Source organism: Dermacentor albipictus, chromosome 2, assembly GCF_038994185.2.
Source record: "Dermacentor albipictus isolate Rhodes 1998 colony chromosome 2, USDA_Dalb.pri_finalv2, whole genome shotgun sequence".
Lineage (NCBI taxonomy): Eukaryota > Metazoa > Arthropoda > Arachnida > Ixodida > Ixodidae > Dermacentor > Dermacentor albipictus.
The window spans coordinates 76,393,424-76,529,278 of NC_091822.1; the positions used below are offsets into that span (position 1 = coordinate 76,393,424).

Here is a 135,855-nt window from a genome sequence, read left to right on the forward strand (position 1 = left end):
TGAAATGTGGTTGCCTGGCTGGGACGAGCCGACTGGGTCGCTGAAATGGTTGGCATTCATCCAAGGCCGCAGAGCGAAGCTAGTTCGAGGGAGCACAGTGTTTGTGAGTGCTGATAACCGTCAGTGGCGAAATTTATATGCTAATGAGCGAAGCGAAGGTGGCTAATTTCGTGTCACAACGATACCCTAGTTGCGACTGGCGCAGATTATTACTTTCAGAATATCTTAGTGTATCTTGAAACCACCTAGCCGCGTGCGCTATATTCAAGATTGAGGCAATAATGCCAGCTCAGTTATATTCTTGAGGCTACGCGCTGATCTGACATCCCTTTATCATTCATGCATTTCATCATAATGTTTGTCAACTTGCCTATATTCCTGGATCTATAGATGACTGTTACTTCCAAATGTTATGTAATGTGCTGTTTATAATACAATATATCGAAAATATATCGGCACTGACTTGCTGAAATGTAATATAGTTAATTTTTGCTAAATTGAGACTGTTAAGCAAGTATATGTTTATTATTTAGGTATTTATCCAGAGTATCTTTACGCCCTCAGTTGAAGGTATCACATAGCTGGGGAGAGCAGTATAATCATGGAAGTGATTACAAAGAAGTAGTAGTAGTAGTAAAAGAAACAATAGCATGAATTACAGAAAAAAGATATGCTAAGATAGTTTAGCTAGTAAGCAAAAAGTGTAGCAAGTATAGCAAAATGTAGCAATGCATAGAGCTGAATCATATGGTGAAAAGATGAACACTCACATAGACTACGGCAATTGCACATATATTTAATTGTAACGCAGAAGAAACAAAATACGAGTAAAGTGGCAACAATTAAACAGTGCGTGGCATGCCGTGAAACGTTACAGGTTCAGTTTCAATGGCAAATTCAGAGGGCAAGCTGTTCTATACAACGATGGTGAGGGATATCAAAGAGCATGCATGATGTAACGTCTGATACAGAACGCCCTTGATCTTCTATTGGTTATGCCGGCGTGGACAGCTAGACGATGGGAGGCGACTGAAGGAAATTGTACTGACAAGAAGGATGGCGGCAAAGTTTGTGAAGCAGGCCAAAATGCATTGATTTGGGATAAAGAGATAGCGCTCGCAAATTGACACGTGCTTTTAATAATGAAACGCTATTTTAAATTCAATAGTCACCAAAGCTAAAGTGAGCAGCCCCGTTTTGAACAGATTAAATGCCGTTGCCTATGAAGGCCTGAACAGGATGGGATCCCACACTTCCGGTGCATGTTGCGGTAAAAGGCGGATGAGTAGAGCGTAAACAACTTTACGTAAGTTAACTGGACTGAGCTTTACGTTGCTTTTAATGATTCCAAGAGAGCAAGTAGCAGCTGCAAGGGCGAAGTAAATATCATGCTTCCATGTTACATCGCAATGTAAATGTACGCCTCGATACTTATTACTTGTCAAGTGTTCAACGAAAACTGGCGCTCGTCTGAGGAGGAAACCTATTGGTGTGTAAGAAACGTATGCTCGCCAACAATAAACGAAAAACAAAGGACAGAAGTTTCAGGCCCCGTAGGGGTGCCTTGATCACAATGAAGATGTAAGAATGGGCGCGCGGCTATTTATGGGTGAGGTGGCGCAGCGTGCGGGTGTATATCTCGGGAAGATTGCCCCGCGTCAAGTTTATCGTGTGTCTACTTGACTGTATATGAAATGATTCTAAAAGTAAATGGGAAGATAAGTGTTTCTCTTTTGCGATGATGGCTGCCGAGTCCCAGTCAATGATGCGCCCGGTTAGTTCGTGATTTTCCGCCAGGGCATTCGCGGCTGTTTTGGTTCTTGTTGACGAACGTCTGTTCTTTGTTTTCTCTTATTCTTGGCGAGTGCATGTTCTTTAGGCACCAATACTCATAAGTTGAGACAAGTCCCACACTAATGCTCTCTAAATGACAGAAAGTGGAGACTCGGCGGCACGGTTGCTAAAAGGCAATGTTAAAGTTTTAGTAAGATTTCGGGGCAATAACCATGACATACACCTTGTGTTAATTGCGTCTAAATCATTTTGGTGAGTTACATGATCGTTACCCCAAGATGTGTGGCGATAAATACACAATCACTGACAAAAACTGTAATGCAGCACGACACAATGAGGTAAGTCATCAATATAAACAATTGATGAACAGTAATGGCCCAAGCACACTCCACGGAGCCCATATGCAGTCGACGAAGGTTTGGCTTGTCATTCCAAAACATGCCATGACATAGGCACTGGAAAATTTACTTCCAAGTCCTAATATATGTGACACCATTGAGGAAGAACTTGGTAAAAACTAAGTGAACAGGTTACCATCTCTTTCTACAATTCTTTATGAAAACTGCCATAGTTTTCCTCCTTTATCCCCTGCTGCTCCTAGTAATCACACGACAAAGCAAAATTTGTGATTTTCAGCTTATACCCCAGGTCCACCACAAACTGTTTCTTTCTCATTGTAGAATTTAGCTATTATTGGCCTCAATTTACCCGTTGTGAAGTGGGCCCACCAATTTTCCCTGAAAACACAGGAAACTGATACTTCCATGTGGTTAGTACAAAAGTCGTGTGCAAGTCGTTCCGAACCTTCCCAAGGTATATTTTGTTTTGTGTCCGGTATACTGTAAATTATTACATTGGCTCGTCGAGAACGCTTTTAAAGATTGTCAATTTTTTCCGACATTTTTGAAATGTTTACATTGCTTTGTGCTGTCTGTGTAGCACAGGAAACGTCAACCTTGGATTACAGTGCATCTAGCCTGCTCAAAATGTTACTAATGTTCTTGTCGATGTTCGTGGGAAACTTTCGAGAAACCAGTTATTCCACTTTCGATTTAAATTGCAGGACTCGCTCAGTGAGGGATTCTACGTCACTATGTTAGGTTATAGGCATGAGGAAAGCTTTGCTCACTGATTCTGAGAGTTTAGTATTATTGCTTACCAACCGTTGAATTGCGGCATAGACAAAATCTAGTTTTTTGTCCTGTGGCTTAGTCATAGGCCCAGGATTTGATTCAATATTCCCAAGGAGCAACAATAAATGCCAGAAATACACGGCTGCCGTACGAGTGCACCTAGGGAAATCGGGAGGCTGCCACACAATTAACGACAACAGTTCGTTTTATAATAAGCGACCTGGAATAACATACCCCATGATAACTGCGAGATAAATGCAGTGGCCTGGCAAGATGCACCGAAGAAATACGCGCTCTCTTTTTGGGGTGGTCCAGGGCGCTATTCTCGACACGCATGGCGGCTGCACGGCTGCCATTATCCGCCATATTGACTCTCTGATTGGCTGTGGAGAGCTTCGTCAATATGAGTTTCGTCAATATGTTTACCGTAAAGCAGTTCGTAGGATCCTATTAGAATGTAGCAAGTGTCCATTGCAGCCACTTTGCAATTACCTAAACAACCTTCCTGATATGGTGAAAACAAGCTTTTAAACTGCAGCCGTCAATGTGACGATGAAGGGATGTTTCGTTTACCTAGTGAATGCGCAGGCTGCCTCGCAAACATGTAGTTAAATTATGGGGTTTTACGTGCCAGAACCACTTTCTGATTATGGGGCATGCCGTAGTGGAGGACTCCGGAAATTTCGACCACCTGGGGTCTTTAACGTGTACCTAAATATAAGTACACGGGTGTTTTCGCATTTCGCCAACATCGAAATGCGGCCGCCGTGCCGGAATTCGATCCCGCGACCTCGTGCTCAGCCACCCAACACCATAGCCACTGGGCAACCACGGCGGGGACATAGTTAAATAATGCTGCTGAAAATATTACTAAGTGCATAGAAGTTTAGGTAGCGTCAGCTCTGTTTCTTCGGCGGAATATTATTTCATGACGCACTGAACTACAGGCAACGCAGACTAACACATCTGTTAATCGTCAAAAAAAAAAAACAGCACTCTAAACAAAAAGTCAACCCTATTTCGTACAGCACTCTACTGTAACAAAGTCCTCTTTGAAACAACGTAGTCGCCTCTTGCTGCAGCGGCCAGCGGCCACAAAAAAGGAAAATAACACTCTGAAAGGCGTCATGTAGTAAGCACGGCTTTTGTTCTTCTAGCTGATCGTACCGGGCTTTCCTTTCCAGGTGCAATGACTCCGTCAAGACTGCGTCAACTTGTAGACCTGTTGGAAGATAACAGATGCTCCTCGCGGATGCAGTACGCGTGCTCGTTGAGAGTATACTCCGAATGCTTGCACAAAACACGGGGCTATGTGAAATGACCTGATAGCAGCGAGATGTGGAATGTAACGTAACTTGCGATTGCAGAGCCATCAACTGTAATTCTACTTTTGCACCCTGCAGACCTTGCTGCCCAATATGGCTTGACATTTTGGAGACAACAGCCTTACAGAGTGCTGAACTGGTCTCACTAATGCGAGCATTATGCCATTTATGGCTTTTCTGATTTGATGCGCGTGTGCCATCCTTATGAAAAAGTGTTTTATGTGATATAGTTTCTAGATGAGGGTAGTCCTAAAACATTATGATCTTCCTTATGCTTGCAGGTTGCAAAAGTTTGTGCGCCGATAAATGTAAAGGGGTAGTTCTGCCCAGGTTTCATTTGATGTTTTTCCAAATTACATAAAAAATGCATTCCCTGGTGGAACTCGAACAAACAGACCCCATCAAAAGACCTGGAGGCGTTACCAATTATTCGTGGACTGCAGTCATGGTACAATAGAGTGTCCACCGTACCATCCTATTTTTCATGGCACATATGTAGAGCGCTTCGGATGGGCTAACAAGTCCGTAAGGGTGAAGTGAACCTTTAAATTCTTCGTCGCACTCTGGGATTACCAGTTTTCTGTGTTGAATGATCCCGCTACGGAAAGAGTTAAAGTCTACGAATACCTGCATTGTAAAAGCTGCGAACAGCGGGTTGTTAATGGCGCCTCTATGCAGAAGAAGCCACGCTTTTCTTCCTAAATGCTGCTTCATTGAATTCTGCAGCTCTAGGTAGAGCTCTTTTGAAGAGGTTCCCGCTAAAAAGCAATAACTTATTCTTTAGCTGCGCGTTGCCTACTAGTTGTAGTGCACTCGTGCACTGAGCCGCGTGCTTCGTGCAATGCTAGACTGCGCGTTTCTACACCGCGAGCACTCCTGCTAGGAGGACAATGAAAAAAGTAACCACCCCTAATGCAACCATAGGAACGTTTCTTGTTTGTCGGGTAGCGCTATAGCCAACAAACAACGAAAGGAAGACGCAGAACTGCTGAACAGGTGCCAATAAAGATATGTCTTTCTCTCGCTCCGAATTAGCCCGAATGATCCAAACGGGAATCGGTAGCAATTTAGCCAGTTTACTATTCTCATTAACGTATTTCATAAATGAGGACGATGCAGGGTGCATATACGCATCGAAGCCGACAAATACGGACGCATGATAGGGTGATATTGCTTTTTGTGCTTGGTGAGTCGTTCGAACAGCGCTCAGTTGACAGTAGATGATAAGATGCGAATAGAATCTAGCGACACAAATCCATTCGTTACCTGCCCATCTTTTGCTACCGTATGGGTGCACGGGCTTCACATGGTGAAGCATCAACGTTAAGAAGCGAATGATTGATCCCATAACGAGGGCTGTGCTCTACGAAGAAAGTGATGCAGAAGTACTGACAAATGTAAAGTTTAGAAAACGCTGAAACATCTGCTGGAATCAATACGCGCGGCTGTTTGTGATCTAAAATCTCCGCTTTCTTGAAACGCCATGAAGGTTGATTCTTCTTGACGCATTTTGTTGTATTTTACTTCAGCCTGCCACTTAAGAAAAAATATGGAACCCTGTGAACTCCTCGCTGAAATTTCTAAATTGCAATTTTTTAACTTTTTTTCGTAATTAACACAATATTCATTCGGTCTTTACCGTTGTGCATTCGTCTGCAGTGTTTTCCCCACTGATTATTCCACATTTGCGTCCTCATTCCTCATCAACCCCGGTGCAGTAGTCTGCAGAGCACTATAGCTCAGGCAGACTTCGCCACCTTAGTTTAAATCGGCTGCTGCTGCTTGTAGTGAGAGAAATAACACGTATTCAGGCAAGTTCGCGAACATGGAATCGTCAAATAGGGCATCCCTTTTGAAGGCAAACCTTCTCCTTAAAATTGAAACCGGCTTCTACAAGGCGTTCTGCAAACTTTTACAGGCGTCACATGATAGTTATGATAGGCATGTGTATAACTGAGAAAGCGCAAAGCCTAATCGAGAGATCTAGATATGAATACATCGTAATCTAGCTGAATAAAAAAGCTATGCAAGTAAACAACAAGAAAAAAGAAACGCATTTTGTTCCATGCGAAAATCGTATCAAAGGTTTCAGTTAAAAGTCTCGCGTGTGGCATCATTTAGGGTTAAGACAAAAGAAGTCCGCAATGACACATTGCCGTGAACGTTGGTTACGATGCTCGGCTGCTTGGCGTAAATTATAAGGAGAAGCAATGAGGATTTCAGTAAGGGGAGTATAGCGCAGAATGCCATTTTCGCCGGATGCATGGTGCGTTCTCATAATCACAACAGACAACACATTTAGCGGGCTCTTCAGTGAGCCGACCCCTGAGGAGGTGCTTACGTGCTAGACTGATTTGAATATTCGTCTGAGCTGGCGCAGTAAATATTCTCTGTTATCTTGTAAACCCGGGTGTCACATAAGGAACTCGTCAGGTTTGTCCCTGTATGGCGATAATAGTGGTGTTGCTGGTGTTGGAGTCGCAAGTTTAGTTAGTCGGGTAATGGGTGTCTAGCGCATCATATCACAGGTAGAATGAGTAGGTCGTTGATTTACCAACCGCTATTTTCAAACTGTGTGTAACATTAGACGCGCCAGAAATATTTAAAACATGTGAAATACCGTTCATGGCAGCATTCCGATGAACTGCGTTGTGTTCTTCTATTTAACACCTGTTAGTCCATTATAATTTACCTACGCCCTGGGCGGAAACGAAAATCTGCCTCTCACAGGGCGGACCAATCTTTAAAGTACACATGCTCTATGCGTACTGCAGCCGGGTTTTATCAACAAGCTACACCGTGAAGGTCCACTTGGACTTGAATAATAAGTGTGAAATAATTGCCATGAAGGATATGCCGTGAGTCTTCTAAAATAAACCAAGAAAATTGATGCGTCGATTCAGTACCACCACTTAATTTTTATAGCGAATATGGCCATTATTCACCAATATTTTTTTTTTACTTGAGTGGCTTTGATATCTGTTACTAAATCCCATTCCTGCACCGATTGCAAATATTACTGAAACCGCTGTTCTAAAGCATTTCCGGATAACACTTACACAAGGCCAGGAGTTACTGCTTATCATCAGTAAAACTGTACCCATTGGACGATGTAAGTAACCGTTACACAGTCCTGTTTATACACTTAGGAATAGAAAAACCTAATCGATTTAATAAATGTGAGTTCCTTTCAATGGTACCTTTCCTATATTTACAAAATCGTGATGCTCAAGATCACTATTCAAATGATAATCAATACCTCGTCTCGTTTTTAGGAAGACTGGAGTGTACTGCACATATTTGATTATTTAACAGCAACGCCTGAAACAGGCAAAGATATGATTGAATATCTGCTAGAACATCAGGATAGTGTGATAAAGTGCACCACCTTCTAGCGCAATCAATTTGAGAGGTAATGAAGTTCATTCTGCGCAAGAGGCGGGGAAGGAAGCGAGGTGAAGACACCGCGCGTCAACACGACTTAGCACGGGCTAGGGCAAGATGACGAGTGCGTGTCTGTTCATTCTCTGCTGTGACAGTGCAAGGCTCGGCTAACTACTATTTGATATTGCCGTCGAGAGCGGATGTTGGACGACGCAGAGGTGGACTATGAGACCGCAATGTTAGTTTAGAACATGTACAGGAGTAGAAACCGGAAAAATAACCGTAAGAAGTTATCGAGGGCTCGCAGCAAATGGCAAGCTCTGGCCCGCGGCAAGACCCCTCTCTTCTGGAAGCTTCTCTGATTTATAACTCTTTCAGTCTGTCGGAGCCACATTGTCAGGAGTGACAATGGTAAACGAAGAAAGAGGACGAGGAAGAAGGAGTGGAGCGGGCGCGTGGAGCCGCCATCTTGGAGAAGGGGCACGCGCAGAGAAGGACGTGGTGACCGGGCGCAGCGTTCCAAGAGCAGACGGCCGGAGATCGCCTGTCTGGGTCCTGCCCCAGATCTTAGGCGACACATCGACGTCCCGCCCGAGTACCAGGCTCGGCGAGCAGATGTCCGACGTCCCTGGAACCACCGCTGGCCCGGACCTACCTGCTAGGACACGTCAGCGTTGCTGCCGCTGAACGTAGACGCGCGGAGGCTGGCTACAGCCAGTCACCATCCCGTCCGGAGAACCAAGCTGGGCCGGCGCGCACCGGGAGCGCCAGCCGGCACGAGTCCCGCTCTGCCGGAGCGCGACAGCCCCTCAGAGACCGTGCCGTCGTCATGGCGGCTGGGGCATCGGTGACGTCGGACACTAACAACGACTGACGAAGACCAGATCGCATCCACAGACCACAGACCGGGGGGACGCCGATACTCGCGTCGAACAGTACCGGTACTGTAAGCGCTCCTACTACAGCGAATAGACAATCGCCGCACAGACGTTTGTAAACGCGGTAGTGTGAGCGGAAAGCTTAGTAAGGGACGACGCATGCCGTGTGCAATGTGTTGAATCTTACCGTGTGTTCCTGTTGCTAAAATAGCCTATTGAATGAATGTTACGTGTGTGCTGCATCTTGCGTTCATGTGTTCCTTCCGCTCACTCAAGCAAGCGTACCAGGCGTTAACCTACTCGTGACAACATTGGCGAGCCTGCCAGGATGCCTTTAACTTCGTCACGTGCCTCGGGGTGTATTGAGCAGCGGAATGGACCTTGAACGTTTGATGGCGGCTGGGAGTGCCGCGGGCCTGTCGGCTGAGGCCATAATAGCACTATATCACGAGGAACAGAAGCGATTAAGAGAAGAACGCGCAGAGGCGCGAGAGGCTGCGAAGGAAGCTGAGAAGAGAGCGAAGGCAGCTGAGGAGAGAGCCAAGGCAGCTGAGGAGAGAGCCAAGGCCGCTGAGGAGAGAGCGAAGGATGCTGACGAGCGTGCGTATAGGAATTTGATTTTGGAAAAAGAGCTTATAGAAAAGAAATTGCAGCTGCGCATGAATAACAGTGGAGAAGAGGCAGGAAATAGGAGCTCTGACGCGGTACCTCAGAGAATAGCGACAGTGTGTCCCCAAAAGCTAATCGCCCCCTTTGACGAAAGGCGAGATGACCTAGATGCCTATATACAGCGTTTTGAGCGAATAGCAACTGGACAAGGCTGGCCGAAGAGTGACTGGGCGACGGGATTGAGTATGTGTCTCGTGGGGGAAGCATTGGCCGTGTACAGCCGGATGTCAGCGACTGACGCACTAGATTATGACAAGGTAAAGAAGGCTCTCCTAGAACGCTTCAGACTAACTGCCGAAGGTTTTCGGGATAAATCCCGAAGCTCCAAGCCACACGATAACGAGACAGGCCAGCAATTCGCCGCTCGAATCTCCAACTACTTTGATCGTTGGTTGGAGATGGCTAACATAGAGAAGACATTTGAAGACTTGAGGGACAACATGATTGCAGAACAGTTCCTAGCAGCATGTCATCAGGGCGTGGCAATATTCCTGAAAGAGCGCAACTTGAGGACGGTGGCTGAACTATCTGAACACGCCGACCGCTATTTAGAAGCCCAAGGCCAAAAGAATTTGGGAAAGGGGAAGGAAGATAAAAAGACGCCAGATGAGAGAGAACAGACTCGAAGTACAATCAAATGTTTTATGTGTGACATGATAGGGCATCGGGCTGTGAATTGTCCTTTGGGTCGTACTCGCAGTTCGACGTTGAAGTGCGATGGGTGCGGACGGCATGGACATACAATACAAACCTGCCGAGGTAATTCAGAAAATAAGACTGCCTGTGTTGTTGCGAGCAAAAGTCACATCGAAGGTGAGAGGACACAAATGGAGCCGGAGTACAGCGACAAGGCAGGCGCTGTCATGACAGTTCCGTCGTCGGAAGACCCGGAGACCTCGATGCCAGTAGTAGAGGGAATGCTGCAGGGACGAAAAGTGTCTCTACTCAGACACTGGGTCCAACATTGTTCTGGTAAGACAGTCCATGGGCCAGAAAGAGATATCACCGGGACAGAAACGCCAGTTCGATTGCCGGATGGTACAGTATGGCGAATGCCTATGGCTCGTGTGTTGCTTTTGACGCCTTATTATTGCGGTTGGATTGAAGCCCGGTGCGTCAAAGAACCGCTTTACGACGTCATTCTTGGGAATGTGCCAGGAGTCAGAAGAGTGCACGATCCGGATCCCCTCTGGAGCTTTCCCAATATCCAGATTACAAGTAGGACGGAGCATGAATCCACCAAAGCCGGGGGCAGAGATAACGAAAGAAGCTCGGATCCATATACCAGAGAAGCTAGCATTTTGTCAGTAGAGAAAAAGCACAAGGAACCAGGATAGGAAAGATGTCGGTATAAAGAAGACTTCAGGCACCGGCATCGACATAACCGCGACAGAAATGAAGAAAAGGCATGAAGCGGATAGTTCGTTGCGACATTATTTTGAAATGTTAGGGAAATGGATTCAGAATAAGAAGAGCCGGGTCGTACATAAGTTTGAGAAGGTTGGAGAATTACTGTACCGAATAGCCAGAACCCACGATGGAAGAGAAACACGACAGCTAGTAGTGCCAGCGAGTTTACGAAGAGCAGTCCTCGAGTTGGCGCACGACACTATAATGGCTCACCATCAAGGAGTAAGGAAGACGACCAGCCGAGTATCAGAACAATTCTTTTGACCGTGCATGCAAAGTGACACTAAACGGTTTGTGAGTTCTTGCGAAGTATGTCAGAGAACCGCACCAAAAATGATGATATCAAAGGTACCTCTAGGGACTACGCCTATTGAGCAACCATTTCAAAAGGACACAGGAATGGTCATCACAGGGTTGGTTGGTGGAAGCCCATACCAAGCGGACATCCCAGCAACAGAAATTACCCCTCAGAAGGCGAAGATAACAAGCACGATGTCTAAGCCGAGCGTATGTGAGAAAAGAGGGGCTCAAGAATTGAAGAACAATTAACGCATCATCGCTGTGTCCGACAACTTTGACAAGCCCAGGGCATGCATGTCTGGGTCCCGCGCCAATCCCTGCTGTCATCCAAATCATTCTGCTCGAGGCAATGCCGCGGTGAGGCGCTGGCATCGAGAGTCAGGACTAGTGCACAGCTTCCTGTCTGGCTGTATCGATGTCACACAACAACCGGTAGGCAGGAGTACGCGGATTAAGTGAGTGGACGTTACACGAAGGACACCACTGACTTTGCGGAATATGTTCGTTTACGTGTTTACTGTGTGAATATGTTCGTATACTGGGGAACAGCTTGCGGCGGATGCATATAGTGTTTAGAGCTTCTGAGGAGTCTTCCTCAAATACTCGCGGAATACAATCCCTGGTGAATGGTGCTGTCGTTGACATTGATGTATTGTTAAGACTCGGCAGAAACTTACGTGCTTACGTGATGTGCGCGTGGGTGCAGTGAAGTGCGGTGAAGTGTAGTGATGTGTGAATGAAGAAATGACGAAGTGAAGTTACATGTGGTCTAGTGCAGTGAAGTGCGGTGAAATGCAGTGATGGGTGAACGAAACGGCGAAGTGAAGTTATATGTGGTGTAGGGAAGTGAAGTGCAGTGTCCGTGTAAACCCAAGAGGTGACGAGCAGTGAGGGAAGTTTTCGCGGAGTGAAAACTCGGAAAACAAGGGGGCCATTGTCAGGAGTGACAAGCGTAAACGTAGAAAGAGGACGAGGAAGAAGGAGTGGAGCGGGCGCGTGGAGCCGCCATCTTGGAGAAGGGGCACGCGCAGAGAAGGACGTGGTGACCGGGCGCAGCGTTCCAAGAGCAGACGGCCGGAGATCGCCTGTCTGGGTCCTGCCCCAGATCTTAGGCGACACATCGACGTTCCGCCCGAGTACCAGGCTCGGCGAGCAGATGTCCGACGTCCCTGGAACCACCGCTGGCCCGGACCTACCTGCTAGGACACGTCAGCGTTGCTGCCGCTGAACGTAGACGCGCGGAGGCTGGCTACAGCCAGTCACCATCCCGTCCGGAGAACCAAGCTGGGCCGGCGCGCACCGGGAGCGCCAGCCGGCACGAGCCCCGCTCTGCCGGAGCGCGACAGCCCCTCAGCGACCGTGCCGTCGTCATGGCGGCTGGGGTATCGGTGACGCCGGACACTAACAACGACTGACGACGACCAGATCGCATCGACAGACCACAGACCGGGGGACGCCGATACTCGCGTCGAACAGTACCGGTACTGTAAGCGCTCCTACTACAGCGAATAGACAATCGCCGCACAGACGTTTGTAAACGCGGTAGTGTGAGCGGAAAGCTTAGTAAGGGAGGACGCATGCCGTGTGCAATGTGTTGAATCTTACCATGTGTTCCTGTTGCTAAAATAGCCTATTGAATGAATGTTACATGTGTGCTGCATCTTGCGTTCGTGTGTTCCTTCCGCTCGCTCAAGCAAGCGTACCAGACGTTAACCTACTCGTGACACACGTCATCTTCAGCCAGTCGTCGAGCCCGTGCAGGTGTGGTCATTTTTGTCCACTTGTAGGGCGCATGCAAGTGGCGGAAGGTTCGGCGAATGGGGGCACTCCATGGACCCTTGTCTCCGATGGCGGCCTCCATCCGGCGTTGCCTCCTCCCCTAGCAGGCGCTCAGCTGCAGGAGACGGGTCGCCTTAAACGACATTCCAGTGCGGCAAGCAGTATTTCCCGGGACTAGAGTCAACTACCTCGAACTGTAGCAGCTTCCACTAGAACTTTCGGGAAGCGTCACGCAGGGGGCGGGGGAAAGACAAAAGCGCCACGCGCGGAACACAAGGGCGGGACAGCCAACCTGTCTGACGGATCCGATAACATGGTCGACGCGCACTTTCGTACCATAATTGGAGTGTGGCAGCGAGTTCAGGAAACTTGAACGATGTTATTTAATGGTGCGTGTCTAACGCCACATACCCTGACTGTGAGCCCCATCCTAGGGGATGTGGCGCACATCGCCTTTTCGCCTGTTCATATCTGAACAGGCGAACAGTATTGTGATTAAAATTGGAGGACGCTTAAGCTTCGCCTTCAAGAGTGGGACGCGACAGCGTTCCCGTCGACCCGCCAAGGGGTATAAGACAATGCGCTACGGCACAGCAATCACTTACGATGCGCCCCGCATCGGACTTAGCGCCCACCTATCACGCGGTGAACGTCGAGCAACGCAGCGTTCGGCGCGACAACGAAACGTGCGCCTGAGCGAACGAAACGAACCAAAGAACTCGGTGTCTCGGAGGGGAAACGATCTTTGCCAGCGAAACGTCGTGATCGGCACGGGCAGAGAGATAGATAGTAATCTAAACCGGGAGCCCGGCGAAGCGTCGTCAGGGGAGAGGGAGTCCCGCGACGCGCCTGGCAGCGGTCCCAATGCGCGCGCGGCGCGCCTCCTGTCGGGGCAGCGCCGTACATTGAGAGGAGGGGGTCTTCTGTGTTTGCCGCAAGATGGCTCTGCGTGTGCGGAAAGCGCAAAAGAAATGCAGCGGAAACGCACTTCGCAACTCGTGTAATTGTGACTTCTGTACGTTACATGTTCATAATTACCGATATACACCGCAGTATAACTTTCCACGGCTGGTTTCGAAGGCAACACCGCATTCACTAGAGGCGCGTTTGCACCGCTTGGAAGCATCGAACTCGTGGCTGAGTGGTAGCGTCTCCGTCTCACACTCCGGAGACCTGGGTTCGATTCCCGCCGGGCCAATCTTGGAAGTTGCTTTTTATTTATGAAGCGCCTGCCGTGATTTATCGCTCACGGTCAACGCCGCCGACGCCGACACCCGACGCCGACGACACCGGCTTTTCTGCGACACGAGCTCCTTAACGCTATCGCGTTAAAACCCTTCAAAGGACTAGGGAGAGCAGCCAAGGACGATACCAAATCTCGTGGTCCCCATCCCATCTAGATGGCTAAGTTAACCCGTTCGGATGTAATCCTAACGAGCAGGCCCACCTGAGAGCTAGCGATTTCACGCATCACGCTCTTTTGGGTAGCCAGGCCTGGAACGAGGTGAACATCCACAAAGATCCATTATGTACTTTCCACGAAATTGTTTCCCATTATCGAGTAGGCAAGAGGACATTTCCACCTCCTCACCCCACATTGAAGAAACCTCAGGCTACCACACTCAGACTCCTGCAAACCCGTTCGTATCCCACTCCTCAATCAGTTAACAAGATAGATCCTCAACACTCAGTCATGCCCCAAATGTGGTCATGGCTCATGCTCTTTTGACCACATTCTCTAGCTGTACCCAGCCCTTAACGCCTCTCCACCCATCACGCAAGAACAATGACAGGAATCTCTGAAGAGCAGCAATCTCGACATTCAACTCCAGGCTGTCCAGAGGGCCCACGACATTGCGGCGGGACTTGATCTGCCTGTCCCATCGTGGGCGCTGCCACCGACTTGATCTTCGGGAGCCTTCAGTTTTGGCTCCGCAAGATCTCAGTCCCTCAGGACTCAAATAAAGTTCTTGTCATGTCATATCATGTGTGACGCGAGCAGGAGGTTACGGACGGAGACAAACATGGCAGCTGGAATATTTCCTTTACTTTATTCCTTAACGTCCGTCTTCAGCTCTATTGCACCACACCATACCACCGTGGTGCGATTCGTCACACACACACACACACACCTATATATATATATATATATATATATATATATATATATATATATATATATAGGATAATGGTGAGTTCACTGCCACAAGTTTTCTTCCTAAAATGCAGTCAAAAGTAGAAATTGGCTACTTGCATCTTTTGTGCTGACGCTGGTCTTATAATTTCACTGAAGCCATTCATCATTAACGCGTGCGCAGAGCGACGTGTAATTTATTTCCTTCTTTTTATTTCGATGCAACCGGCTCATTTTTTATACACAATATACAATTATCAACGTTACAAACAATAGCGCCCAAGTACAAACAAACCGATTGATGTGGTACTTACCTTGCTGATTATACCTGTAACATGTCAGGAACTAAATGGTTAATAATTCCTGGAAAATTCGCTAATATACGTAAAGCTGGAAATAACTTTCAGGCCTTGATAAAAAAACATCCTCGATTAATTAAATGAAACACTTGCGTGCATCAACACGCCGGTTTCAGCGCCGTCGAGCAAGCCATACACGCGCACCTTTTATCTACTTTTTCTGCCTTCAAGGACGAATGCTGTTCATAACGCCATTCGCGCCATTATTTCGTTTAGTGTCCTTGTATACTGCCTTTCTTATCTCTATAAGCGCAGCTTTGCACCGAAAATGAAACTTTTTGTCGGCAGAGGTGTACGTCATGTTTGTACCCTGCCGCAGTATAGCCATTCGTTGCAGCTCGGGCTTGTGCAGTGATAATTGTCGGATGATTAAAAGCCCGTCGGTATTTCTTGCGCGTCTCCTCCACCCACCCACACACACACACACACACACACACACACACACACACACAACTCAGAGGCGCTTGCGCATGGATATGCAAAGATGTACGACATACACGGTCGCACACATGCATGCATATATACATGCTCATGCACGCACAAATGTTCGGATTTCGCGTGTTCACTTGACGCACATAGCACGTCACACATAAAGGAATGCGTGGGCGTAGTCACTCCATCTGCAAACGAGCAATAATTCCCGCATTGCATTTATTTATTTATTCAGTTTACCCTACAGACTCGGAGGAGCATTGGGTAGAGTAGTAACAGAAAAATGACAAATATGTAAGGCAATAAAGGGAACTACATACTAGGGGAAACAAATAGGTTTGTACATTGGAGAATACCGCATAGAGACTGACGAAGTGATTGAAAATATACCAGAAGAACCTGACTTCGTCTATAAAATGTAATTCAGCACGTAGCCATGGCAAAATATGGGGTAAAATTTTATATCCATAGCCATAAGTGTTCTGCAAAATATAGTCTACCAGTGCTTATATTGTGGCAGTTAATGCGAGTCATAATTAAGCGATGAAATTCACTCCACAATTTAGGACGGACAATTCATCTAACTCGACACAATCGATGGAATAACAAAAAACAGTTTTATGAGCTGAATATCTAACGCTAACTATGCACGATGTGGCTCCGAAAATTCAAGAGGGAGGTCTTTATCATCGAAGCTAAGCGCGGCATCTGCAAAGCTTCATGCAACGTTCAGATAAACGTACTCTACCCCTCTTTTTGCAAAAATAATTACGTCTTATTGATATGCGGATGGCTCTTTCACTCACCCATCAGAATCGCACATTTTAGTAGTAAGAGTTTCGTAGGCCAGATTGCAACAGGTGACGTCCAGGACATGGTGGCCATGACGTGTTTGTGTTACTCAGACGGAGTCGTCACTGATGCGTCGGTCAACACCTATTGTATGCGAATCATATAAATGCCCGCATAACAAAAGACGATAAACTATGACCGTTTAGGAGCTTTGAGTTGGGTCGCAGACTGAGTCCGCGACCGAGCCTAATCTTGCTCACTGCCGCTGAATCACGCCCCATAAAAAGACAACGTGGACGAGCTGTTAGCGATGCAATTCGTTGTAGATCTGCTAGGGGACTGTTGCACAACATATAGCGCTTGATCAAGCTGTGCCATTATGCTGATAACGTTTATTAAATGGAAATGTCCATAGGCTGAGTGCACGGCTGCCAAAGGTGGTGGCATGGGGGAGGGAAGAAGAGAGACATGCTCTCTTTTAGGCGTGTTCCCATCCATGGACTTGTCCAAGGTCAAATGTATGCCGTCTGCTCCCACTTGAGTAATTAGTCACTTTTCAACAGAGCTCAAGCGTACTCAACAGGCTATTTATAGGAGAACAACTCGACTAGCTATGTATCAATATTAACGAGGGAGTGGCCTGGCTCAACAGTGAAACAATACATCGGCCTTGCACGAACACTGGTCCAACAGAAATACGCCTTGAACCCGATCTTCGAAATTTGGCCAGCTAGTGTAAGAGCAGACACCACTGCAGGCACCGCTCGCCTAAAGACACGGCACAATCGTTCGTCAAGCGCAAACACGCATGCCAATTGAGTAACACTAAATCTACCTGCGCTGTACCATATCCCCAAGTAAATGCGTCGTCTGTGGTGGGTCCTTTCATATGCCTATTATTCTCCTGCACTGTGGACGACCCTTTCCCAGAACCTTCCCACACGAAACCGCAGTACCCTTCCCACTTTACGCGGAGTCTTTCACTAAGGCCTAAACTCTCGCAGACCAAGTGTACCTGCCTCATCACCTCGACCAAGCGATGGTCCTGGGTATAGGGTGCCCAAGGCTATTTTGTCTTCCTGCTCCCAGAGAAACCGACGACTGCAGGGCCGTCAGACAGAAAGGACTGGAAACACAATACCGCCATGTATATGCACCTTGTGGATATATTTCGTATAGAGGTAAGCCCTCTATAGCGCGCCCGTTTGCGCTAGCGCATGCACCAAGTATAAGCAACTTGTCATCGTTTAGGACATTTAAACTGCCGCTTCAACACAGTAAAAGAGCAATGGTGACACAGAAGTTGGAACTTGAACTGGTCCATGTGTAGGGGGCTTGCGGAACGCCTCCGTGTGCTTGAAGGGCTTAAGATAGGCGGACAGCAACAGCTCACAGCTCCCTTTCCTTTGTGTCAACGCACCTCCCAGTATCGGCTTCTGCCTCGGTGGCGTTTAAACCAAAGTCCTCCGTGGTTCCAGCTATGATCCACGCAGCCCTTTCAGTGCCCTGCAGATCCTTCAGCGCCGGCCTTTATTATAATCTCAGGCGCTCTCCTGCCACCTCCGGTTGCTAGTAAACAGATTTTTCCGGTTACGCACTTCCCAGCGAAGCCTAAAATGAGTGCCTGTACACGAAGCTTTATCTCCAAACACAACACGGCGGCATTGGGCATCGCATCCCTCCCGTGTGGCCGCGTTGCATTCGCTAAGTCTACTGCTAGCTCACTGGCATATCCGCGTCCCCAGCACCGGTTTCGATGTCTATTTTTTACGTCAAATGTAGTGTTGGACTGATATTACGATCTTTTTGGCTAGAATGGCGGCTTGCCGATGGCGTTCTCAAGGTAGTCAAATGCTGAAATGTTCCCGTACGTAGTTTAGGTAGAGGCGAAGGAGCGCCGGATGGTGAAACGTACATTTCCTCGTATACCTCATACCATACAGCTTTAGTATATAGCCCATAGGGCATTCAGCTAATTTGGGAGAATAAACACAATATTTTAGTATGTTATTTTGGATACGCTATATTAGATTCGATCAACAAGGCTGATAGAGACATGACATTTATAACTTTGGATAATAGAAACATTATGGTGAGTGGTCTGTAAATGAGGACGTCAAGACAGCAAATATAGAAGACAATACAAGTACCTATTTCTGTCGGCCTAACCAGTCCTTGCGGGGGCTTTTTAGACCATGCATCCGCCTACCTTGTCCTTCATGTGCTGCATCAAATAAGTCAGGTTCCTACTATTACGTTTACCTTTGTAATACTCCAACATTTACAGGCATTTGGTTTAGAGAAATAAATGCTGCGTATTTGCGAGATGTCGCAATAATCACTAAAGTCAAGTCCTTATTTCTGTGTATGTGATATATGCTTATAGCGAAAGACCCCTCGTACTCACGGGAGATGAATTTTTATATATACTTTTTTAATCTTAAGTACGTGTTACCCTCGAAGCGACATATTTAGATGGCTACTATGCAAAGTGTCACTTGATGCCTTATTGTATATATTCGTGTTAATAAGCTAATAATGTGAAGGAGAAGAGAGGTGGATGAGTTTGTATGATACATACTGTCTAGCTGTAAGAAAAATGCTAAGCAGTAAGACAATTAATAAACGTAACCGCACAATTTGAACTGCAGGGTTTACTCAGAAGAGATAGCAGATGTTGATTTCTGCACGAAAATGAAAAAAAAATGGTGCAATAATTCATGGGTCGCGTGTTACATCGAATCTTGTACTGGGGCTTGTTTTACGACAAAGTATTGCATGTCCATCGCTTCAAATAATCATTCATGGTCAGAATCAGAGTGATTATTCAAGTTTAGGTCTTCTCTGCTTTACAAAGAGAATATGAGTATGAAAAGATACACTGTGAACACGGCTCTGTGTATGGTGTCTGTCAGCGAGTACTTTCGCTTAAGTGTCACCCTCCGATGTTCATGTCACATAACATATAGCGCGCATTGTTAAGCATTTCAAACATTTGCTTTGTTTATGATCGGCTACGTAAATCTATCCTGAACCTCCTTTTTTCATGCTGTGGCTTTCAAGTTGTCTCGACATTGAATTACAACCTTCTTGCATGCCAGATATTCAAGCCGGATGCACATAAAACAGCCTTAAGATAGAAGGAGAGATGATTAGGGGTCTTGGTGATGGTATAGTGACGTCGACACGCCCCCCTATACTGCCAAGCGCTAGACACGCTCGTCATCTTGCAGACGCTGCTCGCTTGCTCGTAGCTTGCGATATACGTAGAACCCTGGGCGCGCAATGGCAGCAGATAACGGTCGCTGTCGCAGAGACGAACGGTGCTAGCGTCGATAAGGATTGCCTTCCACGACGTCACAGCTATTGCTGTGGACTGCGTGGGACGCTAACGACTTCTTCCGGCACGTATAAAGCGTCGCTTTGCGGTGTGACAGAATTTGTCGAGGCAGCTTGAAGGATAACAGCAAGGTGCTACAACGCACCGCCGACTCGACCTTAAGAATGGGAGCAACCAGCGCCGCCGCATGCGCGGTGATGCTCGCAATCTGCCTGCCAGCCGTATGTCAAGGTGCGTGAGTTTGCCGTAAACGACTGTTGAGGTTCCGAGATTCGTAGCGCGAACACGGGCTATGTTCTTAATGCGTAGGGGAGGGCAAACGGGCTTCTTTTGGTTGTGTATTGTTCCTTAGCAGTAGCTCCATAGCCACATAGCAATTCACTAAAATTCAACCCTACCTCCTTGTAAGCTTACAGAGAAAGCCGATTTGAGGCCTTGTGTTCAGGCTAAATGTGAGCCTCCTTCGCCTCTAGGAATGCTAAACAGCCGCTGTTGAAATGCTGTCAGATCGGTAACTTACCGTCTTCGTGGCGATGTGTATGAATTTGTTATGCCCTATCCATATTTGCTATGAAGGCTAGAAGACGCGTAAAGTGTGTTACTGAAGCTCGTTGATTTTGCTCTATTTCACTATTCACTTGTTATTGTTTTTTTAAATGCCATCCATAGTGCATAACACTAAACTGTGCGGAGTTTCAATTATGTTATATGCACTTCGGCGGTGGTTTATTCCCATAAATGACGACGTATCTTCTAAAATACTCCTTTTGTTTAAAAGCATAAACTTCATCGTGACACATTCATGTGAAAGGATAATATTGAGTACAACATAATTTCATTTGGTGAAACAGTAAAACTATACAGCTCTGGCGCTGATAAGTTTGTACAGCTCTTTGATAAAGTTGGTATCCTCCTCCGAATGGCAGTGAAACTGGGCGCATGGTAAATAGCTCGAGCAAATACAATAAATTGGCGTTTTTAGACATTCTATACATTTTGACTGCGTGTTAATGAACTAGAGTGTCATGTTAGCTTTACCTGACTACCTGATTCAGGAGTACATGGTTTCAGTAGACTTATTCTTTCTTGTACATAGGTCGGAAAACGTTACCGTATTGTTCGTTCTTGCGAAAATGCCACTGCCAAGCCGAAAAAGTATTTCATTGCAAGAACGAGGTGGTAACATTTTAATTGGGCATATGTAGTCGCAAAATGAATTTTCGAGATCAATACATAAATAAAAGGTAGTTGGGAATGGTGTGAGTGATTCAGAAAACTTGAGTGACTTTTTCGTGAGCTAGGCCAAGTGACGCAAAATTTTTTTCTGAAGGTGATTGTATTTGCTATGAGGCAAACTGGTATTCTATTTTTCTTCATCTTAGGCCAGCAGTACTGGGGTGGCTATGGTTGGAGACCAGTGTGGCAGCCTTCTGTCAGTGCAGTATGTGACCGCGCCTACCCTGTGAATGAGGTAAGTGCGTATTTCCTTCACCAGCAGGTGTGATTCTCGGTCAAATTGCCTGCACAGCTAATAAGTAGGAAGCCCCTCCTTTAGCCTTCTACGAAGTCAGTTTTAGATTAAACTATGGTTAAGGTTTTGCTAAAGAAGTCTGAGTATGTAGTTTATATAGTTTATATAGACAGCCAGTTTTGAGCTGATATCGGTCAATAAACTTTACGCTTTCAACGCCGGTATCGTGCAAGGATATATTTCGCTCAATTTTATTAGCTTCATAGCATCCATCATTCAGAACCGAGCGACCCCAGTGACTGCAAATATGAAGTGCCGATCGTCGCGCTATTTCGTCTACGTGGGAGGTGGGAGGAAACGCACCAGTGGAACAGCACTTGTACTTAACCGGCCTTCTTATGAGTGGTTGTTACTGCAGTTAGGTGTCTTCCCATTGTCAAATGTACAAACAGCGCTAGTATTTATCATAAAAGTGTTGCTCTAGATGAAGTTGCTCTGATAATATGAAATCATTTCTATTTCAAATTTTTCAAGTTAGAAGTACCAAGTGACCCTTCGACGGCGTTAATGTAACATCCTTGTCCCGCTGATAGAACCTTCTTATTGTGACGCTTGATTCCGTTTCAATATAAACACGCCAAGCACCATCCAATGCAGGGTACCAAACTGTATATTTTCATTCCGGTTAACTTCCCCGCCTTTCGCCTCTCATTTATCGCCCTATCCCTGTCTCGATTCCACCTGAAAAATGAAAAAAAAATCGCTTCACGTCTATCTCAATGGTCGCCGGCAACACCGGCTAACACTCCCAGGCTAACCTCGTATACGCCTTCACACCTATCCGTGAGACTATGCTGTATCATGATTGCGCGGTAGCTAGACACTTGAAGCGCAGCTCGCATTATGCGGAAGATGCAAGTTTCACTATGACGTGTGGAAAGCAATAGTGTCGTTCACTTTCAGTTTTCTTCGTTTTATTATATTTATATATAAAGAAACATAACACTTAAATTTCCCTGTTTCCTTGTTATTCAATTGTCGGCAACCTTGTGTGGTTTTTACCGACTAGTTTTACTGCTGTCCCTAAATGACTGCATTACCGGCAATAGTTATAGTACATATGCAATCTTCAAAATTTCCCACCTTTCCTGTCGTATAACTATTTGTCCTGTCGCACACATACTTGTTTTCCATAGTCCTGAGACATTTTCCGAAAATAAGCCACCAATTGCGTGGCACGCTTATTTCGCCAGGCCAGCGCCGTAAGGACAAGCTGCCGGTACCCCTGCCAAGGCTGGCCTGTCCGGTACGGAAACGAGGAAGACGGCACACCATGCCAACTGGTGAGATACGTTTCTTATGCTCCTACAACTCCGGGAAACACACGTCAAACGATGCTGAAAGTATCACAAGTGGCTGCCTCAAAGACCGATGTACGGGTCATCAGCTATCGTCTTTTAGGCGTGAAATGAATGCCGGTTGCTTTACTACCAATTGGAGCTAGTTTGCCAAAGTAAATGGTTAAGTGAAATGAAAGAAAAACTACACTTGTCGGTATTTTCCAAATGCTTGATATGGTCCCCATCTGTTTGCTGGGATAAAAGCGTTATATTCCTAAATCAGATGGCGTTAGAAAATCTTTGTTTCACAAATTACTACACTGCGTTTCCCCGCTCGATGTCGTGATGTTGCATTCATTCACGGCTTTTTTTGTGTTTTAAGTGTACCCATCATCGCATAGTTCTGCAAGAGTGCGACGTTCTAGTTTTTGTTGGCAGCAGTACTCAGGGACACGTTATAGTCTATTTGTTCTTGGCGGCACAGTTCGAAAATATCATTCTGATATGTTATAGCACGTAATATTTTGTTTTCTCATCAATACAGTCCGGGTGGCGACAAGGCTTCTGCTTCAGAGGCCGCTGCCAACGGCAGTACCTGGCGCCAACAGTGCAAAGAGACGAAGACAACAACGTAGAAGGTAATTATTAGATCAGCTTAGAAACTCACCCTAGCATGCTCTAAAAAAAAGACATTTTTGAGGCTAACATGTTTTGCAACGTCCGATCAAGATGGCACGACCACAGCTATAAGGTCGAATTTTTTTTTTGTGGTCCTCATTAAAGAGTAAACTTCGCATGATGGTTAAGGTTGTCAGGCTTTCTTTCCCTAAAAACTACTGTGCACAACACATGAGGAACTTGTGACTTCAAAGAAAAAAGACTGACGTATATAGATAGTGGAAATTACTTCACCAGCGACATACCGTGCAATGAAAGCTTACTTATGAAATTTAAAGCAACGAAATCGTAAAAGATACATTGTGTCACGAATCTACGTCGATTAAGTTATATTGGAAATCGAGTGCGAAAGTTTGCAGAGTCATCAGCAGTGGCCGTAACAAATCAAATAATTTTTTTTGTTAATGCGGCCGAAACAAATTATTTGTGTTCATGACACCTCAGTGTTATGTGTTCTTATGAAGCAGGCAAGCTGCATTTCCGGTCTTTACATGGAGGAACATCTCAATATCGCATTTTGCCAAAGCATACTTGAACGACATGCAACAAGCAGCCCCTATTCAGGTGTTATGATCGTGAAGATAGAGACGCCTATTTGATTGTATTACGAAATAAGTACGGGTTTCACGCAAACGTTTCTTCCTGGTGGTATTGAAGAGGATTGCGCTGCATTGTCAATTTTAAACACAGTGAAGCTCAAGATATTTGGTCCTGAAAATTAAAGTGACAAGGTCATGTCAAGCATAATGCGTTTGCATTGTACAGCTTGCGCTGCATCACTTGCTGTTCTCAGATTTACACACATGTTAGTTTTGGTAGATACGAGGAACGCGAAACAGATTAACTGCATGAAAATTATTTAGCACAGAAGATAGGATGATACGAGGCTTGCTTATAGAAGTAGCTCACATTGCTAAAATTTTTTCCTCATCAACGCAGCCAAAACTACCAGTTATCATTAGTAAACCCGCCGTGGTTGCTCAGTGGCTATGGTGTTGGGCTGCTGAGCACGAGGTCGCGGGATCGAATCCCGGCCACGGCGGCCGCATTTCGATGGGGGCGAAATGCGAAAACACCCGTGTGCTTAGATTTAGGTGCACGTTAAAGAACCCCAGGTGGTGAAAATTTCCGGAGACCTCCACTACGGCGTGCCTCATAATCAGAAAGTGGTTTTGGCACGTAAAACCCCAAATATTATTATTATTATTATCATTAGTAAAGCACACTTTGGTACAGGTATAGGAAAGATGTGTTCTGTCGCATTGCCTAAGATATAAGATAAGCATCCACGGGGTTATAAAAATGACTGTACAAAAAAACTACCTCTTTTCAAGATGAATGCGCGTGCCATTTTTTTCACTTGAACTTAATGAAGGTCGCGATTTTTGCACTGTGATATTAATAAAGGGGTCACCGCACATAGCTCGCTACCGGCAACGCTTGGGTGCTGTTAGGTGACGATGTTGCCGGATGCGTTCAAATTCATTCTAAGCGTCTTCTTGGCGCTTATGGCCCTGTGACGACTTATCCATTGAAAGTTAGGCAAAATAGCATTGACCTTGGGCTCTCTGCAACTCCTCCGTTCAAACTATTTAGGCAGTAGCGGCTAGCGTGGTTGGAGCTGCCGGTACTTGTAAACATCTTACATGCGCTCATTTAGTTTTCGTTCACTTCCTACAAATAGCTTCGCAGCAGTTTCATCCTGTAAACTATGTCTGTCATTTTTTGGGTCATTTCCTTTTTTTTTATACTCAATAAATGACATATAAACCATCAGTTTACTAGAAAACGGTATTACAAATCTGTCGACAGCATGTACGTTTAATTTTTGTACATTATACAGGTCACCTAATCTAAACGTCATTCTCTTCAGCTGTCCTTAATAGTGCCGTATAGATATACTCGAAGTCAAGCCAGCTCGATTATAGGGAAATTTGGCTGCGTAATGAAACATTGTCTCCACTGACTACTTATACTCAGTATTAAACAGCTAGAACTACCTTCTCAGAAAGCAAATGTTTCCTGATGAAAGATTCTGACTTTGTCGGTCGACCGCCTCCCTCAGAATCGACTGTCACAATGTAGGACTTCCACATTGGTTAGCTTTATAAAGACAGCTTTGGCACCTTACTTGCAGTAATGATTTACTTTTACCCACAAACGGTACCCAGCCGGTATTTACACTGGCTAACCTCCCTGTTTTTCCTTTCCCTGTTGTCGCTCTCTCTATTTTTACCCAATACTCTCGAACCTTCCTTCACTCAGCAACCAAGCTCGAAAAAAAATAAATAAAGGTGAATGGCAGCGCCACCCATTAGCCAAACTGATAACTTCGCTTCGATGAGACACCAGCGAAATTTTAGAGAAGCGTAGCGTATTTTTCTGTTCAGGGGCGGTGCAGTGCTCAGCTCAGTAGAGTGAAGGAACAAAAAAGAATCACGAATTGTTTTAGAATACAGGGCGTAAGACATTAAGCTTAGCAGCCTGAATGAAAATGTGGCTTGTCATCATAGCCGTACATTTTTGTATCTCAATTTCTTGTCAGCATCAGCGATTTTTGCGTCAGCGATCAGCGTCAGCGGTCTTCTTGTATTCTTAATTCCGGCAGCGAAAATATAGACTCGAAAGATGAGGTACTCAAAATATTGCGCTTACGTCCCCTGAATTGCGCCCGTGTGCGCAATTCACTGATGCGCTTGTTCTGATTCGTTTGCTCTTACAGGACGCCAAGACCCCGTGCGTTTTCTGATGTGTAGAAACTGGCGGGAAAGAGTAAAGGTGAGTACAGTGCAATGCCACATATATATCTAAATCTGAACGCCTATATAAGCACTTCACAGCAGTGTACTCTTCCAGCAAGCTATTAAGATCGCACCACGTTGATAATCGTATTGACACGCGCACACTGTTTATCATATTTCCTGTAACGGCTCTTTCACCTGCTATCAGCTAATAAGGTTATCGCTTGGTACAAGGCGCGCCCCTGTGTATAGGAACATCTCGATGGTTTCCGCCAATTCCATTTCGCCAAAGCTTGTAATTAAGCTGCATGCTCCACGTGAGTTGTGTTGCACATTTTTGAAGGCATGCGAGTGAGGAACAGCGATTGTGGCACACTCTACTCAGAGTCCTGTGGAAAGAGTCGACGCCACTGACCCCGTAGATATGATTTCGCCAATCGACTCCCGCGGTCGCCTCTGCCATTCTGCTTGCGTCTTTCTATTCTGGGCATAACTTCGCGCAATAACTAAGAAGTTAGTTTTCATGACTCAGAGTGGTACTACTGTCTGGTTTTCTGCCTTGACTACAATGTGACAATATTGCTCATGATAGCTGTTAAGCGAGACTATACTCCACCTCTTTGCGCGAAGCCTCTTTAACAAAAGAGAAAGAAGCATAAAAAAGTAGGTGGGCCTTCACAGGGTGCACCTAGTTCAGTACCTTACAATAGGAGTAGAGGGGAATAATGTCATAGAATGTCATCTGCGGGCTCTAAGCCTATTTAAGGGCTGTAGTGCAGTAAATTGGTCTTTATAAAGTACTGTAGTGCTCTGCTGGTTTCCTCTTTGACGTTAGAATCTACACTCCATACATATCCAGTTCTCCGACTCGTGTAGCGTGCAAAAAGCCTCACAAGAACGCTTCGTACAGACTTTCCGGCATGTTCCATGTGATTGCAACCTACAGAATATTGCAAACAACAGGAGCTTGCACTTCCCATTCACCTCAAGGATTTCAACTAACGTCACAAAATCGAACTAGCGCTACGTGCATGTTGTCATTGCCGTTCTTTTTTAAAGCAAATCATGTGAAAAGAACGTTACTTGCTTCATCATTAACATCAGTGTTTAAACAAGCTTTACGTTCAATTATTGCTGTGAAAGTTGCATTTTAATTTTGATTTGTGCAGATTGGCGGTGTTGTTCGGTCCTGCCAGTTCGTGTGCAAGCAAAGGAGGAACTCTTTCTTGGCAAATGAAGATAACGGAACACCATGCTTGGTAAAAGAAATCATTTTTATCGTCCTTGCGTAAACCTGTCAACACATCCCACATTACCTGGCTTTCTTTTAAATTTGCTAGTAATTAAATAATTTTTAGACATAAGAGTCTGATCTAGTGCATGATGTGGACATCCACCTCTACTAAGACACGCGTGCTCTTAATCCAGGTTTGACTGCAGAAGCGTACGCATTGTGGCTATATGGTTGATTAGTTGAGCCGAAACAGCGCAACATAAGTCGCGGGAAAGGGACCAGCAACCGCGTCGATTCACAACCAAATATTTATTTTTCACGCAGCAAAAACATAGGTACCACACTGCGAGAAAAGCCAGAAAACACATGAATGGAACATTCGTGGAAGAAAAAAGCAGGTAATCGCTCTGATGTAAATGAGTTACCCATTGGAAGGAGTAGCATTGTAGGAAAACGTACACAAGCATCACCACTCTTCTGGATGTGGAAGGCTTCGGATATTAGTCGTTCGCACTCATCATGATAATTTGGCATTATGGCCTAATCTATAAAAAGGGACTCCCAGCCACATTCAGAACAAGGCAATAATAGGTGCCTATTTCTTTCTTGCTTACTGACCCTGTCTGAGTGTTCGTTCATGAGGTCATTCATGCATTCAGCGCCCCACTTGTTTGACATAAAAACGCCCGCAAGAAAGAGGAATTCGGTTAACAGCTTAATAACAGCACTTAATAAAGTGTCTACGATTTCTTTTCGGCAACTTATTTCATCGCCGGTCTCGCTAATAATCTTTTGACACAGACTACGAATGGTATTTAGGGGAGTGAATGACAACCTAACGCCTCTCCTGTTAAGAACCTTCTTCAGATTGTGGGATATATTGTGCGTATACGGAATTACGGCAAACTTTTTCAACCAGGGACTATCAGGTTGGGCGGCTCCCAGATTCTTGATCTTGACATCAACCAGTAGACAATCAGCGTCGTTCGTCGAAAGCTTTAAGGGGCACCCTAACTGATTTAGCCTTTCTACTTGGGATGTGACGCTTGTTGCCACTTGGTGACCACAATACCTGCTAAGGGCTTCTTCGATCCACGCTTTTACAATGTTCCGCTTCAGACGCTGCGAAGACTTCTAGATCCAGAAGCGTGGCAATGCTTTTGTGTTTCTTCAATTTCACTTCTTCAGAAGGGATTGTCATTCTTATCGTAGGGGGTCACATCTTCACTTACATACATGCTCCTTTCACGTATTTTCTGGTTCTCGTTTCAACGTAGTGCTTACCTAAGCTTCATGAAAGAATACATATTTGGTTGTTAGTTGTTAGTTTGGGCGGTTTTGAAACTACCCAAGCTTGTATAGATTGAGCACGATATCTAGTAACCCGCCTGCCATTCCAGCAGCTCAGGTAAACCGCGGTGCTCTTAATAAGCGCTGACCTTAATGGAAGGGAGGCTGGCACACCACAAACGCTCATTTACAACTATAGTTTATTCTCAACAGAGAACATATTACTACAAATTAACGGTACCGGCTTGTCTTCACGATTCCTCCAACTGGTTCACAAACCGCTATACGATTTTATTTCCCCGAAGCGCAACACCAATAGAAGATATGAAAATCAGCTTGAACGGGAGCTCAAACCTACTCGTAATTTTTTGGTATCGACGGACCGCCAGCCGCAAAAATATGGCTGCTTTAGGGGCGTATTTGCTCTTTCTTAGCATATATTCACTTATGTGCACGCGAAGCGGCACTAGACGAACAAGTACCTGCAACTCAGCAGCGCCAGATACCAGAGTGTTGAAATTGCTACTGCAAGTCATTGCTTTCACACTGTGTTTTCCCTGCCAATAGTTCATTTATATATTTCTCCTTACCATCCTTTGCGGCAACACGCAGGCATGGGGAGGAAGTGTTGGCTATTGCGACCAAGGCATGTGCAAGGCCGCTGAACCTACCGCGGCACCGACGGCAGCACAAACACCGTCTACAGAGCAATCGACAACACCACAGCTTCCAGTCGCTTCTTCCGCAGCTCCCGCGGTACCGGCGGTTACGGCACAAGCAACCGAAGATGATGCTGCTCTAGTGCAAACCAGCGAACCCACAGCAGCAGTGACTGCAGCTTCTACACAAGCACCGGCGACGGCTGCTCCCGCGGCCAGGCCACCTTGGCGACCAGGTGTGTCTTCTCTGCGATGTGTTAACGCGCGCCTGCACAATAAAATTAGGGGTAACTTTAAATGTCATAATTCCCGAGGCTTGTTTTTCAATGAAGTTAGTTCGAAGCAGCCGAATAAACATCGGCAAACGTGACGTCTGCAAAAGCTCTAGCTATATTTACTTCCTCGAGAGCATTCAGTTCATCAGTGCATTCTGGCCTCAGATACGTACCTGAACCTTGCAGCAGTCATTGTCCAGAAATGCAAAGTTATAATTAAATGGTATTACCGTAACCTACCATAGCTTTTGTCACCTAGTTACAGTAAACATAAGTTTCTGGCCCATTAAGGGCAAGGTTGAACATACGGTCAAAATACGGTTTAGGAACGTCTTGGTGATTCGTTTCTGTCAATTTGGCACTACAAGAAACCCGCGCTGCTGGTCATTTCTCTGCTGTCGCAAATGTCAGGTATTTGGTATTTCAAAACAAAAACAGCCTTGGAGAGATGGTATGAAGGAAGATGCGGAGGAATATATGTACTGACGGCAAGGTGCTTTGAGACTCGGACAGCCGCTAACGTAACGAACACATAGGATGACACTGGTAAACTCTTGCCTCTGCACTCGTATTTCTGGTGCTAAAGGTGCTAATGATAACTTTAGGGCACATCTTGTAAGTTCCGAATTTTCGGTAACATTTAGGAATTTGGGCATCTTCTGCGATATTACTAATGTTATGTCACGTTTTACGAAGGATAAATTCATGTCATGAAAAATGTTTTAAAGCTCTAAAAAGGTACGTTGGTGCGAGTTTCCAAAACGTTAGCGTAAAAAGAAATTGTGATGGTTCTTGCACCGCCTCCTGTGGCCGCGAAATATGCAACATACAATATAGCTACTTAATTCGTTCGTACAAGGTTACTGAGAAAATTTTCTTAAATAGGCAAATTCAGTGTCAGGAAAGTCACTTAAAAATCACTGTGACCAAAAAACAATGTTTCTCTTGTCAGTCTCTGCTGCCACAAATTTGCTACGATGAATCTGCAAAGAGGTGCGTATGTATGTCACATAAGGTGTACGCCCAGCGCAAAGTCTATCAAAAGGCGCGCAACTGCCCCCACGCCTTCGACATGTCTACGAATATTCAAATTTACAAGTTGGTAGGTATGTGCACGCCACAGAAAGTACGTGCTCAGATTAAAGTTCTTTAAGATGTGTGCTAGCCCTTTACTTTGGTTTGCGGGATTTTTAGGAATCTTTAAGTTTAAGAGATGGCATGAAGGAAGATGCGGAGGAATATGTGTACTGACGGCAGGGTGCTTTGAGACTCGGACAGCCGCTAACGTAACGAACACATAGGATGACACTGGTAAACTCTTGCCTCTGCACTCGTATTTCTGGTGCTAAAGGTGCTCGTTAGTATAGTTAAGGAGTTCTTAAAATTCTTCGGGTCATCATCAGCGGCGTGTCGAATGCAACTATTCCAACACCCTGCCACTTGACAGTGCCGCTTAGGAAATAACCATAGTAGTTACATATTCCTGAGCGACTTTGTGGCCTCTTGTATAACAATGTCCTTTCCTCTGCAGGTTTCGTCGGTGTGAAGTGTGACAGGGCTTACCCGGCTAGAGTGGTAAGTGGGATTGATACTCAAAAATTACCAATGTTTCCAAGTTTTAAAATTGTAACGAATGGTAAATGCTTGGTATGGATGGAACATTCCCCTCTGGCGACTGTAAACATTTGCAGCGATAGAAAATTGGAACTGTTCCAGGGCCGAAGAGGAATCACTTGTGGCATTCTATTTATGGTCAGTGATGCAGCGCGATTCATTGACCTAGAAAGTGCACAATGCAACATTAAGCGCTTTTCGGGTAATGCTCCTGGCGCATGGCCATCAATTCCGTGGACTCTGCCATTTCAGATGCATGCCTGTAAACATGGAACGGGTACATTCGCGAACAAAGTTTTTGTTACTTTTTCAATGACATTAAAGAAAGCAGAGGTTTGGTTCCTTACATGTTTTAATGACCAAAAGTGTACTGAAGGAAAGATCAGCAATTTTGTACATCATAATAAAATTATCAGTACAAATTTAAGGAATCTATAGGAAATGCTAATTTTTGTCCAATAAAGTATGTTAATGTACGTGTCGTAAACGCGAAATTATCCTTAAAAACAAATACAATGTTTTTTTTCTCTTATTTACTAGAGCAATGGACATGTGGCTAAGTGCCGCTTTCTCTGTCGAGGCTACCCTTCCTTCGGCATTGGCTTTGAAGAGGATGGAACACCATGCTGGGTAAGGCAAGCTTCATTTTTTTAGATGCGCCATGAGACAAGGCGACTACAAATGAAGTTAGCAATCTCATCGGCAAATTTTGACGCCAAAATGCCCATTCAGTATTCGAATGCCAGTCAATGCTTCAGGTGACTTTCCCAAACACCAGTGCGAAATCAAATTCTTCCTTTATCAATAATGTGTTCTAGGTATTCCAGATCTTATTTGTTAGACAAATTGGTTCGGCTGCTTTCGAGAGTTATCTTTTGATTGTTTAGCGACAATCTTTATCTCACTGTACTGCTAGCCCTCGAGATATATTCTGGGGAAATAAAATGCCTCTAGTTGCTTTCGCAGTGCTACTATGCAAAAGGCATCAACTGTCACTAGTGACAAAATAACGTCACTCATAAAAAAAAACTGAATTGACTTCCCAGAGGATTTTGACAAGGTTAGATTGTTTTGCGGCTCATACAGCGTACCTTCGTTGACTGGAGCACACTTGATCGTTTAGCGTTTACCCGCGGAAGCGTAATTAAGACGCACGTACTAGTAAGTAACTGACATATTACAACCAGTTGGTTTTTGTTAATCTGTGCCTAGCGCGAAGTACGCAAGCTCTTTTAAACACAGCCGCTGTCGGAATGCGGACCTTGAGCAGATCGCCTTCCCGAAAACAAAGCCTTGTCCTTGTGCACAGTACTATAACTAGCAGCAACAAATAGAAGCACAAAAATATTCGCATACAGCCACTACAGGCTGAGGAATTTGTTTAAATGTAGCACAAGCGACACACCGCAAGGCATGAGGGCACCCTAGTAGAACGCCGCGTGCCGCGGAGATATGCGGCAGTACAAGCAAGTGAGCAAAGGATACTCCAGCTCGAGTATTCACTGCTACATGCCGTTTATTTCAGCAGATCATGCCATGCCAGAGGTATGTGGTCATTTTACAAAAAAGAAACGAAACCATTACCGTGCTACGCAGAATATGTGCAGGTCTGAAATGTGTAAACTGCGACGAAGTTTTTATTAGTTTTTTTGTTTTATCGTGGTTGTGCATGGGCGACAGATTTCAGCTGTAAAGGACAAATGACAATGAATAAGCACATGCGAGGTGCCATCAGCAATTCGTCTCAACAATGAGACTTCGCAGAAAACAAATGAAAGAGAGTGTGCACTTGTGAAGGCAAGGGTACAGGAGAGAGCGCCCGCAATTGAGTGCTTCCACTCTTGCGTCTGGTACGGCAAATCATGACGATTTTCGCATTTATATGGCGCTGATATCCTGTGTGGTGTAAAGGCCACCGATATTCTAAACAGTAGGGACAACTGGTGGCAGAATCTCGTGGTTTGTTGCAAGAGAAAAAAATATATGTTCTCGACCCGATCCAGGAGTTTGGTGACCTAAAGCCGTTCCCCCCTTTCCATTTCCTTTCGCACAAACAAATTTAGAAGAACACGGCAACTGCGATATTTGTTATTGTTATACAAAGCCGTAACATTCGAAAGGGCACGCGCTGGTGCAAAGACGAGCCGCGGTTGAGAACCAAAAACTGCGCGGGAGGCATGTGTCTTCTACCAGGTGATGGTGACCGAAACCAGGGTGTGCGTTGAAGTGGCCTTCCAATCACGTTCCTCGGTGGCGAGATCAAAGCCTGTCGGTACACTTAGAAGATCCAGGGCTTTCATTGTCATACACGCTCTCGAAATATTTGTTATCAGGAATGCTGTACGTTGAAAATAAAAAAAAATGAAACAAGAATATTGAAATGCAGGGTAACGTTATATGCGCTCGCACTCGATTTTAGGAAATCCTACGCAATAAAATTGAGCGACTTGCGCAATTTTCTGCTCTGCCGCCATTTCAGCCGACATACTTACTTATGAATCGTTAGGCGATATCTCACTACGTATGCACTTCTCGAAAATTTCCAGTAGCCCGTTTCTCAAAGTTTGGGCATGTGTACACTTTTTTTTGATACACTTGCCTATTTCAAAAGTTATATTCCGGCCTAGATATAGTGCGGAACGTAATAAATAAGAAATCCTTCGCAATATCGAAAAATGAAAATGATAACTTTGGGGCACATCTTGTAAGTTCCGAATTTTCGGTAACATTTAGGAATTTGGGCATCTTCTGCGATATTACTAATGTTATGTCACGTTTTACGAAGGATAAATTCATTTCGTGAAAAATGTTTTAAAGCTCTAAAAAGGTACGTTGGTGCGAGTTTCCAAAAAGTTAGCGTAAAAAGAAATTGTGATGGTACTTGCACCGCCTCCTGTGGCCGCGAAATATGCAACATACAATATAGCTACTTAATTCATTCGTACAAGTTTACTGAGAAAATTTTCTTAAATAGGCAAATTCAGTGTCAGGAAAGTCACTTAAAAATCACTGTGACCAAAAAACAATGTTTCTCTTGTCAGTCTCTGCTGCCACAAATTTGCTACGATGAATCTGCAAAGAGGTGCGTATGTATGTCACATAAGGTGTACGCCCAGCGCAAAGTCTATCAAAAGGCGCGCAACTGCCCCCACGCCTTCGACATGTCTACGAATATTCAAATTTACAAGTTGGTAGGTATGTGCACGCCACAGAAATTACGTGCTCAGATTAAAGTTCTTTAAGATGTGTGCTAGCCCTTTACTCTGGTTTGCGGGATTTTTAGGAATCTTTAAGTTCGCAGGATGGCAGGTTTGCTTTCAGGTGTGCGAATATGCATTTTCTTAATTCCAGCACGTTCATATTGTTTACCAATAACGAATAATTGGGCTTCATTTATTCATCATATATTTTGCCTTCCGCATTTGTGTCGTTCTAGGAGGGCTTCTCATGTGCGATATTAAAAAGTTGTCACCCGTACCACTACATTTACTAGTACATGCATCAATCCCAAGCAGAACTTAGAATGGTATCACATTGTAATGACGATGAAGAAGACAGTCACAAAACTGTGAAGGACGAAACTAACTTTTATTGGGCGAACCTGTGACCTCAAAAGCAAGCTACACTCAAAGCACAATGAGAATGGTGAACGGAGTCAGTGATTCTTGAAATATGATCGGTGGGTCTGCGGGACAAGTGCGCTGGCTCTTATACATGATATATATTTTTGCGAGGAAGTAACAAAGATTCAGTTAGCACTGCATCAACTCTCTAAAATATTTGGCTTGATATTAACCATCATTTTAGGTGGAACATTCCACGTTCACGACATATTGAGATGAGCTAAAGTTTTACTGGTTATTTATTTCGTCATAGTGGCTAATAAAGTAAACGTCAATTTTTTGACATTTGCAGAGAAAGAAGACTCTAGAAGGCGTGTGCTTTGACGGCAAGTGCAAGCCCGTTATTCTTACCACAGCAGCAACAACACTACAGCAAGATAGTACTACTACCGTCCCTACAACCACAAATGGAGACGCCGTTACTGCCCCTGAAGCAGGGGAACAACCTACAACTCAGCAGGCAGCAGACACGGAAGGTGTAGAAACCCTATCACCATCCACAACCAGTGCAGTTCAAGAAGGTGGTTACACGAACGCTGACCAGGGCACCTCAGTGAGTGCAACTGAAAGCACTACTGTGAATTCAGAGTTTGTGACAACCGAACAGCAGGCAAGCTCCTCTGATGAGGAGGCCACAACAGCGAACTCAGCACTAGGAGCAGATGATGAAGCCCGCACCGAAAATAACGTGAGCGAACCAGCATCAACTGCGGAGACAGCAGTATATGGAACCACTGAGAACAACAGAGGTCACTCGGTAGAGGAAGTGACGATTACTCAGGACCAGACAACCACTGATTCGTTGCCTAAAGGCACGGCTGCACCAGAAGATGCAACATATTTTGCAGGAACTGAGCATGCTGGAACACCGCCAGGCGCTGAAGTGACAACGCAAAGTGAAATAGAAGGTGAAGGAGAGCAACAGACCACTGCAGCTGGACAAATTACCGGTGAGGACGAGGAAGGGTCTGGTAACATCGAAGAACTGTCTACATCCAAAATCGCCGGTGACGAAGCGACAATTACACCGAGCAGTAGTACTGAGGAAACTGTAACTGTAGCTTCAGCAACTGATGCCGTCACTGTACACCTGTCTACTCAGTCAGCATCAGAAGGTAGCGCTGACGACGACGTTAAATCGGAAACAGAAGACCCACAGACAAGTCAGCCGTCCATCACGACCACAGGTTTGCAAGCTGCTTCAGAAGGAGGCGTTGATGCTGACGATGCAAGTTCACCCACCGAGACGGAGCTTAAGACAGAAAGCTCGACGTCAGCCGTAACTGAAGGTGTTTTAGAAGAAGTTACTAAGACACACCATCCTGAGAAAGAAGTCACAGTTGACGTAACGGAAGCCACTAAGGAAAGTCCTAGTACTACTCCAACTAACGAAGATGAAGATGGAGATCGCGCAGTGACAGAAGTTGTGTCTAGCCAACCAGCTGACGTAGAACATGCAACAGTGACTTCGCATGCCGTAATTTCTGGTATTCAACAGGAAGTGGCTGAAGGCGTGACTTTGGCAACCACAAGCGGGGCCACGGAAGCAACTACAGTTGTGGAGGAAACAGCGACTGCGAAAATTGTGACAGCTGTCACTCGCGAAGAAATCGTCCGTCCCGTAGGGCCAGATGCTGACCAGTCAGACGATACTGTGGTTGACTCGACTCATAGTACCTACGTGGAAACACTGCCCGTATCACAACTCAACGAAACGGTTGCATCTACCACAGCAGAATCCGTGGTTTCAGTGTCCAGCGATAATCCTGGCGTAGCTCCAGACGAAACGAATACAGGAGTCGCAGCTAGCTCTACAGATAGTGTCCTTGTCAGTGAACCTGAAGTTGTGGCCACAACGGCTTTAGGCGTTGAAGCAGCCCAACCAGAAGAGATTGTGACTGAATCACCCGAAACTAAAGCAGCTCCAGTTAGTGATGATACCACTGAAGGAACGACGGTCGAGGACGAATCAGCAACTGTCAAAATTATCACAACTATTACTCAAAAGGAGATCACTCGGCCGATAGACGGAGACGCTAGCCAACCTGAAGGAACTTCAGTCGAGACGAAGCGAACCACATCCGTGGAGACATTGCCTCTTTCAGAGGTTGACAAAACAAGTGCATCTGATCCCAGAGGTTCTGTCGTGACTGAATCCAGCGAAAGCGTAAGTGGTAACCCGGACCACGCGGGCGCAGCTGTCCCGATATCGGATGACCCTACAGCTAGTGCGACAAGTTCCGCCGAAGAAGCGTCTCAGGCTCTGCAGGATGCCACTGAAGTAAGCTCTGTTGCCGTTGCAAATGAAGCCTATGAGGCCACGACTGCTGCTGCTGAGTCAGCCACTGTAAAGGTTATAACTACTATTACTCACAAGGAAATTGTTCGTCCAATTGGGTCGAACGACTCTCAGTCTGACGCCAATGTGGTTGACTACTCGAAAACCTCATCTGTGGAGACATTGCCCGCATCGCAATTCGAGGGAGCTAACAAGTCTAGCCAGGCGCAATCAGAAGTTCCCTCTCCCAGTGAGACCAGCGTTCAATCCAACGAAGACGCGGCAGCCAGTGACTCCGTAAGCAGCCGACCATCGATAGTCATTACTGATTTCGTACAAAAAACAGCGTCTTCTTCAAAGGACTCCGTTACGGCACCTAGCACAGAGGAGCAGGCTACCACCTTGCTCTAAATTACCAGTACACTGAGCTATGAGTCTGAAAATCTCACGTAAGGGCCATTTGGAATCGGTGCTACATTGGAGGTACACCAAGACTAAAACCATTCCCTACGCACCCATCGGGAACTTGCAGCAAAATCAATTGCGTTTAGTGTCGTTGTTTGTGTACACTGAATAAAAGCTCAAGCCTATTTGTTTCGTAAAAATGCGTGACTGGAATAAAGGTCTGAATGGTAATAATTCCATGTGCCTCACTTGTTGAATAATGAACAACGAATCCAAGAGGTAGGTCAGACATGGTTTCCAACGTCATATTCAAAGTACGCGCATGGTCTGCTCATTCATAGCACGGTCTGCTCGTGTTTGACGAAGAAATTTCACACTCAAGCAGGCTTCTGCAAAACAAGCCTACCTATGCATTATGTTGGTCAGTTTCTCGGCATCGACAAAGGCTTCCTCACTCCAGCGTGTTGAGAGCCAGTTTATGCGGTAATCGCGCCAGAGGTGTTCATGTTTGGTTGTCTGCGCTTGACGCCGTGCTTGGTAATTCAGTTAGCATACCAACCTTTACAAGTTTATACGGGAGTTAAACCTGATATTCCTATTTCCTCCAGCTGACCAGCAATGCGCTATCGCAATCGATGCTTCGCCTTTCGGGCAAAACTGTGACCTATTTGGTTTTACACTGTAACCTGGTTCGTTGTATCTTTTGACGGAACAACTTCTTCTAAAGCAGTCAACGGGGCTCGTTCGTAGATGTTCATAATTGTATTGCGCTTAGTTTTAAATTGCCGGAAGAACTAAAGAATGAACATTTAAGAACAAGAAGTTTCTGCCACGTACGTCCACTTTCTCTTCCTGCATGCTCCCTCTTTAGTATTTCCGCCAGTGTAACACTAAGCCCGATACAATCAGGTACAATTTTACTTCAGTAAAAGGGCGTTTTGAATACGGGGATGTCTGTGGGGAGTTGAAATATTTACTTCGTTATATCCGTCGTTTATTTATAACCCACCTTATCAGAACGATGTTGAAGTGTACATTGAACAGAGACCTGCATGACATTTCTCATGTGAGCCGGTGGGCACCCACACAGGCGTAGACATAGCGTCCGCAGTCAGCCGACTCTTTGTCTGCGCCTTGCCCACAGCTAGAGCCAGCCGCTTAGTTCACACCACTTGAAGTATGGCAAATTCTTCATTTGCGTTCTGAGTGCTTCGTAGAAACTCACTGCCACTGCGCCATTTGGATAAGCCGCGTGTGCTTTTTAGTGTTAGAAACGTCTTGTGACGCGTTCAATATATTCCTGACCTAACTTTCTCTGCCACCTTAGGCTTTCAGCCATTCAGCATATCAGTCGTACGTTTCTTCAAAGCGCCGACAACGCAGATAGATGTTTCTCTGTACACACCAACAGTTTTCAAAGTATCATATGATAGAATGACTGAGGGAAAAGCCGCTTTTATATTATCGATCGGTAGCATAATAGAAAGTTGGCATTACAGAAGCATTTGACAATGTTCACATTGTGGGCTGCTTAAGGTTGCATGTTAGGGATTTCGTGAAATATACGCTTCCTCTAGGCTAAGATCATCATTGTCACCGCTATGTCTGGCCAGTATTTCCAAGATAGGAAAGGTGGAAGCCTTGTTCCGCAAACCTTTATGACAAAGAAATAACCAACACATTTGGTGGCTAATAGATCGCTACAATATATGTGGCATTAGCGAATCGACAAAGGCGAAAGAAAAATATTCGTGAAAATATGTGTGTCAAAAAAACTTCGATAGCTTATACAAACTTTCGTCCGTTTGCTGCGGAAGTTTTCGTGGGATGGAAACCGCCAAATAGCATTTGTTCAATATAATAACATTGTAATATGGCTTACTTACGTGACAGCAGTTGCGCTAGTGTAATTCGATGTAAAGTCAGTGCCAGCCTTCAGGAGCACAATAATTTGCACATGCAGGCGGGACTCTAACTACACATCGCTGAAGAATAAAACAGCTTGCATAACTTTCAGAAGCAATATGTTTGACAGAGGAAATCGTTCCAGTATAATAAGAAGGTACGCCGATGATAGGAGGAGCAAAGGTTTTGCAAGCACATGGTCAATAGGTCCCCATGCGACAAGTTGTATATCTTACAGGTGCACGCAGTTGTGGCGAGTGAAACGGTCTCTAAAAGCACAGCAGAATCGATGTAGATAATTATTTGTTCGCGTGTGTGCTTCTGGATTATTGGCATTCGTATTCCTTCACTTCTCTTGAGGATATTGCTTGCACCATTTACGCTGCTGTGCCGTATAAGAACACGTTTTTGGGCATAAAAGGTTGCCCACTGACAAAAAAGCAGCACAAAGATCCCATTAATTGTGCTGATCGGGCCACGGGCTCTCTAGGTTGGTCTGCTTGGGCGCAATAGGGCCGAGTACACTTGCAAGCTTGCACATTGGCTTTTCAAGAGCAGCGCACTGCTATTCGTCACTAGTAGCATCACTAGCGTCTTGGCTGATCTCAAGGGCAGTGCACTGCTGTTGAGATCAGTGCACCCGACAAAAGGCATGAGATTGAAACTTAACACATAAGGCGTTACATTAAAGAATGCTCTCACTTCCTTAATTCAATTCACTAAATATTTCGAAGTGTGTGAGAACACGCACTCGAAGAATTTGATCGGTTACATAAAGTTTATTTACAAAATTCTTTATGTAGGAGTTGCCCATTGGATCCATTATGGAAGAAGTGTCGCCGAATCACTGAGTTAGGCACATGGTAAACATTTTGTTTACGAGCTCATTAATGCTCTTGATGAATAGAATGGTACGCTGAGCTATTCACAATGCATGTTGGATAATGTATGCACTGCTGAATAACTAGATCACATTTTCTCATCACACACACACACGAACATAGAATATACACACGAAAATAGATCACACACGAAAATACAATACAAGTGCAGACGTGAATATTATATTGACTAACCATGTCCGCTTTTTCCCGCCTAATCTCAGATGGTCGGCTCAGTGCTTTTTATTATTTACCAATAAAAACATCGTTTTCCATCAATATAAGCAGGTATACATCATGACGAACATCTTCCAATTGATAGGAAATTTGCGGCGTGAATGCGACGCAAAATATTGCGTCGCCAGAGCCGCAATGTGGGCGTGGAAAAAGAAAGCGACATTGTCGATTTACTTTCTGTTATAACCGTAAACGTGATTTAGAGAATTAATTGAAATAGAATTTGCAAATGCATTTGACAGTTCTGTACTAGCGTTTGAAATAGTTATACCTTCCCTATTTAGTTTTCTATAGCGGGTTTCATTTACCGATATAGCTTACTGGATAATCGCATACAGGTAGTCACCTTTACCGACGCTGTGCTGATTACACTGCGCGCAATATGTGCATTCTCAGATCGGAGTGACCAATGCGGATGTGCTACAAGTATTCAAGAGTGCCATGCGTTAAGTTGTACCATCCGTCTCAGGAATCTGACACGAAGGCAGACTCACACGTATTGCTTGCAGTAATTTATAACCGTCACGTTAAATATGATTTTTTTTTACATCGAAGCTATTTAGGGCTAGTTCCCCCAGGATGTTGTCCGTGTGAAAACACAATATCCCGAAAATAGTTCAATTCCGGGCTGACCCGCAGATGAGGTGAAGCAGGGATTAAGCACTCCCCACACGTGCGGCGATACCGAAGATAGTGCAATGCTGGGCCGACCGGCAGTGGAGGTGCAGTTCACCGTTAAGTTCGCCGCGATACACTAATTCGATTCTCTAGTGTAGGTACCTAGGGAAGACGATGCTACTAAAGGATAAACCCCATGAGCGCGATTTTGTGCGCAACAGCGACGAGCGACGGCTTCGAGCGACGGATCGGGCCGTCCCGTGAACAGATCGCTCGGTCTTGTCGCGCGATCGCTCGGTTCTGCAAATCTAGAATTCGTCGCTCGTCGCCCGCAAGTGCTATGAGCGACTAGCCAATAGCGCAAAGCTGGAAGTGGATGTACATAACTCAAGAACTTCCGATTGTCACAGGGAACGAGCGAACGATTGAATTTTTATACGTGCAAGGATAAGAACCTACTGCAAGACTTTCAGAAATATTTTATGCTGCTTTTTACAGTAAAACACATCAACTTAAGGTAATAAAGCGCGCATCACGCTAGTTTCGGCGCCTATATTGCTGCCCTCATACCGGCAACGCTGGGGAGACGTCGCTCGAAGTCATCGCTCGCATGGGGTGCAACTTGGAGGCGACGAGCGAACGCGACAGCCATCTCCATCGCGTCGCTTTTCGTTGTCGCGTGCAAGATCGCTTGCATGGCGTTTATATTTAAATGTGGAGACCTTTGATGCGATGGGGCTGACGTGTCCTGATGTGAGATCATAAGTTAACATGCTTCGCAATGGAGTGGGATTCCCTATATGCAAACAATACATGCAATGAAAATTAAACCCTATTTCCTTCATTCCTACTAGCGGATGTCTAGACACGACAAAACAAAAAGTGCAAGTACAAAGTTTTTTTTTATTTTAATGCGTGAATAAACTTCTCATGTGTTTCCTCGCTAACCTTGTGAGGTCACTATTAAGTGTGTCATAGTGATTTAATGTAGTATGCAATGTATGCCTAATTCTCTGTCGGCCGTACTGTGTGCACGATAATTCTTAGATGTAATCTTAGAATTACACTGTTTTACTCAATATATAACAAGAAAACGGCAATTAATGATTCAAGTTGTCTACAACCAGTGCCTTAACAGTCCTACCATTCGGATCACAAATTTAAAGTTCCATCCCTACGCCCCGGCGCTTTGCGTAGGCTGGCGACTTGTGGTCAGCGGCATCCACCTTACACCAAGCAGGCTGTTGGACCGCCAATGTTATGCCTTTGATCGCACCTCTTTTCTGCCAAACAAATCAAAAAATCATAGCGTGGAAGTAAAACATACTTTTTCGGCTCATAGGCTTCTCTAAAACGCACAGATCTCTCTGTTTATTAATAGCACGCTACAGACAGGGTAAGTTTTCATAATTTTCTTAGCGTACTTGGGCTACAGGATTCATTAATCCCTGGGCATATACGCCACTAGATATATGCACACTCTGATACAACGAGTATCAACGGCCGTGCAGGGAATGCCTAAATGTATTGTAGATGTGCATTTGTCCTCTTACATACACCTGTCGTTACTATTGTTCTTGTACAAGCACCATATATTGATGTCGTCCTCGTGACATTGCCGCCTCCACGTCTTAGAATGTGTCTGCGCTTGATGTGGTTGTAGAATTTCACAATATACAGCTTGTGAATGGCGCAATGTATAAATTTAAACGTTGCATGGCGTCAAAGTTGCGACCTTTGCTGTGCGTAAATGCGAACATTGCAAATGGTTGCGTGCTGCAAAGGAATAAAACTAAACGCAGTTGTACGCTTCGCTTTCAGCTATACAGTATTAACTAACCCACCCCACTAAATTTTGTTTCACATAGATTCCAATGTGTGCGTTAGCTCAACGCATTTTTTGTATTTTCACAAAGCCTACTGATAAAATGAGCTATTTCTCGTTGTATCTGACATGAAAGCGCCTTTGCATAGCAGCCGGAAAACCACGGTCTTGTTCTAAATATTATGTACTTGCAACCTTCTTATTCGTAAATTCAACCCATGAGGTGCACTTCTTGTGTCTTACACCGCCATATACATCTCTATGTTCATTTATTATTTCCTTCAATTCAAGTAACACAGCACGGAATGCTTTGAATGGCTTTCAGATATAACTGAAATGGACAAAAATTTTTAAATTGACAGGGGAGAAGGAGATCTGGCCGCACTCATACAGCCGCAACTACTGCTACTCTCTCAAAAGAGCGATACAATGTGATAGAAAGTTTTGTATTCCTTTCGACACTGTATGGCAGTCCAAAGATCAGAGCAACAGTTATTTCTTTTATAACGGTATTATCAAATAATACTCGAAACAGCAACGCGACGTTCAATGAAGCTTTTTTTGCAACAATGCGAACAAAAGTTGTTAACATGACGATAATAAAATGGTTGGGAGTGTAACAAATGTATGATACACAGGTGCGTTTTAAAGCATGCTTCTACTGCGCTTCATGACAAAAGAATATCTTTTCTAGATGTGACTTAACACGTGCGATTTTTTTGACGTGATAACGCCGCCTAATAATCATCGCTTAGTTGTTGTTTTTTCGTTTTCTTATGATGTTTGATGATGTTTGTATTGGTAGGACATGTCACGTTTCTAAAATCTTCAGCCATTTGAATGAACATTCAATTTCAAGCCGCTTCCCGAAAATATGCACCCGATGCACCACGTCGGGAGACGCAACAAGCGGGCAAGCGACCTTCAAAATAAGTTTGGCAACAGCAACGAGGTATGTACGTAGACGCAGCGTGGTATGGGGAGCGGAGAAGAGAACACGCGATCGCGGTTGCAGACCGCACTGGTGCCTCGCGAGCGCTACGGTGACCACGAGACACACGGAGGCGACCAAAGAAGCCGCGATAGCCCTAGCACTCGCCGCGGTGCCGAACGCTGCAGTCGTGATCAGCGACCCGCAAGTGGATATCCGTGGCTTCGCGCGCGGCCGCGTCTCGCGAGAAGCGGGCCACACACTCAAAATTTTTGACGACGGCAACTCGACATCGCTCTCGCAACCCCAAAATTATATGGCCTTGCTCCACTTGAACCCGACACATACCGATGTCCCGCTCGCGGGAAACGAGGCCGCCCACGCCACGGCTCGAGGTCTCACACGCCGAGCCGCCACAGATTATGTGGGCGCCGCCTTCGTCCCCGAGAGCGAGGCACCAGCTCAGCCGGATCGGGACACTGTGAAAGAACTGCAGCAACAAGAATTACAATGGGTGCGTGCCGATCGCCTGACCACGTTCAGAGAGCTTACCCAACACTACAGACTCGAAAGGCGCACATTCCGCCACCGCACGATACATTAAACACGAAAGAGGCCGTAACCTTACGCTTGCTCCAAACTCACACCTACCCTAGCTCCGCCGTCTTACATCACTGGTACCCGGGTACCCAACTGCTACCCAACTCATCATCACTAAATATTCTACATCTCGCTGCACCACCGCTACCCAAGTGATGCGTGTCAAGCGTGCGGACAGAGAGCAACGCTGCGACACATACTCTGGGAATGCACCGACAAAAACGACAGTGAAAGCACTTCCGTTCATGACGCATCCATAACCGCGGTCGTTACCTGCGTACAGGAAGCCTCGAGCTCGCTTCTACCCGACGCCGACTTAGTGCGAGGGCCGCCGGGGACCTTGTCCATCGGCGTCACCGCCGCTGGCAGGCGGCTCTGAAAAGTTAACAATTGGAAGACCAGCTCCCGGCCGTCCGGCAATCCGAAGATGCCGCCCGATTCCAAGGATTTCGAGCCGCCACCTGAGGCCAACACAACAAATACTGCTGGACCATTTTAATAAAGTTTCGTCTTCTCTTTCAAGTGTTGCCTTGGCCTAGCTTTTCTTGTGCCTTAGACTGTGTCCTGGTATTTAGCGCTCTGAATTTAGCCATTGTCACTGGGGACGGCGGCATCACCACGATGTGGGTCGCATCTAATCCCTTCCTGTATTTTCTACATATCTTTGGCCTGCTGATCACTGTCAACAACACGCGCGTGGTACCGGCGAACGTCGTAGCGGTGCATAAGCGGAATTTCCATCAATTCGAAGGACCGGATAATCTACAAGCATCATCATGGGCGAGGCTACCCTTCCACCCAACGGAGACGTTACAGCGCCACCGCGTGACCAGGGGGTGGATGACGACATTGACGGATTCCGCTATAAAAGGCTTTTCAGCGGACTTTTCTGGCACTGGGCACGGCGGCATCACCACGATGTGGTTCGCATCTAATCCCTTCCTATATTTTGTGCACGTAAGCAAACGATACGGAAAGTGCTTTCGTTCTGACGATCCATTTTTGGTGGTGTTACCGTGCCCACGGTTGTTCGGTTCCGGAATATGTGGCGCATTGTTCGATGCTGCTTCATCTGTTCAAATGTTACTACTGCTTTTTGGCAACATCGAAACTAACCCTGGCCCTGACCTCGCACAAATAGCAAAACAACTTAGTGAGATTGTAATCGACATTAGGGAAATAAAAAAAAAACGCCTTACCGATATTGAGAAAAAAATTGGAGGACGCTTAAGCTTCGCCTTCAAGAGTGGGACGCGACAGCGTTCCCGTCGACCCGCCAAGGGGTATAAGACAATGCGCTACGGCACAGCAATCACTTACGATGCGCCCCGCATCGGACTTAGCGCCCACCTATCACGCGGTGAACGTCGAGCAACGCAGCGTTCGGCGCGACAACGAAACGTGCGCCTGAGCGAACGAAACGAACCAAAGAACTCGGTGTCTCGGAGGGGAAACGATCTACGCCAGCCAAACGTCGTGATCGGCACGGGCAGAGAGATAGATAGTAATCTAAACCGGAAGCACGGCGAAGCGTCGTCAGGGGAGAGGGAGTCCCGCGACGCGCCTGGCAGCGGTCCCAATGCGCGCGCGGCGCGCCTCCTGTCGGGGCAGCGCCGTACATTGAGAGGAGGGGGTCTTCTGTGTTTGCCGCAAGATGGCTCTGCGTGTGCGGAAAGCGCAAAAGAAATGCGGCGGAAACGCACTTCGCAACTCGTGTAATTGTGACTTCTGTACGTTACATGTTCATAATTACCGATATACACCGCAGTATAACTTTCCACGGCTGGTTTCGAAGGCAACACCGCATTCACTAGAGGCGCGTTTGCACCGCTTGGAAGCATCGAACTCGTGGCTGAGTGGTAGCGTCTCTGTCTCACACTCCGGAGACCCGGGTTCGATTCCCACCGGGCCAATCTTGGAAGTTGCTTTTTATTTATGAAGCGCCTGCCGTGATTTATCGCTCACGGTCAACGCCGCCGACGCCGACACCCGACGCCGACGACACCGGCTTTTCTGCGACACGAGCTCCTTAACGCTATCGCGTTAAAAATTAGATTCCTTGGCCAGTCTATAAATTAAGGTTACGTCTTGCCAGGAGCAAATTGCCCACTTTTAAGGAAGAATTGATGACCTGGAGAACCCAAGTAAAAGGTCTAATGACATTGTTTACGTACTACCTGAAGCTGAAGAAGAGAAAACCGAAGCGCTAGAGGGAGCTGCGAACAATGAGATAATAAAAGGTATTCTTGAGCTAGAACCAGTGGCTATAGAACCTATTCATAGGTTGGGACGGCCATCGCCTGGCAAGGTGAGGCATGTTATTCTCAAGCTCCTAGATTCAAGAGACAAAATTACAATGCTGAAGCAGGGAAGCAAACTGAAAGGCACGAATTACTCTATTGGCGAGGATTTTTCGGTAAGGTGTGGGGAGTCAGAATAAAACTATGGCAAAGCAGCGAAATGAATCGCGAAAACGGCAACAAAGCCTCGCTTGTAGACCATAAGCTACATATCAACAATAAGGCATACGTTTGGGACGAAAACAAAAATGATGAAGTACCTGTTCATAAAAAAACGAAACCAAAAAGCGAAGCACTGCGGCAAGCGAAACCCGACTGCCAAACACTAGAAGCCAAGCGCCATCGCCACAGACATAACTGAGCAATGCGACCACATCCCTCATCTAGAAACCACGCCCAAAGTGAAGATCGCTAGGTCCTCGAAAAAAACCGCAGATGTAACCAAACGGAAAGAACTGAGACTACTTAACATAAACTCGCGCAGTGTCACTAATAAAATATATAAGTTACATACCCTACTTATGCAGCATGATCCTCACATCGCGGTGATAAAAAAGACGGGACTGAGAAAGGAAATTAGCGATGATGAAATCTTTCCCTCGTATTACAACGTATATCGAAAAGATAGAACTACCAGAGGTGGAGGAGTAGCCATCCTTGTTAAGGCCGAAGTAGAGGCTACGATTACAACTGATGTTGGCATTCTTGAATGCTTGTGCGGACATAGCTTCAACCTATACGCATCTTATCAGCACGGGCCTCCGGACGCGTGCCCGGAGTAATTAACTGTGCTCAAAGAACACATGTCACTTTATCACAATAAGAAAATTTTCGTAGTTGGAGACCTTCATTTGCCAAGTGTGGACTGGGAAGGACTGGCCTGTTTCCACGCCAGTAAAAACGCTAACATTATTTCTGATATCATGGCCGCTCATGACCTAACTCAAATAATCAAACAACCCACGCGCGTACAAGGACATGCAAGCTCAGTTCTAGATTTGGTATTTGTAAATATGGCTTTTTCAGAACATACCATTCTAGTGGAACAAGGGTTGTCCGATCATGAACTTTTAATTGTGTCAATTCCTTTTCTTAAATGCAGTAGCTACCAAAAATATCCCATTCAGTAAATTAAGGATTATTCCCGAGCTGACGATGCTCCTGTGTTTCAATACATGGAAACCGCACTTGCAGACTTTGATGACGGCGCCCCAAACACGGGCACTCTTTGGGACAAATTTGTTGAGACGCGTCGTTACTGTATAGATAACTTTATACCGAGCAAACGGATACAGACAGACAGGCGAACACCCTGGATGACTCGTGAAGTCATTAAACTGAAGAGAAATGTTAAACGGCTAAGAAAGCAGCATGCGCAGTGCAGAGTTATCAGCGGTCACCAAAAAATCCTTGCACAAGCGATGCATCACGCAACGGATAACTACTTTAAAACTGTAATGCCAAATTTTATAAAGAAAGATCCTTCCAAATTCTGGAATTATCTTATTGAAAGCAAGAAAGCAGTTTTGAAGATTTCAGTTGACGGTAGCCTGGTTACAAATTATGAAGATATCGCAAATCATTTTAACGCCTATTTTCATAGCATGTTTGCAGTATCCGAACCATGTGCGCCTACCACAATCTCATTTCAACCATGCGAAGTCAATTTTATTTCGTATGCTGGCTTGGTTTCTATTCTTTTAAACTTAAACACGAAACAATGTTGTGGTCCTGACGATCTTCCAAAAGTGCTTCTTCGACGATAGGCCAAATGCGTTGCCAAGTTCTTTTTAATATTTTTAATAGTTCCTTGTCAACAGCAACCTTGCCACGTGACTGTAAGACGGCCCGAGTAATCCCTATCTTCAAGAAAGGCGACAGATTATTACTATCTAATTACAGACCAATATCTTTAACTTCCTCATGCTGTAACCTTATAGAACATATTATAGCCACTCAGATTATAGAATTCCTTGACCAACATTCCATATTAACAAGTTTTCAGCACGGCTTTAGAAAAAATTATTCGACAGTGACGCAAGGCGTCACTGTTACACATGAGTTTGCCAAAGGTCTTGATAACAATATTCAGATAGACACATTTTTCTTTAGATTTCTGTAAGCCCTTTCATAACGTTCCTCATGACAAACAAATCAATAAACTAAACAACATTGGTCTTCCGAAGGTGTTGGTCGCTTGGGTGGCTGAATATTTGAGAAATCGGGTGCAGTTTGTCACAGTCGAGGGTCTGAATTCGCGCCCTTTACCAGTCACGTCATGTGTGCCCCAAGGCAGTGTGCTAGGTCGCTTGCAATTTTTGTGCTATATAAATGATATCGTAGGTATAATTGATCCAACTGCTCAAATTCGATTCTTAGCAGATGACTGTATATTATTCCCTGAAGTTTGCAGCATACACGATCAACAAGAACTAAACAAAAATGTAGATTACATGTACCAATGGTGCAACTAGTGGCGCATGGTCGTAAATGCACAAAAAACAGTTTCTATTTCTGTAACTAAAAAAATCCCCTTTCCAGTATGCTTACTCCCTAGGTTCATTTGCAGTTGATCATGTCGATATATACAAATATTTAGGTGTAACGTTCACTGCTAACCTCTCCGGGAATTCATACGTGGATAACATTTGCTCTCCTTTCAGAAAGTTGTGTTTCTTAAGACACAAGCTTTGTAATTCACCACCAAATGTAAAACTTCTATGCTACCAGTCATACATCAGACCAAAGCTAGAATATGCAAGCATAGTATGGGACCCTTACACAAAACGCAACGTTGATAAACTCGAAAAAATTCAAAGAAAGGCTGTTCGATTTATCTTTCCTAAATTTCGTCATGTGGACTCTCCGTCAGAACTAATGACAGCCAATAACAAACCCCCACTTCAGTACAGAAGAAGGCTATTGCGCTTGGGCTTCCTGAATTCTCTCCTTAACCAGAAATTCGCTATTGACCCTTCATTGTATTTATCCCCCCTATCAACAAGAGATACACGACATCAGCAACCATGAGCTTTAACGCCATATTTCGCAAAAACAGATGCTTATAAATATTCCTTTTTCCCGCACACAGTGTCTCAACGGAACTCTATACCAGAGCAAGATCGTCTTGCCATCGTGTAGCATTGCGTACATTTACCCATTGTGGTTATTTTTTCTATTTATTTGTCTCTGGATGTAAAACACATTGTATGTGCACCCATATACTCAATGTGATTTCTTAAAAAAGATGCCCCTCCTGCTTGGACCACGTTATGTGGTCTGCAGTATGTATAACTAAACAAATATATAAATGCATCCTCTACCCGGAAGACTGATAGCAGATTTCAGCTTAGATGCCTCGGAAGATTTAATTCTTTGCTCGTGAGGCTCCATCCAGCCTACGCACAACGAGAAGCATTCTCCTCGTAATGAGTGCATCAAGTTGCCATGTTCAGAGCTTCCCTGCTCTTTGTTTTATACATTATATTATTGTCAGTACAGCGGCACGACGCAATGAACATTTCGCTGGCGGACCGCAAGGCTGGCCGGGTGCTCCGTTGTAACGAACTAACGGCAAAAGCGTGCTATCTGAAGTGCTCTCAAACATGTTCCGTTTGCCGACACCGCCAGGGACACGGTTTTACGCAATTACCATAAATAACTGCGTTTGTGAGCGGCGCAAGCTTGGCCGGATTGCGCGAGACTAGATGCCTTCTCGTGAGTGTGTACGATTGGTGTATTTCGTAGCATTACCAAGGGTGTTGGCAAGTGCTCTGGACCTTCAATAAAGTGGGCTTCTTCACGAGTGATCGCCTCCATTCATATTTTTCTTTATAGTGACGCTGTTTATGGCTAGGATGTGGAAAAAAGTTTGCCTCAGATGTTGACAAAACAGACCATCGTGTGGAATGATTCTGGTGATAGTGCAGAAAGGGTCCACGCTCAATTACTCATACCTGTATGACCTCGGGGACATGCAAAGTGCCTTTAAACTACCCTTGCCCTACCTGGGACCCAAAGAGGTTCCAGGCGCAAAGCGAACACCTGTCTTTTAAAGAAAATATATTTATCTTTTTGCAAATGAATTGTTAAAAATTCTACGTGCCAAACGCGCAAGCGCGCTAGTGCCACTGCTCGCGCGTTCGTCGTCCTCTTCCATGGCTGGCTCCGCTATGCAAACAACTATCACGATAGGAAATGGCTCGAGCGTCCTCGTTTTCCCCAGCTGGCTCCGTTGCCACTCATCATTCCAGCGTAGAATTTTACATCTCCTCTGTCGTCGTAATGGGGAGGACGATTATTCGGGGGTATGAGGCATTGGTTGAGGAATTATGAGCCAATCTTTGCCTTAAATGATGGACATGTTAATTAACAAAGGTGATACGCGTATGTGTCTTCGTACCTATATCGCCATGATGACGCCAGAATTGAGCAATAAATACGTTCGTACTTTTGTTCAATATTCGCGGTCACTTCTGCATTCTGCGCCAGAAAGCTTCACTGGTCTTCCATATTCACATAGTTAAAGTGCTCTGAATTTTTTACTCTAAAAGACTACCGATCCACTGTTATCCGGACAATTATGTTGGCAGTAAAGAAGTGGCTCATAATTTGGCTGCTTTTAATGATTGCATTCTTGTGGCGCTTTACGAGGAAGTTTCACGCTCGTCGCTGTTTAAGTGTCATCGCGAATAAATGTCCCTTACAAGGAAGTTTCACACGCATCGCGGTTTAAGTGCTACCATGAATCAGTGACCGACAATGATTGCTACCACCACCCGTTTATCAGTTGGCCACTTGTAAACCCTTGCTCCGCCGCAAAGAGATATTCTACCCGCCTTGGTGCCGATAATCCGACAGTAACCGATAACCCTTAGGCATAGAGCTCTAGAGGAAGATAAGTGTTTCCTTGGTGACATTTGTGCAATGGTATATGTTTCTATGGTAGGTCGTTAGGCACTCGGCCGTTCGTAGTGTCAGACCACGGCTGCACGAACTGCCGGTGGAATAGAAGAGGGCACGGTTGCCCCGAACAAGTCGGACCTGCATGGATATAATCAAGATTACTGCTATTTTTTTTATAGTTGCCATCAATGCGAGCGCCAGACCAAAACGTAAGTGCTTGGGTAGAAGAACTAGTCAAATTGTTCGGTGTAAACTGTGCATTCCGATTGCAGACGCTGTTGTCCCACGTATACTTAATGCCTGTGAGAGCACATGCTACTGTTTCTTTTCATGTTTTTTTTTAATTAATGGGTCTGGAAGGCACTTTCCAAACATACATTTGTGCTTGATGCATATGAATGAAACGTGTTGCCTGCCAAATACGAGAGCATAGTAAGGGCATCTGCAATATTTGTTTATTTTTTCATATATACACACTGTACATCCCTATAGTGATTATAACAGGAGGGCAAAAAAGAGACTGATATTTTAGTACAAGGCGGAAAACAATAAAACGTACAACCAATTGTCGCGCTATTGACGGCAGTAAGATATGCAAGAAAATCCCCCAAAATAAATTGCAGATCGAAAATTTCATTGGCACTTGGCTTATGTAAGGACAAAGGCAAAATTTTAACAGTTTCAAAATTGCGAGGCGAGCAAATCGCTTCCAATTAGTTTAGAGAAACGAGCTAAAGATGTCCTGCTGATAATGGAGGGGGTTCAGGTTATTCCCTCCTCTGATCGCTTGGGGCGAAAACGAGAATTCGAGGGCATCGGTGTGAAATTTTCAATAAGCAAGGACATTGCAGTGTTCCTGGCGGCCAGTTCTTGCTGTGTATTGCTTAATATAATGGGACTTGTCTATATTTAGGTGTTTATGAGTTGGTACATCACGTTTAAGCGCGCCCATATAGTCTGTTTTTTTTTGTGGTAAGTAATCCGGCCTTTTTAAGCAGTTATGCGGCACAATCTGCTCGATTAAGTTAGTAACAATGACAATAAGCGCTTTTGATCGAGCTCCTTCGAGCTTGCTGGTTGTCTTTTTTTGTGCGTATGGAAACCAATCAGTGTTTGCGTATTCCAGGATGTGTCTGATAAGTGTAATATATGCCAGCAACGTTGTGTCTGCTGTTGTTAGCTGTAATCATATTTTTTTAAAACAAGAATGGTCTTCTTAGAGCAGATGCCTGATATATTTAATATGTCAATTCCATCGTACATCTTGTGACAATATGACGCATGTGGATTGATGCTCCTTAACTTTAGACAGGTTACTTGATTGGATTGTAGTTGGATTAATGTACCATTCTAGTTATGGATAACACAGCAGAATGTTTTTCGTTGATGTGCATTTGCCAGTAACTTCATCACACTGAAGCTGCCTCTAAGGTTTTACTTAAGGCAATGTGGTCATCATGGGGATTTATTTGTTTGTACAGAATGCAATCATCGGCAAAAGACATGTATCCGACATTAACAGATGAAGGCAGAGCATGACAAAAACTAAGTAATATCGGCACCAAAACCCTACCCTGAGGTACACCAGAGGTCACCGCTGCGACTAACGATTTCACACGATTAAGTTCTGCGAAACGACGATCTGTCTGTCAGGACGTTATTTGTCCAGTGAAGAATCTGTCCATTGTCCAGGGTAAACCAAACTTTCAGAATAAGTTTTTATGCAACTTCCAATCAAAATTTGTTGCCGTAATCTTCAGATATTGTAAATAATTATAATGAAAAAAAAACTGTAGGCATGTCCACGATAGCTTCTGAAAACGAATGCAGATATTTGAATTACCAGAAGAGTACCTCATACACTGACTAACTACAATACATCGCGGTACCATAAAGGGCTTGTCTAGTGTCTAAGTTTACATTGGCAGGTTAAGTTTGGTGAGTTAACGCATTAGTGATACAGCATATCGCAATTGTGCGTGTGATGAAAAATACGCTGTAGACTTGGATTCCATTCATGGCAATTTTCGTAGGCACATAAAATAAGAAGGCTTGGTGACAGTTTACTGCCAAGTCTGCGTGATACCCTGAACTATGACACTTCCGCTTTAGGTTATTTACACATCTTCATTGTCAGGTACAGAAAAAAAAAAATTCGCCAATTTATCTAGTCGGTCCGGAACCTCCACATTATTTTGTTTCCCAGCGCTGTTGCCACACAACAGTTAGAGCCCATCAAAAATACACCACTATCTTAAATAAGTCGGCTAGCAGTTTTCCGTACTGTTATAACACATTCACTGAATTTGAAAGAAACAGGCTTTCTTAACGGATAATGCGATACAAAGATCAGGGCTGTTTATCATATTTAAGCGCTTTCTGAAATCAGTTCAATGACCATAACGCATTAACAGCCTTCACTTCTCGAAAGTCTAGGTCTTACGATACTGAGCGGAATACCATTAGGCATGACTCCCATAGCCATTCTTTAGGTTACTGCGGATTATTATTATTATTATTATTATTATTATTATTATTATTATTATTATTATTATTATTATTATTATTATTATTATTATTATTATTATTATTATTACACTAGAAAGCACACAACATAGAAAAAGCACAGGTAGCGGTACAAGGCAGTTAAAAAAGTTTGAGGAAGACACAACAAAATTTAAGGAGAAGTGTACAAGAATATATATATATATATATATATATATATATATATATATATATATATATATATATATGCAGTACCTGAATAACTCAAGCTCATCTGCCTCTGTAGTTTTCAAACGGGACGTCACTATATTACCATTTCTACCATCATTCATATCGTATTGTGCCACTTGTCATCTAATGTAAAATGCACGGAGTAGAGTCTATACGTGCGCCGTTTACATTGCCATTCCATACGTAGCAGTACACGATAGAAACGGATGAACTGAGGAATAAAGAGAAGTATATGTAGATTTATAATACTGATTTAATGAATAGCATGTATGGGATACATGATTCATTCAAGCAGAATAGGTGACTATTTGCCACCCTCCCATTTCAAAGGAAATGCCGCAAAATCATCATGATCATCAGTAGCATCGTTTCATGCCATGTGACATGCGCGCCACGTAGCGTTGATGCATACAAATTTTGCATTGTAGTCCTGTTATATTACACCAGGCTTCCCGGCATGTAGCAGTTGCACATAGCAGTTGCATGCTGCATGTAGCTGGACCTGGATAACTAGAGCAGGCTAGGTGACTATTTGTCACCACCTCTTTTCGAAGGGGATGCGGAAAACCATCATGAGAATCATCATCAGCAACAGCAATGTACCGTGCCACTGGTAAAGGGATGCGACATGTGCTCCACGTAGTCGGGGCGCCTGTGTTTACTCTTCGGTACCCATTATGGCGTCCTCTCGCATGGTGCACGAACCGCTGCTGAAGAAGTGAATCGTAGAGCGACGCGCGCGGCGGCAACCAGGCGGCATCGCGCTCAGCAGACCGCTCTCCAGAGAACAGGACGAGCCGCAGCTCTTTGTCGACGCCGAGCGGACCGTTCGGATTGTTCTCGTGAAAACAATGTGAAGAGACTTGGCCACGAACCAGTTGTGGGAGGTGGAACCGAATTTGGGGCTCCTGTGGAGCCGCCCCCTACAGCTTACGCCGTGACTGTGCAGCGCGTGCCGCGGCGGTGTGTAACTTTTTTGTTGGGTAATCTTGCCCATGCGGATACAGTTGGTGGTTATCCTGCCTCTTTTCCGCGGCGAATTTGGCTTTGATTAAATAGAATAGAGGACCACGTGCTTGGCATCGTCCTGCGCCTGAACTTCTATCCAAAACTGGATCAGTGACCGATACACAATGTGTTATGGCGAATGGTCCGATTTTGGCGTCAGTGCTCGACTCGCATCACTGTGGCGCGCGTAAGGCTAGGTTTTCCATTCGCCGTGTGTGTTCGGGGTTCTCCCAGGGCTACGGTCGCCTTCCATGTGCGCAGTATGTGCCACATGGGCGCAACTTGCATGTGTGCCGCCCACCCACGAAATATAATTTCAGTTAAGCATGCGACTGTATACTTTGGAATAAAAGCAATAAAGCAGCAGCGTTCCCCGTCCCGAGCACAGCGCGGTGAGCCCTACGCTACAACATGCCTACTCAGAGAAGGCCCATTCATATTCAGGAGTATTTATTCGCTGTCGTTTATTGCAGCTTGGTATGGGAAAAACGGAGCAAAGCACGTTCGCCTGTGTTGTACTGCTGTATTTGGAGAATGGGATATTCCGAGAAGCGAAAGTCTGCAATTGTCTTCGTTACAACTCGCGCATGCGCGCAATGCTCGGGCAGATACGATAAAGACGTTCTCCTGACCAACACAGGGAGACCGAGAAGATGGCGTCCATCCAGCCACCATCCTTCTCGGCTCACCCTGGCTCCCTCTCGCACGCACCTACAGCACACGGCGCGTCGGATGCTTCGGATCGTGAAAGCGGTATGGCCTCTTCTTGTGCGTCTTCAAGAGCTGCCCGAGCGGCATTATCGGCGTTTTCGTTTCCAGTGACGCCACAGTGACTTGGCAGCCACTGAAACATCACGTGGTGTCCTTTCTCATGTGATGTATGGAGCAGGCATATAATATCGAATACGAGCTGTTCAAATGGCCCGCGACGCAGAGCTGATAGTAAAGATTGTAGGGCTGCCTTTGAGTCGCTGAAGATTGACCATTGTCGAGGTGGCTCCCAATTGACGAAACGAAGTGCAGCGCGAAGAGCAGCTAGTTCAGCAGCTGTCGATGTTGTTGGGTGGTCAGTCCTAAAGCTGATGGTAGTAGCTGTTGCTGCGACAACCACAGCACCGGACGAACACTGGATGTTTGTGGAACCATCAGTATAAATGTGTTCACTGTCCGCGTAGCTCTCGTGCAGAAGAAGCAGAGACAGTTGTTTCAGCACAGGCGAGGACAGTTCAGACTTTTTCCCGATTCCTGGTACACTGAAATAGACTGTGGGGCTGATAAGGCACCAAGGGGGTACCGATGGTTTAGATGCAGCGGCGAAGCCCGAGGGAAGTTTGTCGTTGTACTTGATGATAGTTTTAGAAAATGATGATTGATGCCTGTCTGAAGGTATTGCTGCAAGGTGGTGATAGGGGGCACGTGCAAAATGTCTGATGTGCGTTCTCAGGGCTTCCACAATAATGTGAGTTCGCATTGGATGGTCCCGAGCAATCGCAATAGTTGCCTCTGTTGACGTTCATCTGGGCAAACCAAAGCAGGCTCTGAGTGCTTGAGCTTGTGCTGCCTGCAGAACACGAATATTTGTCTTGCAGGTGTTGTTCAGTACAGGTAGGCTATATCTTAAAAAACCGAGAAAGAGAGCTCTGTAGATTTTAAGCATTGCGTCTACTGACGTTCACCACGTCTTTCCTGCCAAGTATTTAAACAACTGGGAAGTTGCTGTCAGGTGCCGTTTCATGTAGGCCACGTGCATGCTCCAACAGAGGTCTAGGTCAATGATTACGCCAAGGAATCTGAGGGTTCGGACATAGGAAATGGTCCGCCCATTCACTGAGATGACATAAGGCGTCATCGGTTTGCGGGTAAATGCTACTAGCGCGCATTTTTCTGGTGATGTGCTGAGACCCTGTTTACACAAGTAGTTCGCTGTCAAAGTGGCCGCTGTTTGAAGTCGCGCACGTATCTGTGGACGCATGACTGCCGAAGTCCAGACACAGATGTCGTCAGCGTATATTGAAATTTTGATGGTAGTTGGCAAGTATTCAGCAAATCTTACAAGAGCGAGGCTGAATAGCGTCGGGCTGAGAGCACCGCCTTGAGGAACGCCCCTGCTGCTATAGCGTCGCGTAGTTGGGCCATCGTCAGTTAACACATAGAATGATCTTGCAGGTAGGTAACTTGCAATCCACAAAAAAACTCGACCACCTAGGCCAACCATTGCAAGAACGTCGAGAATGGCCTCATGTAATACGTTATCGTAAGCCCCTTTCACATCTAAGAGTAAACCTGCAGATAAACGCTTACGGGACCTTTCGTGCTGGACATATGAAACGAGATCAAATGCATTGCCGATGGAAGAGCGGTCACGTCGGAAACCAGCCATGGAAGTCGGATAAATCTTGTAGTATTCAAGATACCATTCCAGGCGGCCAAGGATCATCCGTTCCATTATCTTTCCTACACAGCTTGCCAGCGCTATTGTGCGGTATAGCGAAGCTGTTAATGCGACTATAGGTGCGCACGAAAACCGTAACGTGTCAGTATAGATTGCTGTCTACAAACTAAATAACTCCCCAACATAAAACTTCGGGAAGACGTGGGAAAAAGTGCGACAATATGCAGCAACATTTGAAGTCTGTTTGGCAAGTAGGCGTAAAATGAAAATTGCTACACCTTCGTGTTTGGCCTGTATGGCATACGACACGATTTAATATCTTTTCCGCTAGCCTGAAGGGCTAGACGTGGCACATAATTGACATCTTAAAGCAATGAGGTAAACTTTAACGGTTACCTGTAGCGACAGCTTCAAGTATGTAGGTCAATTGTGTAAATTGTAAACAATTACTGAATACGCGTGTTCCCTAAAATTTCAGTCTTTGCACAAGGCCTTCAGTTGCATTTCTCCGGTCTCCTCGGTTAACTAGGCGAGGCACGGTCTTTATATTTAGTTGCAGTTGGAAGCATATTATGACTGAGGAAAGATACATATTTATTCTGTGGAAAAGACGGGGAATGCGGGAGATGGAAATTCAAGACGATGACAAAACGTGACCAAAATTAATGCAGGAGCCAACGTTTCGACAAGTGTCCTGGTCTTCTTCAAGTCCAGTTGTCTTCTTCAAGTGTTTAATCTATGTATGTTATTTATAGGCTCAGTACAAGTTATCTATTGAAGCGTTCCAGAGTGCCGCACTGCGGTTAACCACGATGTTTCTCATGGTTGTAAAGCAATTGCACCCGACAGAAACTTCGAACTTAGCGAAAATAGAACAAAGGTCAAGCGTGTTCTATAGCGAAAATTTCACTCTTCTTGCGTAAACAATTTTTTCAGAGATAACTATTGTACCTTAGTCTTCTGTTTTTTCTATTTCCGCGGGGCGTGATAGAAGGACTGCACTCGGTTTGTACGTTTTTTTTTGTGAACTATACAGCCTGGTTTGTTGAAATATAAGGAAATTGGGAGACAGGTTATCGGTAATATGCACGCAAAGGTTGAAGTGCGTCTCGTAATTACGGCCTTAGCAATACATTACGTATACAACTGCTTCGGTAGGTTAAGATTGTATTATGCAAGCAGCGTGGAATTTAGCCAGCTGCCCTGGTGTAACTGCGAATGCTACAAAGATCAAGCCCAGTGAACTTAAGATTAACGCTATCGCTATCTTGGCTGCCACACAAAACGCGGGTGGGCCATATGCAGCATTCGAAAACATTTCTTGAGCAACTGCTTGAAATTGTGACACTGTCGTCATCAGCTACGTTTGCCAATCTTGTAATGTCGAAGGACCTGAATGTCCGGTAGTTAGGCTTCAAGTACGGTGGAGGACAATAAGCCCGAAGAGCCGGGAGCAGGACATCCTACGCCGCCATTTATTTCAGCGAGCAGTGGAGAACTGCGTTGCCATGCACGCTCGATGGCCGCACTTCGTTTTTCTTACATTCCGCGCGAGCTAATTATTTGCTCGTATTAACACTCCCGGCTTACGAAGTGCTGTTCGTGGCCATTTCTAGGAAGTAGAAATGTTGTACAATTTGCATGAGTACTTCGCTGTTTCTTAGCTTTAGGTGGCGTGCGCTCCCAATTCCTTTGTTTTCCGAAATGTTCTCCGGGACATGCGCGAGATTCCACTAGTCCGGCGAGCGAATAGCAACGCACTATGAAGATATTGCCTTCAGCATTCCTATTGATGTCTGACACTGGCCTACTATGAGAACTTCTGAAGAGAATTAAGTATTCCTCGTGCCAGCGATTTCAGCAGTCTTTTTGCATCTGTTGACGATGTATCCATGTTTTAGGCAGCTCAGCATGGGAGCTAGGCACTGCGGTGGCCGGTTGGAAGTATGAAATTGGCATCAGTCGCTTGTGATGCAAGAAATGCGCCGGTGTCAAGACTTATCTTTTCTTGGGGGAGGATAAGAGTGCGTCAGTGGTCTACTGTTTAGGATGGGTTCAATTTCTGTGAGCTCACGTGATCATAATACATCCCATCCAAAAAGCATCGTCAGCAGAGAATGTCCACGTAATGCGATGAGCTCGCGGGTAATCGCCGACCTCCATTCCCCGAACAGCGTCAAATACAGCGCAAAGTCCCCGAGAAGCACGCCTAACGTAATGAACATTGTCAGAGTTCATCACCGCATACCGTACAAAACGCGGGAAAGCCACTAAAGACCTGTCGATGGTTGTGCGCAAGACAACCCTTAGGAGAATAGCACAAAATACCGCGCAAGCCAACACAATCTAGCCTGAATTTTGTAGGCTCTATATATGCTCGCTTTTCAGCTATACTGGTTCACTAAACTCCGCACCTACGATCTCCAATGGTTTCAACACATTCGCTCGGTGCGCTGGTAGCGACGCCATTGGAGGCGTGGCACGCTTCGCTCTGAAGCGCAGGCACAAAGTACACCACCGCTCTTTACACGCACTGCTTCGTCACCCAGAAGCGCTGTCGCAGTTCCGCGATGGTCCTTGCGACTTCCCGAGTGAAAAAAGCTTCTTTTGAAAAAACTTCGCGACCAGTTAAGTAGCGCTGCAATCATTGGAAACCACGTTTGGGTGTTTGGTGCCGCCCTAATACACCACAAATATTAAAAATAACCCTCCGTCACACAAACTTTACGTTTCGGCGAAATGCGGGAGATTTTGTCTACAATGCATATCGAAACTTTCACATTCTTTGTCTATGTAAGAACACTGGTATTATTTGATAAACTTTTTATTTGTCTTTCTCCACGCGTGATACCACACTCACTTGGTGTCCTCCGGGAAATAAACGAGACAGTTTTTTTTACGTTTCGTCGCAATAAGCGTCAAGTTGTGGGTGACGTGTAGACAAAGGCGAATGTCGGAGGATTAGTTGGTGACTTGAAAATTTATCCCGTCTGTGAGTACTCCGGAAGATTATGAGGGTGCCATAGAAGCGACGCAGAAATTGGTGTGCTGTCCTGGCGGAAACAGATATGCCACCGATATCAGATTTAGCCATTGGGGGTTGAACCATATGGCAAACTTCTATGCGAAGGATAATGCTTACCTCAAAGCTACATGAAGTCTTGCTCATAAATTTCTTAATAAAGTGTTAGAGAGCGTCATGCCCACACCAACATCCCGACATGACTCTAAATTAGGCCAGGTTTGTATTTCGTGGAATAGGGGGGCGTGGAGTCATATAAGCGCCATACGGGGCAAAATATTTCACATTCCAAGCCAAATCAGAGGAGTAGAAAATAAATACTTAACCTTCTTTGTTTTCTGTTTTTAAACATCATACGACGTTACAGTTGGTGTCTCTGGCCAACTGCACCAGGCACCATTTTTTATATTTCGCCAAAACAAGTGGCTTGTTATGGCTAATGCGCAGGGAAAGTTCAAAGTGTGGGGACTAGCGGTGGCCTTCGCAATAAATTACGCATTCAACGAATGTAATGCCACAAAAGTGTATTTTATGAACAACGCAAAAATGATGGTGCTGCCCTGGGTGAATAAAATTCAGCGACAGTGAGGTAACATGTGGGGGACACAATGACTAAGTTCTGGAAAATAAATTTGAACGAATTACTACTTATATAAACATTTATTTTGAAGTACAGGAAAGTTCTATGTTCTAACAACGTTTGAAAAGCAACAGTAATATAGGGACACGGTTTAAAGGCAGACAACTTTTATCACAAAGGCTCGGAATAAAAACTTCGCTGCAAATGGGGTTTTCATTCTACAAGTTTGGACGAACTTATTGTTCTTTGTTTTCCGTCACTTATGTTTACTTTCTCATTTCTCGCTAGTTTTCCTCAATGTGACTTTGATTGATTAACTTTGTGACTTTGATTGCCTGCTTTATATGAAACTTGCATAATTTCACTTCCCTTAGGTAGCTCTTGGACACTGTCTGTGGCTAAGGACATTGGACAGGTAAGTTATACGAAACCGAGGAAGCTAACCATTTCGGCACATACCTCTCATATCTATCTATCTATCTATCTATCTATCTATCTATCTATCTATCTATCTATCTATCTATCTATCTATCTATCTATCTATCTATCTATCTATCTATCTATCTATCTATCTATCTATCTATCTATCTATCTATCTATCTATCTATCTATCTATCTATCTATCTATCTGTCTGTCTGTCTGTCTGTCTGTCTGTCTGTCTGTCTGTCTGTCTGTCTGTCTGTCTGTCTGTCTGTCTGTCTGTCTGTCTGTCTGTCTGTCTGTCTATCGATCGATCTATCTATCTATAGGTGTTGCGATAACTTATTGACCATAAAATTTTATTTATGCCTTGCAGTAGGCTAAAGTAATAAACGGTCTTGTCAATGCTAAATAGATAAGGCTATTCTAATTCAGATATTGGAGGACAGGGCCGCTGGCCGAGCTTACCACCAGTGTCCTGCTCCTCCCCAGGGTGGGGCATCGAGAAAGTAGATGGCCCGTGACTATGTTGTTCCACGATGTCCACGTTGTCCAATACGCGGATGTTCACCATAGATGCACTAAGCGCAGTAGCAGTGCGTACTTGCCACACAGTGATTGTACCCTATTCACACCGCACATATTAAGAAGGCCAGCGTCTCAGCGCGTCTCACAACGAGAGTATATTATAGTCCGTTGTGAAGGTTCAGCCTGCCTCCATATAGGCGAAATCTTCTCCGTACAGCTATGGGAGTCGAGACGGTCAAGAGTATGCTTCAGTGTCGTTCGCTCAGCCACATATTGAAGGCGCGTGGATGGTATGTGCTATAGAGTCTCCGGAGTGTACCAGACGCTGCAGTTAGGGGTCTGTTCCTGTCTAACGTTGTGAAGATATCGGCGTGTGAGCATCACACAGTGGTGAAAAATCACTCAATTTTTGTGTTTCCCTAATAATGCCACAAAGTACGATAAATGACAGTAATCCTACTCATTATAACTTCAAAGAGAAAACGACGAAGAAAGCACAAGGAAGAAAAGCAAATAGGTGAAGTTTCTCAATAGCTGAACTATGTTCTAGCCATTCATTCGTGCTCGCAACAAATATATTGACACGTGTACATATCTTTATCAGGCGACCCCATTTCGCCGCCTAACAAATGTTATCGCATAGCGCGGGACGCACTTTCATGTATCCGAAGTTTCTGGAAAGTTATCGATGTTTCTATCCGCTGTCTGTTGTCGCCGAACCTTGTGTTATCTGATTTCATCGCCTGAGGCGAATGGCGTAGAACTTTGCGGAAGGCACGCGGGTCTCAACGATTAATCTGGAACGTTCGACGACTGCTGTATATAAGCCGACGCGCTTGACCCGCTGATTTTCAACGATCACCGAATGTGTTCGCCGCTACCGTTGTCCTTTCAGTGCAGCCTGTTTCTGAGGGTACAAGTTCGCCCAATAAAACGCTCGTTTTGTAAATCACAGTTTTGCTGCCTTCTTAACCAACACTTCCACGTGGCACCTGGTGGAGGTGCTAGTGCGTTCATGTATCGAACGCCCCCGCAAAGCCGCGATCCAAGCCCGAGCCCGAGGACAAAACCAACATCGCCCAAGACCAGAGTGCCAGTCGCAGACTGCAAGGACTGCCCCCAGAGCACGGACATCTACCTGAGTCGACAAAGAAGATTGTGGTGAAAACAACCCCAATGGCTGCGCCAGCGTCCCCCGTTATCCTACAACAACCTCGGGACCCACCGACCTTCCATGGAGCAGCGACTGAAGACCCGGAGTCCTGGCTGGAGACCTACGAACGAATCGCGACTTTTAACAACTGGGACTCTGGCGACAAGCTGCGGCATGTATATTTCGCCTTAGAAGATGCCTCCAGAACCTGGATTGAGAACCGGGTGTCGACCTTGACAACATGGGACCTCTTCCGTAGTGCATTTCTGTGCACCTTTACGAGTGTAGTGCGCAAGGAAAGGGCCGAAGCCATGCTCGACGTCTGAGTGCAGCTACCTAACGAGAACGTTGCCATCTTCACGGAAGAAATGAATTGTCTGTGCCGCCACGCCGATCCAGATATGCCCGAGGAGAAGGAGAAGGAGAAAGCCACAATTACGTCGTCCACCACTACCGCCGTCGGCACGCCCGCCGTTTGCCCAGAGCCGCTACGCGAGGAAGACGGACATTTGGCGCGCTCCTGACCACCGCCCGCTCTGTTACCACTGCGGAGAAGCGGGTCACGTCTACTGCCGATGCCCATACCAGGAGATGGGAATGCGAGGGTTCGCAGTTAGCGCGCCACGACCACAGATTGACTAACGACCTCGCGATATAGCCGACTACCTCGCGCCACTCAGTGGAGCCCTCGAAGACCATCTCGTTCGCCATCACCAGGCCGCTACCTGTCGCCGCAGTGTTGACCATACACTGGTCCAGCCCGGGGCCGGTCAGCGAGCCCATATCCGGAAAACTAAAAGCAGCAACCGATGGAGGTGCGGTTGTTGTTCATCGAACTGACGAAGATCCTCCGCTGCCGACGAAGACGCCGAAGAAACTACCTCGACGACACAACGACACGCCACCGTCCCGACGAAGTGTGGAAGTAAAGAATACCACGATTAAAGACGACCTGACGACGTCACATACCAGCCACTGGTCAACGCGACGTAGCCATGATCCCACGCCAAGACCGAACTGTAATGCAAAACAGAGAACCACCGACCTCGACGTGCTTCTCGATGGCCACGCAGTCACCACCTTAGTCGACACAGGGGCTGATTACTCCGTCATGAGTGGACACATCGCAGCCCAGTTGAAGAAAGTAAACACTGCATGGGAAGGCCCTAATTCGGACCGCTGGAGGACACTTCATCACGCCGACTGGAATCTGCACGGCAAGAATTTCCGTTCGTGACCGGACTTACCCTGCCGCCTTCGTTATCCTCCAACAGTGTTCACGAGACGTTATTGTCGGCATGGATTTCCTGAACCATTACGGCGCAATCATCGACCTGCAGTCGAAGTCGATAACGCTGTCGGGAGATGGAGCAGTACCGCCAGAGAGCTCTTGTAGTCACCATGCCTTAAGCGTGCTCGAAAGTCAAGTCAGCATCCCACCTCGCTCCAGCATTGTCATTTCCGTCGGCACCAAAACACCTGCCGACTTAGAAGGCGTCATCGAGGGTCACCAACGTCTACTACTCGACCATGAAATTTGCGTCGCAAGTGGCATCGCTCGACTGCACGGAGGGAAAGCTGAAGTGCTGCTGACAAACTTCAGCCAGGAGTTCAAGCACATCAACAAGTCTACGACGATCGCGTCGTCATCATCATCATCATCATCATCATCATCATCAGCCTGGTTATGCCCACTGCAGGGCAAAGGCCTCTCCCATACTTCTCCAACTACCCCGGTCATGTGCTAATTGTGGCCATGTTGTCCCTGCAAACTTCTTAATCTCATCCGCCCACCTAACTTTCTGCCGCCCTCTGCTACGCTTTCCTTCCCTTGGAATCCATTCCGTAACTCTTAATGACCATCGGTTATCTTCCCTCCTCATTACGTGGCCTGCCCATGTCCATTTCTTTTTCTTGATTTCAACTAAGATATCATTAACTCGCGTTTGTTCCCTCACCCAATCCGCTCTTTTCTTATCCTTAACGACGATCGCGTACATCGTGGAAATTCTGGAAACCAGGAATGTGTTTGTCCTCTCGGATTCCGCCGCATCTACCCGGACGACCATGGTTCAGCAAGCAGACTACAACATTAATCCAAGTCTCCCCATGATTAAAAAAGAACAGCTCGCAAGTCTGCTCCGACGATACAAAGGCTGCTTCTCGACGTCATCAAGGATTCGACAGACAGCAGTCGCAAAGCAATGCATAATCACCGAGGGGTGCGCTTGACCATTCCGCCAGAGCCCTTACCAAGTTTCGACACGAGAACGTGAAGCTATTAGGCAACAAGTCGACGAAATGCTGCGCGACGACATCATCCAGCAGTCCAAAAGCCCGTAGGCATCTCCTGTTGTCATGGTGAAGGAAAAGGACGGAACCTTACGTTTCTGCGTCGATTATCGTCGACTGAACAATATCACAAAGAAGGACGTATGCCCCCTACCACGGATAGACGACGCATTAGATCGGCTCTGCGACGCAAAATACTTCTCGTCGATGGATCGCAAGTCTGGCTACTGGCAAATAGAAGTCGACGAGAGAGATCGCGAAAATACCGCCTTCATCACGCCGGATGGCCTCTACCAGCTCTAGGTCATGCCATTTGGACTGTGCTCGGCACCTGCAACGCTTCAGCGCGTCATGGACACGGTGTTAGCAGGAGTGAAGTGGCGGACGTGTCTTGTTTACTTGCATGACGTGGTTGTCTTTGCCGGAAATTTCGGCGATCACCTTACGCGGCTTGCGACGCTATTAGGGGCCATCAACGCATCAGGGCTCACTCTGAAGCCGGAAAAGGGCCGAAAAGTGTTCCTAGACCACGTCATCAGCAAATCTGGAGTACGCCCCGACCTGCAGAAGACAGCTGCCATCGCAAAGTTCCCGCAGCCAATCGAGAAGAAGGCAGTACGCAGTATTCTAGGCATTTGTGCCTGCTATAGGCGCTTTGTCAAGGACTTTTCACGCATCGCGGAGCCGCTAACACATCTAACCAAATGGGATGTCGAGTTCAAGTGGGAAAGGCCGCAGGTCGACACAATTGAAGAACTCAAACGACGTATGTAGTCGCCGCCAGTACTTGCACACTTCGACGAAGACGCCGATACCGAAATCCACAATGACGCCAGTAACCTAGGCCTCGGTGCCGTCCTAGTCCAGAGAAAAGATGGACTTGAGATGGTCATATCTTAAGCTAGCCGGTCGCTGTGAAAAGCGAAAGGCAATTATTCTACGACTGAAAAGGAATGCCTCGCCATCATTTGGGCCACAGCAAATTTCCACCCTTACGTTTATGGCAGGCCATTCAAAGTCGTCAACGACCATCACGTGTTATGTTGGCTAGCTAACTTAAAGCACCCGTCAGGATGGCTGGCACGGTGGAGCCTCAGACTGCAAGAGTATGACGTCATGGTAATATACAAGTCCTGAAGAAAACACTCTGACGCCGACTGCTTATCACGCGCCCTCATCGATCCTCCACCGCAAGACGACGAGGACAACGAGGCCTTCCTTGGAATAATTAGCGCGGGAGACTTCACTAAACAGCAACCAGCAGACCCGGAGCTAAAAGGCCTCGTCGAGTATTTTAAACGGAACACCGACGTTGTTCCTAGGGCATTTAGGCGCGGGTTGTCTTCTTTCACGCTACAAAACAGCCTGCTCGTGAAGAACTTCTCACAAGTCCATGCCTGCTGCCTTCTTGTGGCACCATCAGCGCTGCGTCCAGAAGTATTACACGCCCTGCATGACGATCCGACCGCTGGACACCTCGGATTTTCCCGGACACTATCGAGGATACAGGAAAGGTATTATTGGCCGCGCCTGACCACTGACGTCGCCCTTTATGTCTGAACATGCCGAGACTGTCAGCGACGCAAGACGCAACCGACAAGGCCAGCGGGATTACTACAGCCAATCGAGCCTCCTTGCCGACCATTCCAGCAGATCGGGATGGACTTGTTCGGACTTTTTCCGACGTCAACAACCGGAAATCAAGGGATCGTCGTGGTGACGGACTACCTCACCCGCTTCGCTGAAACTAAAGCACTGCCGAAAGGCAGCTCAACCGAAGTGGCGAAATTCTTCGTCGAAAACATCCTGTGTCGATATGGCGCCCCGGAAGTCCTCATTACCGACAGAGGAACGGCCTTTGCAGCGGAGGTCACCGAAGCCATTCTGCAGTACACTCAGACAAGGCACGGGAGGATAGCGGCCTACCACCCGCAGACGAATGGTCTTATGGAGCGGCTGAATAAGAACCTCGCTGACATGCAAGCAATGTACGTCGACGTCGAACACAAGACCTGGCATGCCGTCCTTGCCGTACCTAACATTCGCTTGCAACACGGCGGTGCAAGAAACAACATAGATCACGCCATTTAAGCTGGTTTACGCCAGGAACCCTACAAAGACGTTCGACGCCATGCTGCCGCACTTCACTGATGAGGAGAATCTTGACGTCGCTACCTATGTCCAGCACGCCGAAGTAGCCCGACAGCTCGCCCGCCTGCGGATCAAGAATCAGCAGAGGACAGACAGCAGACACTACAACCTCCGAGGACGCTTCGAGGAGTACCAGCCTGGCGACCGTGTTTGGGTATGGACCCCGATACACCGACGAGGACTCAGTGAGAAGCTATTGCCACGCTATTTCGGACCCTAAAAGTCATATTACGTATTGGCCAACTGGACTATGAGGTCGTGCCAGACGGCATTTCACATTCACCGAGGCGCCGCGCATGATCTGAAGTGGTCCACGTGGTGCGCCTTAAACCCTTTTACGGACGCTGACGAAGTTCGTTATTTCGTTGTTTTCTTTGCTACAAGTGTTTTTATTTATTACTTTCGTTTGTCTGCAGCATCGGTTCGATGCTTTTAAGAGGGGGGTATTCACGCGTGTACTTATCTTTATCGGGCGACCCCGTTTCGCCGCCTACCAAATGTTATCGCACAGCGCGGGACGCGCCTGCATGTATCCGAAATTTTTTTAATGTTATCGATGCTTCTATCCGCTGTCTGTTGTCGCCGAACCTTTTGTTGTCTGATTTCAACACCTGACGCGCATGGTGCAGAACTATGTGGAAGGCAGGCGGGACCAAACGATTAAGCTGGAACATTCGACGACTGCCCTATAAAAGTCGACGTGCTTGACCCGCTGATCAGATTTTCGACGATCGCCTGGTGTGTTCACCACTACCATTGTTCTTTGAGTGTAGCCTGTTTTTGAGGGCACAAGTTCGCCCAATAAAATGCTTGTTTCGTTAAACCCATTTTGCTGCCTTCTTAACCGTCACTACCAAGTGACAATACAATTGAATGTTTTTGGACCTTTGGAAAGTACGTAGATACCATCTAGTTACCCGTATCTTGTTCTACACAAAACTACAATGTGTCTTGCGACATTGCGCAATCCTTTTGGAGAAAAACAATTAGGTTAAGATTTGAAGTTCCAGAAGCAGCCTAGATACTTTGTTGGAATAAACAGAAATATAAGGGGTGGGAGGACAAAACGGAATAGCAAATTAGCATTGTTGAGAACGACTTGTACTCAACGCCATTCAGCATCCTCTTCTAGATCTCATCAATACAGCGCTATCAGTGGCAGAAGAATTTGAGAACACTAATTCCGTCCTATACGGCACTGTATACATGGCAATGCATCAAAATATTTTCCCGAATGATGTTAGGAAAGATCTAACGGTTAACAGCAATCACGCGACGTTTCTAATTCTCGTGCAAATGGATACTAAGAGACCTCGCCACATTGAAAGCACTGCCATAAATGTCTACCAGGTGTTACGGAGTTCGCACCCTTTCCTGGACGTTATTTTTATGTGAAACAATTATCACCCTGTAAAAATGGGGGTGTAAAATTATAATAAATAAAATTCTGACACATAGCAAATTTGTTTTTTGCACGTTTGCAGAGGAACATTTATTTATTTATTTATTTATTTATTTATTTATTTATTTATTTATTTATTTATTTATTTATTTATTCACTTACTAAACAGTTCCGCCCATATGCCTAACAGGCGGGCATAGTTAAAGCAAACTAGAAAAAAATTAATGCAGCGAGATAATAATTTACAGATGGTTCTCATATCAGGAAATCTTCACCCACAATAGAACATAGGGAAAAGAGAAGCGAGAGGCACCACGCCTCAAAAAATCTTTACACAGCCAGCAACAAGGCAGGAAAAGAGTCACGGAAGCCGCAAGATAAAAGGCAGGGAAATGCGCTGCCTGCGTAACCAACAAGAGGAAGAAGACGATAACAGCTGCACTAGCAGTTGCTAGGGACATTGAGGTAGCCAAACAGGTCGCCACAGCAATGGCCATACGGGCCTGCCAATGGGACGTGCGGGTTATCATCGTAAAGGACGCACAGGCAGTCTTTCGCCATTGCTGGAGCTGAAGAATTAAAAAGACCGCACTTAACATCACCAAGAACTAAGACAACCCTGAAACGTACATTGTCTGGACCTCGCGACACGAATACCTTGCGGAACACCTAGTGGCTCATGCCGCCGCCTGAGAATATGTACGCTGGGCAACCCCATAGGGACATCCTGTAGAGCCAGAGCAGTAGGAAGGCATACAAAAGAAATAACATTCTAGAAACAGAACTGGTGGGTGTTCCCGGCATAACACTAAAAGCTTAACAGAGAAGCCGTCATACTACGCTGACTTCAGATGGGCAGTTACCTTCACGGCATTCGACGTTCCACTCCATGTACCCCTGAACACGTACAAGAGACTACCAATTTGATAATACGCCAAACACCATTGAGCACATGGTCTTCGAATGCAAAAATGATCCACGAATAACGCTCATACAAGCACCAACAGAAGACCACTGGGAGGCCCAGGTGAGCAGCCCAAGTCCTAAGGACCTGCTATGGCTGGTGAACACGGCTAGGCTATCATCAATGGGCCACGGCCACCTAGAACAGTGTGGCCGCCCACCTTCGACCATGAACAGATTGGTGTCTGAAATTCATGTTTATTCACTCACTAACTTTTGACCAAGCACCTTGAGCGAGTGCTTCAGAATATGCTAAAAAAGTAGTGACAAAATACCCAAGTGCAGTTGGTTGCAAACGTGAACAGAAAATGTAACTTCGCGTGTTCCTTTACGTGTATCATTACTGGTTAGAACTGCCGATTCCGCCCTAAACCGCAATAACGGCCACCTTCTTTCTGTTTATGTGCGCTGCTGCGCAATCTACTCCGGTGTACCTAATCAACCTGCGGTTTTCTTTCATTTTATTGTGAACGCGGCTCCCATGTGGGATCCGAAACGTCTTCTTATTTTTGTTGGCGGTGGGTGTCCATTTTTCCTTTGAACATGATTAATCTCAATAAGATGAGTTTTTGTCATACGCTGTACTGATTCCTTACATTTTCAAAACATAGAGCTTTAGATTGGCGACTAGACACCCGGTACGCGGGCACCCCTTTTTGACTGCTCACATCCATAGGCCTATCGCTCGTGCAATTCATTTACTTTTCTTTCAACTTCTTCGGCGTGCTTAATTGCTAAAGAAGCTGACCTCAGGGCCACCAGCCTGCCTTTGCTCAACCACGTGATTTCCCGATTCACATTCATATGTTTCACGACCAAATGATATGTTTTTTTTTTGTGATTGACTGCTTCAGCACAGCCACTGAGTCGGAACGTCAACTTTTTTTTTAAATTTCTCTCTAGGAAGAAGTCCCTTTCAACGGAAGTTGCAGCCGGTTTGAGGAAGGTCAAAAGAAAGTGAAGAATGAAGCGGACGGAAGCCCCTGCAAGGAAGGAGTGAGCGCTGGTTGAAATCAACATCAGCTTGACACGGCTTGCCTCTTTTTCACCTGCCTTTAAAAGCTATTTGATGGTGCAACTTATGTACCCTACCATTTGGAACCATTTGGAACCATTTGGAACAATGCATGTAGTTACATGCCACAATTTTCTTGGAGAATATATATTAGATTGTTGAATCATGCTGCCATTTCCATGGCGCCCCATATAACTGGAGATGTCTTAAAATGGTAGGACGACTGGTGCCTTGTGCGCCACTTATGTGCATTTACCGTTCATTATATTTGGCAACAACTTGTAACTCTGGCCACGCGTTGAAACTGCTTTTTTTTTGTCTAAAACAAAGGAGTTTCTTACTAACTGTGTTCTATTTGTTTTCTTGAACCTCTAGAATTCGCATGGTTCCTGTTTCCTCGGGCAATGTGTTGGAGCATTCGCCTTTATGAATAACATCTACCAAGACGATGAAAGCCATGGCAAGTATTTGGGAAAAACTTATAATCTATGACTGTATACTTTTCCGTTTTTGTCAAAATCCAATAAGAAAATAAGAGCGAAATTTCGTGTTAAAGCTGAATTGCCTAAAAATTTACTTTTCCCCTTTCCTTTTTCCCCTTACCTTGTTAGCACATCTGCGGGCATTCACTGAAGGCAAGATAGGTTGATTTACCTGTAGACCTCATACATTGTCAAGAGAACCATTGCTATAAAATAAACTAGTTTACAGAATCGAATGAGGAGAAACAATTTCCGCCATTTCCGCCAGTAACAGGGGACTTCTTACAATAAAATAACTTGTTTATTTAACCTAACTCCAACTTACGCAAAGCTAGAGAACAATACTAGAAACAAAGATTTTCCGTGGTTGCGACGACAGCGCTGAGATATGACAAAAAGTTAAGAATCGTTAACAGATTGGTTCTCCAGCTGCTTGACCCTAATAAAATGAGTGTTCAAGGCATCACTTGATGTGCTGAAGCACTTTCATGTGCTTTATTTATTTATCATACCCTCAGGTCGAGAAGCCTTATAGTGGGCAGTGGTAGAAAATCAAATGTGGAACGTAGAAAGTAAACAAAACGCAGAGATTAATATGCAAACAACACAATGCAAAAATACAAGAGCTTCCTTTTTATCGAATGTTAGCTGCTGTGTCACAAAAATGTACCTGGTTATTCAGTGTTAGCTAAAGTTTTACGAAAAAGGCTGTTAGTAGTACTATTTACGATACCACCGGGAAGGTGGTTCCAACCTAAACATGTGCGAGGGAAAAATGACTGAGAAGAACGCTTTGTTCGGCATAGATTGGTCGCAACTTGACGACACTGATCAACACGGTGTGATACATAATGGGGAGGTGTAAAGAATTGCGTGTACAGTATAGGATGATGATAAATACTGTAAAATAGTGCTAGATGTACAATTTTACCTCGAATAGACAGCAAAGGAAGACTAAGATTATGTTTCGTGGAAGAAATACTCGCAGTTCTATAATATTTAGAAAATATAAATCAAACTGAGTTATTTTGGACAAGTTATTAAGCCGTTTTCAGATTATCTTGCCCAGGATCCCACACAGAATTCGCGTATTTTAATTTAGCGCGTATAGAGTTTTATATACTAGGTGTTTCAGGTTAGAAGGTGAGCTAGCGAAGTTACGGCGCAAATAGCCTAACAGACGGTTAACGTTGTTAATAACGCATTCCTTGTGAATTGACCATGACAGATTTGTAGTGACCTGGACACCTAGGTACTTGTAAGAGTTAACTGCGTCTTAAGGAACGCTGTTTGAGTGGTAAGTGGCATGCTGGTGAACAACACAGGGTAAATGTATCCAACCAGATCCGGAAAAAGTTCGCGCCGTACGCAGCTTTCCTGTGCCACATTCTGCTTCTTATGTGCGCTGCCTCGTCGGCCTGTGTTCTTACTTTCGCCGATTCATTAAAAACTTCGCCGACGTTGCTAGGCCTTTGACAGATCTAAAGAACAACACGCCATTTTTATGGGGCCAGGAGCAGGCAGACGTGCTCGCCTCTCTCATCAAATTACTGACCACCCCTCCATCTGCACCGACCGAAGTCCACACTGACGCAAGCGGCCATGACATCGGCGCTGTTCTGGCCCAACAACAGAATGGTACCGAGTGCATGATAGCTTACACCAGCCGCCTGCTGTCACCTTCCGAGAGAAATTATTCAATCAATGAGCGGGGGTGCTTCGCTTTAGTTTGGGCTTTCACCAATTTCCGGCCCTGTTTGTACGGCCTCACATTTTCGGTCATTAAAGACCACCACGCACTCTACTGGCTGTCTTCCGTGGGGGACCCGACAGGACGGCTCGGTCACTGGGCTTTGCGGCTCCAGGAATTTTCATTTATTTTAATTTACAAGACTGGACCCATCCACAAGGATGCTGACTACCTCTGCCATCACCCCGTGGATCCCCCTGATCCTGCTGCGCATGATCTGGTGACCTGAGTGATGGATTTCGCGGACATGACCGACATGAACGCTGAACAACAATACGACGAATCATTTTAGTCCATCATCGCCGGACTGTAATCTGGCAGCCCTGACGGCAGGTGCCGCATGTTCGTGCTGCACGACGGCCTCCTCTAGCGCCGCAATATCGAACCTGACGGCCCTGAGTTGCTCCTTGTCCTTCCTCGTCATCTGCAATTCGTTGCTCTCGAACAACTGCACGATGCACCGACGGCGGGAAAGCTTCGATTGTTGCTTACTTACGACCACGTACGACGCCGGCTCTTCTGGCCAGGTCTCTATCACTCTGTGCGTCGTTATGTCGCGACTTACGAATTGTATCAGCGCTGGAAGAAACCTCCCCTGCCACTTGTCGGGCTCCATCCAATTCAAGTTCACTCTGAACCGTTCTTTCGCGTAGGCCTTAACCTGCTTGGCCCTTTTCCGACGACGACTAGACGGAATATGTGGATCACCGCCTTTACTGATTAAGCGCGACGCTACGCGATAGCAAAGGCGTTGCCGACTAGTTCCGCAACAGGCGTCACCGATTTTCTCATCAACGACGTCATTCTCCACCACGGAGCACCTCGACAGTTACAGACCACGGCCACTCGTTCTTCTCTCGAGTTCTCGACGACCTCCTCCGCTCATATGCCACTGAGCCCATGATGTCCACCGCCTACCACCTACAAACGAACGGTCTTACGGAACGTCTCAACCGTACAATCATAGATATGCTGTTGATGTACCTCTCCCACGATCACCGTGACTGGGACGCCACGCTGGCCTACGTGACGTTCGCGTATAACTCAGTCCCACATGACATCGAACGATATTCACCCTTATATCTTTTGTACGGTCACGACCCCACATTGCGTTTGACACCATGCTCCCTTCTGTGCCGCGCGTTGCAACTGAGTAAGGTCGTGGTCATCGATCACGCTCGCATGGCACGTCACGTCGCCCGATCTGGTTCATTAGTCTCCCTGCATGTACAAAAAGAGCGTTATGAATGGTGCCATCGCGATGTTAAGTTCGTGCCAGGTGCTTGGTTGCTCCTTTGACCACCATGTCGTCGGTTTTGCCTCTCCCAGAAGCTTCTCTCTCGCTGCACAGGGCCTTATGAAGTCCTACGGCAAGTTAACGTCGTAAATTACGAGATTTCGCCGCTACAGTTTGATGCATCCTCAAGTCCGATGCCTATTGACGTCGTGCATGTTTCGCGGCTCAAGCTATCAAATAATGTATGGTAGCAAACGGCATGATTATGTACTTATCCGTCAACATTGTCTGCTTGTTAAAGTGTATTCTTTGTGTATTTTCATGTTATGTAAGCCTCTGAGATTTGTTATGAATGTGTTGCTACTTTTTTTCATATTGCTTTTGTTCGTTGGAAATTCCTTGAACTAATCCTGCATTTTTTACTCTTCGAATGTATTCGCACCCCTCCCCTCTGCAATGTACAATTATGTACCTTGAGGGTATCACAAATAAATAAATAAATAAATACCTCACTCGGACTTCTTCGCCCATCATGTGCCCGGACGGTGCTTCCCCACCCCGGGGTCCTGTTACGGAAGGATGAAAGAAGAGAGAGGAAGAAGATCGCGACACGCTGGCTGCTTCGTGTTGTTGATGGTCAGCCATGTTACCTACTCTGACTCATCTCCTAAGTATATTGTAAATACAGTGTTCCTATACTCCCAACATTCCCGTAACATAATATGGTATTTTATTGAAGCATAGCGTTATCCGTGATAACGAGTCCGCATTTCAAAATTGTAGGGAGACATAACATACCATTTCGCATGCCAAAGGAACTATTTTCGTTAAGAGGAAGCTTTAGCCGGGGTGCTCCTATCTGAATGCATGTAAAAACAGAATTCGCTTTTCACCGCAACCACTGCACCAAATTTGACGAGGTTTGTTGCATTTAAGAGAAAAAACCCAAAAGGTTGTTTCATTGATGTCGTCAATTTTTATTGAAAATTGCCAGAACTCACACATATTCAGAAAGCTAAACTATCAGGTTTAGAACTCCGTAACTCAGCAATAAAAAGAATACCACAGTTATGTTATTTGCATCTAATCGCACATTTAAAGCGAACAAAATTGATGTGTTACACAGGAATCTCAGAAAATTTAGTAATATGGAAATATAGCTTTTGCAGAACCCTTGTACACAACGTAACTAATTGACACATTACATACGCACCCTTGGAATGATCTAATGGATGCCGTTTACCGAACTGCAATGTCGACCATTGATGCAGAGTTATTAATTTGTAAAGTCCCTGCTTCAATTTTTTTAACTTTCGTATTTCTAAAAATTCGTTTAACAAAGTTCTGGCCCTAAATAGATCCTTCGCTTCCATCAGTCACTAGGATTTACCACTTTCCTTCAAATTAAACAAGCTTCACCAAAATCGGTTCAGGGGTTATTTACATGTATTTGAATAGGCCGCGTCGCAGCTTGGCCTGAGCTAAAGCTTGCTTTTAACATAAAGCGATGGCAGAAGCAACGTATACCGATGTGCGTGTTGCGCATGCACTGTGCACTTGTTCATATCATCTGTGCTTGTCTGAAAATAAATCACTAGGATATGTGCGTGTGTCTATGCTGCTTCTGTCGTCTTTCATCTTTTTCTGTCAAACAATTGTTGCTTTACTTTTATTGCTAAGAGTTTACTGCAATGAAAAAAATAAAACAGCATTTTGGTAATATTTCTTTTCATGTTCGCCGGGGTCTATCCCGAGAGCGCTCTTATTTGTACCATACATAAACAAATTAAGAAACATCTCTCTGGCCCACAATACCGTGCTATACATAAACAACACTGGCATGTTTCATCTCAAGTACAAATAGGGCTATTTGAAAAACAAATTTAACCTCTGGTTAGAGAACCAGAGTTCCCATGAATAAACTAAGCCAGTATATGATACTGATATAAAAACACAGTATATGAAATTTTTACATACAATACTGTTGGCGTTAAGGAAGCTAGAGTGGGATTCAAGGCATCGTAAATGCAAAACTGGGATTTTCATGAAAAACAAGTCGTCAAACACAGAAACTGCTTCTTACAAAAGTAAATTAAAACGGTTACGTTTCATTCATAGAAAGTGGGTTAAAGTCATAATTACAAGAGTAGTTAAAAATACAAAGTGGGTGTTACAATAGTTAATTACATCATCGAAGTGTATTTCATGAAAAACAGACAACCTGTGATAACAATCCCGTAATTCGTTTAGAAATATGAAGTATAGGTAGGAAAATAGCGAATTATAAGGCCTAAAATCCCTAAATAATTGGATTTACACCTATGCTGGAATCTAGAAGTGGCGTCATTGCGGCGTTCTAGAAGACCATAAATATTTATTGCCTTGTGTGGCCTAAATTACTAATATACCGAAGTGTTGTAGAATCATCACTTCAGTACTCTACGTTGTGGTTATCATTTTCATAGCGTAGCCTTGACGCCTTATGCATATTACGAAAGCAGGTTGGTCATGTAATATATTGTTTGCTTAGACTTGAACACGCGCTACCATATTTCATTAAAGTGAAGGTACTTCGTTTGGAAGAGGAAATCCAAATAAACATATGTTTTGGTATATAAACAAACTCGCCCTGTCCGAACTATGTGTTTTAAGATCGCATTTGCGAAGCAAAGTGATATAACGTGACATATACAGCTTATTGCTTCTAGAAAAGCTGTGGCACTTGAAAGCATGCGCATGAACAAGACGCTTTCATTATCGTTTTCGTTTTTGTATGATTTATCATTAGATGCTGTATCAAATACATATTTGAATAAAATGTTCAAATTATTCCTATAAACACTTATATAAGCATTCAGGCGAACTTATCTTTTTAGACTATTGCTTCGCGGGCATTTTAGTATGACGATAGTATTCTTATTGTTTTTCCTAGTGTGATGTGTAACTATATTGCAGTTTATAGCATTTCTTTTCCGTAAATCATGTCAGCTGTTCTTTCTTATGTTGCGCCACGCTCATTGCATCGTAGGGGCTCAGGGCCCCGTCAGGCATTCTAAATTGCATTTAGTCGGAAGGCTACTGAACACTTCTTATATCCAAATAATAGCAGAACCTGAACCTCAGCTAAAACACAACACAAATAACCCTGTCCGGAAGCCGCATCTTGAGAATATGTTCCAGATTGATGTGCAATTCTTTAACTTACGTGATTTCCTAAAAAACAATAAATGTGGGAGAAAGATATAATAATAATAAATACCACCTTGCGAATGTCTGCGGTTTGGATTTTTTCTGGTGAGTGGTGGATACCTTCTTAGAGGAACCGCACCCTTGACGGTGTTTTTGTTGTTTCATAGGTGATCTATGTTCGGAGTACAAGCTGAATACAACGGTGAGTGTTTTTGATTGCTTTAATGCACATATGGGTGCCGTTTTCCTAGATTGTATCAGAAACAGGCTGTTTATACCGCGATGTAACCTTGACATGTAACGTAAAAACACAAATAAGTCCAAATGCCTTTTGGACGCTTAGGTGCTCTAAATTTAGGATCTCGGTTTTTAAACGGTTACTTGGATACAGCTTTGTCGAGGTCCGGAACATGTCCACAAAAGTTTAGTGTACGTATATGCAGTTTTTTAATAGCGTAGCATGACAAAGACAGATAAAGGATAGCGATACGTTTGCTTATTTATCTTTCAGCCTGTGACCGCTGTTCACGGGCTAACATATTTTGAACGATAGCGCTCAGCGCCGGATGTGCCTGCATGTGTCGGAAGTTCCTCATAGGTTATCGATGGCTGTACCCGCTGTCTGTTGTCACTACATCTTCTGTAATCTGATTTTATGCGCGATATCAATTCAGAAGTACTTTCTGGAAGAGGGGCAGACACGAGCAATTACTCTAGAACATTCGATCACTCATGTAAAAAAGCGTACGCACTTGACCCGCAGAGCATGTTTGAACGATCCCCGACCATGTTCAACGCTATTGCTGTGCTTTGAATACAACATGTGTGTGTGGGCCCAAGATTGCCCAATAAATAGCTAGCTGTGTCATTCATAGTTTAGCTGTTTCATTATTCACCATCACTACAACGTGAAAACAGACAGTCTTCTTCCGAGCAGCCTACGTCATGCTGCGTAGTCTCACACTTCTGAGGCCATACAACACTAATTAGCTTAACATCACGCACTGCTAAACACAGCTGTGGTGAAGTGCCCAGAGACACTTCCAAAGCGAGCACGAAGCACGTGCACCGTTCGTGTAAGACGACGCCTCACTGCACGTGCTCTCTTGCTGTGGATCATGTGGTCGTGCTCTCAGACAGCTTCTCCGGACATCTTAAGCAAATGCGGCAAGTTCTCGAGGCCGTCCGACCGGCCAACCTCACCTTAAAGCCTCAGAAATGTTCCTTCGGTTATGAAGAACTAAAGTTCCTTTGGCAGAAGGCGTCCGTCCTGATCCCGTGACAACATCCGCTGCAGCTGCTTTCCCGACTCCTACCGACAAAAAACGCGTTAGAAGTTTCCTCGGACTGTGCACACAATACCTGCGCTTTATGCGCAATTTTTCAAAAATTGCCGAACCACTTATTCATATCACTACAGACGACACGCGGTTCATCTGGAGCTCTGAACAGAAAGCGGCTTTCACTGATCTTCGACACCAGCTGGCATGGCCCCCTGTTCTTGGGAATTTCAACGAGGAAGCCGAAACGAAAGTTCATACTGACGCCACTAACGTCGGTCTGGGTGCGGTGCTCGTACAGCAGCAGGAGAACGGTGAAAGGGTGAACGCCAATCGCGCCCGATCGCGACCTCATTCCAATTACAGTACCACGGAGAAGGAGTGTCCTGCCGTCGTATGGGCACTTGCAAAGTTTCGACGATATCTCTATGGCTGCCCATTCTGGGTTATGACGGATCATAACTCCTTATGCTGGCTATCGAACCTAAGAGACGCTTCTCCAAGACTGGCCCGGTGGAGCTTGCGCCTGCAGGAATACGACATGATCGTGCACGAGTTATGCCGCACACACGAAGATGCCAACACATTGTCGCGTGCGCCTGTTGAGCCTGCCGGTCAGCACACCGAAGATGACAGCGCTTTTCTCGGCGCCGTAAGCGAGACAGACGTCTCTACACCGAAGCGAGCAGATTGTGAATTGCGAACTATCATTGAACACCTAGAAGGCCGCAACGTACGTCTGCCGCGACTAATTGCTCGCGGATTGTCGACCTTTATGTTTGCGACAGGGAATCTTATACAAGGAGAATTCTGGTGCTAGCGACAAAACTTATCTTTTATCGTACCAGCAGAGCATCGTGACGAAATCCTGTTCGCATGCCACGCCGAGCCTGCGTCCGCCCACTTGGGTTTCACATGAACTCTTGCTAGGTTATGGAAATCGTACTACTGGCCGAAACTCGCCTATTGTATTAAAAGATACGTCACCAAATCTATAACCTGCGGGATTGCTGAATCCTATCAAGCTGCCTTGAGACCTCTTCGATCAAGTCGCCTTGGGCCTTCTGGGACCGTTTCCGTTGTCCACTTCCGGAAACAAGTGAATCATCATTGTCACGCACTGTTTAACCTGCTATGCTGAAACAAAGGCTCTTCCTAAAGTTCAGCTTCTGAGGTTGCACAGTTTTTTGTGCAGAACATCGTACTACGTCATGACGCCCCAACCTGTTTCATGACAGATCGAGGGGTGGTGTTTACGGCAAGACTACCTCAATAAGTTTCTCAAGTGAGTTGCACCACGCACCGAAAAACAACTGCCTATAATCCGCAAGCAAATGGTTTTACGGAAAAGCTTAAGAAAGCGATGACGGACACGCTATCAATGTACATAGACGGGCAGCATAAGACGTGGGATGAAGTACTGCCGTACATCACGCTTGCGTACAATACCGCTACGCAAGAGACCACGCGATTCACATCGATTTGTCTTGTCTACGGTCGGGAAGTTCAGACGATCTTAGAAGTCAGGTTACCATGTGACAATTCTGACAGTCTTGATGAAGGCACCGAGAGTTTTGTGCAGCATGCCGAGGATGCACGCGAACTGGCTCACGTGAACATCAGGCAAGATCAGTGTATTGACGCACGACACTACGACCTCCACCGCCGACAGGTTGACTGCCAACCGGGTGACCAAGTGTTAGTTTGGACTCCCGCACGCCATAAAGGCCTTTCGGAAAAACTTCTAAGTCGGTACTTCAGCCTTTACAAGGTGCTTCGGCGAGTTAGTGACCTCAACTATGAAGTTAGTCCAGATGGCACCCAGCCAGCACGCCGCCGGCAACCGCAGCCCCAGATTGTGCAAGCCGTGCTGCTACAACCATATTGCACACAATAATAGTCACGGTTTTCGGACCAGTGCATTTGTCCGGGGACAAGTCTTTCTGCCAGCCAACGGTTTGTTTAGCGCCGAGTTGCTGCTCTGCTGGGAGGAGTGGTAATGCCACAAGCGTACTCCACGCGCTTACGGCATTTGCTCCAAGAAGAAGACGAGGACGGCTGGCTCACAAGATCGCGCCTTGGGCCAAACTCATCAAGGACATCATCATCATCATCATCATCACCTTTTGTCGGTGCTGCGCTGCCCCTTCAACCGCTCGTTCCTTGACAGCCTCTTTCAGAAGCCGCCTATCAAATAGCCGTGATAATATGACAGTTCGTAACACTTGCTTTACACATTTCTTGCAAGGGCTGTAGTTATTTCACGCCCACTTCCCTCAAAGATTTTTCATAGCCTTCCCCACAGTCACGTTCAAGTTATCTCGGTATAGCTCGTCACTACGAATAGGAGAATAGGTAATATTCTTCGTATTCATAATGCACTCATCATGCTCCTTGGTTATTGCATATTTAATTGATTGCATAGGCTGCAACTAATACGGCCACTCAGAACTTATCTTCGCTCCACCGATTACTTGGCTCTTATTTTCGCTAAATGTAAGCAAGTTGCTTCCTTTAGTTCACCTTAACCATCGGGTGAACGTCGTATAACGAATGGAAATGCCAAAATATGATTGCCAGTTTTACCAGAAAGCGGAGCATTGCAAGCGATTGCATGATTCAGCGTTGCGGTAAGGTGTTCCAGCAGGCTTGAGGGATCAGCGTACCAGTAGCGTTGCAGGTGTCGCCACCTCGATGGCGCACGAGATGGGAATAACGCAAAACACACAGACGCAGCTCGGCGCTTTCAAGTTTCACCTTGGCTGAGCTTGCAGGCCACATTTACGGAACCAGATGTCTTCTAGGTTTGTCTGTAGTATTAGAGTTATCGCACTAGAACAAGGGTTCAGCAACTATTTGTAAATAGCGTCAACTGCAAATACGGCCAGAAAACCTAAACTTTCCTGACACATCGCGCTTGTTTGTCCGTCCCCATTACCTAAATAAAATTTAATTGTAACGTAGTTTTCTCGGCACAGTTGGAAACACAGTATAAGATGCCATGCGCGCTATATCGTAAAACTTTTCCATGCTCTTCTATTACAATTCTGCAATCAGCCCTCCGCGATTGGTCAAAAGCTTTTTTGGAACATCCCGAATACAGCTGTCTGTCACGCGACGTCACGAAAACCGCGATAGCTCCTCATCTGATATGACGTGTACAAACTCATTATGCATGATTTTACCAAACAAAAGAAAAATGGTTATTCCTGATTCCACGCCTTTCCTTCATTAGCCATCTGCTATTGGTCAAAACCTTTTGGTGAGCCCCCACGTCACCTGCCTGTCACGTGACGTCACAAAACAGCAACAACTCACAGCGTCAAAGTGACGTGTGCGCGTTAAAAGTGTATTAATATGCCGAAAACACTGAATTTCTTTCTGAATAGCCGCAGGCTGCCACGTTCCGAAAGGAACAAAAGGTGGCTGCCGCCTATCGCTCAGGCACTGGCTACTCGCACCTGCCAGAGAGCGCGGGTTTCTTTTCGTATATAAAACTTTTTGCGTGGCCTTGTAACGTTTCCTAGCACTTTCGGCGTGTGTACAGCCTCATTCCGCCAGCTCTCCTTTGCTGAGGATACGTTTTAATGTCATTCTTAAGCTTCCGTTGGAGTCTGAAGCGATTTGGACTAGCCACCACAAGCTAAGTAAGGGAAAGCGGACCAATTGCCCAGGCCGGCGCCGCCCTCTTCTTCCAGCTATCGATTTTCATCTCAGTGGTTGCGCCCCATAGAATCCCTCTCCAATAGAGCGTGCTCCTTGCCTCTTCTCAACCAATTAGATAAGAGAATGTGCTCAGTGTAGGCGATGTTATTCGTTCTCCGAGTAAACAAAAGTGACCTCCTATGCACGGGGAGAGGGTTTGATTGGCCTGTTGAGACAACCGTGTGGGCGACCGCCCGATGCTTGCGCCGGTGGTGCGCAAGTTTGACGTCAGGGTATCGGAACAAAACATTGGAATAGCTTTACATTATTGGGCCCCATTTCACGTACGCTTTGAAGCATTTACTGAAGGAATATTTCACGAAAGCTGCATTTCATCCTGATCCATGCGACTTTGCGAAGAAATTCGCAATGAAATTCTCCGCACGTTCGATTAAGTGGGTGAAATTTTGCGCCGCTTCTAGAACACTCATAACATTCCTGAGCACATAAATGCATAATTTATTGCAAAGGCAGCAACTAATTCACAAACTGAGTGATGCGTACACAATATCCATAATCTGCCTCTAAATACGCCAAATATATATATACACAGAGCCTTGGGCCCTACAAGGTAAAACTATTCGAATATGTTTTTATTACATTCTCCTGACATCAGATTTGCGCAACCGCCGACGCAAGCATGGGGCGGTCACCTGCAGGGTTGTCTGAAAAGACCTATCAAGCTCTCTCGTCGTTCATAGGAAGTCACTTTTGTTTACTTGAAATACGGATAACATTGCCTACACTCAGCGGCTTGTCTTATCTACTTGGCTGACAAGAGGCGAGGAGCTCGCTCAAGTGGAGAGGAATTCGATGGGGCCGAGTCAGTGCACAGAAAGTCGATAACCGGATGAAGAAGTTGGTGCCGGCATCGATGTCTGCTCTGGTCGATGTCTTGCGATGTGTCGCCGAAAATGGTAGCGGCATGCAACGGAAGCTCAAGAATGTCAGTAAAACGGATCCTCAGCAAATAAGAGTTGGCAGAAAGAGGTCGTAAATGTGCCGAAAGTGCTGAAAAACGTTGAACAGCCACACAGAAAGTTTTAATATGCTCAAATAAACCCGTGCTTTCCGGCAGGTGCGAGTAGCCAGAGCTTGAGTGATCGGCGGCAGCCATCTTTTATTTCTTTCAAAACGGTGCAGCCTGCGGCTATACAGAAGAAAATTAAGTTTTGTTCGGCACTTTAATGCATCTTTAACATGCACACGTCAATTTGACGCAATGAGTTTTCGCGGTTTTGTGACGTCGCATGACAGGCATGTGCAGTGTGTGCAGCCCGAAAAGTTTTGACCAATTGCAGAGGGCTAATGTAAAACGCATTTAATTAGAAATAGTTATTTCTTTTGTTCGGTCAAATCATGCATAATCAGTCTGTACACGTCATATCAGATGGAGAGCTATCGCGGTATTCGTGACGTCGAGTGACAGAGAAGCGAAGTGGGGGTAGTGCAAAAAAAAAGATTTTTGACCAATCGCGGAGGTCTCATTGTAGAATTTGAAAAAAAAAATGGCATAGATTTACGTTATTGCGCCCCTTGTTTAGTTCACTGAGGAATCCACGGTAACAAACTACAAATCTAGCATGAAACAATAAAGGGGAAGTGATCAAGAGTTCAGTAATCTGCCGAACATTCTCCGTCGCATTTATACAAAATAGAAACGTCGTCAATCCTCTCGTGTTTGTTTAGAGAACCCCGAGAACAGTTACATATTTTTTTGTGTGCGTTAAGACGCGTTGCCAGTTTCGCAATAGGGAAGAAACTATTAACTATGAGGATATTTTTGGGATAAATACACGCATGTGACACTAAGGGAATTTATTAGGTCGAGTTAAGGTCGATGTAACATTAATCTAGAAACCTATTATCGCTTTCTGTACGTTATTATATGGCTTCGTTGCTTGTAATATTACCGCTGAATGTTCCGCTGCTGCTCCTCGACAATGAACGAGCGGTCACCTCACTATCCGCCGCTCTCTGGAAATCAAGCAGTGCAGGCGTAATATGAAACGTTCGGTAGTCCAGAATAAGTTGCACTACTCTGATGTTTCTTTTCTTTGAATCGGACAGCAATTATATAAAGACAGCAGGCGCATTTCTGTCGTTGGCATGGCCGTCGTCGTAAGGTTCCGCATGAAGTCCAAGGGCAATAAGGTCGTCGGCGCGCGTCGTATGCTGTATGCGCGAGTGAAAGCGTGCGAGGGTGAACTCTGTGATTGCGGCTCAGTCCCGCGTACACAGGAGAGGAATGTGGGGAGGAAGCGTGCCGTCTTCCGTCGTGCCCAGTGCTCAGGGTGGAGGGTAAGGAGAGGGGGGGGGGTGCCTTCGGGCGGCCCGTTGGCAGCGGGCGCCCGCCTGGGTCGCTGTATCTTGAAAGCCATAGGCGGCGGGGGTTTTTGCGGCTTTGTTCGCGTTGATGCAAGACGCAGCACGAAGGCCAATATCGCTCACTGCTGCTACCATGCTTCCTCACTCCAGCGTTTTGACAACGAGTTTCCGTGATCATTGCGTAATATTTGTTAATGTTTGCTTGTGTGCTCGTCACACCACGCCTTTTATTTAGTCAGTATGCCTATGTGCTTACAAGTTTACACGGCCGATAAAACTACTATCCTGACTTCGTATAGCTGTCCGCCAATTTACTATTGCATTAGATTATTCGCCTTTCAGGCGCAACTACGACTTCTTTTTGATCGATTTCATTTGCTCGCTTAGAAAAGCTCCGTTCTTGCTGCCAATGACAAATAGGGTATACAGAAACTGAGTCTTAATCTAGCTTCCCACCAATCTAGCGCCAACTATAGTTTGAGCTGAATATGTTAGCTACATTATCGAGGTAGTTTTGCGAAGTTTTTGTCATGGTCGTTTGATGCCTCAAGGAGCTTCGACAAGCAAAAGGGGATATTCTTTGGTATAAAAAAAAGATAGACTGTGAAAATTGAGTATTTCGTTGTTCGAAACTTGAAAAATTCTGCTTCGCTATTCGAAGAGTGTAGTCAATTCCAAAGTTTTGTCGTTCATACTACCTTAAAAATAAACAACTCCTATGGACTTTGCATCTCCCATGGCAGCAGGTAAACTGCGTAAGTGTTTTACAGGACATGTATAAGCGTGGAAAAATAATGAAGTGTGGCTATTTAAACTTAACCCCTTATTTACCCATGCAGTCAAGAATGTTTCTGCACTTTGCCTTCAACTTGCCTCTCATTCTGCCTAAATAACACATCCTTCAGTTAAGTAGTTCTGCCTGTACGGTGTTGAAACGTGCATACAACATTATAGATCACTTCTTGTTGCAATGACCATCTTTATGTAAAAAAAAATATTGGGCACTTTACCCGACGCTACAATCAGTTGCGGTCAAGCAACATGTGCTGCTTGTTTGAAGGCACGGTTTGCAAAATTGAACGGCGGAATGAATATTTGAGGGGTGCTGCAGAACAGATTTTTCACATAATATGCCAATAGAAAGGGATCTCCATAATATTCGATGCTAGGTGGATAACTAATGAACAAGTCAGTTTTGATTTTTCCTTTCACAGGTGGACGGTGCGGTCATGGATTGCTCCTACTGGTGCATAGAAGGTCGGAATGAATACAGCGTCGACCTCTTGGACAGGACGTTCTGTGCTGTGAGTAAACCCGTATGTGACACACATTGTTTAGCTACAAGGTGCCCTGGAACACTATTTGAATATACTAAGAAAACGTTGCCGATCTGTCGTAGAGGCTGCTATGAACCAAATGTGAGCCAAATAAAACTTTCAATTCATTATATTCGGCTGAAAACATCAAATAATCGCTTGCTTTCGCTTCCTCAATGTCCTCTTGCACCGTCATCGCAAGCAGCTAGAAGCACCGCGTTTACTGGCTAATTTCGTGATCGCGAGTGCATTCTCAGTAACACATTTTTGCTATTTTGAGTTAATTAAATGAAGATATGTATATATGCGAGCTCCAAAAAAAATCACGTCATCGTTCCACTGCTGGTATACAGACAACAATTGCTCGTAGCCGCATCTGCTGCACGTGGCCTGCGAGAAAGCGGCGTCGTGCTGCGTAGTCTAGACTACCGCGGCCATCAAAGGGTGCCGAGGCAATCAACATTTGGCCGGGCTTTGCTATCTTGGCTTTTCCGCTGTGTAGCTTCGAGCGCGCTAGCGGAGACAATCGCAAAGAGAAAACCGGGTAACTCTGATAAAACTTCACGTATTGTTGAAGGATCGGAAAAATTATTGTGGCAGGAGATTCGTGAGTGGACGTAATTTACCAACGAGCCGATTATATGATTAGTTAGAAAATTATTTCAGGGGCCGCTCAAGCCATAACAGAATCATACTGACCGAAACACATGTTTCTCCTCGTAGCCCGTTTGGCTTGTTGGTGCTAAGCGCGAAAACGTCACGACAACAGTAATAAGCATGGAACACAAAGAAAAAGCTTTTCTTTTTAATGACCCATTATTTTGCAAACACTAGTCTTCACTTCTATCATAAAGTCCTGTCTAATTTATGTAAACGCGGGGCTTCATCAACCTGGTCCAACAGCACGCAATTCAGGTCGCAACTCTATAGAGGAGACCAAGGGGGAGGTACATACAGATAGATGTGAATAGGGTTCTATCTGGTGAACACAAAAGAAAATTTCAATACCAATAACTCCTCAGAACTTATTGTGTGCAACGCAAATATTCACCGACGATTCCGATACTATCCAATGAAAAATTTAAGCGCAGCTGTATATGTGTTTTAATTTGGCGCTATATTGGGTGGCGCGGACAATCCGTCTCATGCGGCACGTTGCAAAGGGAGCGATGGGAGAAGCGGATGTGTCGTTAATCGAGATATCGCGAGAGACGGCACGTGGGTGACGCGTGCGCGCAATTCACAGCAGCCGCCGCAGACCGAGCTCCGCTCAGCGCAGCGCTTTGCTTCCGTACAGAGGACGCTCGCTACTCTGGCGCCATCTCATAGCATTGTCACCGCAAAGCCCGTCTCCCGCGGTACTACGGTTTTCTGATCACACATTCACCATACCCTCCTTGTCCTTTTTCTACCTCATAGTTACGGTGCAACCTCCTCCTGCGCTAAGCTCCTAGCGCTTTCTTCGATATCGAGGTGTTCCACCTCGCGGTGCGCAAGCGTTCAATAATCCTTCGCTGTGTTCGCTTGCTGCGTTACGAGGGACAACACCAACGCTGGGTGAATGGCACTTAAGAGCTGCGCTCTAAAAGGAAGATCAAATACAATGAAAACATGGCAGGTACAGCATACATTCTTCGTACATAAATGTGAAATCTAAAATGTGTCAACCTATTATAGGTTGTACGCAGTGGCAGCAGAATTATTTCATAAGCGGGGTTTGAAAATGCAACAGAAAATGGGAAATGCAAACATTTATTTCTCTTAGCGTGTCGTATACCCATCGCTCCAAACACGAGCGCGAGCTAAGAAGTCTTCTGTCTGTTAAATGCAGGTAAGGAATCTGGTCTGTCACTTTTGCAGGGACGAAGCACCTTGCGCCAAAGAAGAAAAAATTCTGAAAATCCACCGAAGTACCCCGGTGGATATGAGGTCGTGCTGTTGGGCTCCATGTTGCGACGTTGTTACCGGCATTGCAATGGAGGGAAGAGGCAAAAAGCGCTGTTCTACCGTGTGTTTCGCGCAATGTAAAGAACTCCATGTGATTGAAATAACTTGGAAGCCTCAGTTTGGCGTACCTCATAATTACATCGTGGTATTGTCCAGTAAAAGCCCGGAATTTATATAAATAAGACAATGTCTATTTTTACACAAGTGCTTCCGCTACAGTTAATCCAGTGATTTCACCCACATTCATTAAATCAACAGCCGGGCTTGTCCTAATCGAAAAAATAGTCAAATAGTTATAAAGAGCAGGTACTCTGAACATTATAGGTGTAGTAAAAATTCTTTGGGGGGCCACCTGATAGAACAGTTCCATTTTCACAAAGTCATTTTATGTAAGAATTATAATAGATTGCTGCCGTGTTGTTATCGACAGAAACCTATCATAAAACCCTCAGCTTTGGTACTTCAAGAAGAGGCTAACCTCTATCACTCATCTGCTGAGGTTCGCCTCCAGCAAAACGTGGGGCACATCAGTAACCTCTATCCTTCAAGGGTACTGGACGCTCTTTCTATGATACTTCCGCTATAGCACACAAGTTCCCTCCAACGCTGCCAAAACTAAAAACCACGTCCTACAGATGATTCAAAGTCAAGCCTTTCGAACATGAGTGGGGCTATTCTTCAGTTTGTTGTAACTGTAGCAACGATTGCCATCGCCAGCGATCATCCACAACCACATATATGCCTGCCGGCGCATTCTATGGCCATATTTGTCATAGTAGTCGAGTCCCAGACCACCACCTTGCTCGCTTGAGAGAGAAGAGTCGCAAGACAGCCTTTTCCAGAGTAGGTGCGGCTAAGTAGCCCTCTGTGTCACTGACATTCCATCGCTAACCAGAACGCAATCTCCTCCATGGTTGCTGGCAAAGCATGGATGTACATTACAGCTCCCGGGATTGCAAAGAAAGATAACCTATCTTCTGTGGCTCTCTAGCCGATCAGTTTGGAAATTTTACAGACTACGTATGAAACCGAGATATCGTTACACGAATGATTCAGTTTCGGTAAGGTGGGTGAGAACTTTTGTTATCTCCTCACAATCTGTCGTCAATGAGTTCAAGGCTTTATATTTCACATCAACGGGTTCTGCACTCGCCACTTTCATGCCGCTGTTGAATATGTTGAAGATGAAAATAAACACATTGCAAACAGGCCATATTATGCTATATTGAAGTACCTCTTCAAGGCGTGCCACCTTTTAGACACGGAAATTACGACCGACACGTGTCCCAAATCAACATTTGTCATTGCGTTTCTGACGAAGGCCATGACACAATGTATATGTGGTTGCCGGGACACTGTGCGATCTTTGTCAACCACCTCGCCGATGTCGCAGTCCTATGTACCTTCTCTGGAGAAAAGACGCTCCCTATACCGCTATCAAGAGCAGACGCTACGAGAGCTTCGCCATCTCGCGCGTAACATAGCGTTCAGACACTGACATACTCTGCAGAACTCCAACCGTCACCTACACAGCCTTCGGAGTGGCTCCCAAGACTAGAGCCGCTGGTGGACTTACGGGAATTTCAGTTAGACGAAACCAGCACTAAGCTGCTTGAATATGCCTTCACCAAATGTACATTATGCTTTATGCAGCCAGGCAATAAAAAAATCTACACAGCCGGCGTCAATCATTACCATGGCAGTTACTACCAGATAATTCCAGTCGTGACGGAACACTACTGTGCCGACTGTGGATCGCCGTCATCATCAGCAGCAGCAGCCTATATTATGTCCACTGCGGGACTAAGCCCTCTCCCTACGGTCTCCAATTACCCCTGTCCTGTGCCAGTCGATTCCAAATAGCACATGCAAATTTCCTAATTTCGTCGCACCACCTAGTCTCCTGCCATCCTCTACTGCACTTCACTTCTCTTAGGACCCATTCTGTAACCGTGATGGTCAAGCCGTTATCTAAGATGCGCATTACATGACCTGCTCAGCGCCATTTTTTTCTTTTAATCTCAATTTGAATATCGGCTATACAAGTTTCCTCTCTGATCCAAACCGCCTTCTTTCTGTGTGTTAAAGTTATGCCTAGCAGTCTTCGTTCAGTGGCTGTTTGCGCGGTCCTTAACCGTTTTTTTAAGCTTCTTTGTCAGTCTCCAAGTCTCTGCCCCATATGTCAGCCCCGGTAAAATGCACTGATTGTACACATTCCTTTTCAATGACAATGGTAAGCATCCGGTGAGGAGCTGAGAAGGTCTGCCGTACGCGATCAAACCCATTTTTGTTCTTCTGTGAATTTCCTTCTCCTGATCAGGGTTTCCTGTGATTAATTGATGTAGGTAAATGTTATCCATCACAGACTATAGAAGCTGACTGGCTACCCTAAAATCTTGTTTCCTTGCCCGGTTATCACCATCATATTTGCCTTCTGCATTTTAATGTTCAGCCCCACTCTTAAACTTTCTCTGTTAAGTCCTTAATCATTTGTTGTAACTCGTCTGCAGGGTTGCTGAATTCAACAATGCCATCGGCAAACCGAAAGTTACTGAGGTATTCACCATCGATCCTTACTCCTAAGCGTTCCCAGTTTAAAAGCTTGAATACTTTTTCGAAGCACTGAGTGAATAGCATCGGAGAGGTTGTGTCTCCTTCTCTGGGCCCTTTCTTTAAAGGTATCTTCCTGCAGTTCAGGAAGCTGAGGAATATCTGTGAATATCTGGAATATCTGTGGAATATTGGAAAGATATTTACGTAAGCGCTCTGTGCTCCTTGATTACGCAATTCATTTATGACGGCTGCTATTTCTACTGAATCAAATGCATTTTCGTAATTTTTGATGGCCATATAGATAGACTGACTGCACTCCGCCAATTTCTTTATTACCGAATTCATAACGCGGATGTGATCCATTTCAGAGTATCTGTTCTTGAAACGTTCCTGCTCCGTTCGTTGACTAAAATCCAGTGATGCCGTTATTCTATTGGAGATTATCTCGGGGAAGATTTTATATAGTACAGGGAGTAAGCTAATGGGCCTATATTTTTTTTTATTCTTTAACGCCTCCCTTTTTGTGGATTAGTATAGTGTTTGCATTCTTGCAGCTTTCTGCAAGAACATTATTCTTTGAAGTCGTTAGACATTTCGTATCGAGAGCCACCAGTTTTCCAAACATTATGTCCCCTCCATATTTGATTAAACCGACTGTTAGACCATCTTCTTTTGCCGCTCTTCCTCGTTTCATGCCTAGCAGCGCCCTTGTGACCTATTGCTTGTCATAGGAAAAGTTTCTGTATGCTGTTCATTACTGTTACGAATGGAGTTAGCCTGAGTCCTCTGGGAACTGCACAATTTGGTGTAGAATTCTTCCGCTGCTTTTGCTATACATTCGAGATTGCTGACAATATTATCCTCTTTATCATTCGGTGCAAACATCTTGGTTTGTCCTATGCCAAGTTTTCTACTCACTGTTTACAGGTTGCGTCCATTCTTTCCGACTTATTCAGTTCTTCTCATGTTATAATTCCAATATCACTTATTTTCTCCTTTTTGATCAGTTTTGACAATTCCGCAAATTCTATCGTCTCTCTTCAGTTAAACACTTTCATTCTTTGTCGTTTCTTTATTAGGTCCTTTGTTTCCCGAGAGAGCTTGCCTACTGGGTCGCTGCACCCGGAGTCAGCGTATTTATGGTTTCATTCATTACATCTATGTCGTTATCTCTCTCTTCTAGGGCGAATTGCGAAAACACCCGTGTACTTAGATTTAGGTGCACGTTAAAGAACCCCAGGTAGTCAAAATTTCTGTAGTCCTCCACTACGGCGTGCCTCATAATCAGAAAGTGGTTTTGGCACGTATAACTCCATAATTTTATCTCTCTCTTCTAAGGCTGCTAATTTGTTTGCAAGCAAAAGCCTGAATTTGTCGGCTTTCACTCGTACTGCCTCTAAGTTGACCTGTTTCTTTTTCACCAATTTTACTCTTGCTCTCTTCAGAGTGAGGTGAACCCTAGCCCTCACTAAGCTACGGTCACTGCACCCCTTTACCCTACCTATCAATTGTACATCCTGCACTATGTAGGGATCAGCAGGAAGTATGAAATAAATTTCGATTCTTGTTTCACCCTTAGGGCTTTTCCAGGTCCGTGTATTGTTGCTACGCTTCTTGAAAAAGGTGTTCGTTATTCTCAGCTTATTCGCTTCCGCGAATTCTGCCAGCAACTTTCCTCTAGCATTCCTGGAATCGACGCCGTAGTTGCCAATTGCTTTTTCACCAGCCTGCTTTTTCCCCACTTTTCATTTGAAGTAGCCCTTTACTGCAGTGTGTTAGTTTCCGCTTTTCTTAGTATAGTATTATTATTAGTATAGCCCCACTCGCTCTCGGCATCTTTTGGCAGTGTCAGGCATCACTCCAAGCCTGCAGCTGTAGTGCACTGGAGATCAAATTGAGGCACACCATTGTCCGATTTTAAAAAAATTCACACTTCCGACTATCCCTACCGAGCATTAGACCTGGCTCAGTGAGACAATCCCGTATTCGGCGAGGCCACCGTATCGCCGAAAAGTACAGCCCAGAGCTAGGAAGTTAGGAATGCTACGCCTCATGTAACCTACAGTAGTTGCCTTCTTCAATAAGTGGGACATTGTTTGAACGCTTCGGGTGTGGAAGCAATTCACAGCCCTGCTACCGCCGCGCTCGCAATACAATTCCCAGTAATATAAACGAAAACACTCAAGAAAGAATAACTGCAATGTAGACGAAAGGAATGGACGCAAATACGATCGTTCTGACGAGATGAAAATGTATGTGTTAACATTACAAGTATTGTGGCTACTTGCTTTTTTTCTTATTTTTTGCGTGAATACTGTAAAACATTCCCGTCATTTTTCTGTGTTCCTTTCGGGCGGAAATTTTGCATCATCAAAGAAAGCCCAATTTGGCAACGCGCCTCGTAAGTTGCTTCGGATAAATTTTTGAAAAATTCTAGTGTTATGGAGCGTGCAGTGATAACATCTATCCGCGTATTAGTTCACCGAATACGTTTGCAAGATCTGTATAAGCAAGATTCTGTGTATCGTAGGCTTACAAAAAGAGAATTGCGGCATGTGCAGATGTTAGGAATTTTTCCGTGTTATATTTTATAGAGTTGTAACTAGAAAGTATGTGCAAGGTATGTAAACAGTGTATTGCAAAGCCCTTTTCGTAAGGCTTTCATGCCTAAGACATCCGTTGATTTATCCGCCCTCCGTGGGTTATGCTGATCGCCATAGGTTGCACGGCATAGTGTAAATTCTCTGTGATCCTAGCATAGCATTTCTGGAATCTCACACCCGCATGTCGCCTTGAACACGCCTATGTACGCGATATACTTTCGGTGCACTTGAAAAGCACTTAAAGCTTTTGTGAAAAAAAACTAAGAAAATTTAAAACAGCTTTTACGCTTACCGGGAAGCTCCGAGCCGCGTATTGTCCGCTCGTAGTCGTGTTTGCGTTCCTCTTCGCAGCGTGCCTCTTCTCTTTGAGTCGCAGTAGCCTTCACTAACTCATACATCCATTGTATGGGATTGGCTGACTCACCCATCTGTGCTAAGGGAAGATGTGAAGAGACGACGCAGCATCTCCTGTACCCTTGTTCACGCTTCGACAGAACACCAAGGAGGAGGAGACAAAGGAGAGGAAAGACAGGGAGGTTAGCCAGTGTGTGTACCGGCTGGCTACCCTGTGCTGGAGAAAGGGGTAAAGGGAATAAAAGGGGAAACACCAAACTCTCCTGTGCACCCTCCCGCCTTTTACAAAAGCGCAAGTCTTCAGCCTGGTGTCATAGATGACCAGCCCAGAAAACAAAAGAGCTCTTCTGCAGTAAATGAAGACGACTGGCTTGAGTGCTAGACCGTTGATACGTGGAACACGCATTGTGCGTATGAATGAGTTAGACTGATGAGTCCCCTCACCATATTTTCACTACCCCGTCCCCCTCCTCACCCGTGCGTTAGCAAACTGGAAAACGCCTTGGTAGCCGCTCTGACTTCCTTCCTTCCTTCTCTCTCTCTACTCTTAAAGAGCCAGATAGTTTACATTATAAAAATCAATCAAGCCAATCTATATCGTGCGTCATTGGGCAAGAGCAGATTTTACTGCTTGTAGTATATGTAAATACATACCTAAATTTCCCTAAGAGGCATGCGCACCTTTAAAATGGATATGAGGCTTGGATATATGTGCAGAATTTATGCCATGATACTGCTACAAGTTTTCAATGATATGGGTGAAGAAGATGCTAAAGATAAAGACAAATGATAAACAGGAGGAGCTGTGCCCCAACCCACCATTTCTGTTGTGGTGCCACGCGCTGCTAAGGCGTTCTTGATAAACCGTTTTCGACATTTCTCCATAGCACCTTTGGTGAAGGTGTGGGGTATAAGGGAAGAAATGGCACTTTGCAGCGGACATCTTGTGGGCACACGGCCACGTTTACTGAGAGGCCCCCGGCTCAGCCTCGGCTATCCCAAGGTCTGTTGCCTGGTCCAACTCCTAGACCCTGCTACCTTATCCGTTAATGAAGCCATGGTCGTCGAAGAGTGGTTCACTGAATACGAGCTAGACAGCAAGAACAACTGGTAGGACCGAACCTACATGTTGGCTAACGTTAGCTACTACTTCAAGTGATCCGCCCGTGTTTGGTTCTAAAAACACGAGCAGGAACTGACTAGTTAGGATACTTGCAAGCAAAAATTACAGGAGCTCTTCGGGAAGCCAGTGGGGCGCCAGCGAGCTGCAAAGAAGGAACTTGCTTGCCAGACCCAAATAGCAAGTAAACTATATCTAGCATACATTCAGGAGGTGTTAGCTCTTTGTCGGGGGGTTAAAGAGCAAATGTTTGAAACTGGCAAAGTAAGCCACATACTTCACTGAATAGCCCATGACGCCCTAAATTTCTAGTATATAAGAACTACTCGACCGTCGACATGCTCATAAAAAAGTGCCGACTCTTTGAAGATCCCAAGAGACGTCGTCTCAAGCAACAATTCGAGGGCGCTTCTAACACCGCCGTTACCTAAACGTGCGAGGACGCCCAATCACTTGGCACGGAAAGCTTGCTGCGTCTTGTGTGGCGTGAGATTGACGCTAGGTCTATATTTGTTCCTCAGGCCTGTTCATACGACGAGCTCCACCGGGCAGTATCATTGATCCAAGCCGTCGTGCGCCAAGAGCTGGCAAACGCAGGCATACATCCAATCTTTGCTGTAAGTCGCCCTGTTTTTAGCAATTTCTATCGGTCTCCCCGCCAATAATCGACCCATCCCCGATATCGCGATCCAAACCAGTGGTGCACGTGTGACGGAAGGCCAATATGCTTCAAATGCGATAGGATAGGCCACATTTAGCCGCTATTGCCGATATCGCCAACCATCGGCACATCTTCTCGCGTACACGTACCGCTCGGAACGAAGTCGGTCCACTGCGTTTCGCGCTCGCAATCACCCACCACAGCCTGATGTTGCTGCCTCCGCTCTACGCTGCGACAACTCGCCATCACCACAGAACTGGCGTTCTCGCTTCCGCTGCCCTATCGCTGACCATCACCATAGCTTCGTCGTCGATCTTTGGAAAACTCACCCTTGCAGCTCCCAGAGGTAATGCTACATTGGGCAACCGACCAGTAAATCTCCTGTTCACTGCGGATGCCCGAAGAAACCTTTTGAATCTAGAAGTCGACAGCGTGTCTGTCTGGGCGCTCATAGACACTGGAACGCAACTATCCATCATGGGCACTCTGCTTTCTCATCGTCTCCGCAACGTTTTTACGGCCGCGACATCGCCTCTTGTTCGCGTTAACGACGCCGGTACACCTTGCGTTTTTGGCATGTGCACTGCACGCGTGAGCTTCGCTGGCCACCAGACCTCAATCTGTACGTCTTTCTGTACCAGCCCCGTGACGTCAACCTCGCTCATGGCTTCTTCAGTACCCCTTCTGCGCTCATTGACTGCTCATCTGGCCTTCTACAGTTGGAACTGCGTTCTGTACCTGACTGCAACACCGAGTCGCCACTGCTTTTATTTATCACCGAACTTGTTCGTCTGCTACCAGCTACCACGACGTATGTCACGTTTACCTCAGAACCCCTATTTTGTCACGGTGAATACGTCAGTTCCCCTCCTCTGGGCGATTTTTACGCGGTGTTTTGCGCTGATTCTCTTGTGGTTTTGCGGCGAACCGGGCGTATGTACTTATTCTTAAATTTGGACATATCCAACAATTTCTTCACGAAGGCATCACACTGGACAGCATGTTACCTTTATACGTACAGGACCTTCTGGCCCTGCATATTGACGCCCCACCGTTGTCACCGTTGTCACGCCCGCACCAAAAGTACTATGTTTGATGACCCTCGTGACGATATAGTTGCCTCCCTCGTTCTCAGTGAGATGGTATCTGCCACCTATTAGCGTCTTACCGGGATGTGCTTGATTTTTCTTCCCCGCGTCTTGGCCAGACAACACTCGTAACCCGTCACGTCGATAATAGAGATACTAGACCCACCCATAGGCACCACTACGGAGTGTTGGCAGCAGATGCTCAGAAAATCGTGACTAAGGACATCTTGAGTCACCCGCGAAACCTTGGGCGACTATCGACTATCAGCCCCTGAACAAGATTGCACAAAAGGACGTGTATCCTCTGCAGCTAATAGACGATGCACTCGACTGTTTCCGCGGCGCAAGGTACTGTTCCGTAGGGCTGCGGTCTGGTTATGGGCAAATGCCTGTTGACGAGCAGGATCGCGAAAAGAACGCCTTTATTACACCCGACCAAGTACCGCTAGTTTACAGTCATGTAATGCCGCAACAGCATTTGAACGAATGATGGCGTCCCTCCTTTGTGGATCGAGTGGTCTCTTTGCTTGTGTTACCTTGACGATGTCGTCGCTTCTACGCCTACCTTCCCCAGTCATCTGCAACGACTATTGGCTGTTCTGAATCTTTTTCGCAATGCCCGGCTTCAACTAGACTCCAAATGCCATTCCTGCAGCCGACAGACCACCGTACTTGGCCATCTTGTTGATGCGGCTGCTATCCGGCCTGACTTTGCCAAAGCACGCTCTGTTATCAACTTCATGTTATCAACCATATAGGTCGCACATCCCCTATGTTTGGCCTCTGCTCGTGCTTTCGTCACTTTATGAAAGGCTTTGCAAAGACGTTGCAGAGTGATGCCAGTGGCCATGGCACGGGCGCTGTTCGGGCTCAGTGTCAACGTGGCCAGGACTGCGTTATTCCCTATGCAAGCCGCCTGCTTTCCGCCGCTGAGCGAAAATATTTTATTATAGAGAGAAAGATAAAGAGTGTGTCGCTCTTGTTTGGGCCATCGCGAAATTTCCGCCTTATCTGTATGGCAGACTTTTTACCATCGTCACTGACCGTCATGCTTTCTGCTGTCTATTCGTTCAAATATCCCAAAGTTCACCGTTGACGCTGGACATTACGGCTTCAAGAATACGCACATACAGTCATCTGCAAGCCTGGCCGTTTGCATAGGGATGCCTACTACTTTTCCCGGTATCCCCTCGACTGCCCTGAACCTGCACCAAGCGGCTACAGTCATTGTGTGCTTGCATCTCTGAACTCTTCAACAATGCTGCTGAACAACGCCGTGACTCGGTCCAACGAAAGAATGTCGACCGTCTCCACTCCCACACACATGATGTTTCTATCTGCCTCTTTGTGCTACACTATGACACTTTGAATCTTCGCAGTTTCCTTTCACGTGGTCCTGATCTCTTATGAGTGTTGCACGTCGCCACTCGGTTGTTCTGGCCCTTCTTCATGATCTGCCAACAGCTGACCACTGCGGTGTTTCACGCACATACGATTGCACACATCGTGGGTACTGCTGGCCAGGCATGTCCCGCTTGCTGTGTCGTTACGTGGCCTCTTGTAGCCTTTGTCAGCCTTGAAAAAAGTGGCTACTCCCGCTTGCTGGCCATATTCAGCCTCTCAGCATTACATGTAAGCCTTTTGATCACATCAGCCTCGACTTACTTGGCCCGTTTCTTCTGTCTATCTCATAAAACAGATGGGTCACTGTAGCTACAGACTATGCGAATCGATTCGCGATCACCCGTGCTCTCAACACCAGCTGCGCGACCGTCCTAAGGAGCTCATTGCTCAACGGCGTCAGTCTCCAGCATGAGGCACCTCAATAACGCCGAACTAGCTGGGGCAGACAGTTTCTTTCGAAGCGGATCGAAGACATGCTACGGTCTTCTTCGAGGGAAAATAACCGGACCACGGCGTGCTATCCATAGACGCTTGGCTTGACTGAGTGAGTGAACCGATCAACCGATGACATGCTGGCAATGTATGTCTCCACCGACTACTAGGATTGGGACAATGCATTGCCTTTTGTGACGTTCGCGTATAACACATCATGACATGAGACCCTGGGTATTAGCATTGGTTTCTCTTATTTGGCCAAAATCCTACGTTGCCCATACACACGTCGATGCTCTCTTCCGGGTTTCGTCCTACCGAGTATGCTAAAGAGGCCATTGCTCGGGCGAACCACGCACGTAAAGTTGCCCGCACTCGCGTCAGCGAGTCGCAGGTCCACCAGCAATCTCACTGCATTAGCCATCGCAGGACTACCCACTTTGCCTCTAGGTACTTTGTACTCCTATTGTCCTTAGCATGCCATGTCGGCCTTTCCGAAAAGCTGCTGCGGCCGTACAGCGGCCGATATTCAAATGTGCTGTTAAGAGACCAGTGTAACGTAAGAAACCGTTCCACTGTCTTCGTCCTCATCCGCTCAACTCCGCACCGACATTGTGGACGACATCCGCCTGAAGCCCTGTTATGTCCCAAACACTGATTAGCCCTGTGTGAATGAACATTTTTCATGCTGACGTACTTCGACAGCACGGAGTCGGTCCTTTCGCCGCCGGAGGAGGGTAATGTTACGAGCCACCTGTCATGCGGGGAAACAAAACCTTGCATAGCCAATGAGAAAGAGGACGAGCTGTCCTCCGACCCGTCATCTTTGTTCTTGTAGCGCATTGGCCGTCATTGTTTATAGATAGTAGGTAAACCTATTCTGGCACCTACGCGTAACAATAAACTGCTTGATGAAGCAAAAGGTATGCACTAATCCGCACTTGTTTGCCAGTCAACACATAGCATATAGAAACATATACATATAGAAATACATCACCAGATATACAAACGGATGAACGTTAGACGGTAGTGGACTAGGCAAACAAATTTTTGCTTTAAGAAATTGTGGCTGAATGACTAAACACTGTCCAAATATAACATGATCGAAGCATTCAACGAATACTACAAAGAATGTTGGTCCATTTGCTATTAAGAGTAAGCGAATATATGGCAGCATGCGTGTAGGCAGCCATCTAAGCAATCCAGTGTTATATGGTGCTCTCTACGGTCAATATTCTAAGCCTTAGTAACTTGCGCTTGTTCTTGATATGCGATTAAGTTTCGAAAAATATTTTCGGCTGGCCACGCGGACGTAGTATGCTTGTACTGATGTTCGTGTACATAGGATATCGTAGCGACGTAAGAAAGGTAACCATTCTCTCTTGTTTTTTTCTTTAGGTATCGGACACCGACCGAGGACTCTGCATGGAAGGTAGCTGCGACATGTCGCAACCGCTCAATATGACCCTAATGCATCGCTACAGGACGACAAAGCCAGGAGAACGAGCTCGTGGAAGTACTACTCCAAAAATTTCAACTAAGCAGGGCGTTTCAGTTGGAAACAGTGCTAGCACAGTCCAATTTATTGAACCAACTATGCGCTCCAGTGAAACAGGAGACCCTGTTTACAGCGGCCGTTCCACTCCGCAACATGGAAACATTGCGACTAATCCAGGCGTGTTAAGCACCGCATCAACAGAGAGTGCAATGACCGTAGAACATTCTCGCTCAGCCTTGACGCTACCGATGGCACCAGCGGTGAGCAAGTCCACAACTTATAAGAATATAGAAGCAGAAAGAACCATCTATGTAGAACACTACATGCCTACTCAATCAGAATATAACAGCCCTTCACAGCCAGTTACTGTCACTTATAGTCATGAGACGGCGAGTACAAACCCGAGTTCTAGTGAAATAATGACTGTCACAACATCTAATTTTCTATCAAATGAGACGGAGGAACTACACGAATCACCTGAATACAGGTATGAAACAACACCTAGTACACCTTGGAGTAAAGTTCCTTTAACAAAACAGGGAACTGAGCCTCGTGGCCATTCAACAGCCACATTAGAGAAAACAACGTATAGAACGACGGCGAATCCTCATTCCGTGGCAAGAGAACGATCAGCTTTCACACACGCCCATAACCCACTAATCAGTCACAACACAGAAAGTGAACCTGAAGGAGCAGGTTCAGACGAGATAGATCATTCGAGGAGATATCCATACGTAATATTCACCGACTTTTTTTACAAGTTTGCGACCACGGTAAGGATGTCAGATGTGGCATCAAATGCGCATGGCGAAGCAGCTGGCGCTGGTACATGAACTGAATGACCAACAATGTCTGCTCCCACCATTTCAGCTGCCAATTCTGGACTTGTCCAGACTGACCTTGATGAACTAACTCATTGGTGCGCCAGGTGGCAAATGGTTGTTAACGCAGACAAAACTAAACATGTCAAGTTTACTTCCGCTGCTAATAGAAGTGCTAATGCCTACACTGTTATTAATACTATCATAGAAACTGCAGCGTCGGTAACATACCTCGGCGTAAATCTTACCTCTAATTTATCCTGGAGCACTCATATAGAACTGATTACTACCAAAGCCTTAAAAAAACTTGGTCTTCTTAAACATCGACTACACCAAGCCAACCAGGATACAAAACTTCACGCATTCAACATGCTAATCAGGCCTGTGATAGAATACGCCTCAGTGATCTGGAACCCTCATTATACCTATCTGATTAACATGTTAGAATCTATACAAAACAAGGCTGCACGATTCATCCTTTCCCGTTACTCTCGGTATCAAAGTGTAACATCACTGAAAATATCGCTCCATCTCCCGCCTCTGGTCATGCGCAGAAAATTCAGCCGATTATCCTTTTTCCACACTCTCTACCACAATAACACACCATTTGTAAGTTCACATCTTCTCCCGGCGCCGCACACATCGGCTCGTGTAGATCATATGAAGAAGATTAAACCCATTTTCGCTCGAACAGAACGATTCAAATACTCACCTTTGGTCCTGGCTATCGAAGAGTGGAATTCCCTTCCTTCTAGCATTGCGGCTATCGATGATACATCATCATTTCAGACAGCTCTTTGGTCATACTTGGAAAATTCCAACGTAAAATGATGTGCGTCGTTGTTTTTTCCTTCCTTTCTTTTTTTTGTGCTTGCCGGCCGTATCGTTGCGTGAAATGTTAGATGCCATGTTTTGGAACTTCTGAAGGTGCTTTTTTTGTTTTTCTTCTTTTGCAATTCGCTGCATGTGCAATTTTTCAGTTCCTGTTCCTAGACATTTTTTTTTTCTAATAACTTGTACCTGGCTTCTTAACTCGTTTATTTCTGTCTTCAGCCATTTATAACCTGTGTTGTATATTTATAAGTTTTCTTTGATGAATCCCCCCCTATGTAATGCCCGCATTGGGCCTTTAGGGCATTGAAATAAAGAAAATAAAAATAAATATGACTGGTGACTGAATCGCCTAAAGAAAGAAACATTTCGTGTTCCTGTCTTATGTGAAAGAGCAGGTAATATTATTGCACTATAAACTCTGCGCGTTTACTATCTTTCATTTTCTAAATAGTAATATAAAACATAGCAGCTTATAGGACTACCCGTACAAAAAATATTTTTGAGAATGCATTGAATTATTATTGCTCAATGTTGAGTTTTTCATTGAGGAATTGTGTAAATTTTGTTAAAGCATTGTTGGGCGGATTGTTGAGTGGTCTTGAATATTAACCATTGAAATTTATTTGGAACACCATTGGGGGTCTCAATGTTGAATAATTGTTAAGTTACCATAGAAATTCCATTGCGCTTAGACGGCTCGTGTTCATTTTGTTGAATGGTTCTTGGGTACCCATTGATAATGCATTGAACTGACGTTGTGGTAGTTCTATTGACTTGTTGTTGAGTTATTGTTGTCACAGCACTGAAAAGTACGTTGTGGCCCAGTTGAGATAGCATTGAAATTTTAGAAGTGGCCATTGCAATATGATTGGAATTTCGTTGGGCTAGTGGATTTTTATTCATATTGACACGTGCACTTGTCTTTATCGGGCGACAAGTTTTGTCGCCTAACAAATGTTATCGCACAGCGCGGGACGCGCCTGCATGTATCCGAAGTTTCTGGAAAGTTATCGATGCTTCTATCCGCTGTCTGTTGTCGCCGAACGTTGTGTTATCTGATTTCATCGCTTGACACGAATGGTGTAGAACATTTTAGAAGGCATGCGGGTCCCAACGTTTAATCTGGAACATTCGATGATTGCTGTATAAAAGCCGACGCGCTTGACCCGCTGATCAGATTTTCGACGATCGCCGACTGTGTTCGCCGCTTTCGTTGTGCTATAAGTGTAGCCTGTTTTGTGGGCACAGGTTCGCCCAATAAAAGCTAGTTTTGTATTCCACCGTACTGCTTCTTTCTTCGCCGTCACTACCACGTGACATCTGGTGGAGGTGCTTTACGTCCATGTACCGGACGCCCCCGACAAGCCGTAATACAAGCCCGGACCGCAAAGACAACACCAGCGCCGTCCCGGAACATCGAGCAAGCCGCCGTCTTCAACAGCTGCCCCCGGAGCACGGACTTCTACCTGAGAAGACCAAGAAGATTGTGGACAAGGCAACCCCAATGGCAGCCCCAGAATCCCCCATCGTGCTGCAGCAGCCCAGGGAACCTCCGACGTTCCGCGGATCAACATTCGAGGACCCGGAAACCTGGCTTGAAACGTATGAGAGGGTCGCTAAGTTTAACAGTTGGGACAGCGACGACAAGCTGCGGCATGTCTATTTCGCATTGGAAGACGCCGCCAGGACGTGGTTCGAGAATCGGGAAGCCACCTTAACGACGTGGGACCTTTTCCGAAGCGGCTTCTTGCACACGTTTACAAGCGTCGTGCGAAAAGAGCGAGCCCAAGCTCTACTAGAAACCAGAGTACAGCTGCCAAACGAGACGATCGCAATCTTCAAGGAGGAGATGGCCCGTCTTTTCCGGCACGCCGACCCGGAAATGTCGGAGGAGAAAAAAGTTCGCTTCCTGATGCGCGGCGTCAAGCAAGACCTTTTCGCCGGACTTATTCGTAACCCACCGAAGACTGTGGCTGAGTTTTCTGCAGAGGCATCGACGATCGAGAAAACTCTGGAGATGCGCACCCGGCAATATAACCGCCAGGGGCACACGCCGCAGTATGCCATCCAAGGACTAGGTTCGGACGGCCTTCAAGAGACCATAAGGGCCATTGTGCGCGAAGAACTGCGCAAGGTCCTGCCTTCGTCGCAGCCTCAAGTGGCCTCTATCGCCGACATCGTGAAGGAAGAAGTGCACCGATCTCTTGGAGTTCCTGAGGTGCAACCAGAACCACCGCAGCCGGAAGCAATGACCTACGCCGCCGCCGTCGCCCGCCGTCAAGGCCCCCCTGCGCGACCGCGCCAAGGTCCTGCAACACCGCAATTCCGTCGTCCACCGCCGCCGCCGCCAGCGCGCCCACCCGTCGCCCAGCGCACCTATACGAGGAAGACGGACATTTGGCGAGCCCCCGACCACCGCCCGCTCTGCTATCACTGCGGAGAAGCCGGCCATGTGTACCGCCGATGCCCATACCGCGACATGGGACTGAGAGGGTTCGCCGTCAACGCGCCGCGTCCACAGCTTGGGGAGCGCCCACGTGACATTGCCGATTACCTAGCCGCCACTCAGTGGAACTCTCGACGACCGTCCCGTTCGCCGTCACCAGGCCGCTACCTGTCGCCGCAGCGCCGTCCATACACTGGCCCAGCCCGGGGCCGCTCTGCGAGCCCATACCCGGAAAACTAAAAGCAGCAACCGATGGAGGTGCGGTTGCTGTTCGTCGAACTGACGAAGATCCTCCGCCGCCGACGAAGATGACGAAGAGACCATCTCGACAACATAACGACACGCCGCCGTCCCGACGAAGTCTGGAAGCCAAAACTACACCGACGAAAGACGACTTGACGACGCGACGTTCCAACCTCAGTTCAACACGACGCAGCCGTGATCCAACGCCAAGACCTAACTGCAATGCCAGACAAAGAACAACCGACCTCGACGTACTTCTCGACGGCCACGCAGTCACTGCCTTAGTCGACACAGGGGCCGATTACTCCGTAATGAGTGGACACATCGCCGCCCAGTTGAAGAAAGTTAAGACCGCATGGGAAGGCCCTCAGATTCGCACCGCTGGAGGACACCTCATCACGCCGACTGGGATCTGCACGGCAAGAATAACCATTCATCACCGGACTTACCCTGCCACCTTCGTTATCCTCCAACAGTGTTCACGAGACGTCATTCTCGGTATGGACTTCCTGGACCAACACGGCGCAATCATCAACCTGAAGTCGAAGTCAGTAACGCTGTCGGAAGATAAAGCAATGCCGCCGGAGAGCCCTCGTAGTCACCACGCCTTGAGTGTGCTCGAAGATCAAGTGAGCGTCCCGCCTCGCTGCAGCATCGTTATTTCGGTCAGCACCGAAACACCCGCTGACGTAGAAGGCGTCATTGAAGGCGACCAACGTCTACTGCTAGACCATGAAATTTGCGTCGCAAGAGGGATCGCTCGACTGCATGGAGGGAAAACTGAAGTGTTGCTGACAAACTTCAGCCAGGAGTTCAAGCACATCAACAAGGGCACGACGATCGCGTACATCGAGGAAATTCTGGAAATAAGTAATGCGTTTGTCCTCTCGGATTCCGCCGCATCTACCCCGACGACCATGGTTCCCGAACCAGACTACGACATTAATCCAAATCTCCCAATGAATAAGCAACAGCAGCTCAGAAGTCTGCTCCGACGATACAAAGGCTGCTTTTCGACGTCATCGAGGATTCGACAAACACCAGTCGCCAAGCATCGCATAATCACCGAGGAATGCGCTCGCCCACTCCGTCAGAGCCCTTACCGAGTTTCGGCGCGAGAACGTGAAGCTATAAGAGAACAAGTCGACGAAATGCTGCGCGACGACATCATCCAGCCGTCGAAAAGCCCATGGGCATCCCCTGTTGTTCTGGTAAAGAAAAAGGACGGAACCCTACGTTTCTGCGTCGATTATCGTCGTCTGAACAAGATCACGAAGAAGGACGTATACCCCCTCCCACGGATAGACGACGCATTGGATCGGCTCTGCAACGCTAAATACTTCTCGTCCATGGACCTAAAGTCTGGCTATTGGCAGATAGAAGTCGACGAAAGAGATCGCGAAAAGACCGCCTTCATCACCCCAGACGGCCTCTACGAGTTCAAGGTTATGCCATTCGGACTGTGCTCGGCGCCTGCAACGTTCCAGCGCGTGATGGACACGGTTTTAGCAGGATTGAAGTGGCAGACCTGTCTCGTATACTTGGATGACGTCGTCGTCTTCGCCGGAAATTTCGACGTTCACCTTAGGCGGCTGGCAACAGTACTAGAGGCCATCAGGTCATCAGGACTTACTCTGAAGCCGGAAAAGTGCCGCTTCGCTTACGAGGAGCTTCTATTTTTAGGCCACGTCATCAGCAAATCTGGAGTCCGCCCCGACCCGCAGAAGACAGCTGCCATAGCAAAGTTCCCACAGCCCATCGACAAGAAGGCAGTGCGTAGATTTCTTGGCATGTGTGCCTACTACAGGCGATTTGTCAAGAACTTTTCACGCATCGCTGAGCCGCTGACGCAGCTAACTAAATGCGACGTCGAGTTCAGGTGGGAAACGCCGCAGGCCGAGGCATTTCAAGAACTCAAACGACGCATGCAGTCGCCGCCCGTACTTGCGCACTTCGACGATCACGCCGATACCGAAATCCACACTGACGCCAGTAGCCTAGGCCTCGGCGCCGTCCTGGTCCAGAGAAAAGATGGACATGAACACGTGATAGCTTACGCTAGCCGGTCGTTGTCAAAAGCGGAAGGCAATTATTCTACAACCGAAAAGGAATGCCTCGCCATCGTTTGGGCTACAGCGAAATTTCGCCCTTACTTATATGGCAGGCCATTCAAAGTCGTCAGCGACCATCACGCCTTGTGTTGGCTAGCGAATTTAAAGGATCCCTCAGGACGGCTGGCACGGTGGAGCCTCAGACTACAAGAATACGACATCACCGTAACATACAAGTCCGGACGAAAACACTCAGACGCCGATTGCCTATCCCGCGCCCCCATTGACCCGCCGCCGCAAGATGACGAGGATGACGACGCCTTCCTTGGAATAATAAGCGCGGAAGACTTCGCCGAACAACAACGAGCGGACCCGGAACTTAAAGGCCTCGTCTATATTTTGGAAGGGCACACCGACGTTGTCCCCAGGGCATTTAAGCGCGGATTATCTTCCTTCACGCTTCAAGACAGTCTACTCGTGAAGAAGAACTTCTCGCCAGTCCGCGCCAATTACCTTCTTGTTGTCCCGTCAGGACTTCGTCCAGAAGTATTGCATGCCCTACATGACGATCCGACCGCTGGACACCTCGGATTTTCCCGGACACTATCAAGGATACAAGAAAAGTATTATTGGCCGCGCCTGACCGCCGACGTCGCCCGTTATGTCAGAACATGCCGAGACTGTCAGCGACGCAAGACACCGCCGACAAGGCCAGCCGGATTACTACAGCCAATCGAGCCTCCTTGCCGACCATTCCAGCAGATCGGGATGGATTTGCTGGGACCCTTTCCGACGTCAATAACCGGAAATAAGTGGATCGTCGTGGCGACGGACTACCTCACCCGCTTCGCTGAAACAAAAGCACTGCCGAAAGGTAGCGCAGCCGAAGTGGCGAAATTCTTTGTCGAAAACATCCTGCTGCGACATGGCGCCCCACAAGTCCTCATCACCGACCGAGGAACGCCTTTACAGCGGAGCTCACCCAAGCCATTCTGAAATACAGTCAGACAAGGCACAGGAGGACAACGGCTTACCACCCGCAGACGAATGGTCTCACGGAGCGGCTGAATAAGACCCTCGCCGACATGCTAGCGATGTACGTCGACGTCGAACACAAGACCTGGGATGCCGTCCTGCCATACGTAACATTCGCTTATAACACGGCGGTGCAAGAAACAACACAGATCACGCCGTTTAAGCTGGTTTACGGCAGGAACCCGACGACGACGCTCGACGCCATGCTGCCCCACGTCACTGACGAAGAGAATGTTGACGTCGCTAGCTATCTCCAGCGCGCCGAAGAAGCCCGACAGCTCGCCCGCCTACGGATCAAGAACCAACAGAGGACCGACAGCCGACACTACAACCTCCGACGACGCTTTGTTGAGTACCAGCCCGGCGACCGTGTTTGGGTTTGGACACCGATACGCCGACGGGGACTCAGTGAGAAACTACTCCGACGCTATTTCGGACCCTACAAGGTCATCCGACGTATTGGCGCTCTGGACTATGAGGTCGTGCCAGACGGCATTTCGCATTCACAGCGGCGCCGCGCACGATCTGAAGTGGTCCACGTGGTGCGCCTTAAACCGTTTTACGGACGCTGACGAAATTCCTTATTTTCTTTTGTTGTTGTTTTCTTTGCTACGGGTGTTTTTATTTCGCTTGTATGTAGCATCGGGTCGATGCTTTTTAAGAGGGGGGTATTGACACGTGTACTTGTCTTTATCGGGCGACAAGTTTTGTCGCCTAACAAATGTTATCGCACAGCGCGGGACGCGCCTGCATGTATCCGAAGTTTCTGGAAAGTTATCGATGCTTCTATCCGCTGTCTGTTGTCGCCGAACGTTGTGTTATCTGATTTCATCGCTTGACACGAATGGTGTAGAACATTTTAGAAGGCATGCGGGTCCCAACGTTTAATCTGGAACATTCGATGATTGCTGTATAAAAGCCGACGCGCTTGACCCGCTGATCAGATTTTCGACGATCGCCGACTGTGTTCGCCGCTTTCGTTGTGCTATAAGTGTAGCCTGTTTTGTGGGCACAGGTTCGCCCAATAAAAGCTAGTTTTGTATTCCACCGTACTGCTTCTTTCTTCGCCGTCACTACCACGTGACAATATATTGAACTTGCTTTGCTATTCACACTTGCATGCCCCGTTGCCGGCTCATAACTTTCACAACAGCAAATGAGAGACTGATCAATTTGAAGTACCTTTATTTACGCTAAACATGAGTGCCCATGAAACATTAATTCAGTACATAAGGCACCACTACATCGAACCTGGAGACATAGGATAGTACCTACAGCACTCTTAACAGTGTAAATACACCTGAAAACCTATACATATGAATTAAATAAACGATCATTGTGGTCTACCCTTGCGACTTAAGTTTATGACTAGAAGGCAAAGCGACTCAAAAGGCAGGGCTTAAGCATACCCTTCTAACAACCAACTTTGAACACATTAACACTTGAAGCTCCCGGCGTGTGAACACACACAAGACATCTGAATACGTAACACTAAAATGTTTCGCATACTAACCCATCACAGGAACAGTTACGGCTGATTGTGAGAAGGCAAAATAACAGACTTGAAACAAATGACTTCACGTAAATATATACAAGCTTTAGCACACGTCTTTCACCGCGATTAAAATTTAATGAAGTACCAAAGTAGACTTGTCTCAGCTTTTTGTCTTCGAGATGTATATTTTCAGGTTGCCCAATGATTTTATAAAATAACATCACTCAACTTAGCTAATAATTGATGAGACATCAATTAGAAAGTTGTCTGGCATGGTGAACACCTGAATCATGTTTCTGACGAGCCAGGTTTGCAAGAACAGTACACCATTTGTATATTTTAAATTGAGGTACAGAAGAGTTTGTTGGTGGTATTTCCTTAATTTAGTGAGCTCATATTCAGTTAATTTTTCTGGACTTGCACAAAGCTAATTAGAGCACTTTTTGGGTCCTTTTTCACTATACCCAGCAACTAAGTGGTACCTCAGTCAGTAAAGAGATAAGGCAATGCTAATACCTTGAACGATAAGAGAAAACATAATAATTTAGCACAGAAAATTGGTAGTAACACACGGCTAACACAATTCCAAAGAGCCAAATAGATGGTCACCTGCACTTGCAATATCAAGTACCACAGAAATCGTCATAAAGGATGGGAAAAGTTTTCAATGACTAGACAGCCAGATTGGTGAGACAGTGAAAAACGCAAATAAATGCCTATACGAAAAGCCAATGACCTCAATTGCGCAGGTAAAATGTTATTAAAATGCTACCGGAATTTATTGCATAAAATACATAAAAGTTGCAAGAAAATTGGGACAAAGCAGTAACAAAGACGGAGGGATATACAGCACCCGTGTTGGAAAGAAATTTCAAGTGATACACGTGCATATTTAAGCTCAAGACAATTTTTTCTCCAATAGTTACAAAAAGAGCCCATGCACTGGTGGCATAAAAGAAGGTTCCTGCGCATGGAGAATGCAGCACAGTACAAAGCAGCGTCATGAGAAAAACTAGAGCTTAGTATGTTTAAAACGTACGAATACTTGCATACCTACAGGCTTGTGACATCTCATGCCTTGAATGGATATAATTCATAAATCTCGTACAAATGCAGTTACCATCACTCTTACTGGCTTCCTCAGGGGCTCCTTGAAGTTGAACAAGAAAAATGTACATCAGTGTTAAAAACAGAGAACATAAGACCCTATAGCGTTCTTCCTGAAGTAAACAGCGCAAATATTTCATGTATGAATTTTATGGACACTTCGCCAATTCGGTGTACATTTATACTTGACAACCACCCAAACAGAGACGAGAAGGATGAATTAAGGTAGGAACACATGAACGCGGACTCAACTAGAAGTTTATTCGTGAAGACAAAGATTTTAAACACATTGGCCAACTTCACAAAGAAAAAGCCATGGATACGCAGCAGAAACAGCCCGGCAGAGCAAAAAAGAACCGAAAGACATGCCCTGTAGAACAAACATGTGCGTCAAAAACAAAAAAAAACACATGAAAACTTAAAGGTTTGTACTGTAAGTGATATTAACGTGAAATACTGCAGCAACTCTTTCCCACCATGGGTCACGGAAATCTTGCTTATGAATTTTTCTTCGTGATCAATAAATAGTTCTTCCATAGGTCCTCTTGTGTTTTGGTCTTTGTGATGAAACAACCGTTCTGCTCTATACCTCAACACCAGAGGAGTTCCAGAAGCAATATTTATTCATCAGAAACGAAACAAATGCATAGCCAAGTTATCTGTTGCCCTTAGTGGGAAAAACTTGCAGTTCTCAAGAGTATTTCTCGTTGGGTAGTATCACGCATCGGACAAATATTTCGCTTGTTCGAAAGATTTGTCCGATAGTTCTCGTTTTTCACGCACGTTTATTCTACATGACGTGGCTTTTTCATATTTTTTTTCTTGTCGCTCGTGGCTGTTTCTGCCACGCATGCACGGCTCTTTACCTTTGTCAAGTTGACCAGGGTCTTTAACACCCCTGTCTTCAAAAATAAACTTAGCTGAACTTGCGCTCGTGTGTGCTCCTACCTATTTCGTCGTCCTCCTCTGTTCGCGTTGCTGCTTCCAGTGCGCACGTATCACTTGGTTAGGCTGGTAAACATTCTCGCAAGCAAGAGGAAATACCTCCCTCAAAAGGTAGCCCGTCCTTCACTACTAAAAGCCAGAGCAAATCGAAAGTAAGCGCCTTCACAGCGTCCATGCGGCAGCTAGTACACCACAGAGCAGCACAAAAAATAGTTTAAAATCCCACTTGATGGAGAGTGGCAACATAGATGTGAATTTGCTAGTGAATCAGCCATATATCAACGGGCGTCTCTTGCACGACGCCAAGCTGCTCTTGACGTAAAACACTTTAGCATCTGGGCATTTACTACATGTGTAACCTGCGAGAAGGGAATGCGGACAGAAAATGAGATTGCGCGGATTCAGAATCTACCACACACTGCACATAACTACGCACAAAATAGGAGTACACACTATACTGGCAAGTAAAAATTTGTATTTGTAAAAATTGCATCTGTGGGATGCAAGACAAAGCCCGACCAAAAGATGGAAGCGACAGAAATGCAACCGCAAACTCAAAAGGAAAATCAAAGAAATAACCCAGAAGGCCGAGGAATATGCTAATCAACTTACAACAGCCAACTGGGAACGCTTCTGCGGATCACTTAATGGAACCCTAGGGACGGCAAAAACGTGGAACATCCTCAGAGGAATGATCGACCGGCTCAAAACCAGACGCGAAGGACAAAAGATCTTGGAGAGATTGCTACACTCGTACCCAGGCACAAAAGAAGAACTCCTACAGGCAGTCCATAGAAAATACTTCGGTAACAAAGCCCCGATACCCCCATACCAAGCTGATTACATCGGACACCCAAACCCAGAAATGGATGAACTCTTCACGGTAGCAGAAGTTAAAGCAGCAATCGCCAGTACAAAACGGAACACAGCGGCAGGGGCAGACCAAATATCAAATGCGATGATTAGAAACATGAATGATGAAGCGATAACAGCTCTTACGAACTTTATAAATGATCATTGGATACAAGGAACGATACTACAGCAATGGAAACACGCTGTGATAATCATGATTCCAAAACCAGGGAAGAAATTTACTTTAGACAACCTTAGGCCCATCTCTCTTACATCATGTCTAGGAAAGGTGTTCGAAAGATTAGTAAACACTAGACTCCAACGTCATCTTGAAGAAAACAACTTAATGCCTGATACCATGTTTGGCTTCAGACCACATCTGTCAACACAGGACATACTCCTGCTTTTAAAGGAGGAAGTCTTAACGAACGTCCCCGAGGCCGGAGAACACATTGTCATGGCTGTCGACATAAAAGGGGCCTTCGACAACGTAAGCCACAAAGGGATACTGGATGGACTTGCAGAGACCAGCTGCGGTCAAAGGACGTACCAGTACATCCGAAGCTTCCTGAACAAGAGAACAGCAGTTATAAAAGTAGGAAACGATGAATCTGAAGTCATCCATCCTCCCAACAAAGGAACGCCACAGGGTGCGGTGATTTCGCCTACACTCTTCAACATAGCCATGATTGGACTAGCTAAACAACTCCAAGAAATCCCCGACGTCCACCATTCCCTATACGCGGATGATATAACAATATGGATAACCAAGGTCAACTTGGGAGAGAAGGAGGAAAAGCTCCAATGGCCAGCCAATATAATAGAAAACTATACGCAACAAAGAGGACTCCAGTGCTCTGCGGAGAAGTCAGAACTCATTCGCCTCACAAAAACAAAAAAACAAAGAACTGACCCGAGAATCAAACTCGAGATTAGGCTGGATGGGAAAATTATTCCTGAGAGGTCAATAGTAAGAGTGTTGGGGATGTGGCTGCAATCTAATGCCAGATGTTTACACACTTTAAACACGATCACAAAAACAACGCAACAAATTAACCGGATGATAGCCCGTGTGGCTCATAATCGGACAGGAATGGGGGAACAAGACGCCCTCAGACTGGTGAAAAGCCTGGTCATCAGCAGACTAATGTACTCCCTTCCTTACCATACCATGAACAGGGAGGAAGAAGAAAAGGCTGATACAATAATACGCATGGCATATAAGACAGCCCTGAGGTTGCCACGCAACACTTCAAATGAGAAGCTTCTAGCCCTCGGCCTCCACAATACATTTCATGAGCTGGCTGAGGCCCAACTCATAGCACAGAGGAGTCGATTGGCGCAAACGACAGTCGGCAGAGCTCTTCTTCTAAGAGTCGGCCTTGGAGGATGCATGCAAATACACCAAAACGCCAAAGGTCTACCCTGCCAGATTAGAGATTTGTATGGAGTATCACCAATACCACAAAACATCGATCCGACATTACACGCAGGAAGGAGAAAAGCTCGAGCAAAATACATAGACAAAACAACAAAATACTTGGACACTGCACGATTCACGGATGCTTCACCATATCGGGCCCACGCAAAGAACATGGTGGCAGTTGTCGTAAACCTTAAAGGGAAAATCATGGCCTGTGCTTCAGTTTCCCGAGCAACCATTTTAGAAGCCGAAGAGATAGCCATCGCCTTAGCTATACGAGAAGGCATAGAGCGCAATGCTCCACTAACAATAGTCACCGATTCTCAGGCCGCATGTAGAAACTATCAGAGCGGACAGATCAGCGCGAGGGCACGCCGGATACTTACCGAAATTAGCAGAGACCTTGACGTCAGGTATACCCAAACGATAACATGGGCCCCGGGACACGAGGGTGCTACTGGGAACCTCCATGCAGATGAGGTGGCTCGAGGTTTTACTAATTGCCGAGCTGCCCATGGCAACATGGTGGAGGACCCGACACCCATCGATCCAAGTTCTAAAGCGATCTTGCAACACTACAGGGAAATCAGAAGGCTCTACCCAGCCCCGCACAGGAACCTTTCAGCCATGGACTCAGCGACGTTACGCAGGCTCCAAACAGACACATACATAAACATACATAAACTGCATATATACTACCCAACAGCATAGAAGGACATATGCCCGTGGTGTGGGAGCACACCAACGCTCTACCACATCACATGGGAGTGCACACTTCACACAGAAGAACAAGAAGATAATAACACGAGAGCGAGGTGGGAGGCATTGCTATCCAGCTCCGCCCTCGGGGATCAGGCTCGTCCGCAGGGCAGAAAGGATGGCGAGGGTGAGCGGTGCCTTGGAATAGGGGCCCGACCACACGGCGTTACCCCGTTTTAGGGGCAACGAAGTTCTTTCAACGAATAAAGTTTTGTTCTTCTTCTTTCTTTACGAGTGCTGTCTAGAAAAGGAAGAAATGGGTCAATACGGTAAATGTTAGCTAAGACACGCACAGCGATGTTTCACAGCGGGGCGAAATATTCCCGGCTCTCTCGCAGAACCAAAGACCACGCGACAGTGCACAGCCAACACAAAGCAGATATCGAATCTTTGGGTGGAAGTCCAGCAGCAGGAATAACCTAAAGATACGCCGAGAGCGATGTGAGCGTGAGCGTGCCTGTACGAGTGAGAACATGCACTGCTTCTTTGAAGCTAGCCGTTCCGGCGTGTCTCCGATCATCCCACGCGAATTGTGTGCAGAACGTCGCGTACACGCCCTTGCGCGTTTTGCGCGGTAGTGTCCGCGCAGTGAGCTAGCTTCATGCATGCGTCATTCTTCAGCGCGCAAACGGTGGTCGAGGCGACAACGCGCCGAGTGGCGCTCCTTTCGCTTCTGCAAGCAACGCACATTCGGATGAGTCCAGCTCAAAGAGGCAGCAGAGAACGGGGGCATGTTTCGGTTATCGCCAATTACAATTATACAGTACGCCTTCAACAGAAACGCGCCGCGCTAGATAAAGATGCTTACTGCGGTAGTTTTGGCAGTGATAGCCGATAACGCGAGCCCGTAGGCGGCTGTGTTCTTTGCCGACGTCGTCACCACACCTCTGTTGATTTGCGCTGTGTATCCGTGAAGAGTCACCGCGCGGAAGCTGCGACTTATCGGTTGGCCGTTCTCCGCAAATCCCAAAGAGGCGAAATATATTTTGCCGTGCGCCGCACCATTAGGCGCAACCTAAATCAAGGCACGCTTAACCGCTACGGTACAAAAGGTGATCACACTAACCGTATGGTATACGATGAGCCACTACGGATTAAAAAAAATCATTATGATGTCTTACGTGCGAAACGAACGCTCTGATTATGAGGCAGGTCGTAGTTGGGGACTCCGTATTAATTTTGATTTTCTGGAAATTTTTACGTGCATAGAATGCACAATGCACGAGCGTTTTTGCATTCCGCTCCTTTGGAATGCGGCCGCTGCAGGGATCGTATCCACGACCTCGAGCCCCAAATTGCCACGGCGGCCGCCATAGTTTTGAAATACGTAAGCGTGACGTGCAACACCGCCTTCCGGTACGAGTGTGGTTGAAGAAAGTGAACGGTGTGCTTAACATCTCACGCTTGTCAATGTCAAAATAGAAAATAGGCTACGTGCCCAAGAAAACGAGATTACTTACCTACCTGCAGAAGCTCGGCTGCGACTCTTTCGGGGTGCCTTCTCCCCAACAGGCATCATGACCTCTGCCACGCCACTCATCAAAATAGCCAAGCTCGCACATCACTCGAAGACTAGTAGCTGGGTCAGCCACCGACTTCAACGGATAAACGTCCCACTTATCGTCGTTAAAGCATTTCACTAAAATGTGCATCATAATGTCCGAACAGAAAAAAATACTTCACTCCAAAAGCACGAAACGTGAACCACCACACAAAGCAACCAACTAAGTGAGTCCGAAAGGCGTTCACAGCTTCACTATTGTATGCAGTTATAAAAACATTTCAAACACAAAATAACCGCACGGAAAATCAACTAATTAATTAGTAATAATTTTTCATCCACTAACCTTCACAAAGTTTCAAGCACAACCTAATTTGTAGCGTAAACAGCAAATACTACGACCAAAATATGCGGCTACGAAACTAGCGGTAACGATGTGGGCTGTTACAAAAGTGTGCTCAAAACGTAGCTGCAACGGTTGCAACCGCGTGCGCACACGCACAGACCCGAACGCTGCCTTGACATTGGTAGCGCCACCTAGAAATAAAAATTACTACTAATTTTATTACTTTTACAAAAGTAACGCTACTTGAATAGTTTATAGCACCTTTGCAGGTGACGAGGTGACAAGTAAGCTGTGATAAGAGTCCGTTACCTGTATTTCTTTCATTTCCTTCTGGTGTTGTCATAGACTTACTATACTGACTCTAGAGGACAAGCTACCCATAGGCCCCATGCATTGAAATTGGGAACCGCAAGAGCGCCGCCACGTTGCTACGCGCCGAGGTTGCCAGCTGCTAAGACGCTTGCTAGACTTGGTGACAGTAGTCAGTTTTAATGCGGCAACAGTAGCAGCGTAGCAGCATGGCGTCTCGCTTGTATTGTGTGCATGCAGCTGTGTGTTTGGACTTTATAAGTTGGTTCTTTATTCTATGTTGCGGGACGGTGTGGGTGTGGTCCATGTTGGCCGTACAGGTGGCAGTTATGCAACCGAGGGATGATCCTGTTGAAGTTTCCAGCGGTATGCGGTTTTCAGCGGTGACGCCTGTTGCAGGAGTGTCACTCGACGAGGTTACGAGCTCGAAGCTGTGGTCAGATTCCTCGTTGGTGTTCCGTAATTCTCTTCGCACGGGTGCGGTATGTTGCAAAAGCCGCTTTCGCGGTCTATCGTCGCGACGGTTGATCGTTTTTTTTTATTATAAGTACTGACACTGCTGTAGGGCACCTGTAACCGACAAACGGAAGTCTCAGGAGAGCACCCGAGATTATAATAAAGCAGGCGGTGCAGGAACTCCAGGGCACCCAAGGGACATTGGGGGGGGGACCAAAGCTCGAAGCAAAACGTTACATAGGTTGGTGCCGCCGAGGCAGGCGTATGCCAGGGAGTGTTCGCACGGACAGCTCCCCTGGCACGCGCAGCAGTGCCTCGCAAGGTCGATATACTTTAATGGCACCTGCGCCCATGATCTTTCTTTGCCTCGGTGCAGTGAGCAAGATTAACCAGAATAATATGGAGGGCATCAGGTGCAGTCGCTAATGCCTCATGACAAATGTAGCTCATGCGCCTGGCGTGTGTAGTAATATCAGAGTTCATTGTATGAACTTCATGCATAATACGCTTTCTTAGGGTACCTTAACGGAATGGGTCTAGAGGACGGTGTTGATACATTTTTTAGTACCGCCCTAATCCTATAACACCCACTACAAACACACACACATACCCCCTTTTTTATGTATACATACGATTCCCTGCCATGACGGATCATAGCCTCCTTTATTTTTGAAAAATAGAGGAGGCTATGGACCAATTGACCAGTTCAAGTTGTCAACTTGTCAGTAACTGTCATAGGAATCACTGTAATAAGCACAATTCCACGATCAGATTGTTTACTTTCATTTTTGGTTGTAACACTTGAGGACTACATAGAACTTTATTTTGTAAATGTGAGAGAAGTATGTGGCTATCACGAGCTTAAGCCAATGTGTGATACACAGACAAAGCAGCTGCTACAACATGAACTGCATTGGGGGCCACACAACATATACGTAATTAAAGGTGAAAAATATAGGGCGAAGCTTCAAAATACGTTCCGTAGCATTGCAAAGTATAACGTATATGGTATATGTACAATAAATGTTCAAAAATACAATGCATCAATGTCCGATTTGCCTTCAAGTTTATTATCAAATTCAAATTCACTGAAGTTTATTATGAGCATATGTACAACAGGAATCTACTGACACACCCGCAGTCAAGGTGGCTGTTCGAGGTGTGCTGGCTGCGTCAGTGTAAGAAAAAGAAATTGGGTGAATATCGACACCAGTGCCACTGCTTCTTGCCTCTGGCCTACACGTGCCTCCGCGGCATCTTTGTGCACAAGCCTGCTGGCCTGGCGAGGCGTAGGAGTCATCCGAGAGAAAGAGTATCATTTACATGGAGAAGTTGCTGTTCACATTGCCTGTCGCTTTCCCTCAAATGTTTTCTTGGCGACTAGGGTGACACATCCGCAGTCAAGGTGGCGGTTCGAGGTGTGCTGGCTGCCTAAACGAAAGAAAAAGAAAGAAATTAGATGAATGTCGATACCAAAGCTATTACTTCTTGCCTCTTACCTGCATTTGCCTCCACGACCTCTTGGCTTGCGGAGTCTGTATGAGGGAGCTGCTGTGGCTAGGCGTAGGCATTGTCTAAGCAAAAAGAAAAGGCCATTCAAATGGAGAATTATGGACATAAATGCAGTTGTTATGTCTGCTTCTCGCACCCTTCTTTACTAAAAGTTTTCAAACATAGTGTCCAGTACACATCAGCACTTTGACTGCTTCTGCTTTTTACCTGCAGGTGTTGCTGCGAGATACTTAGTATGGCTGCGTGCAGCATTGTAACACTCGGTGGAGGCATTTGAAGTGGTAGCCAAGAATGTAAAGACTCATTCTTGTCTGCACGAATGCTTTCAATTCCTAAATGCAGTGGTAACTATCACTATTAGTGCAAGGCCCCCCACATCTACGCAGCAAGTGCCATAGCTCGAAACTGAATTTTTCCTTTAGTGTTTCACAAGGCGTCTGATATGTCCACATTAGATGTGATTGAGTAGCGATTTGATTTTGGGCAAAGACAAATCACGCCACGTTCGCATATTCTAAGACAGGACGTATGATAGTAACATAGGCTAAGAGCTTGGCTTCCTTCGTAGAGTATCGCATGGCCCGTTTTAAGAACATAAGCTTTCGCACGGCTTTGCTTGCTACGTGCTCTACATGAGCCGACCATCCTAAGTCTGATGATATGATAACGCCCAAGTACTTGTACTGAGTGACAGTGCTAAGTATAGTATTATTACAGCCGTATGTAAAAGTCAGCTTGGGTTTCTTTTTGTTACCGACATTGAAACTGTTTTATCGAAGTTGATGGCCATTCGCCAGCGTTCACACCATTGGACTATCAAAGAAAAGTCCTTAATTTGGTCTTGCCGGTTTAGTACTTCTCTATGCAGGACGCAGTCGTCTGAAAATAACCTAATCTTGGATTCACTCTGATCAGTTATGTAATTTATGAACAGAAGAAACAGGACAGGAGCCAAAACGGAGCCTTGGGGTACACCAGAAAGTACTGGCACAGTTTCAGAAGCGCGGGAGCCTAACTAAACAAACTGGCGGCGGTCAGATAAGTAATTGTGAGTCCAAGGAAAAATTGACCCATCCCCTAGTATATGCCATCCAAGCAAAGCGATACTCTCGGACAGGTGCGAGTAGTCAGTGCCTGAGCGATCGGCGGCAGCCTTCTTTTATTCCTTTCGGAACGGGACAGCCTGTGGCTATTCAGAAAAAAATGCAGTTTTGTTCGGCATATTAATGTATCTTTAACGCGTACACGTCACTTTGAAGTGGTGAGTTTTCGCGGTGTTGTGAAGTCGAGTGACCTGCAGATAAAGTAGGTGCAGCCCAAAAACTTTTGACCGATAGCCGAGGTCTAATGGCGAAAAGGCGTCGAATTAGAAATAAGTATTTTTGTTTTGTCCTCTGCAGTCATGCATTCTCAGTGTGTTCACATCATATCAGATGGGGAGTTACCGCGGTTTTCGTGACGTCGCGTGACAGACAGGCGAAGTGGAGGTGGCTAAAAAAGGTTGTTGGCCAATGGCGGAGGGATGATTGCAGAATTAGAATACAAAAGTTTGGAATAGCTTTACGTTATAGCGCCCATATCAGGTGACACATACCCGGTGACCAAGTTGACGTGGAACAAGTTTTTTTGAAGAGTGGCGCGTAGGCTGTGGCACATCCCCAGTTACTCAAACTTGTGTTTAAAAGCTCATAGTGATCCATCATAGCCAGGCAGACGATGACCAAGCTGCGCCGTGCCATGCTGCCTGAGCATGTCACGCGAATAAAAAACCTGGGCATGTATACATCACCGCACTAGGCTCGCTGTCGCCTAGATTGGGCGATGATTCCAATAAAGATGTTGGAAACAGCTCTCCTCACGCTATCCCATAAGGTTCATTGAATAGCAGCACAGAGTCAGCTTCGCGTAAATAGAGACTGTAATGGACACCAAGAATGTCCTTTGAAGCATCGCACGTAGCTTTTTCATATGCCCAGTGGTGTCTCTTTGGGTGAAATGAGTTATTCGAAGAGTGGCACATAAGCAGTGGCTAATACCCAGTAGCATAAGTTGGGGTAAAACGGGCTAAGGCACACGCGACTAATGCGATATTTCGCATACCGTGGGCCACATTTTTCCTAAGATTGGTTTATGATCCGGTTCTGACCTCACAGCAAGCTGACTATCTAGATGTTATACCATGTACTACACAGTGATCAATATTGTTACGTGAAGCTGAAGCCGAAGACTATTTACAATTTATTTACAGGTAAGCTCACGGAGGCCGAAATGGCAACGCTATATCAAGCCGGCACACACGTCGTCTTCGTCCTCCTCAGTGCAGCCACACTGTGGCGGTTTCCGTAGCATCACCTCCGGCTGTAGAAGCACCGTCCCGGTGCTTAATATTCACATCCGCGGTGAAAGGTGTGCGGTGGTTTTAGTCTTGCCACGTGAACGATGTCACTTGCAGCTGATGGTGACGCTGAGAGATCGGCGTGGATGATTTCATACGTGACATCGGTCACTTGTCGTACCACACGGTAAGGGCCAGTATAGCACGACAGCAGCTTTTCAGAAAGGCCCACATGGCGAACGGGTGACCAGAGGAGCGCCAGACAACCCGGAGAAAAGTGCACGTCACGATGGTGCCAATCATAGAGGCATCTCTGATGCTCCTGTGAGGCCTCGAGACGGGAGCGGGAGAAGCTGGCGCGCGTGGTCGGCGTGTGCGATCGCGTCGCGGGCGTATTCAGTGGCGGCACGTGTGGCCGACGGCAGCAAAGTGTCCAAGGGCAACACGGGTTCTCGGCCATATAGGAGATAGAATGGTGAATAGCCGGCGGTGTCGTGACGCGATGAATTATACGCGAACGTCACATATGGTAAGTGAAGATCCCAGTCGTGGTGGTCGGTCGCAACGTACTTGGAAAGCATGTCGGTTATGGTCCGGTTGAGGCGCTCCATTAGGCCGTTGGTCTGTGGGTGGTAGGACGTGCTGAACTTGTGCTTTCTCGAGCGGGAGCAGAGATGTCCTCGACGACTGCCGACAGAAAGCTGCGGCCATGGTTTGTGAGTAATTGGCGCGGAGCACCGTGCCCTAAAATGATGTCCTCGAATAGAAAGTCAGCAACGTCAGTAGCGCAACTTCTCGGGAGGGCTCTAGTGATTGCGTACCGCGTAGCATAATCGGTAGCGACGACGACCCATTTATTTCCGGAGCACGAGAGAGGAAACGGTCCAAGAAGGTCTAGACGAACACGGAAAAAAGGGTTCGGGTGGGATGTCGATCGGCTGAAGACATCCAGCTGGAGGTGTGGAGGGCTTCTTCCGGCGCTGACAGGGCTCACAAGCGGCAACGTAGCGCCGCACGGAGCGGGCGAGACCCGCCCAAAAGAATCGACGGCGTACACGGTCGTATGTGCGCGAGACGGCCAAGTGTCCAGCCAAGGGAGCATCGTGAAGTTGCTGGAGGACAGTCCAACGCAGGTGCGATGGAATGACGAGCAGAAGGTCAAGGCCGTGTGGATCGAGATTGCGGCGGTATAATTTCCCCTCCTTAAGGAGAAACATCCGGAGAGAGGCGTCGCCAGGAGTTGACTCCAGGCGGTCGATGAGGGCGCGTAATGAAGGATCGTGCCGTTGCTCGTTGCCGATTTGAAGCAACTGGGACACAGAGCAAACGCAAGCGATGGCATCCGCATCAGCCGGTTTGTCGACAGAGTAGCGGGACAAACAATCGGCATCCGGCTACAAGCGTCCCGTCTTATATACCACGGAGAAGGTATATTCTTGCAAGCGTAACGCCCAGCGAGCGAGTCGTCCCGTGGGGTACTTTAGCGAGGACAGCCAGCAGAGAGCGTGGTGATCAGTGATGACACAGAAGGGGCGTCCGTACAAGTATGGACGAAATTTCGCAACAGCCCACGCAAGAGCGAGACACTCATGTTCTGTGATTGAATAATTGCGCTCGGCGGGTGATAGAAGTCGGCTGGCATAGGCCATAACGCTATCATGTCCCCGCTGGCGCTGTGCTAACACTGCTCCTATGCAGTGACCACTGGCATCAGTTCGAACTTCCGTTGAGGCAGACGGGTCAAAGTGGGCCAAGATTGGAGGCATGGTAAGGAGAGTATTCAGCTGCGAGAAAGATGCGGCATGGTCAGGACCCGAAGAAAAAGGGGCGTCTTTGTTCAAGAGGTCGGTAATGGGCCGTGCAATGGTCATAAAATCCTTCACCAAGCGTCGGAAATAAGAGCACAGCCGTACGAAACTACGAACGTCCTTGGTAGGCTTTGGAGCAGGAAAGTTCGTAACGGCGCGAATTTTGTCCGGATCAGGTCGCACGCCTCTGGCGTCCACGAGGTGTCCAAGGACAGTGATTTGGCGGCGAGCGCAGTGACATTTTGACGAGTTCTACTGGAGACCGGTGCGGCGGAACACGTCAAAAATCGCTTAAAGATGGTCTAGATGCGTGTCAAATGTGGATGAATAAACGATGACGTCGTCCAGAGAGCACAAACAGGTGGACCACTTGAACCCCTGAAACAGAGTCCATCATTCGTTCGAAGGTGGCGGGCGCTTTACAGAGACCGAAAGGCATCACCTTGAACTGATAAAGGCCGTCAGGGGTAATAAATGCAGTCTTCTCTCGGTCCTTGTCGTCGACGGATATCTGCCAGTAGCCGGACCGTAAGTCGATAGAAGAAAAATAGGTAGCACCGTACAGGCAGTCGAGAGCATCATCAATACGTGGCAGAGGGTACACGTCCTTTCTTGTGATTTTGTTCAGGTGGTGATATTCTACACATAAACGCCACGTGCCATCCTTCTTTTTGACAAGTATGACGGGAGAAGCCCAGGGACTACAAGAAGGCTCGATAATATCCTTTGCGAGCATCTTTTTGACTTCCTGTTGGATAACAGCTCGTTCGGACGCAGAAACACGATATGGACGTCGGTGAATAGGGTTCGCATCGCCAGTGTTTATGCGATGGGTCCCCACGGACGTTTGATCTAAGGGTCAATTGTCAAAGTAAAAAATGTCGCGATAGCCTTAAAGAACGCGGCAAAGAGCTTCAGCTTGAACACGTGTAAGGTCAGAGGAAACCATCTTCTCAATGTCGACGTCAGTACCGTGCCATGACGTCACGTTGTGAGCTGAGCTGTGACGATCTTCCACTGTGAATGGCTTGATCTCACCATCCTGCAAAGCACTAATTATAGCCAATGAAATCACATGAAACAGAACTTGCGCAGTTAGCGCGAAATTGACAAGGGGATGGCAGGTGCGGTTACCAGTAATTGTCAGCGCAGTGTGTGGCGCGGTAACACCATGTGTAAGTATAACTGCCGGAATTTCTGCGACCGCGTATTTACCGTCAGGTACAGCTGGTGAGGACAACAAGTCGACGTGTGTCACAGATTGAGGCGGTAGGCGAATAAAATCCGTGCACCTCAAACGGTTTGGAGGCGGGTCCACATGGTCGGCAAGAAGAGGAAAGTCAAGGCGAAGTGAGCCGGCCGAACAGTCAATGAGGGCAGAATGATTGGCAAGAAAATCCAGACCGAGAATGAGTTCGTGAGGGCAATGCTCGATGACAGTGAAGAGAACAACGGTTTGTCTCCCAGCAGTGGTGAGGCGGGCTGAGCACATGCCAACAATAGCGACAGTCCCTCCGTCGGCGACTTGTACAACACGGTCCGCAGCGGGTGTCAGAACTTTCTTGAGCCGGCGGCGAAGAGCAGCACTCATAATGGACACATGCGCCCCGCTGTCAATCAACGCGCACACAGGAGCATTGTCGACGAGAACGTATAAAAGATTCTTGTTTGTGGGTAAAGTGAAGCGAGGATTTCGTGCCAATGTCGTCTTTGCAGCTTCACCTCCAGAAGCTGCATTGTCTTGTTTTCCGGTAGGGGCGGGGGGGGGGCGGCGAATAGGTCGGAGAAGGAGCATGGCGTGACGGGGGGTAACGAGATCGACGACAGGAGGGAGAAGGCGAGCGGGCGTAGCGGGGTCGTGTCAAAGGTGTCGCAGGGTCAGATGATGGAGCGGGCATAGAAGGGGCGAAGGGAAAGGACGCGCTAGAGGGGCGAGGATGGTAATCAGGAGAATAGCACGTCGGAGAAGTTCAGTGGCTGCTGCAGCGGCGATCGACATGTCCAATGCGTCGGCAGTTAAAACAGATCGGCTTGACGTCCACGGTTCGCCATTCGGAGGGGTTGCGCTGTCCATAGGAGGAGTAAGAAGAGCGCGGCGGGGACGTGCGTGGGGACTAAGGTTCCGAGCGTACGGAATGAGTAGATTTCACGCCGACGTTGGACAACTCTCGACGGACGACGGCCTGCATCAAGGAGAGGGTCACCGGAGAATGATCAGGTAACGGGAATGAAGGGGCCACCGGTTGTGCCGCTTCGACCTCACGACGAATGATGCGGGTCAAGTTGTCACATCGCGACGGCTGGTGGAAGAAGTCGTCATAGGATGACGTAGCAGCTCCGTTGGGAAGTCGCATGATGTGCTGGGATACCCGGCGGCTTTTAGCATGCTCGAGACGGCGGCACTCCTTGAGGATGCCATCCATGCTGGTGACGTTCGTAAACACCAGTAAATTGAAGGCGTCGTCAGCAATGCCTTTGAGGACGTGATTAACCATATCGGCCTCAGTCATGTTCGGGTCAGCCTTGGCACAAAGGGCCAACACGTCGAGAATGTACGACATGTAGAACTCGGTCGACGTCTGTACACGTGTGGCAAGGGCTTTCTTGGCGTTGACTTGTCGACCAAACGGATTGCGAAAAAGGTCGTGTAGCTTGTCTTTGAAGAGATCCCAGCTCGAGATCTCTTCGTGAGTCGGGAACTATGCCAATGGAGCTCCGTTGAGGTAGAAAAGCACGTTGGCTGCATAGAAAATCTGGAACCAACTGAACACACTGCGCCATATTTTATCAAGCTAAAATTGCTTACTGTTAACCAACTTTTTAATCTGAAGCTCGCCTTGTATATTCGCAAAGAAATTGGAAATGAATTGACTAGTTATATGTCTCAGTGCTACCCTACTAATGTTCCCCATGATCTCCGACACGAGCGATTTAGAATACCGTTATTCAGAACCATTTACGGTAATCAAACATTGCTCTACCTTATACCTAACTTTCTCCGCAACAATAGTCATATCCACGAACTTATTGAAAACTGTACTTCTACCCACAGTTTAAAGAAAAATGTCACAATGTACTTACTGTCTGGTGCTCTGTCCTAAATAAGTTCTTGAGTTTAAAAAAAAAAACCTTTTTATTGTTCTATAACCTCTGTGTTCTGCTGCGTTTTCAAACATTTATACATTGTTAGGAATTCTGTTACATTTTGTATAACGCTTGCAAAAACTTTGTACTTTTTAATATGTTGCCATTTATGTACGCGTTTGTGCTTCTTATGGGTGTTGCATTATTGTGTGATTCCGTTACTCAATTTAAAATGCCTAATCACGATATGACCTCTGTTCATGAAAATCTTTTTGTGGCGCTTTAATGTACAAAGCCATTGTTTTTCTTTGTTTTTTTATTCTCACTGCTTCTGAGCAAATGTATGGGTGGAGGGACCTTAGTCAGGCAGAGCTCATCTGCCTTTTAGTCCTTTCAACCCAGGCAATGTATGTCTGAATAAACTGAACTGAACTGAACTGAACTAATAGTCGTATCCCACCTGTGACTGGTGCTGACACGTTCGTATAAGTGAAGCCAGTCGTCAACATCAGGACTGCCGACTCCATTGAAAACACCAGGGATCCCGAGGTGGGGAAACGGCGACGTAGGTCGGGGCTGCAGGCGAGGATGGCTGTGTAGATGAAGTGCCGCCAGCAGGAGCCGAAGTTGCATTGTCGCCGTTGCCACCGCTGTGAAACTCCATGACGGGTACGGGGACCGTCCACCTCCACCAAATACATGTTTCGTGAAGGTGAAGCCGAATACTATTTACAATTTATTTACAGGTAAGCTCACGGAGGCCAAAATGGCGACGTTATATCAAGCCGGCACACACGTCGTCTTCGTACTCCTCAGTGCAGCCACACTTTGGCGGCTGTTCCGTTGCAATATTAGCGGTAAATGGTTAGAAAAACACACGGACGGACAGAGCCAGACAGAAAGTGCATGAAACAGCCCAATTGTTTAAATACCATTAACAAGAATGTTTGTTCGCTTTGATCTGAGGACTTCAAGAAACACTATGAAGTAACTGAAGAGTTCTTTTGAAGATTATTACGGGCAGCAAAAGATGGTGCTGTAGGTAGGAGTTGGCCTATTTATCAGACGGGGCTGAGGGCATTTTTTAGAGCGCAGCCTCTAGGCTCCCATCCCCACGTTGAGCGTCGGTGTCGGCGTCAGCGTAACCGGGTCAACGAACGAGCCCACCGAACCAATCGCAGCGAAGCAAGCGCGCCGTAGGGTGGTGCTTAGTCCCGAGAAGACCCGGGAGTACGCGCCACTGAAGCAGACGCTGAGCGCCGCCGCTGAACACACATCCGTGCATTTATCCTACCACAAGGGTTTATTCATGACCATCAAAGACTGGGAGCGGAGTGTGTCTTGAAGAAAGAATATATGTGGAAAAAGAGCGGTCGGTAACTTTACATGCGAATATAGTATAAAGAGAATAACGAATTCAAAACACTTAAAGAGGTGCGGTCAAATTTCGCCTTAGGGAGTGCCGTATTCGTTGTTGAATCTTTTCCTTTATTTTTAAACCTCAAAATCAAGTAAATTCAAGAGTTTCTACCATTCAACATGGGAAAACAACTTCGTACGGGACACTCAGCAGGAATAATTTTTAGAAGGTCCAGAATTTCGTTAACTCGTAGGGGAAAAAGATCGGCTGTTGCATTCATTGCGACGCATATTATGTTCAGAGAAACTGGGTAATTTGGTTAAGAAATTGTTATAGTCCACTTCTTTTCCTTGTGACCCTTCTCGTACATGTTCCGCGAAATAGATATTTCGTAAACCTATTACTCATTTGAGATAACACTGTGACCACAGTAAAAAAATCTTCGTCTACTGCTAAGTTTTCTTTCTGGCAAGGCCATCTAATCCCATTTCAGAATGCCATGGTAGATGTTAAAGTAGATATCAAGTTTCATTATGTGCTCGAAATAGTTTTCTTCCAATTTTGCGTATTTCAGTTTTCAGCTAGCACTCACATAATTTTCCCTTTCTGATCAGTCGACAAAGTGCGTTTTTATTAGCTCTAGATATTACGTCGACTTACCCTTCTTCGGTCGGCCTTAAGCTTTCCGTCAGCAAATCTGCTCGCATGCCAGTCGCCAATAGCTGGGGCTGGCGTATACTCTGCAACACCCATTTGTCTTCATCTATCCGGAACCCCCACTTCAAGAATGCTCAACCATAAAAATTCTGGTTCTTATGGTCCACGAGTCGGGAACCGCAACTGTTTGGCTCTCCAGCGCTAAAATAATTGGCAGTGGCTTAGCTCAGCTATGCCAGGATATACGTAGCGCAAAGGTACGCTTATGTTTGGTTAATTTTGCAGCCTCTTGCGCTAACTGGCAGCTGCTCGTCTCTCTTACTCTGCATGTCGAGCGCACTGCATCAACCGTCTCTCCCGCGCATTTGTACGCATGGTGCGCCCTCCTCGCGTATGCGCTGTGCCGCGCGGCGACGCAATCGTAAAGGCGCCTCCTCCGACGTTATCGGCGCGCGGGCGAGAGGGGGCGCTGCGACCGCTCGACGGCGTCGGACGTTCTTCACACTGCCTCCGCGGATGTTGCCGTATTTCTGCGCACTATCACCGTTATCCACCTCACAGCCGGTCTTATCGTGATCGCCAAGTCCTGTGCTTTGCCCGAATACCACTATCCTCCAGGAGGTCCAATTTTCGGTACTTTTAGAGACTGTTTTCACTCCCGGCTACCACTCCGCCTCGCTGGGCTTTCTCTCATTACGCCTAGCGCCCCTCGTCGCAGCTTTCAGCCCGACGATGGCGGCAGCCATTGCGGCTACGCGCTACGACCCTGCCTCACTGCAAGTGCTTAGGATGGAGACTTCCTCTGCCAACCAACTTTATGCCCTCGGAAAACGAATACCTCCAAGATATGGCGTATATCTCGAAACACAAGCAAGTGAAATCCAAGCCCGCGTCCCTGCACCGATATGCCGCAGCTGACAGCCATTTCGCAGCTGCGCAAGGCTCACATGCACGGCGTCCCACAGACGCCGCGCGCACCTCTGCTTCGTCGCCGTTGGCGAAGGAACGCAAGTGGAGCCCGCGTCAAACTCGTCGCCTCTTCCGAGATGACTACATCGTGGTCCTCCAGCCTCGCATATCCTGCGAGCTCCGAACCTTTTCCTCGGCTGATCGTCTGGGCGACGCAATCCAGACATACCTGGCTGACGCGACCACCACACAAGTGCAAGTGTGGCCGATCTCGGACCACAACATCATCATCTGCAGCACCACCGTGCTGCCCAAGGCTGAATAACTCCTCGGAGATTTCCAGCTGCCGGTGGGGGACCAGCTGCTACCCGTCCGAGGTCACGCCAAGCCTACCGGGGAAACTTGCAGGGGGGTTATCACCATCAACCCAGCCGAGACTCCTCGGAAGATAAAGCTAGAACTTCACTAGCCCAAGATCTTTGCGGTTCGTAAACTCGGCGACTCCGCCGCGGCCGTGGTTACCTTCGAGGGCATGAAGCTCTCCCGCTTCCTCTTTTACCACTGCGTGGCGACGTACTTTCGACCGTATAAAAAGACAGTCCCGGTCTGTCCTCAGTGCGGCACCGTTTGCCCCCATCCCAACCCAGACCGCTGTACCCAGTGTGGGACTCTCGCTCCCGAAGGTCTCACCGACCACGATTGCCAACCCAAGTGCCTCCTCTGTCACGGTTCTCACGAGACCGGCGCCAGATGTTGCACGGGAAAATACGGGAAGCCCACGTCGCCCTCGGCACATCCTCGAGCACTCACGTCAAAACCACTCCACGGCAGGATATACGCTGGCGGCCCACCCGAAAGAGCCTGGCTCCCAGCGCCGGGCCAAAACCCCAAGAATTTCCGCCGCTCGATGTCTCAACGGTGCCACCACAGGTGAGTAGTTGGGCAGGAACTGCTGCTCCCAAGCCTTTCTCTCCCCCACCTACTGCCCCTTCTCCCCCTGAACTTGCGGCCCTTCGCAAGCAGAACGCGGACCTTCAGCGGCAAATTGCATAATTGAACAAGCAAGTTGCATCCCTGTAACAGCACACTTCGCAGGCGCCCGGCCCTGTCGTCCCTACCCAGGCGGCCCCGCTGGCCGCCCCCCTCAAGCCTAGCCCTCAGGCGGCGCCCACACTGAGTACTTCCCCGGCTACCGTAGCTAAGGCTCCTCTGCCGATTGATTCATCTTTGCCATTCGAGGAGCCCGTCTCCCGCCTTGACAATCTGATCCTCCACCACATCTCCACTTTCCCCGTTCAACACATTGTAGCTGCGGTAGTGCAGGGCATTCAGGCCTGGGCGATTACTCAGTTCAAATCCAAAGCATCATGGTCTCGCTCTACCTCGTGAAGTAGTGTCGGTTCCACTCTCCGGCGCCGCAAGGTGGCCACCACCACTTCGACACAGGGCAACCCGGCTTTCATCCCCCTTCCTGTCTCCCAAGGCTCCGAACAGGGCATAGCGGATGACAAATAAAATCTAGGACATTCATGATGGCCACCAATCGTACACCCCATTCAAATCTGCCGTCCCGCTTCGATATCGTACAGTGGAACTCCAGAGGTTTCGGGAACAGGCGAAAGCGCTCATACCTTTCCCTATTTCTCCAATCACTTGACTCTAAACCGGCCGTCTTGGCACTCCAGGAATCTGGCTCAACCCGAACCCTTTCCGGCTACTGCCCCTACGTAGGCGGCACCCCCACTTGCGTCCTCGTGCATTAGATGTACACGGCGGTTCATATCGCTATCGATCTGGACCTCCCGTAAGACTACTAGATGCCCTCAGTGCTTCCTCAGTGGAGGGGCCAACCCTCGATTCATATTCTGACGTGTATTGCCCCTTCGACTATCGGGGGTCTCCTTCACGCAACTCTTCCATCAGGCCTTGCGTGCTGCGGCCCGTGAATCCCTGGTGACAGTCGGCGACTTTAATGCCCCCAGCCCTCACTGGTGCTACCACTACAAAAAGACCCGAGGCCGACAGCTTAAGGAGTTCATCTCCTCGCTTAGTCTTACGCTGCTCACCGATCCGGTACATCCCACACGTTGCGGTAATTCGGTGTCACGTGACACCTGCCCGGACTTCTCCCTCACCCGTAACATCCGCGATGCTACGTGGGAGAATCTCGATGAAACCCTCGGTAGTGATAATTTTCTGCTCCGCATTGCCTGGGGCTAGGTCCGTCTTACCGAATGGACCAAGTTCAGATCTCAACCCTTCCCCCCGATCCCTGATTCAGACGAACACGCGGCATGGACATCGTATGCACTTCATACGCAACGAGCGCACACACAGACCCTTTCCACCTCTAGCGTGACTTCTCCTATCGACCCACACCTCCTCCATCTCTGGGATGCTCGCCGCGGCCTCATACGCCGTTGGCGGCGAAACAAGCTGAACCGCAAACTCTGCTCCCGTATCGAGGCGCTCACCACACAAGCGGCTGCATATTCTGTGCAGCTTGCCGATTCAAATTTGACCGACACCTACACGAAGGCAGCAGCCCAGATGAGCTCCAAGAGCACGTGGCCACTCTTCCGGAGCCTTCTGGACCCCTCCACCACCCGTGGAGTAACACAGCGTCAGCTGCGTCGCGCCTTGCATGCCTATCAGGGCACGACGGATCAACTCGAGAAGAATCTCTGCGACCAATGCATTTGCTGCATGGTCGACCCCGTGGGCCCAGAATACACATATTCTGGTTCCTCCAACTCCAACCCCTACGCTCCGTACACGCTTCCCGACTTGCGGGCTCTGCTGGCGAAAATGCGACGGGGCACGGCTCCCGGCCGGGATGGCATCATGGTGTCGCTCCTAGCCAATCTCCCTGACCAGGCTCTTTTGTCGCAGCTCCACCTTATTAACTCGACATGGGACGGCTTGCCACTCCCATTAGAATAGATCACATCGCTGGTCACATTCATCCCCATGCCGGGCAAGCCGGTTAGTACTGAGGCCCTGAGACCCATTGCTCCCACCTCTTGCACTAGAAAACCCATGGAACCTATGGTCCGCGACCACCTTTCCGCCTACCTGGAGGCGAGAGGGACCTTCGCCGACACGATGTTTGGCTTTCGCCCACATCTGTCGGCACAGGACGTCGTGATACAGCTGCACCACGATGTCACAGAGCCGACTACTATGCGCCGAAATGACAAAGCCGTTCTCGCTCTCGATCTTCGGGGCGCGTTTGACAATGTCAAACAGTAGCATTCTCGCCAATGTTTCCACCACAGACTGAGGACACAAGACTTTCGACTACATCCGCGCTTTTATTTCTAATCGCGCCGTCTTCATCCGCCTCGATTCCACCGAGGACGGCCCTTAACCACTAGGCCTACAGGGTACACCTCAAGGAGCGGTCTTGTCACCTCTACTCTTCAACTTGGCCATGCTGAACCTCCCCTCCCTCCTGCGGAAGGTCGAGGGGATACACCATGGGCTCTATGCTGACGATATTACAATTTGGACCAACACCGGCTTTCCGGCTCAAATCGATGAACGCCTACAACAGGCGGCCCTTCTAGTGAACACTTACGCCGCTTCTTGCGGCCTAGAGTGTTCTCCATCCAAATCAGCCCACCTATCAGTCTCCCGCCTACCGCCACCTCTAATTTCTCTCCCATCCGGTCACGCCCGTCGGTGCATGATCTTCGGATTCTCAGGGCTCACCTCTCGTCCTCCCTGGGCCCTAAGGGTACCATAGCTACTCTCCGACGCACCAGCGAGCAAGTGAGTCATATCATTCGGCGGGTGTCTACCAAGTGTGGCGGCCTCCGAGCGATCCAGTCCCTCAGTTGGCCCAAGTGTTCGTGACCAGTCGGGCCCTCTACGCCTCACCATACCTTCATCGGCGTCGTCACCACGAACAGCAGCTGGATATTCTTCTCCGCTCCGTGTACAAGCACGCGCTGGACCTGCCCATCGCTACGTCCAATCCCCTTTTTACGGCCCATGGGGTGCGCAACTCCTTCGCGGAGCTGCGGGGAGCCAATTGCATCAATCAACCCACTCGTCTGTCGCAGACGCCTTGCGGGTGCCGCCTGCTACACAGACTTGGCCTCCGCTCAATCTCTAACCCGGTTGCTCCCTTCCCGATACCAGAGCTCTGGCGCCAGAAGCCATGGGTGAAGCCACTCCCCCGCAACATGAATCCCGAACAACACCCCGGTCGCAGGCAAGCGCGTGATGCGACCCTTCAGGCGCGCCACTGCGAACGCCCCGGCATATTCTACTTAGATGTCTAGAGCGCTTCCCCTCAGGTCACTTCACGGCCGCTGTAATCACCGAGGGTCCCCATGTCGATGGCCTCTCGTTCAGAGCCGACATTGTGACTCATGCAGAGGAGGTTGCCATCGCTTTGGCCGCCTCCCACCCAACCACTCGCACTATCTTGACAGATTTGCGCTCAGCCTGTTCTGGAAACATCCAGGGCTCCATCACCCCACTGGCGGCTAGTCTCCTTCGGGCCGCCTCCTTGAGCTTCAACCCTCACTACATCAGAATAGTCTGGACCCAAGGCCACACAGGTCTTTCCGGCAACGAGCCGGCAAATGCCTCTGCCCGCACTTCTTTCCTCCGGGCCGCTGCCCCTTCATGTCCTGTGTCGGATCCTGGCAACTCGAGCATCACACATTACAGCGATATTCTGGATTATTATCACACTTCGCACCGACTCTAGCCTAACCCTGCACGCGGTTTTGCGAAAGCGGACGAACGACTACTACGCCGCCTTCAGACCAATACTTTCCTTAGTCCGGCGGTCGCCCGGCACTTCATGCCGGAAATCTCACGCACGTGCCCGACTTGTCAGGTCCTCGCCGATACCTTTCACGTTGTGGCTTCGTGCCCCGCCACTCCACTTTCCTTCTCATGCCCTTTCCCCATCCCTACTAGAGAGGTTTGGGAGGAGTACCTGCTCGGCTGTTCTACCTTGGAAGCTCAACGTTCCTTGGTTGCGCGCGCCCGGGCAACGGCCTTCTCCAGTGGCGTCCCGGAATTGGGACTGCCACTCAGGCGCACAGAAAGCAACTCTCTTATTAACTTCCTCAATAAAATGTTTCTACCACCACAATCACGGGCGAGCGCCGTTAGACGCCGTGGGCGTCGGAGCGCGTTGGCCTTGTTGGCCGTGTCTGGCGGCGCCAGTGCGTCGAACCATGGGTCTGACTTGAGGGGCTATTGTTCTCGCCAACGTGAGGTAACGTGTGCGGGCGTTCACGCTATGTCAGACTATATGTAGGCCTTAAATAATTGTGACTTCTGTACGTTACATGTTCATAATTACCGATATACACCGCAGTATAACTTTCCACGGCTGGTTTCGAAGGCAACACCGCATTCACTAGAGGCGCGTTTGCACCGCTTGGAAGCATCGAACTCGTGGCTGAGTGGTAGCGTCTCTGTCTCACACTCCGGAGACCTGGGTTCGATTCCCACCGGGCCAATGTTGGAAGTTGCTTTTTATTTATGAAGAGCCTGCCGTGATTTATCGCTCACGGTCAACGCCGCCGACGCCGACACCCGACGCCGACGACACCGGCTTTTCTGCGACACGAGCTCCTTAACGCTATCGCGTTAATACAGCAGCGGATGCACACGGCGCCGGCGCGTCTGCGGAGCCTGCGACGTCACACATCTGCAATGCGCCGCAGTTGGCGCCGGCTAGGGCGACGCATGCGCAGTATGGCAGGCGCACACGAGCGCGAAGCTCTGCTCCAACCCGCGTAGTGTAGCTTTACGCTACAAAAGCAGGCGATTAACACGTTGGGTCTGATTAGGCGTATTGCTCCTAAAACGGCCGGCGGTCGCTCATATGTTGCGCGACAGATGGTGAAGGCGTTAATGCAACAACGCCTTGTTTATCAAGTCCAATTCTAGGATTTGACGAGGGCACAATGGGATCGCCTTGAAGCTGTTAATCGCGAGGCAGTTAGGGTCATCACTTGCCTTGCCGCATCACCGCCATCGTGGCTCTCGAAGAGAATGCATAGCTGAACGCACTAGATGAGCTGGTGCAGAAGCGACGTGATGCTCGCAGGCTTAAGGTCAGCCTTTCAGACGAAACGTGTGCTCTCAGGGCTTGCGCTTTCTGGTACTCCCTTCTACCACCCCCATCGCCAGTTCTTCCTCCCTGCAGTTTGGTACCGCTGAGCGCTAACAAGCCAACTGATATACGTCACCAAACACCAACTCACGCGGCGGCGTCGCTTCGTGACCGAATTATAGTTCAAGCCACCCACCTGCCGCTTGGCTCCATCGTGCTTTACGTTGATGCAAGCATTCAGGACTGTGAAACGACCACTCCACTTTATTGACCTTGCGCACCTAATCCGTCCCGGTTTCAAATCCAAGAGCCTCCTTCCTCCTTTTGTGCTGACCTCCTTGCTGTTGGAGAAACGTTGTGCTCTGTGACCACCTTTCCCATGGTCCCCACGGCTGGCATCGTCATTCGCACTGACGCCCTCCAGGAGACGCGGCTTCTGCGATGCTTGTCACCGCGCTGAAATATGTCAACATATCCGTCTTCTGGCGGCACGGATCCCGCAGCCAATATCTATCGAGTGGATTCCACACGACTTTCTGAGCTTACAAAGCCGTGCGGAATCTGCAACCCGTCTGGCGACCTCTACATCAGCACCGCCTCAGATTCTTCACCTAGGTGATTCCACCCTCTTTTTAACAAGGAAAGAGCACATCCAGCGCCCCGCACGTGCTCTCATATCCCCGCGTGCGGTAACCCTTCCCCGCGGTCTTAAGCGTACAGAGGAGGTGGCGCTTCGGAGGCTCCGGGTCGAGGTTGCCCTCACTCTTGCCATGACTCGGGAGTAACGGCACTTTCGCCAGTTATATCCATGACCTGGGTGTCCAGTCTGCAAGTCACGAAATGCTGAAGCCGACGTCCACCACCTGAGGTGGGTTTGCCCTGCATTAAAATCTACGAGGCTCCGGCACCTCGTAGCAGCGGGACTTTCGCACCATAATCCTAGCGATTACACTGCGTCGACGCAGGGACCACATTACCGACCACTCTTGAAATTCATTAGATCCGCAAATTTTTTTATTCATTTATTCATCCTTACTCGCCCGCATCTCATACTCCTGTATGATCTGACTGATGTACCCTTGAATTAAAAAAAAAAGTGCATTTTTGAAAATCATGCTCAGGGCATAACGTTACCTAATTACAATCACAAGTGGAAAGCACTCCGCGTTTGCTGTGGACATAGCTCATACTAACAGGAACGAACAGGCAGGGAACTCAGACGAACTACGCTATGTCTGTCCACTTTTCTTGACCAACTGAATTATTGCTTAAATGAACTATACTTGCAAATAGTGGGATGGTGATGAGTGCATAAGCGTGCTCGGCCTTT

General features: G+C 46.8%; 2 protein-coding genes across 3 annotated transcripts; both read left to right on the plus strand.

The window, feature by feature from the left end:
• Window positions 1-19,803: 19,803 nt before the first annotated feature.
• Window positions 19,804-37,571, plus strand: LOC135913104 (mucin-22-like). Its single transcript, XM_065445765.1, has 10 exons — window positions 19,804-19,960; window positions 21,112-21,200; window positions 22,454-22,543; window positions 23,085-23,178; window positions 25,941-25,996; window positions 27,129-27,218; window positions 29,096-29,378; window positions 30,949-30,992; window positions 31,572-31,661; window positions 34,947-37,571. The coding sequence occupies exons 1-10, from the start codon at window positions 19,894-19,896 to the stop codon at window positions 37,341-37,343; spliced, it is 3,300 nt and encodes a 1,099-aa protein (XP_065301837.1). The 5' UTR covers window positions 19,804-19,893; the 3' UTR covers window positions 37,344-37,571.
• Window positions 37,572-51,593: 14,022 nt separating this feature from the next.
• Window positions 51,594-101,666, plus strand: LOC135913079 (uncharacterized). 2 transcript variants are annotated; one of them, XM_065445746.1, is made up of 7 exons: window positions 51,594-51,748; window positions 61,652-61,692; window positions 71,091-71,183; window positions 71,578-71,662; window positions 78,028-78,062; window positions 86,388-86,477; window positions 100,050-101,666. In XM_065445746.1, the coding sequence occupies exons 1-7, from the start codon at window positions 51,682-51,684 to the stop codon at window positions 100,980-100,982; spliced, it is 1,344 nt and encodes a 447-aa protein (XP_065301818.1). In that variant the 5' UTR covers window positions 51,594-51,681; the 3' UTR covers window positions 100,983-101,666. The 2 variants fall into 2 exon arrangements, with proteins under 2 accessions (XP_065301818.1, XP_070389034.1); XM_070532933.1 differs by lacking the exon at window positions 78,028-78,062.
• The last annotated feature ends 34,189 nt before the right edge of the window (window positions 101,667-135,855 follow it).

Coding starts and splice junctions, on each gene's coding strand:
- LOC135913104 (XM_065445765.1), top strand. CDS start 19,894: ATGGGAGCAACCAGCGCCGCCGCATGCGCGGTGATGCTCGCAATCTGC. Junction 19,961..21,111: donor CCTGCCAGCCGTATGTCAAG/GTGCGTGAGTTT, acceptor TCTTCATCTTAG/GCCAGCAGTACTGGGGTGGC. Junction 21,201..22,453: donor GCGCCTACCCTGTGAATGAG/GTAAGTGCGTAT, acceptor TTATTTCGCCAG/GCCAGCGCCGTAAGGACAAG.
- LOC135913079 (XM_065445746.1), top strand. CDS start 51,682: ATGGATATAATCAAGATTACTGCTATTTTTTTTATAGTTGCCATCAAT. Junction 71,184..71,577: donor GAAGCCCCTGCAAGGAAGGA/GTGAGCGCTGGT, acceptor TTGAACCTCTAG/AATTCGCATGGTTCCTGTTT. Junction 86,478..100,049: donor TGGACAGGACGTTCTGTGCT/GTGAGTAAACCC, acceptor TTTTTTCTTTAG/GTATCGGACACCGACCGAGG.